The sequence below is a fragment of the Macaca mulatta genome, chromosome 11, assembly GCF_049350105.2.
Source record: "Macaca mulatta isolate MMU2019108-1 chromosome 11, T2T-MMU8v2.0, whole genome shotgun sequence".
NCBI lineage: Eukaryota > Metazoa > Chordata > Mammalia > Primates > Cercopithecidae > Macaca > Macaca mulatta.
The window spans coordinates 18964036-19087500 of NC_133416.1; the positions used below are offsets into that span (position 1 = coordinate 18964036).

General features: G+C 36.8%; 1 protein-coding gene and 1 pseudogene across 6 annotated transcripts; one reads left to right on the forward strand and one right to left on the reverse strand.

Moving 5' to 3' along the window:
• The first annotated feature begins 27328 nt into the window (after nt 1–27328).
• Nucleotides 27329–28951, forward strand: LOC703371 (aspartate aminotransferase, mitochondrial-like; annotated as a pseudogene).
• A 32410-nt stretch (nt 28952–61361) lies between these two features.
• Nucleotides 61362–121426, reverse strand: LMO3 (LIM domain only 3). 6 transcript variants are annotated; one of them, XM_015151105.3, is made up of 5 exons: nt 121247–121426; nt 119403–119469; nt 113969–114182; nt 72810–72935; nt 61413–64311 (listed from the first exon to the last, which is right to left on the reverse strand). In XM_015151105.3, exons 3-5 carry the CDS (start codon nt 114172–114174, stop codon nt 64206–64208), a joined length of 438 nt encoding a protein of 145 aa, XP_015006591.1. In that variant the 5' UTR covers nt 114175–114182; nt 119403–119469; nt 121247–121426; the 3' UTR covers nt 61413–64205.
• Nucleotides 121427–123465: the final 2039 nt, after the last annotated feature.

Below are 123465 nucleotides of genomic sequence, written 5' to 3' on the forward strand. Positions count from 1 at the left end.
CAAAGAGATTTTCAATAAAAGAAATCACATGAGTTGTTGCAAAACAAACAAACAAACCTAGAAAACTTTATAGTTGAATTCTACAAAGTATTCTGGGAACAAAGAATTTTTTCAATCTTACATAAATTCTTCCAGAGATGAGAAAAAGAAGAAAGACTTTCCAATTAACTTTTTTAACAGATGAGCATATTTTGATATCAAAACTGTACAGGAGCGATGCAGGCCAGAATGGCCAATATTACTGGTGCACATAGATGTTTAAGTGGTAAAGAAATACAGAGGGAGATAAAGCGGAGGCAAGAGGAAGAAACGGGTAAGGACACTAATATCGTCTTCATATATTAATAATAGGAACACTACCTGAGAAATAATATCTATACCTTCTAGATCAAGTGATAGAGACTTTTCTTTTAAGAGACAGGGTCTTGCACTGTTGCCCAGGCTGGAGTGCAGTCCCTTGATCGTAGTTCACTGCAGCCTCAAACTCCTGGGCTTAAGAGATCCTCCCACCTCAGCCTCCTGGTAACTGGGACTACAGGTGTGCAGAACCACACCCGGATAATTTTTTAATGTTCTTTTGTTTTGCAGAGATGGGTCTCACTATGTTGCCCAGGCTTGTGGGCTTAAGTGTATTATTTACAGTTACAAAAGGAATGATAAAAGCATTTAAACAATAATTTAAAAACTGGCTGGTGAATAGGCTAAGGAACGGTGAAAAACTTGAATTACATACCCATCTGTAGTATAAGAAAGTTGAAATATATATTTTATTGCTAATGGATTAAAAATAAAGAATTGATCAAGTTATTTAGAGCTATTGCAGTAACCATTAGAAAAATTAAATATTAAATGTTAAAACATGGTTTCCTCTGGAGAGAGGATCCTGGAGAATGTGAAGTTGAAGTAGGACAATATTGCTTTTCTTTGTAAATCTTCTCAACAATTTAATTTCTAACCAATACACTGCTTTGATGAAAAAATAAAATTTGATTAATCCAAGCCCCCGTTTAAATTTAGTTAATAGCTTCACACTACTTGAGTAGTGATAGATACTTAGAGCATGTAAGACCCTTCGGAATGGGGCCTCAGTCCACCCTCCCTCATCTCTTTCCCCTCTCTGCACTAGACACAGTGATCTTCCAGTTCCTCAGTGTCATACTCTCTGGCGCCTCAAAGTCTTGATATCTTGATGTTCTCTCTGTCCAAAATACTTTTCCTCCTCCCCATTGCCTTAGTCCATGGAACTCAGGTAGTTTTCAAATCTCAGATCAAAATCACTTATTCTGAGAAGTCTTTCTTGTCTACCTTCCTCCCTAGTCTGCCAAGTTTCTTTTTCATATACTTCCCTAGAATTATATTCTATAGCACATTTTTATTTTGAAATTACAAGTGATTAATGTAATTAATACATATTATTTTAATGTACATATTAATATGTAATTTCAAAATAAAATAAAATTATATGATTAATATTGGTCTCCTTGATTAGATACTAAAGGCCATAAGGTCATGAGTGTGCGTTTTTTTCATCACTATTTCTCCACTGCTTATATGGACACAAAACAGCTGGACCAGTCATAGTGGTGGTACACTATGTAGTCCCAGCTGCTCCAGAGGCTGAGGCAGCAGAATTGTTTGAGGCCAGAAGTTTGAGATGGGCAATACAGTAAGATCCCATCTCTACAAAAATTTTTAAAAATATTATCTGTGAGTGGTGGCACATGCCTGTAGTCCCAGCTACTCAGAAGGCTGAGGTGGGAGGATCCTCTGAGCCCAGGAGTTTGAGGGTGCATTGAGCTACGATCATGTCACTGCACTCCAGCCTGGGTGACAGAGCAAGATCACCATCTCAAAATAAATAAATAGGTAAAAAATTATTGAACAAATAAATGAGTCATTGATTGAATAATGAATGATGAGGAAACCATTTTGGGCCATTATAAATAAATGACAGTTTCCAATTAATTTTTTCCTTTCATCTTAAGATGGTACTGGGGTTTATGATTTCTGTTGGAAGATCTCTAGTTCATGTTTGTTTTTGCTGAAGTTCAGCAAGTTGGACTTGGTTTTTGAGATATTCTTAGTGGTACATAGCATTAACATTGCCTTCACACTCCCCGAGGGAACCCTCATGATTGATAGCACACAGAGCTCCTAATGGGATATCTGGGTTGCCTGTGTTCCCTTGTTTACAACCCAGGTCAACAGCTGGTCAGCCTTCCAAAGTATTCATCACTGTTTTGGATTTCCACAATGGCAAGTTCTTCAGGGGCAGAAACTTTTTTCTCCTTATTTCCGTTATTCATTACAAGGATTTATTTGAATTGCTTTGCATCATTTAATGCTTACAACAATGTTGTTATAGATGAGGAGTCTAATATTTAGAGATTAAATGTCTTGTTGAACATCATATAGTTAGTAGAGGTAGAGCAGGCAGAGACACTTTTTCAGACTCTTTGTAAAGTGCTCTTTATGTCTCTTCTTTCTTCTCTTGTTAAAGAATCACCAACTATGCTAGAATTGAATTGTTACGCCCAATTATTTTCTACCTTTATGAAAGAGACTTCTACATTCTCACCTGTCATCATGCAATTCCATTGTCTCCCTGAGGGAAGAACATAGTTTCCGACTTGGATATGTGAGTTACTTTGGTCAAAAAAAAATGTGAGGGGGAGTGACATATGCTACGTCTACACAAAAACTTTAGGCTGGGCATGGTGGCTCATGTGTATAATCCCAGCACTTTGGGAGGCCTAGGTGGGAAAATCGTTTGAGCTGAAGAGTTCAAGACCAGCTTGGGCAATGTAGTAGATCCTATCTCTACAAAAGAGAAAAACAAAAAGTAGCTGGGCATGATAGCATGTGCCTGTAGTCCTAGCTACTCAGGAGGCTGAGATGGCAGGATCACTTGAGCCCAGGAGGTTGAGACTGCAGTGAACTAAAATGATGCCCCTGTACTCCAGCCTGGGCAACAGAGAGAGACCCTGTCTCAAAAAATAAAGCCAAACAAAATGTAAGATCCATTGGTTGTGGCCATTGCTCTTTTCTTTCTACCATGAGAACAGCATCCATCCCAGGACACATAGCTACTCAGGAGGCTGAGATGGCAGGATCACTTGAACTCAGGAGGTTGAGACTGCAGTGAACTAAAATGATGCCCCTGCACTCCAGCCTGGGCAACAGAGAGAGACCCTGTCTCAAAAAATAAAACCAAACAAAATGTAAGATCCATTGGTTGTGGCCATTGCTCATTTCTTTCTACCATGAGAACAGCATGTTTCATATATGGGCTACTCTTTCAACCTAGATCCCAGAATGAGGAAGAAATGCAATAGAACTAAAACAAAGCTGACCTATAGCTGACATGTAATATGAACAAGAAATAAACATTTGTATTTCTAAGCTACTAATATTTGCAGATTGTTTTTTTGCAAAGCATAACTCAGCAAATGCTGACTGCTATACTAACTTAGCAATTACTGTATGCTTGGCAGAATATAAGTATTTATTCTATACTGTGTGTCAAGTACTATGTGCTTGGCAGAATAGTAAGCATTTTGCATATAATGATATCATTTCATCTTTATACAAACCTATGATGTTGGTATAACTATCCTATATTCCATATAAAGAAAACAAAGCTTAGGAAGGTCATGTAAAGAATGGTAGATTCAGGATTGAAAATCAAGCTGTATGACACCTGAGCATGGTTAATTAACTCCTCCATCAAAATCCCTCCATCCATCCCAGGACACATGAGACCCAATACTTTAATGGACTAAACTTCAAGTTTTTAAAGACCTTGAAACATAAAATGACATGATTTATTAAGTACTTTCAAGATCTGAATTACTCAAATGGGTAGAATTAGCACAATAGGAGATGTGTCCATTTATTGCTTCTAGGCTCAAGAAACCAAGTCATGCAGAGAATCTTACTCTGTGACTTATGCATTGGGGAACATATTCGGTAATATAAGATTTAATCAAATTCTCTCTTTATAATTATGTATATGTTTTGCTTTTAGCTTCTATGTTTATGGTTCAAGCTCAGCTAGGGGTATAATTATTTTGAAAGGCAGCAGAAAGAAAAATCACCTAACATTAAGTAGATCTGATGTATGGTCATCCTTTCAAAACCAACTAGATATTTAATATTTGACATATCACCCTGATCCCAATTACCTTATGTGTAAAATGGAGCTGAAAATACTTCACAGCTTATTGACTGGGAGCTGAAAATAAATGATCTCTGCAGGAATTATATAACTCTGAGCATGATGATTAATTGTTCTATGTTAGGCCACAGCCTAATGGCTGAGACATAGAAAAAGAATGGTATAGTGGAACAAGAACTGGTTTGGAATGCAAGACCTGTATTCTGCTTCTACTTCTGCTGCCAGTTTCTTTTATGATTCTCAGCAAATCATTCATGTTATCTGGACTTTGTTTGACCATTTTATTGTCCATTTTCCTCTCTTAAATAATGAGAGGATAGGAGAATATGTTCTCTTTTGCCTGTGAGCTTGAAAAGGCACTGATTTTAAACTGAATAAATGTAAGTACTTTACATTTAGTGTTTCAAATGGAACTATAGGATGAGCTTACTGCAACATACACCATGTCATCAAGTTCAAGGTGATGTGAACATTTCTTATAGATTGAATTATATTTAGCTATATTCATTCTAATGAATGTTTCTCTTTTTTTCTTGCACACTTGTATTTAATACAGATTCTTTCATGAAATAAGTGATCAGTAACTTTTTCTTTTTGATGATGACCTTTTTCCAGTTTCTAATATTTTGAAAGCTGGTGTTTTAGTAGTCATTTTCTGTAAGGCCACATTAGTCTATGAAGCAAAGTTTCAGTTTAGAATATCAAGGTAGCACCAACTGCCCTTCATCTACATTGATGGCTTTCTATATTGTTAGATTGGTTCAATTCTCTTATTCTCATTATTTAAAGTACATAGTTATATGGACTATATTTGATAAAGGTATGTATGAAAAGTATAAGTGTGTATGCCAGTGTGATTTTAAATGTCATCCTTCAATGCTCATATGAAAACAGTGGAATGGTATGTGAGATGGTAGATTCAAATTAGATTTCTCACCTAACACTTTTAATATTTGGTTTCTTATTAAGCAGATAAAATAAGTGATAATGTATTAAAATCTTGCATCTGAAAAACAGTCATTCTGTGAATGGCTGACAGCACTTTAGGGTAGCATTAAAGTCACCATGTTTTCCCGTATCTGGGGAGCACTGTCACAGTGCTTGATTACTTCACCTAACAGGCTCTCAGAAAGATGGACCCTGATGTGGCAGCTTGTAGCTATACATTAGCGCGGTTTGTGTTACAGCCAATTGCCGTCTGACCTCTCCTCCCAGCAGAGGCAGTGTAGCGCCATCTGTACATCTTTTAGTCACATTAAATCATGTCATTCAAAGGGCTTCTGAATGTGAACAAGTTTACCTTATGCTTAGGAGAGAAATTAGTCAAACTGCTGAACTGCAAGTCCATGTTCATTCGCACTCACCAATTTTCACATTGTTTTACTCTTTTCTGGAGTGATGATAATACTGTCAGAGACTGCTATCTGTTCAAAATTGGCTACGGTCATAGCTAGAATATCACTAAAGATTTTTTTTTAAAAGGTCATTAAGGTAATTTGAACTTTATATGTCAACTAAGTCCCAAGGTTGGAGTCTGAACTACATTCCCAATCGGGATATGGATTTTTCAGACATAATTTGGGCCAGGGGCTTCCATGCCAATGTATATTTACATGAAAGACCAAGGAATTTCATAAGACACAAGCTACTTTAAAAGAGATAATTGAAATGACCAAGTCTATTGAAGGAACACCTTCTGAGCCCATGGGCATGGATATGGCCTAGGCCTGCACATTCAAAATACGTCATTACCCTAGGCACAGTAATTTTCTCCCCTGAAGAATGCACATATGAGTAGGCTAAGGCCAATCAGAACTCTCCCCAGGATTTTCTTTGCAGAGAACAGGGTAAGATTGTCTCTTTGAGATGAACTTGCTAAACTTGAAGAATATGATTATGGTTGTGCCAGTGACTACCTTAATGGAACAGAGAGTAAATCTGCTTTATAACTGGGAAGACAAAGTTCTCATTACAGTACTTAAGCTTATTTCTTTATGCCAGCCAGACTGGAGCAGAAGTAGGATTTCTGGCCCTTTGGACTTCAAAATTGCATAAGCCTTTTTTTGTTTGTTTTTACTTGCTTGTTCAAGTCGATGTTTCTCAAAGTGTGATCTCTGTAGCAGCAGCATTAACATGAGCTGAGAACTGGTTAGAAATGCTCATTCTAGGGCCCTATCCCATACTTTCTAAATCAGAACCTCTGGGAATAGGGAAGAAGTATAACAGACTCTCCAAGTAATTCTGATGCATTAAAGGTTGAAAAATACCGGTTTAAGTTATTTTCAATCAAGTTTCTAGCCATCTTCAATTGGCCAAGTCCTGATACAGCAGTGACAAATAAGAACTTTCGTAACAGTGCTAATAGTAATCAGAGAAGTATTTTGGTTAAAAAGTGTTCTTACTTCACCATTTCAGAGACCTAGTTTTGAATAAGGAGACTCTCTCGGGAGACTCCTGGAGTATCTGTTCTTAGTTTAGCCCCATAGCAACGTAGCCTCAAGTGGAGTCACAGGCCACTGGGAGATAAACATTGACGAATCTGTTCCATCTAGGACTTTGAATTATTAGAATTTTAAAATTGTGGAGATGTGGATAGGAATCTTCTCTGCAACTTTATATCAGCTCGAACACATTCTATTTAAAAGAACTGCTTAATTTTAATTTCAATATCTGCGTTTAGAAGAGAACCTTTATAGTGTCTCAAGGGGAAGATGTAGTCCCTCAATCTAAATATCTCTGCCTTTGATCCAAATCATTCCAATTTACTTTAACATAAGAGGGTGCGTTTTTCCAACTGGCTTAATGCTGGATACTCTGTCATCAAGGTAAAAATATAGTCAGAAATATCTTGTGAGCTAATGGCATAATAGCAGTATGTTCCCTGATTAATAATTAAAATATAAAGTGTATGCTTCTAAGAAGTATTGCATCCTTGATCAAAAAAATTTAACAAAAACCACCGTCCTTCACATGCTTCTGAATGCAGAATATACCATGTGGAAAGCACTGAATTTCCTTTAGTGTTATTTTTAAATATTTAGACATTTCTGTGATGCACGTTGATGAGTTGGCATATTTAATTCCCATGATACCTTCTTTCAAGAGGATTTATGCTTTGGAACATATGTAAGATCTGAAAAATTATTGCCTTAATTACAAAAATAGTGTCTTTTTGTACACTTTGTGTATTTCGTAAGTTTGAGTATGACTACTAGTAATTACTTATTAATTGTAAGACCTGGACTAACAAACAGAAATATGTTAATCTCTAAAATTCTTTGCAAGGATATTGACAAAATTGACAAAATGTTTAATTAACATTTCGTTATATTTAGAGGTTATATTATGTAAAGTTGCCTTTTGCAAGCTATGATTGTCTCCACAGTTCAGAGGCCTTGCATGAATGGGACCTATATGACTGTTAATGGAAACAAGTTTCCTGTTGGAAGTATGTGTTAGTATTTTGCATAGAGGCTTCTTTTCCAAGACCCAAGTAGTCTCAAAAAGTCCATGGGTACATATCAGCATTTTAAAGAAAACTATTTCTGATTTTTAGGGCAAACGTGAAAATCATCATTAAAACAGAAAACCAGATTGTTCTCGGTCCTTAGTAATAGTCTCCTAAACCACTGAAACAGAATTCAGCCAACTCATGGAAAATTCTTATATCAATTTTTACTGTATATATATTTATTGCCTTTTTAAAACCAGTGTAATAGCAGCAAACAGGCATAAACTTTGAGGTCAAACAAACATTTGTTAAAATTCTGATTGTGCCAAATACGTACCAGCTGTATGGAGTTAAGCAATATACTTTTGTGAAGCTTTGTTTCTTTAATATAAAATGAAGATAATTAATACCAATATTCCTAACACCATGTCCTATAACATCCAGGATAACAAACCTCCCCACTCATCTTTTGAAATGTGGTAACATGGATACAACTGGAAGCCATTATCTTAAAGCCGATTAATACAGGACCAGAAAACCAAATACTGTGTTTTCTCACTTATAAGTGGGAGCTAAACATTGGGTCTTCAAGGACACAAAGGTGGCAACAGTGGAAACTGGGGACAAATAGAAGGGGAGGTAGGTGAAGAGGGTTGAAAAACGAACTATTGAGTACTATGCTGAGTACTCAAATGATGGGATTATTCCTACCCCAAACATCAGTATCGCACAATATACCCAGGAAACAAACCTGCGCATGTACCCTCTGCATCAAAAATAAATGTTGAAGAAAAGAATAAAATTCAAAGAAATAATTACCAATAAAATAAAATGCAAGGCGATTTGGAACTTTGATACTCATGGTATATGTAGGTTTATAAGCGTGATTACCAACAATGCATTTTCAGTGTAAGAGGATACATTTTCCAAGCAGAAAATGGCCATTTTCAGTCAAGGATCTAGTAAGTGTACTTACTTTTTCATCCCTCAGGGTCACTTTTTTTTCCAGAAAACTTGCCCTGATTCTACTAGTCTGGACTATATGATTTACCTTTGTGCGTCTCCAAAACTGTATTCATTCTGCTATCGACAGCTTTTAGAATATACTGACTTCTGTCTCTCTTATCCATTATAATGCATGCTCCCTGAACACTGAATTGATGTATCATTTGCTTTGAAATTTCACCATCTACTTTAAGGTAAAGCATTTGTCACAATCAGTAAGAGCTGTTGATTAATTATAGTCCCCTTTTCTTTATATACTGTTTATGTATTTATATGACAAAAATATGAAATTAGAAAACTGGATAAAATATAATGTTGCAGGGATATGGATGTATAGCAAGTCTCCTGTGCTACAGGTGCATGTGAATTGGAGCAACCTTTCTGGAAAGCTGTCCGTCATACTTAGCCAAATCAAATATATACTCACCTACAGTCCAGCAATTCTGCTCCTAGGCATGTACCATAGAGAAATTCTCAGAGAGGTGTGTAAGGGGATTTGTTAAATGATGCTAATGTTAGTGTTATTTCTGGTGGCAGAGAATGGAGGCAATCGAAGTGTCTAACTCTAGGGGAGTGGACAGATCTAGTGTGGTTGGCAGCATGTATTACACACTATACTCTGCAGCATTCAGTAATAATGGAACCAGATAGGTGAATATCCAGTAACGTGTGTGAATCTTTAAAATATAACGCTGAGTGCAAAGATAAGAACAGTAAACTATAACACAATGCCATTTAAAGTTTATGCACACAAAACAGCAATGCATATTTTAATTTTTTGAAATAATTTAAACTTTTATTTTAGAATCAGGGGCATTTTGTTACCTGAATCTTTGTATGTTGCATGATGCTGAGGTTTGGGGTACAACTGATCCTGTCACCCGCGAAGTGAGCATAGTATCCAGTAGTTAGTTTTTCAACCTTGAACTCCTTCTCTCCCTCTCTCTTCTAGTAGTGCCCCATGTCTATTGTCATCTTTATGTCCACAAATACCTAATGTTTAGCTCCCATTTATAAGTGAGAACATGCGGTATTTGGTTTTCTGTTCTAAAGCAAATATTTTCAGGAACACCTAAGACCAAAATAATGTATGTCAAATGCATTGGAGTGGTTGCTTTGGTAGGAGAATGAAAATTATAATGCTGAATGCCTATAAAAGGAAAAAATAAAAATAAAAAGAAAAGAAAATGTATGGAAGTTAAAAGAGACACAAACAAGAAGTCCTATAAGACCTTTTACAAAATCTGTATAATGGAAAAGCACTGACAAACCACAAAGATTTCTAAAGCTTAGCAGCTATTAATTGGCACTGCTAAAAGAGGAAGAAGTTATAGATTATAGAAAGGGAATAACTTAGATGCTCTTATCTAAGAATAAATTTTGTCTTCTTAGAAGAGAAAGAAATATTTAATCCTATACCAGAAGGGGAAAGATGAGAACCACTGAACCTTCATCCTTTGCTGTTGGAATCAAATGTTTGGCATTTTAGGAAATTTCTTCTCAAGGGCTAGTCTTGAAATCAGATCCCACTATTCACAGGCTTTTCCTTTTTTAACCAAAAATAAGAAACAGAAATTGATAGGCATCGAGAGAAACAGAAGACTCATGGAACAAATAATAGTTATTTTTAATCATGGAAATGAGGTAGTGTTAATCAAGCAAAAACAAGCTAGGGAAGCAACAGCAGCAAATGGAAAAGGAACGAAAAGCTCATTACAGCAATGATCTGAAATCAAGACGTACATTCTCACACCGCATCATGGTAAAGTGAAAAGAGAAAGCAGAGTTTGGTGAGAAAAGAATCTCTTCAGTTATGTGTACACAAATATTTCAATTTCTGTAAATTTTATTTCATATTTTATGTCTCAGTGCAATCAAAGTTTTTCTAATTGCTTTCTGAATTTTTAGAAAAGGGAGTTTTAACTAGGTTGTGGACCAAAGACTTTCTTGAGAAAATTTAGCCAATTTTCTCTGCTTCCTTACCTATAACTGTTTTTCACCTGTTAATAGTCCTGGTTGTAACCATTTTTACTGTAATTTAGCCACCTCTAAAGCCATGGTTCTCAAACTTTGTGTGCTGTTGTAAGAATTCCCTTGGTAATGTGTTAAAGTAGCACAGTCTTGGGACTTCTCTCCCCCAGAAATTCCGGTGTGGGGCTCAGGAATCTGCATTTCTACCAATTCTAGTCTAGATAATAGTCTTTATAATCACATTTTATGGAATATCTCCAAAGGACTGATTTTGGATATTGGAAAATAATATACAGCTGCAAATGTCACATTCTTTAAAGCAAAGTAATCACATAAGTAAAAGTTAGAAGCACTAGGCTATGATCCATAAAATGGGTGAATTTTTTCATCTTCCATCATATCATTGTGAAGGATTCCAATGTACTTTCAGATAAAAGGAAACACTACTTTGAGTGTACTTTTGAGTTATCGTTATTTCACTCATATTTAAGATATTTTTTCTAATCCAAAATTATGGGATAAGAAAATACTTTTGGCTGAGCTGAAATAGTCATAGTGGTTATTCTGAAACCTGTCCTAAATGGGAGCACTTCCTAGTATCTCTCCCTGGAATCCATCATCTGCCAGTAAACATGTATTTGCTCAGTTATCCAGGATGGTGTATTTTTTATAGCAGCACAGAGAGAAGAAAATTATTACCATTGTGATACCAAGAAACAAAAAGTTGAAAACATTGCTATTCCTGGTTCTTCTTCCTCAATCCCTCCAAAACTCAATCCAGGCCATGTTCCTACGTGGATTTATGCAGCTAAGGCTGATACAGAGTGCTAGCTTTCCCAGGAAAAATGAGGTGGTACATCTCTTCTCAGGTGAAGTTTATGCCAGTGTACTGTAACCCCTGTGGAAGGGCAGAGCATGTGAGGCTAATCATCTCATTCTTTTGAAGAAATAGGTTGAGCCCTTGAAGAAAAAATATGCTATTTTATGCTCTAATAGGAGACCCGCTTTCCATGATCAAATGATATGTTAGAAAAGCCTAGAAGCAAGTAATTAAGTAGATTAAGTAGCGTAGCTCATACACCAACTAAGGAAAAAAGAAACAAGCCAAAATCTCTATAAACTGCCCATCTCTGTTTCAAATTGGGTGTTATACTATTGAAGAGTGTTGAAGCAGCAATTTTAGAATATAGAACCATCTTTGACTTAAAAAGGAGACTCAGGTGATATAAAGAATGACTTGGGTTATGCTAAGATACAAAGGGCCTTTAGAAAAATGATCAGAGTTGCAATATGTCTCAATAATATTTCTAAATGTCCTCTTAAAATTTGTATTTAAAGGGAGCCTTTCAGGACAGATACTTCATGAACAGTAATTGAGTTACTGTTAGTAATTGGGGAATTTTATGGGAGCCTACAGTTTTGACATACAATCTCTCCCGTTTAAGTATTTTCTTTAACATAGGTACAATAACAGCATTTGCATTTGTTTTCATTATGCTGATGCAAAATTTACATGTTTAACTAGGTGTGTAAAATGCATAAAATTATTCACTTCGAATAGCTATTTGCAATTTAATCAAGTAGGATGAAGTGACAGGTATTCCTTTCCTTATCGTTTTCTCTATAAAGAATATTTAATTTTTCAGGCAGCTCCTCTCTTCTTTTTAGATAAGTTTTGAGGTATCAGATCTAGAACATTTTGCCAGCACTGTGTGGGGAGCTTCAGTTGCATCTGTGGGTGTTTTGTCCCCATTTGTTTCCCTCTTTTTTGTAGAACTCTGGCTCCTGTTAGTGTTTCAATCAGATTTTGGGGGAAAAAGTTTCTCTGGCATGCCTTCATTCCTTCTTCTCATTTCAATGGGCGCCATTACCAATATCTGCACCGAACAGAGAGGCAGGAAACAGAGTTGTGATGTCTCAGTCCAAATTCTGAAACCCATAAGAGGTTTTTTTTCTTTCTCTCTACATCATTTGATTCACTTTCTTATAAAGTTAAAGGCAGGCTTCCTTTAATTTTATCTTGTTTTCATTTGCTCAAGCTCCATTTCTCAGTTCCGGATGTTCTGAAGATTACGTGTAGAGATCTGACACCCATCTTTTCTTGGCTATGGAATCCTGGCAGATTAAACTACGAACACGATAGCACTGCATTCTTTTTAAGGCTACCAGAGAAATGCCTTCCACTCTGGCCCTTAGTTTAGTAATGCAGTTTTTTAAAACAAATCCGTCAAGTTTAAAAGGGATTTTTAATAATAAATGTTAAAGGTACAAGGAGATGAAAGAGTTTGGTGAGTCATTTCTGATCATTTTAAAGTACAGTCTTAGAATTTCAAGGAAGCTAAATTCCAGGGGATAGTTTCATAAGTATGTTTATGATATTTAGATATTTGTGAACAATTAATTATTTTTTTAAGATTATACTGCTGCCAGAGAAGTTTTCTTTTTTCCAAATTGAGTGTTTCCTTTTCTTCTATCTTAAGACTGTACTTTCAGCTTAATCTTTTAGCAGGTGCCATTGTTTAAAGAAAATAATTAAAGATTATGCCATTAAAAACTGTGCCCAAAATGAAGCAAAGTGTAACTACAATAGTTGGAAAATGTAAAATATTTGGCTGAGATACCTGACAGAAAACAAATAAACTGGAAAAAGGGAGGTTCTCATTATAACAACAGCTATTCCCAACCTTGCTATCCAAAGATTAATTAATCCTTCCCATTTCCTTCTTTGCCTCATATTCTTCCTCCTCCTTTTTGCTGTTATTGTAATGATCAGATTCTGCACTCTCTTCAGAAGCAGAGGAAAATCTTTATTTTGCTCTCCATCGTATTGCCATAGAATTTAAGCTAGACCCCTTGAAGGAATTTGTTCACGGCTATATTTCTGGCCCTTAGCAAATGTACAATAAGTATCTGTTGAAAGAATGAATAATTGAATGAATGAATGAATAAGATGTCATGTCCCCACTAATGTTGACAGGTTTCCAACCGATGTAAATCCTGTCTTTTTATATTTTTCCTTAAGTGATAATTATAAGTTTATGTCATAATCAGCTTCATTTTTTTTTTTTGCATATGAAGGTTCTCAGATTTTGAAAGCCACCAAGTGAAACCATTCGTGTACTTTTCAATAGAATAAGAGACATGTCCATGTATTAATAACAAAACTAGAAAATATAACCACTGAAGTAATTTGGAATCAGACAAGGAGCCCCTAATTTTAGCTTGAATGAATGTTTTATATTTTAATTTATGAGGCTGCTTTGTAGACAGCCAAAACCAAAGCGCTGCTCCCAGGAGACCTCCGTAAAAGGATATCATGCTACAGCCTCTTTTGGAAATGTTTCTTTATGTTTCACATGTTCTCCTTCCATACAACTAAATTTAAATTCCCTGAAGGTGTAAACTTTACTCTCATGTAATCCCAGGAAAAAGACATTACAACTGAATAACCGCACATCTTTTATGCTGAAATTGAGTCACTCATCAAATTTCATTTAATGTTTTTTGTGATGCTTATTGACCACTGTAAAAAATATACTTATAGTTCTCTTCCGCTTTTTTTTCCCCTGAGCTTGGTGAAATTTCCTAATTTTAAAAGGTTGAAGGAGAAATGGGTAAATGATTCTAAAGTCAGGTTTCAATTCATTTGTTTTCTTTTTCAGCTTCGTAGTACTATTCTTGCCTATCTTCTTGCTAGCTTGATCCATTCAGGGACACATTTCAAGCAGTTTCAACTGTTTTAATTAGAACTTATTTTTAGGTATTTATATTACATTACATTTAAGGTTTCATTTCATTTTGTAAAGTTTCATTTCAAAATGGAAAAGATACTTATTTTGTGTGCCAGACAGTCCTGTCCTTTGATGGTGGTGCTTACTCCCTGCTAAACCTCTACAGTTGTTACTTCAAAGATTTAGGGCAAAATTAACTTAGAGTCATTTTTGCCAAAGCAGAGACTTAGAAGGCCCTTGCCCAGGATGATGTTTACACATAGTAGTGCTCAATAAATATATGTGACTGATTGTGAAGGTCATCATTATCTATTAAATATTACTATTTTAAGGGCAAAATTGATAGGGAGAAAAATCAGTGCATCTATTCATCGTTCTTTTTGTTCAATGAAAATGTACTTAGAGGCCGGGCATGGTGGCTCATGCCTGTAATCCCAACACTTTGGGAGGCCAAGGCAGGTGGATCACAAGGTCAAGAGATCGAGACCATCCTGGCCAAAATCGTGAAACCCTGTCTCTACTAAAAATACAAAAAAAAAAAAAAAAAAAAAATTAGCTGGGTGTGGTGGTGTGCATCTGTAGTCCCAGCTGCTCGGGAGGCTGAGACAGGAGAATCACTTGAACCTGGGAGGCAGAGGTTGCAGTGAGCCGAGATGGCAGCCACTGCCAGCCTGGCAACAGAGTGAGACTGCATCTCGAATAAAACAAAAAAGAAAGAAAGAAGGAAGGAGAGAGAGAGAGAGAGAGAGAAAAGAACGAAAAAGAAAGAAAGAAAGAAAAAAAGAAAGAAAGAAAGAAAGAAAAAGAAAATGTACTTAGAGTAAATCACAAATACACAGATATACATTATACATTTTCTTTTAACCTGAACTTCCCTGTGACTTGTAAATTGACTTGTTTATGTTAATAGCAGCCATTTAGGAGTAGATTTCTAAAGCACTGAATGATAATTAAATTGGGTATAATTCACAAACTGTAAGCTACTTTGAAAATGGGCTCCTTCAAAAAGGTAAAAGCTAGAACAGAACGTATACCTCACAACTGTCTCTGAACAGATTCTCATTACATAAAACCGCACACACAGTGTGGCAAAGATAATGTCAGCACTTAATGTAGAAAAATAATGCAACATGTTCTTCTTTTGGTTCATTTACTGCCATATGTTACTTGAGTAATGAAAACCTATTTGGTGTAGAGACAGAAGTGGATGTACTCTGAAAACCCTAGTCAATAATGAAGGCTTATATTTGCTATTTCTGGATGACTACTAAGTACTCAATTATGAAACATCCCTAGATTATTAGGAAATTTCATTTGATGTGTCCCCTATAAGGACTAGAGGAGGGCATTTAGTTTTCTTTCTTCATTATCCAGTTACTGTGTAATGAAAATTCTTCCAAATTTGGAAATGCCTAATAACTATGCAGTTCTAATAGTACCAAATTAATTAATTTTTAAACATTTTTATCTCCATAAGAGAATGCTATTAAAGAATTACTGGTTGCCCAAATACTCATATTTATCATTACTTTATATGATATCAAACAGAACTGTGAATTAAATATTAATTTAAATTATTCTAAAATGTATCAAAAATTCTATTAATTACCTAAATTATTCTAGGTTGTGGAAAAATCTGGAGTACAAATAATAAACTTTATCAATATTTAAACAGAAGTGAATTAAATAACTTATTTAATATTACTGAGAAGGAATGTCTACAGCTCAAATCTGAACAAATAAAAAACATGTTTTACTGTTTATTTTATATGATTGTCGAAGACAAATGAATTCCAAGGTACAAAAATAATCAGAAACACAAAGACAAATGATGGCAAATACTTTGTGAATTTGGCTTCTTAACTTTTCTGTTTGATTATGAAGAGATTTCTGCCAGGACAAAAAATAAACTGATCAATTTGTATAGAGTCATTCCATTAAGTTAGCAAATTTTTCAGACATTTCGGCTGACCTGGATCCAAACTACAAATTTATGGCTCTTAATCCAGTTTGAAATTAACTCCCCAAGTCTCTAATAAATAGTTGCAATTGTGTGGGATTATACTCTTTGCTTAAATTCACCTCAAAGATATTTTTTTGATGAAGTTTTAACTCACAAATTTTTAGTTTACCATTTACCATTTATTGAGACAGTATCACTCAATTTTGCATAGTATTCATATAAATTAAAACATAATGAAAAGTAGGTACTTCAACATAGCCCCTAAAGCCTCATGCAACTAAAAACAGTGGCTGATAAATTACAAAGAGAAAAATAAACCAGTTTACACTGGCACTTTGCTAATGCTGAATTTTAAGTACATCTCAAAAAACACTGAAGTCAAACAAAGAAAATGTTTTACTAAATGGTTAGAAAACAAGCTGAATCCTTCCAAATAGAAACAGCACCCTCCTCTCTTGCTCCTCCCCCTCCCACATATGTTACACTAAGCATTGTCTTGTCTAAACATATATAAATTGCTTGTTTAGAACTTGGAAAGAATTTAAGGCAAAAACCATGTGACTATGGGAACAGAAACTTAGTACTTCAAATTCAGGGTATCAGAAGCATGTCTTGCCACTTTCAATCCTAGTCATAGATTCTGGAACTCTTCCTACATGATGGCTGGAGGACGACGGGATTTCTTCAGCTTCAAACCACTGGTGTTGGTTCTAGGATTTTGAGGTAGAGCAGTATGGCATTAGGAGTAGAATATGAATGACAAGTCAAATAGAATCTCTGAGGGTGGAATGTGCAGGGTGAGGTTTAAGTGGATGGTGTTAAGTAAGAATGAAGAAGGAAAGGGAAGAAGTTAAAATAGGAGTTTTTATGGGATGTGGTTTATCTTCCCCTGCCCCCACCCCTTTTTGTTTCTTCTTTTATTGTTATTCCCCACAATAGTTTGGGCTGGACAAGCAATGGAAATACGGATGATTTCAAGGGAAGGAAAATAAGACAGAACTCGTGGTCAAATAGCATTTTTTTCTACTTTTTCCCTCATTCTTAGCTTTGCTTCACTCATAAATGTTATTTTTTCTTTTCTTTTGTTTTATTTCCAGTATTTGTTCTCTTACCCCAGGCTTGGGCAGGAGGTGGCAGAGGTGGTAATCAGTAAAAATCTAATCAAAGCACAAAGAAGACAGTCATTCTGTTGTCTTTCTTTCCTTTGAACTGCCTTTGTTTTTAGGATGAAGGCTAAAGGACATGATCATTTTCTGTTCACCACTCTATCTCTTCTCTACTATTGGCTTCATAATTGTACATCCTGTTTAGACAGGAGGCAGGACTTAATTCTGGAGGCGGGGCTTGGACCCCAGACAAAAAGGAGGGATAGTTGAAATAGGGATAGGGTGGTAGCAGTTTTCCATAAGACATGTCCAAGGGTGTGCCAGGTCAGTTTATCATTGCCATGGCAACACCTGGAAGTTACCACCCCTTTCCATGACAATGACCCAACGACCTGGAAGTTACCACCCTTTTTCTAGATATTTCTGCATAATTTACCCCTTAATTTGCATGTATTTAAAAGTGTAAATATGACTGCATAACTGCCTCAGAGCTGCCACTCTGGGCACACTGCCTATGGGGTAGCCCTGCTCTGCAAGGTGCAGTACCTCTGGTGCTGCTGTATGCAGCTGCTCTATACTGCTGCTTCAATCAAAGGTGCTGTCTAACACTTCCGGCTCACCCTTGAATTCTTTCCTGGGAGAAACCAAAAGCCCTCCTGGACTAAGCCGCAATTATGGGGCTTGCCTCCCCTTTGTCACTGTCAGTCTAAGCACTGCTGCTGTCCTGCCCTGGGATTTGGAGAGGTTCTGGCATTGCTCTGACCTATAACCGTCTCACTTTTTTGTAACTCAAATAAACACTACAACCCCACATGGCCCAGCCTAAATATTGTGTGATATTCAAAGAAACACAGTCCAGCAAACAATGTTAGTAAAGTGTCGCCCAAATCTTTAATTTCAGCTCTTGAAGAGCACAAAAGGAGATCCTGTTCAAAATTCACAGTACCACTTTATATCCATTTTCTGTAATTTCTCTTGCTTTACCACTTTCTCCCATGCCTAGATGCTTTGAAACCCCTTTTTCCTACTTCTAAACTTTCAGTTTTCTGATATAAGTTGCCTTTAGGAGGGACTTTTTTCCTTTTCTAGTTTTCTGTTTCCTTTTAATTTGTTCTATGTTCTCATTTCAGTAAACTACCCTTTCTGATACAAGTCTCCCAATCTCTTAGCTGATTTTTCCCCAACCCCCAATACCCTAATATGTCTGGTAAAGCTAGCCGGGAGATTAGAATGTGGGGCATGGGGTGGGGAGAAGTAAAAATGTCAGAATTTCCTTAATAGGTAGGGGAATTTAAAGATGCTTGGAGGACTCACACATTAATATTCTTTGTCCTTGTTAGAACATCTTCAATTACCTTTCTCCTTAGTTGTCTCCCTTTTAATTACAAATATATTCAAGTTCTTTTATCCCCTAAATAATCCCCACAAACATGTTTAAAACTTAACCTTTCAACCTAATCCTCAGACAACCCATAAAAATAGCTTTCTTATGCTGCCTCTACTTTCTAATCTTCCTTTTTAAAAAATAAACAAAAAAATCCCACCAAAGCCTGGTTTCCATGCTTGCTATAGGTTGCCAGTCGCTAAATTTAATGGCTTCTTTCCAGGCCTGCATCGTATGCATTTCTCTGAAGTCTTAACATTCTTTCTTGAAACTTCTGTTTCTGTCTCAACAAATTATTTTGTATTTATTTTTCTTGTGACTTTTTCTTAGTCTGCTTCCTTTATATTCTTACTATGGACACATCGCAGAGGACAATCTCAACTATTTTGTGTATAACTCTCACATCTAAAACTCCAAACTTTTTTCTGCAGAGTTACCACAGGTCCCTTTGAAAGTCTAATTAGAGGCAGCAACACTTTCCAGAGGAATAAAAAAAAAAAAATGCCTATTCAATAAGCATATAAGGTTTTATATTCTGGGTCTCAAGCTATATGGACTCCCTGAGGTTAATCCATGGACAGCCTGCTCCAGAGCTAGACAGCACTGCGATTAACGTGTCTAGCTGAATATCCTTTAGGCTCCTTCAGCTTGTCAGGTTCTTAGCCCTCCCTGTAAACTTCTCTTACTCCACCAAAATTTCATCAAGTTCCTCCCGATTTTACTTTCAACTATTGGCATCACTATCCAACAGATCATCCAAACTAAAAACCCTTACATAATTCAGTGTCCTTCTCTCTCCCAAGATACACCAATATGGCACCAAGTTCTGACAATTTCATGGAATCATTTCCTATTTATCTACTCTACCTGCTGTTATATTAGTTGAGCCCTCTTCACATGTTTTTTTATACTCCAACATTTTATTCTAGATTTCTGTCACTGTAATTCGTCTTCATATTGTCAATGACTCTGTGAAGCTATCTTTCTAAAGCACAAATCTAACCTAATTCCATGCCTAAATACATTTGCTGACACCTTATTGCTTCAAGCAGGGTCACAAACTCAAATGCCCTTAGAAGCCAGACAAGGAATATAAATCAGTGAAACAATGACTGGGCGGGAAACAGTCCAGAGGTGGGGGATCCCAGAGGCAGCTCCCACTCAGTCCTTGTCATTTGTTGCCATATAAAAATGCATGTCCAACGTTGCCAAATATTTTAGTTTTTCGAGAGAAGGTAACATTTAATTTTTTTTGAGTAAAATCTCTTAATTTTAAATGATTAGCTCAAATTATTTAAAGTACGATGTAAGAAAAACTGTCGAACTCTGAAGCATCTGACATTTTATGCTAATTGCAAGCTAAAAACTTAGCCTGTTGTAGTTTCATGGGTGTTGGCAGAAGACATGAAAGATAAAGAACTTTATTACTCATGGTAATAACAGTAGCCACTGTCAACATGTGCCTTCATTCCCTGAACCCGATTCCAACAGGGATGTGAAGGGGATCGAAAGACAGCGAGAGCTATACACACAGTGGTTTGTAGTACAGGAGAATTACCCTGAGCTTTGGGACCTGAATATTTTATAATGGACAGTAAGTTTGCCTGCCATCTACTCTGGAAGGAGGCACTATTTTCTAGGTCTGTTCGCTACACAAACATCTCTGTAAAGACGGTATGGAAAAACAAAGGCAGTCAGTACTTCCGCTTGTAAGATACACAGAAACCTGAGAGACCCATAAAGAATTGTCTCTCTACAGCCAAAATGAAAATGGATTCGTAGAGCAGCTCTAACCTGTGGGATGTGAGATTGTGACCTATGGTATAGAGCTGAGGTCATCACACTACAGCATTCATACTGGCCATCTATTTTTGTAAATACAATTTTCCTGGCCCTGGGCCATGCCAATTCATCTGCGTATACCTATGGCTGCTTTTGTGTACCATGGCAAGGTTGAATAGTTGTAACAGAGAGCAAGTTTAAAATATTTCCTATTTGACCCTTTAAGGAATCAAGACTACTTTTTCTTGACTGAACACTGGTATAGAGAATATAATTTTAGCATGTTATCTAGAATACTTTAAACGTTAGGATCAACAATTAATGAATGAATTAAGCAAATATGTTTTGAACAGTTACTGTTTGTCAGACAGGGTACAAACAAGATAGTGATGCCGCTGTAACAATAACAACAAAAAATTCATTCCTTATTTTCTGGGGGCTCTAGGTCCAGTAAAGGACACAGACAACAGAATAGTGAAAATAATATAGCATAAACTTTCCTGTACTTGCTGTAACCACATGGATTTGTGGGAGTGCATAGGAGGGAGCATCTACACAGCCTGGGAGAGCATGGAGGCTTCCTAAAGGAGAGTCTTCAAAGATGAAGATGTATTCCCTAGATACAGAAAAAGGTAAGGACATTCTACATACAGAAAGCAGAGGGTGCAAAACTTGGAGGTTGGGGAAAGAAGACAACATTGGGCCAATGTGTTTGGTAGAGAGAAAACATTAGGTACAAAAAAGGGCAGTGTGTGTGTGGTGGGGAGGAGAAATGGGTGAAATGAGTAGGGGCAAGTTCATCAAAGCCTTTGAATGTCTTCCTGAGGAGTTTATTCTAAAATAATGAGAACTTTAAGGTAAGAATTGTATGGCATTTTTGGAAGTTAGTGAGGCTGAAGAGAGAGAAAAAAAAGCCAGTTTGGATGTGGTTGCACTGACTCAGATATAAAATAATTAACACCAGAAGGAAGCAGTAGGGAATGAAGAGGAGGAATGTATTAGTTTGTTCTCACACTGCTATAAAGAACTACCTGAGACTGGGTAATTTATGAAGAAAAGAGGTTTAATGGACTCACAGTTCTGCAGGCTGTACAGGAAACATAGCTGGGAGGCCTTACAATTATGGCAGAAGGTGAAGGGGAGGCAAGCACATCTTTACATGGGAGCAGGAGAGAGAGAGAGAGAAGGGGAAAGTGCTACACTTTCAAACGATCAGATCTCGTGAGAGCTAACTTACTATCACACAAACAACAGGGAGGAAATCTGCTCCCATGATTCAATCACCTCCCATTAGCCCCCTCCTCCAACATTAGGGATTCCAATTCAACATGATATTTGGGTGGGCACACAGAGCCAAACCATATCAAGGAATGAGCACTAGGAAAGAAGAGGAGATGGGATTAGGTATTCACATTCTTTCATGTGCCTTCTGCTCCAGCCACATCAAATTATGTACCTTTCCTTTAATTCAGCATGCTTTTTCATATGTGTGTGTGCACACATGTGTGTATTCTTTTCTGAAGTGAGGAAGAGGGGATCTCTTTATGTACTCTGGGTTTCAGTGCTTACCAGATTATAAGCAACCTGAGGGCAGGAACCATGCCTTGATTATCATTATACTCCTAAAACCCTATGACGAGCTCGGTACTAAATAGAGGTTTAGTACATCGCTGGTGAATCAATGAATCAATGAATCATTGGTGCAATAGGTGCAACTTCACCTTCTTTCCCACTCATTCATTAGAACTCAGCTCACAAAGAACTCCTCTTTATAAAGCTGAATTCCCTTTCTTTACTCTTGTTACTTTCCTCAGAGTACTGAGTTCCCAGAGAAGCCTGCATTATTACATGAAATCAAACTGAATAGCAGTGGTCTCTGTCAGCCCCAGGAGAATTTTAGAACCCACAGGGGAAGTCTTATTCTTTATCCTATCTCTAGTGCCTGGTGCAGTACAGACAGTTTATAGTTGTTGCCTAATAAATGGTAGTAAAATGAACATGTACTTACACCTTACCAGGTTTATCTCTGATGAATCAATCATCTTTCTAAACAATTCGGACTGACTATTCATCATTCCATTTGGTAATCCAGTCCATGATCTGATCTTCAACTCTGATATATTTTTAGCCTTACAACAGTTTAATTGCTGGACTGTGCAGAGATGGTCACAGTCTCACTCTTTTTTGTGCCTGATCAAATGAGTGTATGTTTAATGTAGTGAAAACTTCAGACAACTTGGATGGCATCATGATGGCTAAGAACCATAAAAACGAAGAAGAGTATAAGCAGTTGCTTGCCTGTGTTCTAATTGTATAGGCACTGTTTTAGCTTACCATCTGCAAAACTAGAATGATATTAAGTTTATCCCGAGTGTAAAGTATGAATAGTAGGTGGTTAGGGGGTATTTTGGACTTACAGTATCCTTTGCCAGCAGTGGTTTGAAGATTCTTGATGCTGCTGCTATGTGCTTTTATCCCCTCTGAGAGCACTCCATTTGCCTCATTAACCATAGGACTTGAATTAATATGAATTATTGAAGCTATTTCTTGTTGTCTGCTTTTTAAAAAGCATTTGGCTAAACATCATTGTTCTTTTCACAGGAAATGTTGATTAACCCTTTAACATAATTGTTTAAAATAAGGAAAACATAATATTGCCAGTTTTTTTTAATGCCTTAAGAGAGTGTTAATAATGAAGTATAACATAGTTAATTATTATGACCCTGCTTCCCACTTCCATGGGGAGGAAAGAAGTGCTATGAATATACAAGCAATAGAATTTCAGTGGATTACCATATTGTCTTCTTCCTTTACGTCTATCTTTTGCACATCTCTTCTACTATTATCACACAATGTTGCCATCAATCTTGGATTTTCATAGTGTTTAACATTAAAAAGAAACCACTGCATAGTCTTAGACATTCAGCTTCAAGAAGAGTTTAGTAAACACTATAGCTTTAGTCATGCACAACTAGGGAACTAGAAGACTAAAGAGCTCCTTCAGGTATCGTTTGAGATAGATGTGTAAACTGGGTGGACCCCAAATGACAATTGTAATCAAGATTCATAAGTTCAGAGTGGACAAACCAGACAGATGGTGGACCTTACAAACCAATTCTGAAGTGTATTTATCCATGTTGAGTGTGCTGTCATTACACATCTGTTTATAGGAGCATGTAGTCTTCTGGAGTTAGTTGTGTCGACTATGTTGGTTTCTCATGCCTGAAATAATCTGTAGGGGAACAAGGATGAAAATCACTTCTCTAGAGTATATAGCCTTTCTCTGGATTTCTCAGCATGGATGCATTTTTGTAGGAGTGACTCAGAGCTTTGTGCCCAAACCTGGTCACAAGGAGATAGTATAATGAAATTAATCCTGACTCGAATTATTATCTACCTAGACTTCAGACAAGCTAATGTAGCTCTCTTGATCCTTGATCTCCCCAACTATACCAGATGAAATTTTAAAAGAATTAAATAGGGTATTCTATGTAAAAGAGTTAAAACAGTGCTGGCATAGAGTAAGTCCTTAGTAAATTTTAGTTATTATTTTCTCATACAAACCTTAAAAGGAAGCTCAGATAATCCTGGCTTCTTCTTGCTGACTTGTATGTAGTGCAGTTGGGAAGACTCTGTCAGATGGCAGTGGCTCCCTGAGTCTTCCAGAATTTCCTGCTTTAGTCTGTAGGCATGACAGAAGATATGACCTTACTTAGACATTAAAGGGAAGAGGTGGGGAAGAAGGGAAAGGAAGAAGGGAAAGAGAGAGAACCAAAGAAAGGAAGGTGAGAAAGAAGAAATGAAAGGAGAAAAAAATAAAGGAGGAAAGAAATACCTTTTCCTCACAAACTTTGACAGTCTGTTATGAAGACAGCATTTGCTAATTAGCAAACTGTTTTAAAATTTGTACAAAAATAGTGATGGATGAAACAGAAAGCTATGCCTTAACACATTGTAATATTGAGTCATGTTTGTCTTTATTTCAGTTGATTCAACAGTTGGTATTGCCACCCATCACCTTATCAGTATGCAAAGCTTGGTTTTCCATTTTGAATTTGTATTTTAAAAATTTACATTAAACATTTTCCTGTGAATGGTATAAATTTCTCATGTTATGGTTGATGATAACTTTGCTTAATCCTGAAACCGTAGCCTTTCTCTAACACTGTAAACTCATTTTATGTCTTACTACATCCAAACAATGACAATTATACTAGAGCTGAAGATAAAGGTAAGTTGTGGGTGCTTCTTCCTGGTTCTAAGGATGACTTAGTCAGGAAAGTTAATGACTGATATTTGGCTATGGAATAATTTAGAAGGGAAAGGCAACTGTGAGGCAAAAGTTATACTATTTTGTCTTAGCTTGGAATAAATAAATACTAAAATTCTATCTACAAAAGATAGGCCTAGTTGTATTTTACAAATGCCATGTTTGTATAGCATCTCATGGATATAAGTTTACATTAAAAGTTAATAGGATTTTAAAATTGTTTCCATTTTTTAAGTTTTTTAGCAATTATCACAGCCGAGCTGAAAGTGTTAGGCAATGTTAAAGTAGGCACTGAGAAGACACTTTTTTTATTCCTCCTGATAGTCATTGATATAATTAACTGCCAGCAGCAAAGTTAGATATATATTCCATGGCCTTGAATTTGAGTCTAGCTAACTGGCCCCTGTGGGGCTAATGCCCATGACTTTGGCCTTTTTTACTATACTTAATAGTACAGAAACATAGATTCATTTGGCTCCTGAAGGATTAGAGCTTTCTCCGTCTAGTCTCCTCTTCGATACCTATGCTGAATTTTTTCTTTTTTCGCTTTCAAGGAGCTAAATTTGGCAATAATTGGTGAGTGCTGATTCTTAAACTTAAAAAAAAGTCGTATTGGCAATGTTTTTTTTCTCTCTAGTCAAAATAATAAAAACACCAAAGAGAAAAATGGAAATGTCCTAGAATTCCTAGAAGACATTGTTCTTTATGCTCCCTTTAGGCTAAGAAAAGAGGTGCTATTTCTTCTTCCTTGTTCTTAAAGAAGGGAGAGAATGCAAAGAATATTAGATCAGGAAAATGTTCTACCTTTTCAGTCTTATTAATATGCCCTTCCCACCAGTATCAGCCCCTCTCTTCTTTTCTTTTTTCCCCCCTTCTCTCACTAGAAACAATTTCCTGAGGACACAGAGTCTGATAGTGCAAATAGGGTCACATTTGGAGACAGTTTGGTGATATATGCTAATATCCACTCTGGACTAGCTGAGATCACCAATTTCATTTCTCTTGTTATCTATACACTATGAACTGCAGCCTTCAGGGCAAAATGTATTTAACCTGCAACGATACATTGCCCAGAAGCCATTCAGTGTTTATGTCAGTCTATATTTTTATTTAGAAACAATTAGAGCTAGTTGGATTTCAAGAATTTTCTTGAGTTTCAGGTCAAAGTTTATTTTTTAAAAAAGAGAGAATAATCTACAACTTTATCAGCATGCAGCTAAAATAACAACTATAATTTTAGATTGCTAGCTCTTTTTTCCTCTGGCTGCATTTATCCCCTGCTGCCATAAGGTATGCACGGACATATACACTGAGAGCCCACAGGGTGAAGGATGTGGGTATGGATGGCGGGAAAGATTTGTAAGAGATTTGTACTTGGTAGCAGTAAAAAAATTCCAATAAATACTGTTTTCATAGGATAATCTCATCTCTGGAGAACAACAGGTATTTAATTAAAATAAAAACACCCATTGATTGAATAACAAAACTTTTAGATAATCACAATTCTGATATGTTGCCAAGTTAGAAAATGTAGTAATGTTCTTTCTCATTTGGTACCAATGACATTGACTCCCATTGAATTTTTTACTCATTTCGATATGTATTATCAATAAAACGGTGTAAAAACAACTGCAAATATAATTTTAAATGATTACAAATGTTGATCATGTTACATTATTTTTCACTTTACAATGATTTCTTTTCATCCCTAAAAATAAATACCTGAAAATATCATATCTTTATATAGACATCACAGACAAAACATAAAATCTGTTCAAGTCAGATCCCTTAATATGGACTGGGATAACCAGAAACCATGCCCATCATCAGTGCGCTTTTTCAAAAGGCTAGTCTATTACATAAATAAAACAATTACTTGCCAATGAGGGCAATTTGCATATAGCAGTGAGTTGTTGTATCTCTATGTTTTCATTAGGCTGTTTTCCAAGAAGTGAGTAGAAATTCATCTGAGTTATGTATATAATGACGCATTAAAATAATACGCTTGTGATAATCTCATGAGAATCAAGGGTTAGCCATTCAGCCATGTGGCCTGACAGCCAGGACTCAGAAGGGAATAGGGTTTAGTAACTAGATACATCCCCAACCGTCTCTAGGGACCTCAGAGTAAGTGGTAACTAATCTGTTTTTCCTCCCAGGCTACAAACAAAGATTAAAATTCTGCATATTTGCTTCTCTAGTTATCATTATCAAATAAATCATTCTTTCATGTGTATATATACAGATGAAACTTAATCCACTGCCTACTAATAGCTTGGATTTCTTCATCTTACTCAGTTTCCGCTTCTTCATAACTTCAGCTTTTCATGAACTCTCTGGAATTCTCCCATAACTTATTTCCTGTTTCAGCTCTCCCTGCTCACTCTGCTTCTCTCCACATTTTCCATTATAAATTCCTTAAAAAAGAGAATTTATGCTTGCCCTCTGCTCCGTCCTGCGGCTGCCCACTGCCCTCCTACGGTCCACCATGGCCCCTCTGCGCTTCAGGCGCGTCCTCTCCGGGATCGCCGCCGCCTTCCACCCGGGCTCGCCGCTGCGGCCCCTGCCAGAGCCAGCTCCTGGTGGACCCGTGTGGAGATGGGACCACCAGGTCAGATTCTGCGAGTCACCGAAGCCTTTAAGAGGGACACCAATAGCAAAAAGATGAATCCGGCAGTTAGTGTCTACCGGGACCACAACTGAAAGCCTTACGTGCTGCCTCGCGTCCGCAAGGCAGAGGCCCAGATTGCGGTCAAAAATTTGGACAAGGAATGCTTCCGCATTGGGGCGCTGGCTGAATTTTGCAAGGCATCTGCAGAAGTAGCCTTGGGCGAGAACCGCTAAGTCTTGAAAAGTGGCCGGGTTGTCACTGCGCAGACCATTTCTGGAACTGGTGCCTTAAGGACCACTGCCAGTTTTCTGTGAAGATTTCTTTTTTTTTTTTTTTTTTTTTTTTTTTTTTTGAGACAGAGTCTCGCTCTGTCGCCCAGGCTGGAGTGCAGTGGCGCAATCTCGGCTCACTGCAAGCTCCGCCTCCCGGGTTCTCGCCATTCTCCTGCCTCAGCCTCCTGAGTAGCTGGGACTACAGGCGCCCGCCACCGCGCCCGGCTAATTTTTTTTTTTGTATTTTTAGTAGAAACGGGGTTTCACCGTGGTCTCGATCTCCTGACCTTGTGATCCGCCCGCCTCGGCCTCCCAAAGTGCTGGGATTACAGGCGTGAGCCACCGTGCCCGGCCGAAGATTTCTTAAGTTCAGCCGAGATGTCTTTCTGCCCAAACCGGCCTGGGGACATCACACAGCCATCTTCGGGGATACTGGCATGTGGCGACAAGGTTATCAGTGTTATGACTCCAAGACTTGCGGTTTTCACTTCACAGGCGCTGTGGAGGACGTTTCAAAAACACCAGAGCAAAGTCTTCTTCTTCTGCATACCTGCACCCATAACCCCACGGGCACGGACCCTGGTCCCAAGCAGTGGAAGGAAATAGCAACAGTGGTGAAGAAAAAGAATCTCTTTGCGCTCTTCGACATGGCCCACCAAGGCTTTGCCACTGGCGATGGTTACAAGGATGCCTGGGCTGTGCGCCACTTCATCGAACAGGAGGGCATTAACGTTTGTCTCTGCCAATCACACTCCAAGAACATGGGCTTATACAGTGAGGGTGTGGCAAGCTTCACTACGGTTTGCAAAGACGCAGATGAAGCCACGAGGATAGAGTCACAGTTGAAGATCTTGATCCTCCCATGTATTCCAACCCTCCCCTCAATGGGACCCGTTTGTTTCTACCATTCTGAACACTCCAGATTTGCGAAAACAATGGTTGCAAGAAGTTAACTGCAAGGCCGACCGCATCATTAGCATGCGGACTCAGCTGGCCTCCAGCCTCAAGAAGGAGGGTTCCACCCACAATTGGCCAGACGTCACTGACCAGATTGACATGTTTTGTTTCACAGGGCTAAAGCCTGTGCAGGTGGAGCGGCTGACCGAGGAGTCCTGCATCTACGTGATAAAGGACGGCCGCATGTCTGTGGCGGGAGTCACCTCCAGCAACGTGGGCTACCTTGTCCATGCCGTTCACCAGGTCACCAAGTAATGACCCTGGTGCAAGAAAACAGAGACAACCTTTCTGTCTTCAGCCTCTGCTATTGGGAGCTTCACACAGGAAGAAAGAGGGTGGATGGTGGTGAGTGGGTTATTTCCTTCAACTACAGTGTGTAACACTCAGCGACTGAATGTTTCTCAGAAAAGGACATGTAGTGACATAGGGCAGAGGCATCTGTGGCTGGCGCCTGGAACGTTGTGGCTCTAAACCAAACTCTCCCCTGTCCTTTTAATCCAACTTTTCTCCAAGAGTTTACATGTGCAAGAAAGTCATCACACCATGAAACCTGTCCATTATGCTATTGCAATATTTCAGAAACTTTAACTGATATGTCATACAGTGTTGGTTCCTCTTGAGAAATAGCACACATTAGAGGGTTTAAGAGAAGACCTAGTTGTGTCCTGAACATTTGGCTTCATGTCCGTCCTCCCATCATGGAGCAGCCTTATCAACAGACCATATTGCAGAAATTTATGTTTATGAAAACCAATGAGTCTGCTGCCACTACAGCAAGGAAAACATGCAGATTCCTGCCTTATTTAAGAAAACCAAAAGCCTCCCTTTTCTTCTTTGTCATTGCTGTTCTTTTCCTTACGCACAAAGCGTTTTAACCATTGTAAATTTTTATCCCATTCTACTGTGTGGTTGACCAACAACCCTATCCTATAGGGATTTATTTAAGAATAAAGAGGCTGAGCGCAGTGGCTCTTGACTGTAATCCCAGCACTTTGGGCGGGTCACTTGAGGTAGAAGTTTGAGACTAGCCTGGCCAACATGGTGAAGCCCTGTCTCTACTAAAAATTAGCCAGGCATAGTAGCGGGAGTGTATAATCCCAGCTACTCGGGAGGCTGAGGCAGGAGAATCGCTTGAACTGGGGAGGCATAGGGTGCAGTGAGCCCAGATTGTGCTATTGCACACCACCCTGGGCAATAAGAGTGAAACTCTATTTCAAAAAAAAAAAAAAAAGAACATAACTTTCGGCTGATCCCATACCCTCACCCTCCTTGGCAAAGAATAATGGAGAGTAGGTAACCGCACTTTATCTCAGCATCCTCTTCAATGATTGTGTAATTTTCTCCTGTTGGGATGTCATCTCTGCCCAGTTGGACCTCCTCCCTTTGTTGAATGTGGTTGTGCGTTCGCTCATCTCACATCATGAGTCAGGCACACAAGCAAGTACCAAGAAAGAGGATATTCTAGGCTTTGTGTGCTACCAGCTGGGCTCAGGCTTCACCCATTGGAAAGAACCACCATCTGCTCTAATTATGTAGACTTATTGCAGCCTGCTTTCTCTGTTACAATAAAATTACTGTAAACCGCACCCCCTCCCCCGCCCCACGCCCTGCAAAGAAAGAGAATTTTATTTACTCATTTTTTAATGTCAGGTCTTAGCATCGGTTCCTAACCAGACTTGGGTTGTATGCCCATGCTGACTCAGTCAGTTCTGGTTTATGAGGTCTGTATTGTGCCACCTCTTTAACGTGAGCTGTAGGTCAGGGCACTTCACACAAAAGAGTCTGACATGTCTGGTACATCCTGCCTCAAGCTATTGTCACTTTAACTCACCGTGTTTTCTGAATTAGTCTTTCCAGTAGGTTATCTAAGGAAAGTAATATCTTAGATATTAGGAAAGTCATTATTAGCCAAACAGCCCCAACATTGATTTTGTCAAATATGTTGTTTATGCAGTCACCTGGCAAGGACCTGAGAGAACAGGTAACGTTGGCAAGATTTTATGGAACGGAAATTCAACTGGGCATCAGAAGACCTGGATATTAGCTCTCTGTGGCCATGAATTAGGTCTCAAAATAGGGCAAGTTGCTCAGTCTTTCAGACTTTCCATTCTACATCTGAAAGTTGGGGAGATCAGCTGTACAATTTATAGGGTGGTTCCCAGTCTGAAATTCTGTGGGTCCACATCTTGAGTCTTGAGGTCAGAATATATTTAGAATATGAAGAAGGCAATGAGCCTCTCAGGAGCTTCTAGGTGATAAAAGATCAGAATGAGGGCACTGCTTTTTTTAAAGGAAGAATATCCATCAGAAATGACTTCCCTGAGCTAGTATGTACTTGCGGGTCTAGGATGGGTTATGGCAAACCCACTGACTGTAGTCCACATAACAAAATAGTTGGGGCAGGACTAAGACAATCAAAGTCTGAGAGAAATAGACACCACAGGAAGGAAGGAAGTCAATCTGTCAAATACTTTCAGAGATGACTTAACTTACAATTAGTGAGTGTGCCTGGTCTCTGATAGTCAGGAATGTCAACACTCACTTAATACATTATTTGATTTAGCTCTACATTTTTCTTATTCCAGCTGCTGACAGTTTTCGGTGGCTACAGGAAGCTGAACCCCCAAGAATCTAGACATGAATGAAATTGGAGTTACATTAAAAAAATCAATATGTAACCTGAGAAGAGATATGCAAAGTCATTGGAAGGAAGTGGAATGGCTCCCAGGCCAGCAAACTTCACAATCATCTGATTGAATATATGAGATCTAATGAAAGACTCTCTTAGAAGGCAGTTGCTATGATTTTAATGTGTCCTTCCAAGTTCATGTGTTGAAAACTTAACTCCCAATGCAATAGTGTCAAGAGGTGAAACCTTTAAAAGGTGATTAAGTCATAAGGCCTCTCCCCTTATGAATAGAATAATGCTGTTACCATAGGAGTGAATTTGTTATAAAAGTAAGTTTGGCTTCCTCTTGTTCTTTCTTTTGCCATGTGTTTCCTCCTGCCATGTTTTGACACAGCAGGAAGGCCCTTAGTAGATGAGGATCTGATCTTGGACTTGCCAGCCTCCAAAATCGTGAGCCAAATAAAATTTTATTGTTTGTAAATTACCCAGTCTGTGCTATTTTACTATAGCAGCACAAAACAGAGACAGCAGGTATCAGTAATATTTCATTATAGTAGCACAAAATGAACCAAGACAGCAGGTAAGCTAATCATGGAACAATGGCCATGACAGAGTGTTGCGAGCCAGCTTGGCTCGTGCTTATCTAAGCACTGTTCACAGGGAAGAGAGTTTTAGCCAATGGTCTTCTGCTATTCCAGATTCATTAACAAAGTAGTGATAATTGCCAGTGGTGGTAGCAAGTGGACTTTGAGGGTTTTGGATTCTGATAATTTCTTATTGGAGATTTGTATATGGATATTCTAGTTATATTAATACATAGATCCCTAAGCCCTTGATTAACATATGTTTAGCCTTAAAGAGATGCATTGTCATTTGATGTGATCAAACAATCAAATGTTCTTCAAACCCAAGGACCAGATACTAGGCAGTGATACATTCACCAAAGTGATGGTGGTCACACTGAGGTGTTCAACCTGGAAGAATGTCCGTAAATACAGACAGTCTTCCAATGGTGACCACAATGCGTCCATGTGCCTTCAGGTCATTCTTATGCTCAATTTTTAAAAAATATTGACACATTTGCCCTCAGAGTAAAATCCCAACTCCTGACATGGCCTTATTCACTGCTACCTCATCTTCTCCAACTCTGCTCTTCAGTGACATCACTCAAGCCACACTTCCTCTCTTCCTGTGCTGCTAACTTATCAAGGTTGTCTCTGTCTTCGAGTCTCTCCACTCACTCTTCTCTTTGCCTGGAAATTTCTTTTCCTGATATGTATGTGGCTTATTCCTGTTCAGCATTCAGGCCTTAATTAAAAATAATGATAGAAGGCTTCTGCGACAATCCTATCCAGTATAGTTCTCCTATCTCTACTTCATTCTATTTCATTTATTTTTGAAGAGTTTTATTTATTATAGCTAACAGTAGTCAAAATGATTGCACTTATTTGCTCCCTCTTTAAAAAAAAATGTTTTCCTCACTAAAATATTTATTCTGTGACAGTAGGACCTTGCCTGTTACACCCCTTGCTATATTCTTAGCAAACAGGAGACTATCTGAAACATATAGAAAGTTCAATCAGTGTCCCTTAAATGAACATAGCAGATTTTTACTCTGGCCATTATCTGATCAGCTTAAGCTTCCCATATTAGAGAACACTTACTGGTTTTGTTTTGGTCAGATGGTAGCATTCCCATGGGGCTCACAGAAAGACCCTGATTTTTAGAACAAATCTAAGTGGTTTAGGTTGTGCTCCTCTCCAGAACCTTAGCCCAAAGCAAGTAGACATTTGGCATTACAGAAGATGTATTTCCTACTTGGAGGCCTGAAGACATTATCAGCTACACTGATAATATCAGAAGCAGAACTAAATAGGGAATTCTTTCATATGCTTCTAATTGGGTAGATAAGTTGTATATGATTTATACAATGTGATTCAAGGTAAACTTTTCTAATTCTAGTGTCACTCCGTGTTTCAGGGATTGAGAAAACAGTGCCCATAGTGGAAAGAGCTCAGGCTCTGGAACCAATAGAGCTGGGTTTGCATTCCGCTTTATTGCTTACTAGACTTGTGTCCATAGACAAGCCCTTCCAACACTTGAGTCCCAGACTTCTCATCTGTAAAGTGGCACTAATAATATTTTCCAGAGTGGCTACAAAGCATGTAAATATTATGCATAAAATACTTGGCATGTCATAGACACTTATTGAGTTGTAACTGCCATTTTTATGAAGATGTCACATCCTATGTTGGTGTTGTATTTTCATATTTTATTTTTTATCTGGCTGCAAGTTCTAGAAACTACTTCTGGGAATATCAAGTTATGGGTCATGGAAAGATGGCTATCTTGAGAGAAGAAAAGTATGAAACTCATACCATTGTTGAGTATCATGTGAACTGGCAGTGGCTCCAGGATAGCAGTGGGAACCGTAGTAGCTGGCATTCAAGTATATGCACTAGAGGACTCCAACATTCACATTGTCCAGTTGCTCTCCAAGCAGATATTTTCTTCTCCTTTTACTACTTGCTTAGTCTCTCTATATATTGTGTATGTCTTTTTATTACTTCACACTTTTTGGTAACAAATAGACTATTTTTTTTTTACAGTTTCAACTGACTATAACTCTATGTCTCCATAACTCGTCCTTCCTCATTATGACCCATCCTCTGCTTCATATCTCATATGTTCCGCTTCTACATTCTACTAATTGCCTGGTTCTTGGTTTGTTTCAGTACTTAGTTCTGAAGAGGGTCTCATATTGGTCTTATTCAAGTTTTATGATCAAACCATGGCATCATTCTCTAGGTAGCCAGATATTAGTTTGACCCACTTGAAATCAACATCAGTTTCATGTGGTACAATCAGATACATGTTGCCTCTGGTGAGGAACCATTGCTGGAGCCAAGAGTAAGGTAGTGCCATTTAATAAGCAAATAAACAACAATAAAAGAAAGAGTTCTATTTCATGCCATTTAGAACCAGTTGTGGCTGGGGTGGGCATTGGATTGGCTTTTTGGCAAAATGGTTAATCATCTTCATTGCCTGAAATTTTTGACCCAGACGTTTTAGACCTAAAATAAACACTTCATTGAATATTACCCTTTCACTTTAGAAATAAGGAAACCAGATCTCAAACAGATAAGTCCCATGTGACACATGAGCAATTAAAAGTTGGAAAACTAAATTGGTGAAAGAATGTTATAAATAAATTGTTTTATTTGTGTCCAAAAGTCTGAGTGTACAAAAAAGACTAAGAGACAGACTATTCTATCAGAAATATCACAATCTAATCAGGAAGGGAAGATTCATTTTAATGTAATAAATGTTATAATAACTGTATGCACAGGGTGAGGCAGCCTAATGATGGAGTTCAGGGGAGACTCAGGGCAGTTTTTCAAGAAGAGTAGATGTGTGGACTGAGACCTGAAGACTGAGTCAGTGTTGGGAGGCAGCTATGACTGTGAAGCGTGTTCCAGAGTGAGAATGGGGAAGATGTGTGAGTGTGTGGTACGTGGTGTGGGAAACAATAGGGAGGCTGGGCCGCGGGTTTTCCCTGAGAAGTGTCCATGTCTCTCTCTCTTCCCCCTCCCTATCCTCTGCCTTCTCTTCTCCCTCATCTCTATTATGTTCACCTCCAGCAACTCTTAAAATAAATTTGCATTCTATCTTCTGATCCAAATAGCACTGTGGAAAGGTTGTTTAAGAGCATTTAGAGTGTTGGAACGAAACCATTTGGAATTTGAAATTTATCATAATTAAATCATGAGTTGTAAGATGCCTGTTTCATTTGGGGTGCCCAATAAAACTTCTTCCTTACCCCCTCTTCTTAAGGAGGCTGTCATTTCCTTGGTGAAGGTCACTTTAAATGGTATTCAGGTCTTTTCAGGTGTTTGCAATCCAGCGAGTGTTGTCATTTTTGCACTTAATAAGCACACATTCAATTCCTTCATCCAGTCATGATGCCCTATAGTACACCACCCAATACATCCTCCTCCCCCAGGATGACAGCAGGCAATTGATTACCGCTCTCTGGGTACTCCCCTTTAGCTAGTTATGGGCCACCTTCTTCAGTATGGTTCTGATCATGTATTCTTAATGCAGTTGCTTTATTTTTGCCTGTATGAGTGACTGAGGTTCTAAGAAATGATTCATGTGAGAAAAATCAGTAGACTGTCTTGTCAGAATAGCCATACCATGAATAAAAATCCAGAAACACCTTTGCCCTTTCCAAAAATGCAATTATAAAAGTACAATGTTTTGAACTTTCTACATAACAAAACCAAAAATGACCATTTATTGAAAAAGCAAGAATTTCACATAGGCATTTACATTTTCCACTTCCTCCTCATGTTATGGATTAAAAAGTAAATCTTTGCCAAAAATAAGGCCTTATTTAGAGGCAGACAAGCAAGAAAAGCTGAATACTAAGCATTGCTTAAGGCAGTAAAGAGTTTAATTCAATATATTTTACCCTAAATTTAACTACAGAGTTCAGCATTGAAATGTATTGAGAGATTCAGAATCCAATCTTAGGCAAAGTTTTCAAAAATCTACCAAAGCTTTTGTGTGTATGTGGTTTTTCTCTCATTTCGTTGCAATACAACTTCTTTTTTTTTTTTTTTTTGTCTTTTCCCTTTGACGATGAGAATTAACTTGCAAAGAAATTTAAATTAACATCAAAGTGAGAAGAGAGAGGAAGAATTTATGAGCTGAGATTAGCACTCCAAAGAAAGAAAACTGAAAATGCAGCAATAAGATAACACTCTTGGTAGGCTGTAAATGCTGCTCTGCTTTTAAAATTCCCTAACAAGGTGAGCGAAAACCATTCCAAGAACACTATTGTCAAGAGACACCTTTGAACTGATCTATCCTGAAGAATAACCCCCAGAAAGGTAGGAAAAAAAAAATAACTTTCATATGTTTGTGGCCACACAGTGCAGCTCTGACTTCTGAACATTTTTCCCCAATTATTTTTGTAAAGTATTGATCGCAATTTAATTTTGCAGTCCCAACATGAGAGGCGCTTCATGCTGAAATGTCTCACAGGAGATTGTAATCAGGGTCTAGCCTGAAGGTGAAGCGCTGGTACATAGGTTTTACTCTATTCCTCCACTCTTCATCAGCTCGGGGATTGGAGCAGAGGGCATTCTCAGGCAGATTAATTTTTGACGATGGGATCGATGGAAGATGTTTTTTTCCTCCTGACATTGAGTCATCTAATTTGCTGTTTATCTTTGGCTTATTGAGTTTTGAGCATTGTTAAATCATACCTTTCAGCTGTTTAATTTCATATGTGAATTTTGCATTCCCCTCTTGTACTTTGGCATAACTCTTTTACCTAAAATGAGCAGGATGATGGGCCTTTTTTGACACAGGGTTACTGCTTTTGAGTCTGTTAAGTACTCCAAGGTAATGTTATGGTACTTTCTAGCCTTTTTTTCTTTGCTTGTGGCCATAGATCAGTTCACCTCTAGGGAAATCATTACTTGCCATGATTATTATCCCCAGCACCTTCATCTATTCTTCCTTGTTTCCTGACTCCATGGCTTGATGAAGTGCCTAGATGTGCGAACACCTTATCTCAGGTCTCATAATTAACCCCTTCATAACACAGGCTGAGAAGATTATTTTTCCTGGGATAGACTCCATCTAGTTCAATATTTGGGACTCTTTATAGTAATCACAGCAGCTTTAACAGTTTCAACTCTGTTTCTGCAGTAAGATGTGAATTTTGTAAGTGTGCTGATGGCTAGAAGAAAAATGCTTTCCTCCTAGAGAAACTTGGCCTTATGTAACCTTTCTTTCTGTTTCCCTTAAAGGTAATCAAGCTGTAACTCAAGACAGCACCTCATCTACACAACTGAAAATTCCCCACAGCGGCAATATAGTATTAAATGTTAGTCATTCTATACATTTTTATGAGTGTAGTCATAATTATCTAGAAATTAATAAAATATGAAGAGGGCTTTTTTTTTTAGTTTGAAAAACATATGACATATTTGCAAATAGACCTGAAAACAAAATAAAAGTAGAGATGTTGACAGAATGTACTTCTAGATTTGAATTTAACATTAAAACAATCTGTCAGTCCTATCAATTCAGTAAACTAGAACCATCCTATTTTATACACCAAACCACTTATGGGTTTGATTGAACAGAGAAGTGTTATTCCTGCTATCATGAAAAGAGCCCTGAACCAAGTCTTAGTAAATCTGATCCTTGCTCTGCTAACTAGTTGGATGTTTTTGAGAAAGTCGTAACGTATCTTTGACTCTCAAGTTTTCTCATCAGTACAACTGGGGAGTTTAAAAGACAGGATTTTTTCTAGGTGTAAAGGATATTATTTTACTCTGTAATGTTATGTACATATTCATCTGTCACCCAAGGCCTCACTCTCCTCCTACCTTCTCCAGGAAACTTTCCAGCCTGTTGCTGCTCACAGTGCAATCACTGACATATACTCACAGCCATTCACTTGTTGTTTTTATGTTCATTCTGGTGATGCTTTCTGGTACTTAAAAAAAAAAATGCTTCATTGTGTGTTACAAGAAGGACTTATGATTCTGTTTTACATGCTATTCCAATATCTCTAAAATATGACTATCGATTATTTGAGGCTGCATTTTATTTTTGGAAAAAGCCCAAATTTATCTGTAGGCATTCTTGTAAAGAAGGTGAATAATCAAGACTGGAAGCTTAGTTTTCAAGTGAATCTGTATATTGTTCAAATTTCTGAATTGAAACTGACCATGAACCCAACCAGCTCCAAGAGAAGAGATCTCAGAATGCATTGCCTTATGTCAGCCTTGTTAGAATAAGCATTTTGTCCGGTGAAGTAACTACTTTGGATAAACAGTTTCTAGTTTGATGCAATTTAATTTAATTGTTTTGTTAATTAGTTTTGTGCCCTTACAGCCACACATTATATGTCTTGTCCTACTAAGTTACCATTTCTTCCCAGGAAAGAAAATGGTGTTAATTTGTATACATTTGCCTTGTAAACATTTCAATTCTTTCCTCAGTTCAGACTTCAAGTTGCTATTAAAGAATCAATCAACTAAATTTGTCTGAGCGTGTTTGTATTTTATTAGCTGGTATCAGAGATGAGAATGAGCTAGCATTTTAAAAAAGGAGGAAGTAAACTTTCTGTGCCACAGGAGAATATATGAATTACACATGTAAATAAAAAATTACAGATTAATATTCATATCTATAAACATTAGTGTAGGTTAATGTCTTTATGAATCACATTAAAATTCTTTGGCTCAGAACTTTTTTGTTAACTTATCAGCACGAAAAAAAAAATACTTCCAAACCTGTTTGTGAAAAGAAAGAGCTAGAAATACTCTATTTCTCCAATGCGTGCCTTTCTTGAGATCTGAATAAATTGTGCAGGTTCAAGGAAAATATTGGGCTTAGCAATGTTGCAGGCCAAGCAACCATATCCACCAATTATGTCTATAAAGAGAAGTTCCCTGGTAGTGCTGACCACATCAGTTTATCAAGTCCAAGTCCAGTCAGACACACACACACACACACAAGCAAGATTAGCGGGAACACCAAACCTGTTAGACTTGTTTGGCTGTTGTTGCATATTCATAAAATAGTAATGGTCACTTTGTTCAATCTAAGCTTCAAAGATACTTTAACTCCAATGTTCTGGTCTTCATTTTCAGTATATTTTGTACCTATTGTACGAACTCATCTATTATATACAGAGCTTACATATTTATGTGGTATAAGGTAACTATGACTATGTGGCATATTCTCGCTGTAATCACATATTAGTCTTGAAATAAATAGCTAGGATACCTAATGAAATAATTATTGTAGGAGTCATTAATTTATAGAGCTTCTGTTAACATCCTTACAATAAACTCTGTGTTGAATATCATCTAATCCCCATTGCAACCCTATAGATGGCCACCATTATTGCCTTTATCTTATGGATGAGAAAATTTATTAAGAAGGGACTTTAAGTATCATGGAACCCATTCTTTAAGTAATAAGGCTAAGTCCCGGGGAGCTAAGTGGCCCACATAAAGCTACCTGGTCAAAACCCAGGTTAAAACAAAGCTCTCCAGACCTCATTGGAATGTTCTTACTACTCTACCTTCCAGACTCCTAGTGTGGTATGTTGCTGGGGAGATACAAACTTTCATTTGTGATTATCTTATTATCTCACTGTAAGAAATCAAACTGCATAAGAAATTTCCTGCAGAATATGTTAATTCATATAAATGTGTTAAGGTTTTGACACTAAGCATATTTTTGTTACCAAGCTCTTGCCATAAAGGAACTTTGAGTCATAAGTATGAATTCATTCTATCACCATAAATTAAGTAAGGTATTTATAATACAAACCAGGTCTTGGGATGTAAGTCTGAAAGAGATAAATCCTAAAGTTGTGAAAAGTGAGCCAGGAAGGGAGAAGCCCTGTTTTGAATGCCAAAATCTGGAAAAAGTGAGTCATGATGACTGTAATCCTGGGTCAGAGTCAGGGCTGCAGTAGTTGGTGTATTATTATAAAATCATGTTTTACTGTTGCTCCAAAACTCCCCCTCCTCCTGTGGACAAGAACTTAGGAACCAAAAGAGCTGGGATCATGATCTATGATAAGCTATTTCTGCTGTATCTATCATCGTCTACATCCATCCTGAGCAGAAGAATTCCTAGGCTGTGGCACCACTTAGCTCTAGGTTAGAGATGGGGGGAACAAAGGGTGGCGCTTCATGTTTTAGTTAACTGCCCATCAATACAAATACCCACTTTGACCCATCTTAAGTGTCTAGTGTTATTTGTTTCAGTCATTCTGCAGCATGAATTTCTTCCACTATCATATATCTGGTTTCTTTGCATGTATTAAATAATAATAATATTTTCAAAAGTCCACCAAAAAAGAAAAAGAATAAATTCTAGAGCTCTAGACAATGCACAATTTCACAATGAGCTCTTTAATTATTTAGAGGTGATTTAGGATTCTGTAATTAATTTCAAATCATATAAACTTAATGGCCATTATGCCTTACATTAACATCATATTTTCAAAAAATCTTTGCACCTCTGATAGGATATAGGTATGTTGCATTAAAATTTCAAATAAGGCTAATAAGTTGCACATAGAATTAGTAGGTTGTGGAATTATGGATCAGGCAGGAGATTATAAAACAAGTTGTTAAATTTAGGTTATTTGGCCGTACATAACCATTTCCCATCACTCCATTTCCTAGCCTAAAATGGTACAAAAGGTATGTCTTATAAAAGGAGTCTGAGGTTCTGGAGTCTTCTGGCTTGGTCAGTGCTTTTGCTCTATGAGATTGCTAAGACTACCAAACTTCAAGTGTACATCATGGGGAATAATAATAATAAGTCATCAGGAAGCCATATCCCATTCTATCTTCAGATATTTTTCATCTTACTTACACACCTTGCATGGAGTCTTTGTTGTGGTTGCTAATCCTGGAAACTGAAGTAGCCTTTGTTGTCTGGCCCAGAATAGTCAGCACATACGCCCCCTTATTTAATTTTTTTAAGCACTGTACAGGTAGTTAGAGAAGGTGCTATTATCATCAACCTATAGAAAAAAAGAATATAAGGTTCAAGGAGGTATTTACCAAGTTTGCAGAGGCAATACATGAAAATACGTTTAAATCCAGATCTGTTGATTCTAATTCCTCTGTTCTGCTACTGCGCCTGTGAAAAAAGGTTGACAGAGGCGTGTACTTTAGAATGGGCAGGTGGTGTAGACCTAGCTAGATGATGAATTAACAAAATAATTAATTCCAAATCATTTTGGCTTGTTTTCGTCAGGCGAAACAATGTCCATCTTTTTCATTTTGTGGGGATAACCCATACATTTTCACTGACTGCATTGCCTGTTTCAGTGCCTGCTTTCCATAGTCAAACACACAGATAACATCGTAGGCTAAACATAACTCAAGATATGGTACTCTGGTGAGGATTCGGCGAGGGAAACATACATAAAGAGTTATTTTATAGAGTGCAAGGGCATTAAGAATGAATATAAAAACAAACATTGGTTCAAATAAGTTAAAAACAAGACCTGTGCTCCTAAGAATATTATTATACAAGCAAGAGAAATATCCAATATTTATGAAGCATTGTTTTATTTTTCTTAATGCCATGTATCTAGGCAGTCAGACGTATGTCTGTTCTCCCAGGAGTATTATCAATTTATGGTGGCGTAATAGTCACACATGATGAATTTTACTTTATAATCATATTGTCTTTGGTAAGTGGCAAAGCCTAATGGAAAGTGCACTAGGTAAAAGGATGGTAGAGAGTATAAAGTTTAGTGCTAGCACTATATTCTAGTCAACAAAAACAATGAGGCCTACTATGTGAATCTACTCATCACTTAGCCTGGGAAGACTTCTATGCTTGAACAAATGCAGTAGTTTACCATAAAATATGTAAGTATGAAGCACCCAAGAAGAGTCCATGTGGATTGGGGATGCAGTGAGCCTGGCTAGAAGGGTGAATGCCATTTTACTTTAACATCTGTCTGACAATGGGCCAATCTGAGAACTAATCAACTACTTGGCTAGGTCCTTGGGGATAATTAGGCTTACTTTGTTAGAAGATGAAAGTCAGTGAGAGCTCTTAGCCTTGATGATTCAGGGAGAGGAGAAGGGGCTTACATTGATTTGAATCCTAAACCATTCATTAATCCACTTAACCTCATTCATTTTAGATATGACTACTAATTTCAGGGCACTCTTGGCTTTTCTCTAGCCCTTTTCTCCTTTAGTGCTTCTCTACAAACAATTCCTTTCTTAGTTTTTCATTTTGTTTCTCTCTTGATCACTCTTTCATTCTTGGGAAATGACTTTCTTCTTTCCTAGGATACCCAGACCATTGTAACTATGATGATTTGTTTCATTTCTGAGATTACCCAGTATGCTTTACAATTCCCTGGTATATTCATTATCCACCCAATGATAGCCTGCGAATTTAAGCGCCAAAAATCATTATTAACTTACTTTGTGTCTTCTCTGTAATCATATGTCAAGATTTGGTGAAAATGTTACATTTCAACAAGGTTGTCCATGATTCTAGCAGCAGAATTAAATACCACACCTTCATCTGTGAGTACCTGGTACACAAGTCTATCAACTATTTCATTGTCTTTTTAAATTTTTAATATGCCTGTCTTTACAAATGAAATGGGAACTTCTTCAGGCAGGGGCCAAATCTTCCTTACTGATATTACCCCATCACCTTCCACTTAAGAGATGGTCAATGAATATTAGTTGGAAGAATTGTTTAAATGTCTTTTGTGAAATGATGAAAAAGGGAGAGCTGGGCCCAGTTATTCTTCTCTAGGCAAAGTGTTTGAGCTTGTGTTATTTGTTAGAACATAAATGAGTTGGCATTTACGCTTATGGAATAAGTTAGAAATCTATAATTGTAAATTCATGCTGATTTTAATGAAATCAAAACTCAAAGTGTGAAACCATCCAAATAAATATAATTTTCTCCAAACTGCTTTGATATGGAAAAGACTCTTTGGCATAGCTCCAATTAACTATCTTAGTCACCCACACAGAATCAAGAAGACTCCTTCCATCTGATTATAAGTTTCTGCAAATAGCAAAAACACTCAAAGCATTCCTGGTTGTTCTCTCTGTATGGAAATTTTCACAACCCAGAGCAAATAGAATGGACTGATTCTGTCATTTGTATAGACAGATCTGATCTATGTCTCACTTTTCAAGCTTTAAAAGTGCTACTGAATATGATTTTAGTAGTAAAAAGAAATGATATAAAACATTAAGAAAAATGATGTTTTTATACTTCATCTAATATTTTATGGCCAAGGCACATATTCAAAGTTTAATTATAATAGATTAAGTTTTTATCATAATACTATTGGTGTGTTCTAGTCTGCAGTTCTTAAGTGTAGTATTTACCGGTCTTTGTTTTTTGAAAATGTCAAGCTTTTGCTTTATATGCTTCCAACCTTTGCCCACTACTGGTATCTCTGCTTCTGTTAATTGTTCCAAACACCTGCTACAAACTCAGCCCCTGAACAAACAAAAACTACAGGGCACTTGACAGCCAAACAAATAAATACAGATATAGGAGTTTTATAGAACCTGCCCTCTGACTAAATCTGTAAACACTCAGGCTGAAAAACAAGATTGTCTGCAGATGTATCTGCTGGCAAATGGGGAAGAAGTGACCCACTGAGGACAGTTTATGGAGGCGGTGAAGGCATGGTAAACATGTCTGCCTACCCCTTGATAAGTTGTTCCAGATGGTTCCATAGACACAAGACAGACTCAGTGAGCTGGCTCATTTCCACCATGAAGCGAAAGAAAGTAACTCTCCATCATGGGCCAGGGCAGGATATTTCACTGTCCCTGTGTGATACAACACGCAAGTAGTTTGGAAGGTACCCGCCCTTCACTATTTGAATGAAGGAACTTTTCCAGCACTGGACATATATCACATGTCTCCCCGCAAGATTAGAGCTTCACTAAAAGTAAGAGCATGGTCTTTGCCCATGAGGTAATTAATTTCCTGTGCTAGCAACATTGAAGACTTGGGAAGTGGCGAACAAACAAATGTCTTGAAGCATCTCTTAGGCATGTCATGAAAGGGCACATTCAATATAACTCATATGAAAAAGTAATGTCTGATGGTGCTTGGGAAAGAGAAGGAGAGAATGGTGGTGCTTTCAGTAGTAATTCAGGAAGTAAGTTGCAGCAGATATGTTCATCACTGAATAGAAGCAAAGGAATTGTCTTCACCCTACCCCTGACCAAAAAAAAAAAATAGTAATGATCATGGTGAGTGGAGTGGGAAGGTCTATGATCCCTTCTAACCGAAGGACCTAATTTTGAAAACAAATTTAACACTGAAAAAAAGAGACACAGGCTGGGCAATCCTTTTTTATTGAGATTATGTTTATTTCACAAACCAGGAAAAGTTAACATCAGTGTTTTGCTTTCTTTCATCTTTTTGTTCTTTTGTTGTTGCTACACAGTGAACACTAAAACGAGGGCCCTTTCCTGTATAGAGGTAGAGAGGAGAAAAAATGAAGGTTGAGAAAAAGATAGAGGTGCAAAGAAGAAATGAAATTTCAGAAAGAACATTGAAAAGAACCAGTACTCAGGAGGCTGAGGCAGAAGGATCCCTTGAGTCTAAGAGTTCGAGGCTGCAGTGAGCTGCGGTTGGGCCACTGCACTCCAGCCTGGACGACAGAGTGAGGCCCATCTCTAAAAAAGAACTATTAAATGGAACAAAAGGATTCCTTGAGTTTTTAGGGACTTAAACGTCCAGCAAGCTCTTGCACTCAGGGAGACAGGTTGGTAAAATGTGCTGAAGCTGAGTGTGACTTGGAAGAATGCCAGCGGGAATGCACAGAGGCGCTTCTTTGTGCCGTATTGTTTCTGTGGGTAAATGCCAAGACTGGCCCTGGGCTAATTGAAATGAGCAGCTGCGTGGGTCACATCAGTATAAGGAGCGAGTATTAACAGGTGCAGGAGGGGCCACAGGCTTTCCCTTTGTCAATACTGAAGTAAACAGGTAATGCTGTTCATTTGTCTTCTTAAAATGTAAAACTTCGGGCTCAAATTGAAAGCAGCCCTGGGCATCTCCTATGTGTCTGTCAATGAGTCTCGGTGCCTCCAGCTTCCCAAATTCAAAACAAGGCAGTTACTCATGTCCGGGAGGAAACAGAAGTTCAAGGGCTATATCTTCAGGTGTTGATGCTCAGGACAGACTGCAAAATCACAGGAACTTCTAGCAGGTGTCGAGTGTCTTTCTCCCAGATGTTACAGATTGCGTCTTAAAGTTGTTTTTCTTCAAGAAGCCTCGTGTGGGGGGAGAAAAACCTCTCTCCAATTTCTGATTCCATTCAGGGCCACTATAATCTTATTCTTGTTTGCTTGCTTGGGGCATGAAAAGCACCAAGGCCAGTCCTGCTAAGTTGTTTTATTCCCTCTGAGTCTCTGTCAAAGAAATTGAACTAAAATGGTTGCTGGGAGTTAAAAAAAAATTAACATTGTCACCACAGAAACTTCAGATTGGACCAAGGAAAGAATCTGTGAGCGGGGCTTAATGATCCATCAAAGGTATAGGGTTTAATTTTAGACCAGAAATATTTTTCATTTATATGTATTAATGTGAGATTTTTCAACAGAGGAAGAAAGGGACCTGCAAGCTATAAAACAGAATCATAAACGGTTGATTTTATCATTAGGGACAATAGCCATTTTAACTACACTGAGTTGGAGTGTTCAGGGGTTCACAAAGCATTCGTCTCTATCCCAGGTTCTTATTCCAAACAATCTGAAATTCTGCCATTTCCAGAAGGCAGACTGGGTAAATGTATTTTCCTTCTCTGCATTGCATACTACCTTAGCATTTTGACAAATCTGCTGTTTCACGTAATGCATTTTTTTTTTTAAATTTTACATTCCTCATACAAAAGAATACTGAAAGAACTAAAACATGTCTCTTTTGTCTTAATATTCAGAGTCACTTTTGTACCAAACTTATATAATAATATGTGGCTCACCCAGGACCTGCTCCAAATGCCAGGAGAGATTACTAATAAAGCTAATAACAAATATCTTTTTGTTGACTCTCAGGTGAAGCTAAGGAAAACGTGTGAGCGTAGCTTGGGACGCTTCACCTTCACAGAATCTCCCTCTTCCTCCTGCCACTTGAAAACCAAAGCTGTTGAGTTGAGCTGGTTATACTTTCTTAACTAGTATTTAAAGAATCAAGGCTGGTTTTCTGGTTTTGCTTCATTTTGTTTTGTTTTAATGAAGAAAGAGTTGGTGTGTACAAGGCAGAGGACTCTCATTTTTGTCCATTTTACTAGAATTATGGATAATCTGGTATTCTACTTTAATATTCACGTGTTGGGGGAAAATGTTAAAGGTGAGGCTGTACACAGCTCATAGTAGCCTCTGGATGTGTTAAAGACAGGCTGTACACCTTGATTTGTGGAATCAGCATTGCCTGTAGCCATATCATTTAGGCCAAGCAGCTGGGAGACTCAGCCAAACATTTGTCTCTCTGGGCTCTCTGGAAACAGGAACATCTGCTTTTCTGTGAGTTATACTGTAAATTGAGCCTTGCTTTATTCTAGGTTAATTTTTTCCTGTATTTTCTTCTTCAAGCTCATCAGGCTCTTTGGAATCTTTCTGAATAGTTCAGCCATAAATTACTTATCTGGAGATTCCAGGATCGTGTTCATATTCTAGGATGGTAAACTGCATTGTCCAACTGATTGATTAATCAAGCTTTTGTTAAGCACCCATTATGTGCCAGATATTGTTATAGATCCTAGAGAACTTTTAAGGCACTCACAGTCTAGTGGGGGATGCCAAAAAAAAAAAGTTTGTGATCAATTACTCACAGTAACGTGAGTGCGGTGGTAAAGGAACACTGACAAGGGTGTATCTAACTCAGGCTTGCAGATTAGAGAAGTTTTCCCACAGCAATTTCTTTAGAGAAGGTACCTGGCAGGTGAGTTAATGTTTGCAGGAAGAGAAAAGAAACAGTTGGGATATTCCAGTCAGAGGGAACAGCATAGGTAGGAACAGGAGGCATCATAGAACACGGCTATTCAGGGATGAGGGGAAATGCAGTGTGACTGGAACATATGGTGTATTACGGTGAGGTGGAAGATGAGTCTGGAAAGGTAGGTGAAACCATGTATGTTATTTTGGGATTTGGAAAACTATAGAATCTTTTAACTGAAGGCAGTGGGATATCAACTCAAATTCAGACACTGTTTAGCTTACTGTTCCAAACAATAAAAAGTTATTGATAAAATAAGACAAAAGAATAACTATAAATGATGCATAAATACAATCAATAACCTTTATGTAGTAAATAAGGTAAGCTGGAGGAAAATACTATGAAACACATATATTTAATATGCACATTTGAGATAAAAGATATTTGTTAGACTATGATCTTTCCTCGCCAAATTCTTTGGCAGTACTCCCTTTTCTATAATGGGCATTTTCTTCCTCAACACAGCCACTGATTCAAACAAAACATCTGCAACCACCACTGGCTGGATTCCCACCACTAGGTGCATTTCTAATGTGCTTTTCATTTATCTTTTTATTGTGTATTCTAGGGGGCTGCATATAGTAAGGGATGGCATATGAAACACGGGGCTTAATGTTCCCTTATGTATTGTGTGTAGCAGGGATAAGGATGCCCGTTTAAAGAGCTAGAAAATGATCTTGACATATTTAAGAACATATAGTCTGTAATTTTTAATCCCAGAAATAGACTTGCAGGACAATAAAAAGGGCTTTGGGTTTTTATTTTTCTAGGCAATAACCTTTTAAAAAATTTTTGAGATAGTGCTAGATTTGGTAGAAGCAATGGGTCGTGATAATGATTCTCAACTTGAAATTTCTTTTTTATTTGATCCTCTAATAACGTGCTAGGCAATCAATTGGGAAATGCATTTGTACCATCCAGGATTGATCTATTCTCCCAGGCCTTGTAAGCCAGGCTGCCATATCCTGAACACTACCAAATCTGATCAGAAAGGTAAGTCTACACTACTTGCAGGAGAGATGGTTCTCGGGTTCTCCTCTTCACCCATTTACCTTCATGTATTTTTGTTGTCCTTTCTTTGAAAACTGGATACCAGCTCATGACCTTGAGTGCAGTGCCTGCCTCTGGGCTCCTTAGGGTTTGACTCCCTTATAGGCTCCATTTCTGGTTCTTTTATTATCCAGCATTTTAAAAATTCTGCTTTCATCTTTTACTTTAGTCCCCCGAATGCCTTAATTAACTCCTCCTCTTATTAGCTTCTAGCCACTAGCCCACTCTCCAGTTTTACCAATTGCTCACCCTAGGGTGGGATCCAAAAGGACACAAAACTGAAAATTATACCGAAAGTGTGGTCATCAGTGAACAAGTGGCCTCCGCAAGAGGTAGCTGTGGACTCAATGTATAATATACACAGCTGGCTCACAAAAGAGAGAGCTTGCAAAACAGACCTGGGAAAAGTAATGATATTTAGCAATTTGGAGGACTTACTAAGAATTATAAAGAGTTTTACTATAAGTAGAAGATACACCCACAATTATGCTGGATCAAGTTCCAGCATGACAGATATGGACATTCATGTTTGCTTGTGACAAAAACAGAGACAGTCAAACTACACAAACACCATGGGGATTCCCCTGTTACATGCAGGAAAATACATATGCTCTATAGTGGAACCATGCAAGCTGTCAATGAATTAGTAAAGTTGCAGTTTTCATTAGAAAAAAGCATGATATTGATATACATGAAGCGGCAACAATATAAATCGTGGTCCTCATTAGCAATGGTTCTTAATATGTTTCCCACCAGGCAGACTACTCTGCCCACTTCTGAGATCCACAGCCAAAAATACGTGTGAAAAGCATCAAAAACGTTCAGGAGAAAGCCTCCAAGATTATGTAAGTTTTGGAAAAGAATACCTTTGAGGAAAGGTCAAAGATTGGGGATTATTCTGGATAAGAAACGATTTTGAGATTATCTATGAGTATTTTAAGTTTCTTATTCAGAGAACAGTTGATAAGCATTTTTTATCTACCACCACTAAAAGCTAAAAGTGAAACACAAAGGGTTTAGGACTGAAAAGAGAAATGCTGGGTGAAGAGGGCTGTCAACCATTGGAAGGGTTATTTAGTCTCCTCCTAAAGCCTGAGTAAAATTTCAGTAACTTGGGGTGTGTGTGTGTGTGTGTGTGTGTGTGTGTGTGTGTGTGTGTGTGTATGACAGGGGAGGAGGAATGGGGGGGATTCGTGTCTAAAGGCTAGGAATACAGTAGCTGTTTCTCTTATTAGGAAGTCTCTGAGAGATAATTGAAAGAGTTAAAAAATTATTTTAACCATTTAGGTTTATACACTGACTTTGAAGTGGGACAATAAGTAATCTGTAACACTGATACATTACCATCTGTCATTGTATTTCATGTGGTTCACTGTGTGCGAAAAATGGATGCATGGATAAATGAAATAACATATTTCAGAATTATCAGTTCTATCTAGCTGTAGCCCCAGTAGTCTTTTTGAAGGACAAGTAGAAGAAATGGTTTTGAGGGAAGTAAAGACAGTAAACAATAGTACTTGAAATCATTTACAACTGAAAGAAATGTTGGTAATTCTGGTTAGAATTCTGTTTTGGCACTAAGTAAAAAGGCAACCTTGAAATGACAATGTATTTGTCCATTTTCATGCTGCTGACAATGACATACCCAAGACTGGGGGAAGAAGAGGTGTAATTGGACTTACAGTTCCATATGGCTGGGAGGCCTCTGAATCATGGCAGGAGGTGAGAGGCACTTCTTACATGGTGGTGGCAGAGAAAACAAGGAAGATGCAAAAGCAGAAACCCCTAATAAAACCATCAGATCTCGTGAGACTTGTTTACTACCCTGGAACAGTATGAGGGGAACCATGCTCATGATTCAAATTATCTTCTACTGGGTCCCTCCCACAACATGTGGGAATTATGGGAATACAATTCAAGATGAGATTTGGGTGGGGACACAGAGCCAAGCCATATCATTCTACCCCTAGCCCCTCCAAATCTCATGTCCTCACATTTCAAAACCAATCGTGCCTTCCCAACAGTTCCCCAAAGGCTGAACTCATTTTGGCATTAACCCAAAAGTCCACAGTCCAAAGTCTCATCTGAGACAACGCAAGTCCCTTCTGCCTATGAGCCTGTAAAATCAAAAGCAAGCTAGTTACTTCCTAGACACAATGGGGATACAGGTATTTGGTAAATACAATCATTCCAAATGGGAGAAATTGGCCGAAACAAAGGGGTTACAGGGTCCATCCAAGTCTAAAAATCCAGTGGGGCAGTCAAGTTTTAAAGTTCCAAAATTATTTCCTTTGACTCCATGTCTCACATCCAGGTTACGCTGATGCAAGGGGTAGGTTCCCATAGTCTTGGGCAACTCCCCCTCTGTGGCTTTGCAGGGTACAGCCCCTCTCCTGGCTGCTTTCATGGGCTGACTTTGAGTATCTGTGGCTTTTCCAGTAGCATGGTGCAAGCTGTAGGTAGGTGGATCTACCATTCTGGGATCTGGAGGATGGTGGCCCTCTTCTCACAGCTCCAGTAGGAGGTGTCCCAGTATGGACTCCGTGTGGGGGCACCAACCCCACATTTCCCTTCTGCACTGCCCTAGCAGAGATTCTCCATGAGGGCCCCGCCTCTGCAGCACACTTTTGCCTGGGCATCCAGGCATTTCCACACATACTCTGAAATCTAGGTGGAGGTTCCCAAACCTCAATTCTTGACTTCTGCATACCTGCAGACTCAACAACATGTGGAAGGCACCAAGGTTTGGGGCTTGCATCCTCTGAAACCATGAACTGAGCTGTACCTTGGCCACTTTTAACAACAGCTGGAGCAGCTGGGACACAGGGCACCAAGTCCCTATGCTGCACACAGGATGGGGATCCTGGGCCCAGCCCAGGAAACCATTTTTTCCTCTTAGGCTTCCAGGTCTGTGATGGGAGGGTCTGCTATGAAGACCTATTACATGCCCTGGGCACATTTTCCCCATTGTCTTGGAGATTAGCACGTGGCTCTTTGCTACTTACGCAAATTTCTGCAGCCAGCTTGAATTTCTTCTTAAAAACATGGGTTGTTCTTTTCTACTGCATCATCAGGCTGCAAATTTTCCAAACTCTTATGCTCTTTTTCCCTTTTAAAATGGAATGCTTTTAACAGCATCCAAGTCACCTCTTGAATCCTTCGCTGCTTAGAAATTTCTTCTGCCAGATACCCTAAATTATCTCTCTCAAGTTAAAACTTTTGCAAATCAGTAGGGCAGGGGCATAATGCCACCATTCTCTTTGCTAAAACACAGCAAGAGTCACCTTTGCTCCAGTTCCCAAGTTCCTCATCTTCGTATGAGACCACCTCAGCCTGGCCCTTATTGTTCATATCACTAGCATCATTTTTGTCAAAGCCATTCAACAAGTCTCTAGGAGGTTCTAAACTTTCCCACATTTTCCTGTCTTCTGAGCCCTCCAAACTCTTCCAAACTCTGCCTGTTACCCAGTTCCAAAGTCACTTCCACATTCTCAGGTATCTTGTCAGGAATGTCCCACTCTACTGGTACCAATTTACTATATTAGTCCATTTTCACACTGCTGATAAACACATACCTGAGACTAGGAAGAAAAAGACGTTTAATTGGACTTACAGTTCCATATGGCTGGGGAGGCTTCAGAATCATGGTGAGCAGTGAAAGGCGCTTCTTACATGGCAGTGGCAAGAGAAAATGAGGATGATACAAAAGCAGAAACTCCTGATAAAACCATCAGATCTCATGAGATTTATTCACTACCATGAGAACAGTATGGGGGAACCACCCCCATGATTCAAATTATCTCCCACCAGGTCTCTTCCACAACATGTGGGAATTATGGGAGTACAATTCAAGATGATATTTGGGTGGGGACACAGAGCCAAACCATATCAGACAGCTTTATTGAAATCAATATGGTGGGTTAGGGTAACATATAATCTATCACTCTGAACTCCTTAATTTCTTAATCTTTCTTTCCCATCAACTTCGGATTAAATTTAAGATTTTAAATAAGATTTTTACATTTGAGAAAGTAAAATGTACCCTACAATTTTAACAGGTTGTCTGAGTAATACAATTTAAAAAGTAAGAAGGTATTACCTTTACCACCCAGGTACACAGATACTTAATTTCCATGATATCCTAATCATAAATTTTCTTTTAAATTATAAATACTTGTAATTCCATGTTCTATCCCAAGACAATTTCAATGCAACGAGTCTAAAACTCATCTTCTTCCCCAACAAACGACCACCTCCTCCCATATTGACTGCCTCGTAAGTGTCGTGGAAGTGTACCTTATCTCTAATTCTACTTCTCTATTTGTTTAAGTATACCTATATTTGTCAATTGTTCAGCTCGTCCCCACCGTATAATGTCTGCTGACTCTACCCCTGCTTTCATAAGGCCACCAGACTGAACTTCCTAAAATGTAAACCTGATCATGCCTTCCCCCGTGTTGTAAGTTTTCACAGGCTCCTCATCTTCTGTGTCAGTGGTCTTCATGTCTTGATTGTTTTTCACTTATATGGAGCTCAGGGCATGACAACATACCAACTCAATCAAAATACACACATACGTATATTTTTAAAGATTTGGAGACTGCTATTTTCTAAAATAAACAAGGCCCTTCATCACTGGATTTTAATCTGCAACTCCTCTACATAGTAGTTTAAGTTCCTTTAACATACAGAAACCTCTCATACTTGGAAGTCTTTGTGTGTGTTTGGAATGACTTTTCTTTGTTTCCCTAACCCACTGGAAGCACCATTTTTTACTGCTCAAGACTCAGCTGCTTTTCTCAGAATATATAGCTGACACTCTTAAAGTTGAGCATGCCCTCCTCCCTGCTCCAGGGTATCCATTCCAGACTTTAACAGCATCACTTTGCAATGGAGCTGTTTTGCCTTTGCTTTCCCCACAGACTGTGAGCTACTTGATCTTGGAGCCTTGGTGTCTCTTTCCTCTTTCTTCTCCACCCTTTTCTTTCCATGCTCCTGGATTTGCGCAGTGATTGGCATAATTTATTGTATTTTTTAGAGCCAGGGTCTTGCTCTGTTACCCAGGCTGGAGTGCAGAGCTGTGATCATGGCTCACTGAAGACTTGACCTCCTGGGCTCAAGCGACCCTCTCACTTCAGCTTCCCGAGTACCTGGGATTATAGGTGCACACCACTACGACCAGCTGGTGATTGGTGTATAAAAGGAACTGAACATGTGTTCTTAGAAGCATAAGAAAGAAGAAAAGAGGATGAGATGAAATACTCTTGAGATGATGCTTTGGAAGTTTGCAAATTATTAAATTATCTTCTCTATAGACAGAGGAAGCTATAGCACTTGGCACCTGGACAGAGTGACATTTAAGATTGGATTGGCGGTTTGTTATAAAATAAAATATTGTATTTGAGGCAAGGCATGGTGGCTTATGCCTGTAATGCCAGCACTTTGGGAGCCTGAGGCGAGAGGATCACTTGAGGCCAGGAGTTCCAGATCAGCCTGGGCAAAATGGTGAAACCCCATCTCTACTATAGATACAAAAATTAGCTGGGCATGCTGGCATACACCTGTAATCCCATGAGAATTGCTTGAACCCAGAAGGCGGAGGTTGCAGCAAAGCGAGATCGCGCCACTGCACTCTAGCCTGAGTGACGGAGCAAGAATCTCTCTCAAAACATAAAAATAAAAATAAAGAAATTTTATTTGAGGGGCACAAGGTTAAAACCTGATTTTGGATTCACAACCAATAAAACCAAATTAATTGATTTCACAAATTTGTTATGCTTATTTTAATGCACAGATATATTTAATAGGGAAAAGAATGAAGTGGCAGACTGTTTATTTCTCCATGTAATATTTTAAAAACTACACCTATTATTGAAAATCACAATACTTTCATTAAAAAGTCTATTTGTATACCAAGACAAACAGGAAAAGTAAATATCAAATTAAGTAACTTTTTTTTTTAGTAAATACAGCTGAGTAAAATATATGTAAATATTGTCTTTGTTTTTCTTTTTTTTTCCCTGCAAACAGAGGAAAAACTTCGTAGATCAGAAATGATCTTCAGATAGGATTTGGAAAATAGACAGAAAGACTTTCAAAACTTCTTTTATATCCAAGGCAAGGATCTGACATTATCTCCTCAAGGTGAAATAACCTTGAATGGCCTGACATTTGCACAATGGCTTTCTTTTTGATCTGTCTGTAGTTCTAACTAATTACTTGAAAATACCTTTGCTATTTCTCTGCATCCTTCTTCCTATATTGTTTTATGACAATCTAATAAGAACTAAGCCTTCCCCACAAACCATACGTAAAATTAGATAAATTGTAACATTCTAATGGAAATACTAACTTTACGTCAAAAAGGGTAGAGTTTTGGGATTATGCAAGATCAGAGAGAAGCTAAGACACAAACACTAGAAACTATTCTTGAATCTCCTTTTTTCAAGGATTATGGTTTCTCATGTGATGGGAGGGAGTCAAATTGGAAGGAGAAGTGACGAAATCATACTGTGGGCTCTTATAATGGACTCTGCAAAATTTCCCTTCTTCAAATCAAGCTAAGTATGAATATCACAATACAACGTATCAATAAAATTCCTAAGTTTCTGTAAGGCAAGTATATCAATAAAGTGTTGCTTTTGACTACGTGTAACAGAAACCCAACCAGAGTAACAAAAGTAAGTCAATCACGGTGACAAGATGCCCAGAGATAGCCTAGACAGCTCAGGTTCAAGTCTGTTGAAGCATGCCCTACTGCAGTGGCCCCCAAATCATCAGTGGACCCTTTGAGTTCATGATTTCATTCTCTTGGTCATCTGCGCTTTGGAAGGTTGGTCCACCTCTAGTTCCCATTTGCATTTTTCAGGCAAGAGGAAGGAAACAATAGCAAAGAGAGGATAATTCCTACATCCGGAAAGACTCAGAAATCCTCTACTGATTAATTTTCATCATCAAAGTGGTGTGAAATGGCTATTCCTGGATGCAAGAAAGAAAGCTATGAAATAGAAACCCTTTGATTAGGCACAACACTGGCCCATATGCTGTTAGTAAGAATAAAAGAAAGAAAATACATTGCGTGGACAACTAGCAAGTTCCGGCACTCCGATCAAAAGCATTTATTTATGTCATATTTGTCCTTAAAAGCCTAAAGAATTTTTGAAACAGGATACAACTGCATTTTCACTTGATATATGGCATTCTTCATATCCAGGGAGTCATCAAAGAGCATACATTTCTTACTCCCTCTTTTGTAAGTCTGTTTGCTACATTAGCTATAATAATTTAGGGTAAAATTCTCAAATCTCAGAGTCATATTTGACCCTTCTCCATTGTTCCTTTCACGTTCGGTCAATTACCATTTTTGGTATTTTGGAAACACCATTGCTATTTCAAATTCTTTTCATTCTCTAATGGCTACTATGCAATGTGGATGCTTAACTCTTTCTTTGATTTTTACTAAGCTATCTTGACTAAACTGTCAACATCCTCTCGTCTCTCCCTGAGTTCACCCTGTATATTCCCGCTGGAGTAAATCTTCTTGAACTTTGGCATTAATTATGCTGTATATCTGTTCAGTATCTGTGATGGCTTTCTCTCTGTCAGGTAGATGAGTCACCACGAAACTAATTGCTAGTAAACTTAGATTAGGGATGGTCTCTGTACAAACACCCACATTCCCTCCAACCTCTGATGGTTCTTCAATACTAAAGGTAAATGTCGATTGTGAAGTCTTTTCTAAATCTTTAAAAATATATGTGTGTATGTATTTTGATTCAGTTTGTATGTTGTCATGCCCTAAGCTCCATATAAGTGAAAAACAATCAGACATGAAGACCACTGACATAAAAGATGAGGAGCCTGTGAAAACTTACGACACGGGGGAAGGCATGATCAGGTTTACATTTTAGGAAGTTCAGTCTGGTGGCCTTATGAAAGCAGGGGTAGAGTCAGCAGACATTGTACAGTGGGGACCAGCTGATAGAGTTGACAAATATGGGCATACTTAAACAAATACAGTAGTAGAATTAGAGATAAGGTACACTTCCACAACACTTAGGAGCACCCTCCTGGGTGCTCCCCAAGTGCTTTGTAGATATCTCTACTTTCTCAGTTATTACCTGTTACCTTCTGTGTTAACAGTTGTTTGCCTGTCTTCCTTAAGTGCAGCGACTATTCATTATATCCCTCACAGAACATGGCAGAGAATCTGACATGCATAAGGTGCCCAATAAATGTCTGCATGACTCACTACACGAATATAGTGATTACTGAGTTCATCTTGCTAAGTATCAGAAGCAGAGGCTTCCGTAGTATAAATGCTAGACACATACATGGAACTCAAAACAATTTTTTTTGAGACCAAAAGAAGGCAATTAAAAAAATGCCTTACCCTCCAGTATCTCTGACTATGGCCCGAATCCCCAATTTCCTGTCCTCTTTGAATCTCAGTATTTCACTTAGAAGAAATGTCCTTGTTTGCTTGTTGAGTGCTCATCTGTAATTGTTATTATTTGGCCCACGTCTACCTAATGGAACATAAACCATGCCTGATGCTCATCCAAGGCAGATTAGCACATAAATGACTCTTAGAGAATTTGAGATAAAAAAAAAATAACAGTAGTACGAATAACTTGAACGCTATGTATCAGACATTATGTTAAATGCTTGCCTTAGATTGTTTCATTTAATCTGCAATAAAACTCTGTAAAGTAGGTATTGCCTCCGTTTTACAGATGAGAAAACTGTTACTAATATAAAGCTAAGTCATATTTTCAAGATCATTTTCTGCCTGATGGCGAAGCCGATGTTGCTAACCAAGATGTTCATAGTCTCAAACAGTTTCAATGGGAAAAGTGTAAGGGTGAATTGAGACTAAGAAAATTGTGTTTTGAGTTAAACGGTAATCAAGCTAAGCTTAAAAATAATAACTAAAATATTGTCTTGTCAAATATCCTTAATTAAGACTGGAGATAAATTTTTAAGTCATCATCTCAGCTCTTGACTTCTTCTTCTGTTTCTTTATTGACATCTCAGTGTCCAACTAGTGTAAAACACTGATACTCTTCCTAAGTGTAAGCAGGCGATTCCTCATACTGCTGCGTTATACACATTTGTTTGGTTACTGCAGTTTTCAGGTTGAGTATTCCTTTCTGGAACAGTTCACAGCATCTTGCTGTGCTGCACTCTGCGTTCTTCTCATGCCTTTTATTTTTGGATTTCTGGTTTTCTAAGGTATTGTCTCTCAAAACAAACTTTTTAAATTGACACCTTAAGTAAGAACTACACACACACACACACACACACACACACACAGACACACAAAACATAACCTACTAGTCAATCTGCCTGCATTGTATCAGGGTCTGTAAAAGCTATGGGCTCCCAATTGTACTCAAAAGGGGAAGAGTTAATGTAATGTATGCAAAAGAATTGTCATACAAAAAAGAAAAAGCTAAATACGGTCTATGTGGCTTGTTTCTTCTATTGAATGTGTATTTACTTATATAGCATCAATTTGTATTCATCTCTATTTTCTAAGTAGAAAAGATTAAATGTAAATGTAGAGAATTAAGTCAAACCATGCCAAGAACACAAAGTGCTAATCAATACAATTGGGAATGCATGATAATCAGTTCAGAAGTGGGTCCAATAATTTGTGTGAGAAAAAGAATTAGCCAAATATCCTAATAGGAAATTTGACTACATAGGTTCAAGTCCTTATTTCTGAGGGGACAGAAATCTCAAAATAATCCTATAGCTTATAATGAGACACTAAAATTGCATACATACGATTCCAGTTGATTTGGGGAAAAAGCATTGAGTTATGAAAAATTATAACCTATAAGAAAGACTTGGAATTATGAAAGTTCCATTGATGTGATAGAGAGGATGACTATGAAATTATTGGCTAACTTGATATGCACTGGCTGAAGTTTGCATCATTTTGGACAGCATAGCTAGTTCTTGTGCCCAACCAAAGTTCGTATAGTCAATACCACAGATCCTGTAAGTTTAGTAAACACAATATTTTCTACATTTTTAAAGGAATTACTATTAATGTAACCTTAGAAAGACATAAAACAAAGTATAGAAATTTTAAATTACATAATATTTTTGTTACAGCTTTAAGTATATTTAAAACAATCTGTTTGACCCATGGTGAGAATTTTTGTCTGTTTTTAAAGTACTTGAAACTTTATTACATGGGATTTTATTAAAATGTTTAGAAGAATTTGACTAAGATTCTAATCAATGTTTAAATGGTTGAATCTGATTTCTTTAATTTACAAGTTTTGCTTTATTAGCTGCTTAAATGGTGTTCAAATGTTGAGATAAATTGTATTTATTAGAGTTGTATGTTTAATAAATTGGGCATTAAACAAAGAATAAGTAGCAGCTAACATTATATTTTATGTCTCTCAGGGAAATAAAAGTTAAAGAAGACTGGTATGCTGCTACACCAGGGTGGGTGCCCAGAGTTCTGACATACATAGTTTTTCTAGGGCCTTTAATTTTTTTTTTTAATCTCATCTTCTGGAGGTTTTAAAATATCAAAGACAACATACTCATTCTGGAAGTAATACCAAAGACAAATAATATACTTGTTGTATTACCTTGATTCTGAGACTGTAGCCTCACATTATCACGGCATATTTATCGTGATGCTGAAACTTGCAGCTTTTTACTTCAATGTACCCTCACGTTGATGCTGACCACCTCTTGTTTTCATTACTGCTATACGAAGAATCCTCTATTCTTGGTACCCTAGATTTACAGGCTCAAATAAATGCCTGCATGATATGGTTGAAAGAAAGAGCTCCCAAACAGATTGAATCTAGGAAAATATAATCACCCTTATGCCCAATTTTTATCTTGAAAGATAGTATTAACTCTGATATGTTTGGAATTTTTGCTCAAGCATAAATAACTCCTAGTTCTTGACTATTCCCAGGAGCTAGAAAAAATAGTGACAATAATGACGACAACCCTATAAAAGATGATATGGTAGATTGAAAAGCACTAGACCTAGAAAACTTGTGTTTAAATCTCAGGCCCACTACTTTCTGACTGTATGACCTTGGGCAAGTTAAGTAACCTGTCTGTGCTTTCATTTTAATAGTATCTATGTCACAGGGGTGTTGTGGGAATTACATGGGTGTGCAGAACTACCTGATACATGGCAATTGTTTGGTAAATATTCACTATTATTACTAAAAGTTATTGAAGATGGGTCATATGAAAACGTTACATGCTTCAAATGAACTGTTTTACTTTTGGTGATTTAAACTCTTCTCCAGGGGCAGGGTGAAAAAAGATTTTGATAACGTATTATCTGAATGTCTCTTGTTCCCATTTTAATTTGTACTGTGTCCACTAAATTTGGCAGAGTTAATGCCAACCACTTTGCCCATGAAGCCAAAATATTCTGTAATCATCCCTGTGATACCAATTTCGAGTATTCAGCTTCTGAGTCCAGAATACCAACTGTGTAAAAACTGCGGATAATTCCAATTCACTTTTGAATGCAATGATCTGAACCAAACACAAAACCTAGCTGATCCAAGATGATCTGGTCTTTATAATTTTGTGCATTACGTGATCTGCACACCCAAAACAGGAGTATCTTTGAATTTAACATATTTTCCTTTTCAGAAAACAGAATTCTTTTAATTAAAAACATTTTTAAAAAGTTCAGTGTGTGTAATTGTTAACACCTGCTATGTGTTACCAACAGATGTTTCTTACTTACCTAAGGGAACTGTTATAATTATTCTATAAGCTTATTGGAATGGCATTTACCAAGATAGTCGGGGAAGTTTAGTTGGTGACTTTTTATGTCATGTTTGGTATTTTTTAAAATCCCTTCCCCTACTGCTGTCAATACCCACAAACCTACCCCAACCAAGCCTGCCAAAAGCAAAAATGTCATTTTGGGGTACCAAAATGCAAAACTGGCAATCATCATGCATATTTTAGTCTTCATGAAAAGTTACTGAAATTAAATCATGTGTACACTAAAGCGTTGTAAAATTTACTCAAATTTACACAGCTATTCTTTGTGCTGTTCAACATGGAAGTCTTACAGCTTGATGATAAAAGTAAAAATATACCTTTCCAAATGATAATACCCTTCTAATAGCATGGCCTCAAAGGAAGCTCCAGTAAAAATGAGAGTTTTCTTTATTTTTCTGGCCGTTGATAAAGTCTTATAAACCCTAGGCATTCTGAAATCTTCGTTTATGAAACTAATCACACAATTACCTACAGGCATGTGTTAAATTTGACACCGATTTCAGCCAAATAATGGACCAACTGCAAACAATGAATAAAGAGAGGCAGCTTCATTTATAACTGCTATTTCCACAGAGCTCTATTGTAATCATGGCAATCTGAGGGTGACTCATTAATTAATTGATGTTCTTTTTTATTATGTGCTATTGAGTTAATGAGTAATTTGTGTGAGATAATTCTCTGAACACATTGATTACTTGAGATATTTTCTGGGGCTTTCATATCAATGACATGCTGCATAGGTAGAAGATGCTATTTGCTTTTGTGTGCTCATTATAAGCAGGTTGAGATGAGCACAAACCAGTGCAAAGACACGTTAAAGTTATTTGATATAGGCCAACCCTAAGTCTGCCCAACGGGAGGCTGAATGCTCAAGAAGAGGCCTGTCACATAGTAGGTGCTCAATAAATGTCAATTGAACTAATGGCTATTAAATCTCTGCTTTCTATTACCTTAAATTACATTAAAACCACATCTTAAAAATATCTATAATAATGTTTTTAAGAAAAAGTAATGATCAAAAAGACGTTTGCTAAAATTGTATTTTGTGCCAATGGCCTATTACAATAAACATGCAGATTGTTTTTGCAACTTACTGAAGTGAACACTAAACATGTTTGGCCTACATAATTTCTATGAAATTGTTTAAGTGACGATTCAGAGAGTGGTTTGCCTAAAGTGATAGTTGAAAGGAAAACACTTTTGTATGGCATGTTTTACTACAGATATAATTTTCAGTGCCCTGTTTCAGTTAAGGTGCAACATCTCTTCTGCAAAAATGTAGATTGAGTTTCCTGTTTTAATTCATTATACAGAATAGAAAATTTGAAATTTAATCTGACAACAGCAACAGAGTTGCTTTCAGAAAGATCACTTAAAATTTGTATAAATGCGCAAAATTACACCCAGCAATCGCTACCTTCATGTTTGAGAGTTTTATTTTCCCCATAAAAATAAACAGCAGGAAATGACCTAGCTCAGAGATCCTAAACGTAACATTCAGAGAAACATTTGGGGTGCTTTGTCTATGTTTGTTATGACTTAGCTTTAGAAAGTAAATGTCCTCACACACCTTTTTTTCTTTTCATGGACTTAACATATGCTTTCTAGAGATCACCTTAAATTTTGCCGATTAAGTGCAATCAAATAGTATAACACCCCTTTTATTAAAAACATAAATCCAAATGTAAAAAAGTGAAATGAAAGAATCCAGCAGATATTTATTAAGCAAGATGAAAGTGAAATTACAAACACAGGTCAGCTTTAAACTCAGCACTCTGTTGGAGTGGAAGTGCACGGTCCTTCATCATAGGCAGCCTATGCGAGATGCATCTTAGGAAGGGAGCTTTCGCTGCTCAGAAATCAAAGCTCCATCAAAGGTGTCCTACTGGAGGCATCAGACAACAAGCTAAATGACGTTAGGGCTACACAACACAAAGGAGAAAGTTGACAACAATTCAGGGGCTTTGAGTAGTCAAGACAATTAGCTTAGTACTTCAGGTCAATAAATGCTACAATTTATGGGCAATTAGCTGTAAAACGGCCTATAGCTGAAACATTATTCCTGTCTTGTTTCACAATTTCATGGAGATTAAAGATAATCTAAACAGATTAAGGCCTTAATCTTTAATCCAGGTGAGTAATTTTGTTTGTAGTAAAAAGCATAAGAAATATTTCTCAGCATATTATGTGAAAGAAAAAGTGAAAACCTTGTTTGGTCTTCCAATGGCAAGGATAGTTGAACAGCTTCAAGAAGCTGAGAGAAGTTTTTTCCCAATTTACAAGTATTTTGACATATAGATAAACAAAAGCAAAACCAGCTAAACCTTAAAAGATCATCTGAATAAGATACTGACAATTATAATTTTACATCCACGTGAATTTCAAGCAATTGTTAATGGGGACCAGCAGGGCTGCATTAAGAAAACCACTTTTCACTTCTCTCTCCCCCACACATTTTTAATGTGTCTTGCTTTGTTTATTTTGGTTATGCAAGTCCTTTCTCTTCATGAAACAAGTGTAAGGCTCTAAGGCTAAAATAATAGTTATTTTTGTAGGCCCCAAATAGCTATTTTTGAATTTCTTTCTTTAGTATATCTCAAATCTGGGGAACATGGGACTTGAAGATTCCTAACCATGAAGCATTTGTAAAAATACATATCATTCACTTTTCACAGAACCATTTTCTTAAAAATAAGAGGCAATATCCAGATTCACATGCATGTTCATAATAAAGCTTTGTTTTAAAACAAATCCACACCAGCATTATTTTCAGCTTAATATTTTGGCCCCAACCCAAGAATCCAGGTATAACATTTAATTTTCATCTGTAATGCATATATTGTAAGGACAAAATATATATGCAAATAACACTGGAAAATATTGTTTCCTATACAAGTGATCGAGAAAAAACAAAGAAAAAGCAAACCCATAGCACTAAGTTTGCTGTAGTGAAAATATGGTTAATGGTGCCGTGTAGAATTAGATTCGTTGAAAAGTAGTTCTATTACAAGGAGCAAAAGCAAAGAAGCAAGTTTGTGGGCAGCCCAGAAGAGGGGATCATATTCTCATTTACTTAATTGTAAATTAAATAATCATTCTCCATAATTTCTGTTTCTAGAGCTTTCTTCTTTGTATGCTATCATGTAAGGTAGTACTATTTCACCTTAAAAAATGGAAAGACAAATTTCAGCCTAAGAGTGATGTATTCTGAGTTGGTAATTACTTAAAACAGTGAGAGAGTAAAACACATCAAACTTAATGCGTTTACTTTTTGAACATTAAAATAAATGTCAGGTAAATACAAAAAAAATATAATCACTAGCTCTCAGCATTTTATCAATCCCTTTGTTTCTCTTCTTCTAGAAGATTCTATGAGCATTATGTTGCTCTGATCAAAAGTAACCTCACTACTCAAATACCATCACAGCTTCAATGTGCATTATAGTGATTTCAGTAGATTCACACTCAAATCTTTTCAGTGTCATACATTTATTAAGCCATAAAGTTATTAAACCCTCAGCTCTTGTGGAGAGATCTGGGCAGAATTTATACAACAAGTTTAATTTATCGCTTAAAGATTATCTCATAATTGTGGTAACAGATTTTTAAAGTAACCCTTTGGAAAAAATTTTACATGATACCCAAAGGCACTAGTTCACATAAGGGGTGTGGCTGAAAAAGCAAAACAAAGCCATTGTGTAGGTAAAGAGCACACAAAAAAAGGATATTAAAAGGAAACCTGTTAAGCTTTAAAGTTATTCTAAAAATGGCACTTTTCACGTTGGTATAAAATGAAAGTGCTTTAAGATGAAATTTTTATGTATTTTTTAAAGCTTATTTTTAACCCCCTGAAAATAGGGGGTTATAACAAGAACACTGATAGACTCTAACTTATAGCGGCAATAAGTAGCAGATGTCACTAAAATGCTCTGTGTGTGTCTTTATTTTTTAGTATTTTTAATGTTGATAGACTTGCTTTATCTATCTGTGTATCATTAGTGAGATTTGCTTTTCAATTCTTTACTAGAAAGTTACAGCTCATTTAAAATAGCTGGTAAATACAGAAAGCATAAATATACAGTAAGTTTAAACACTGATTGTACTAAATGCAACAATACAAAGAAGCAAACGGAACACAAATGGTAACACAATAAAACTGTATTACATTTGTGCTTCAAATATTACAATACATTATATACAATAGTCCAAAATAAACATCTCATGCCAAGTGACACAAAAACGAATAGCAAGCAAAAAAATCCAGCAATATGTACATTACTTTTTTCTTTAATAATAAACATTCAACTCTGAACTGGGGCAATTTCACTACATACAGATGCAGTCCGCCTTTTATTCCATATAACCATCCTGCCTTCCTATATCTACGCTATTCAGTAGGTTCCTGTGTCGATTCTTATATACATGTGGAGCAAAAAAGATAAAAGAATGTAGTGCTTTGTATTCTTAATGGGGTGATGTTGATAGATCAGCGAACCTGGGGTGCATAACCTTCTTTCATTAAACCTTCCTCGTAGTCCGTCTGGCAAAGGATCATGTTATTCTTTAGGAAAAATTTGTCTCCAACACAAAATCTGAAAATATTTTAAACAATAAAATGTGGTTAAGACCATTTCATTTGGATCTATAAATATGAAGATTTATTTTCCTAATAATAGTTTCACATGGTAATTCTCTGAATCTGAAAAACTGGCTTAGACAGTTGTCTTCATGATCAGAATTAAACCATTTACCATTTACTTCATTTAATGAAATGTTGCACACATTTGAAATCTTGCCTTTGCATGCAAAAATTGTAAGGATATTGAGATATACACTTTGGGCACCCAAGATGACTTGCTTTTTTTTTTTTTTTTTTTTTTTCCACATTGGAAATAAAAAAAATAAAAGGAACTGATCTGTATTTACACCCATTAAAATAAAAGAAAGAATGGTAATAATGTTTCACTGCAGTAATTATGGATGATTTCATCTCTGGCCATTTAGGCACTTAATAAAAAAGGAAAAGGCATTAAAATGAATCAAACAATTAGAAAATAGCCCATTTTAAAGCTTCCCATTTAAAGCTTTCTTTTACTCTGTTATTAAAATGTGATTAAATTTTAGTAATCTAGAAGTAATCATTCTGAAGTGAGAGTTGCTCTAGCATTAGACTCTGATGCTGAGCCATATTCCTTTGTTTGTGGCAAGTTCACTAACATGAAATAGTAGATGTCATTTCTTAGAGCACTTCCAATTTAACCAAAGGGAGTAACCTAAATGAACTACTTAATATTGATGTGATAAATTAAACGAGTTTCCAATAGCTAATTATGCATTTTATTTTATAAAGCATTGTTTAATGTGCAAGCCTGTAATGTTTTTAATAAATGTTCTTTTTGTATGATTTCCCCATGGTGACACTTTGGACACAATTAAGGTCAGAAATAAATGCTTTTTCTGTTTCCGGTACATTTAACAATAAAGTAACTCTGGGGAGATCTGTATATATATTTAATTGTAACAATTTAACCTTCAAACAGTGGTGTCTGGTAGAGTTGACCCAGTAAAACTACTTGTAATTATACAAGTTGACCTCTCTGACCTTTGATAGTAGTCTCTCTTTATCAGATAGTCAATTTCAAATGATGTTCCAGCAGAAACCTTAGTGGATAGATTAAATTGTGTAGTGAAAACCACCCTTTAATGTTTTGTGAAGTTGAAGGTTTAAATGAGGAGCAGTTGGACTGATTTACATTTGCAAAGATTGGAATGCTAGACAAACAGTGAACCTATTTTTTTTTCCAACGGGTAGCTTTGGAAATTTATCCTTATACTAGCTAAGTAGATAGAGGGGAAAATAGTGTAATAAAAAAAAAAGTAGATTGAAAAAAATTAGCTTTCCTCTTAAAGGAAAATTGGTCTGTTTATTTGTGGAATTTACTTTTTTTCCCCAGGATTACTGCCTGCTGATGGTGTTGATTGAAAGCACAGACTATGCACTGATCTTGAAATCCTAGGGCTGTTTGTGGTCAAAGCTACTGGATACAATAAATAATTCAAGGTTGGGGCTTTAAGTATATTTTCCTTGTATTAGTTGTAACCTGTATCCTTTAAATGTTGCCCTTCAATAATGATGTTTGTACAAACCGGTTTGACAATATCCTGATGACTAGGATATGCTGAATAAAAGGAAGTATTTCTCTTGTTGAATAGACCTAAGTAGTCAAACTGATAGCTTATTTTTTATGTGAAATTATATAAAATAGCCATGTAGAATATGTTTACTGTTCAAAGTTATAAATTTATATTACTGTTGAAATTAATTTTGACTAATATGCAAATAATAAAATGTCACCAAAAACAAGTAGATTCAATAAAACACTCTTGTGTTCCAGCTGATATTACTAAATCATTTTTTCTAAAAACCATTTAATCCGGAAATACTCTCTTTTAACTCCATATTGTTTAAAATTTTGCTTTACTTCTTTAGTAAGCCCTAAAATTCTACTAGCCATCAAATAAAAACGTTTTCTTTGTCATGTTCCCATGTTATGTCATGCCATTCGTACCTTTAGAGGCCTTCACGTTTAGAAAATTTGTATTTGTAGAATAATAAATTCAAGGTAATTATAGTGAGAAAACACAAAACCAAGAGCCTGGGGATCTGTCTTGAATCCTGCCTCTATCACCTACCCGTTGCAAGACCTGGGTACAGTTCAGACCATCCCTGGCTCAGTTCCCCATGTGTAAGAGAAAAAGAGCCCCGTAACTAGATTATAGAGAGGTTCAAATGAAAAGTGTCGGAACGGCGGAGAGGTATAGTGCAACCAGTAGGGTCCAAACTCTACCTTCCGACTTTCGATAATTGAAACTAAAACTTTGGTTTTTAATACCTGTGACATCAGTCGCCTTTGTAGGCTTGTGGCAAGGAGTAGAAATGAAATATCTAAAATCTTACCTCAGTGTTTGGACTATAGGTAAAATAGCCACCTTTTAATACTTACCATATGCTAAATGCTAAGCATGTATGTTCATGATCACATTTATTCCCTACATCCAACCTAGAAAGTAAGCATTATCATGGCTTTTTACAGAAGAAAAACCTAAGATTCCATTCCAGAATTTTAAAACCCTGCCCAAGATTCTCTAGTTAGAACGTATGTAATAAGGGAAGGAAAATAACCCACGTCTTTTTGGATTCAAGACTCAAGCTTATACCTGAGGGCAGTAAAGCATGCAGGCTACAAGAATAATGTGAAGATTAAACGGCAATACAGGGTGTAGCTGGGTTCTTTGTAGGACTATTATTCTTTTGCATAACTTTTCTTTTTTTTTTTTTCTTTTTTCTTTTTTTTAGACGGAGTCCTGCTCTGTCGCCCAGACTGGAGTGCAGTGGCGCAACCTCGGCTCACTGCAAGCTCCGCCTCCCGAGTTCACGCCATTCTCCTGCCTCAGCCTCTCTTTTGCGTAACTTTAAAAAAGTGTGCCTACTATTCAATTAGGAGGTATATATACAGCAACAGAGGAGGGGAGAGAGAGAGAGAGGGACAGAGAACTTTTCTAAAATATCCTTACCTGACACATTTTATTACTAATACGCTATCAACTGGATAAAGTGCATTTTATACGCATTTCAATTTATACTTAAAGGTCAAGATGAAACAGAACATGGATGAGGGATGTCACATTTGCACATGTGACTCAAACAAAACGGCCTTGAAAGCTGTGGTTAAGAGCAGATTATGATTGGTATGCAATTAAGGTTGATACCCTCTTTAAAAAATGCTTCATATATACATATAAAGAAATTTGAGAGACAGCAATACAGAGTACGTACTTAACACATTAATCTGTAACTGTGATTTTGTAAGAAATGCTAACTTCCAGTGTTATTTAACCAACTTCTTATGAGATTCAGCATTTGCAGGAAAAAAAAAAAAAAAGCATTATGAAAGGAGTGATAGCCAGAGGATACCGCAAGTATATTAACAGGCTACAATTACTAAAAATAAACATAATCCTTCTTGTAATCTGACCCTAATTACTTGTAGTATGCTCAGTTCAATTAGTTTTACCCTCATTTAAAAAAAATTATGGTAAGGAATAAGAAGATGGCCAATCGGATTATTAAACCATCTGATTCTGATGTTTTGGAATTAATATTAGATTTAATTTCTAGATATTTTTGAGTGCTTCTTCATATAGTCTTAGAGACTTGAGAAGTATATGAAACAAGCACAACTAGTAAATCATCCTTATAAAATATAGTGCTTAATTTTAAGCAGGTTATCAAAAGCCTATGCTAAGAAGCCTCCACTGGTAACATCCCTTTTAAGAAATAAAAATGTTAGCCTAGCCATCTTCTTTTCCTAAAGTTAGTGACTGACAATTATGATTAATTTCTATCTCACAACACTTAGATAACAAGGGAGATCCAATCCATATTTCTAGTGTCTATACTTTCCTATTCCACATCTTCAGTTAACTGTAAGTTAGAGATTTCTATACTATACTGTTTTCAGTAAGAGTTCTGGGTTGTGTACTCTATTCCACCACTATACACCTGTGAACAAATTTACTGTCTTTCCCACTGACAATCCGGTTGTCATTCTACATCTCACCGCTAACAACCCTTACTGTATCAAATCACACTGCCTGCACCCCAAATCTTGCTATATATTATTCAAAGTTTACCTTACTTTAACTCCACTATATCGATTCACATTTATATGCTCTTAGACAATAAAATACCTCTGTTGAAATGAACCTGACTCCAGAGAGGGAGACCAGATTCCTTGGGTTTAAATCTTGAGTCTACCATTTTCTTCTTACTGTAATCTTGGGCAAGTTACTTACATTTATTATACTTTACTTTCCTCATCTGTCAAATGAAGCTAATAACTACCTATTTATGGGATATTTTGAGTATTAAATGAGTGAGTACATGTAAAATTCTCAGAACAGTGTTGGGTGTTTGACTAATACTTTATCAGAATTCACTATCATTACTATTTGGTAATGATAATCTTTTCACCTTTACTTAAGGTGTTCCCCAGCAATAAATATTTCTCCCCTTTTTCTGTCTACTTAAATTCTAACAATCCTTGAGTTCCCATTCGCTCCATCAGCATCCTCTGACCATGTAAATTTGCTTATTCTGCTCTCTCCCAAAGCACTTATTTATTGGTGTACTGTTTATTTTGGTGTTTCACAATTTCTCATGAAAGTGTAACTGGTTTCCCATTATAGTCAGCAGTTCTGCGGGAAACGACGACGAGTTATATTTCTTTTGAACCCTTTGCAGAACCATCATAAACTGTACTACCACTTAAGGTGTGTGGTCAATAAAAATTGGTTAAGGTAGATTTATTCCAGAAACCAATAGCTTTAAATAACAAATGTATTTGAGATGACTAGTTTAAATTTGTATTCATTTTGACTTTTATTTAATGGCTTTTCAAAGACTAAGTTTACAATTTCATTTCCTCTAGGTGCTTGCTCTCTTTCTACTCCTCCATATGCCTACCAAACCGCTTCTCTAATCTCTGAACATACTGAGCTGCTTTTCATTTCCTAAACCCGTCAAATGCTTTCACATCTGCATGCCTTTGCACGTTGCTCAATTTGCTGAAAATTCCTTTCCTCACTGCTCCCTGACTCCCTCATCTTCCCCAACCCCCAGCAGACACACTTCCTATAAGTCAACCAGTTCTAGGGAGTTCTTTTTGTTAAGACTCAGCACATCAGGCTTTTGATGCTTCCCTAACACTTCAAGAAGGATGGCTCTCTCTTCCTTCAGTATAGATCTATTTAGCATCGATTACACTCTTCTGTGACTCTTTGATGTCCTGTGTCTCCCATAGCTCTGGACACCTCTAAGAAATAAACTAGATTTTATCAACCTCAGCTTCCACAGAGCCTAGCACAGTGCTTTATTCTGAAAAAAAAGAAAATTAATTGTTACATAATTTTACTTATTTGGGAAAATCTCATCACAAGCTTTTTTTTTTTTTTTTTTTCCTTTTCTTACAAAACTATCATTTAGTTTTACTGAGTTTTCTAAGGGACTGATTCACCTTTAAGAAATTAACCAGTTATATAGAATCTTCCAATTCTGAATGAGATTCAAGATACCATAAAACAAGCTTAAATAACCCTCCTGCGGTACCTTTTAAAATAGAGAAACTAGCAGAATTGTAATGCAGGATTCACATTTTAGCTATACTCCTCTAAAAGGGGCAGAGGAGATCTATATATAAGGAACAATCAATCCTGAAAGGTTATTATTACTGTTACTTTTTGAAATGCTTTGGATCTTAATGATACTTTGATTTAAAAGTTAAGATGAAATGACTGCTGAATACAATTCACAAACCTGTGTAATTCCACAACTTCAGAAGTCAATAAAGTTTGCTTAAGGGAAAATGCCTATGAATTACCTATTTGCCTTGTGTTTCACTTGAAAAAGTGCAATATTGTGACAACAATTTGGCTACTGGAAGTGGGATATGGGTTTCCTAGAGGGGACTGAAGCAAACTTCAGAGTAAAAGGAGAATCTCCTCTATTAAAGCCTTCTGTATCCTGGGTAACAAAATTTATCTGCTTTGCTTGACTGATGAAGATTAGCTGACTTCTTGCATTAAAGAAGTTTGTCTTGTAAGGGCTGAAGTGACACGACAATAACTAAGTGCTAATTGTGCATAACCAGCACTAAAGATATGCAGTCCCATTATGGCATGTAATAAATGAAGCGAACACAGAAATATATTAGGTACTTTAATAATGATACTAGAATAGTATTTTGCAGCAATAAGAATGTGAACAGTTTTAGAGTCAAAATTTAGGAGTGTTTGTCTTACTTGACTGAGTTCTCCTGAGGAGACAGACTTAATCGTGAATGCAACTTTTTATTTCAATGGTGAAATAAAATTGATATATGATTTGTAAATAGCATTAACAACCTACAATTACTTTGCATCATAATAGAATTTAGGCTGGGTTTAGCACTTGAATGATGTTTTTATTTTCTATGTAGAACATGGATAAAAAAGGTAAGCCTACTTAATAGAAAAAAATGGACAAAGGACATAAACTGCCTACTTCTTTAAAAGAAGGAATACCAAAGGACCACCAGGAATCAAATAAATGCCAATTAGAAATTATAGTTAGAAATCATCACTCAAGGTGGCAAGGATTTTTTTTTAAAAAACATAATTCCTCGAGTGAATGTGAGGGAATGCGTAGTTTTATAGATTTCTGCTAGGAGGGTAATTGGTATAACTTTCCTGGAGATCATTTAGCAATGTACAGCATATGCCTTCAAACTGTTATACACCTTATTTAATAAATTATGCTCCCATGAATTTAACCAGATAGAGATATGAGCATTTGTTTTTTATGCAATCTGAATATCTACATTTAGCAAGAAGCACTATTGTGATATAATGTCTTGTGGGAAAGTCAAGGTAGCAGAATATTACTTGGTAAATTACAAAAATAACGAACTTCTGAGAGCCTGTTGTGTTCCTGACATTTAATATAAGTTATTTCATTTAAGTTTCAAACTCTGCAAGAGAGGTATTAGTGTTTCTATTTTATGGGTGTGGGAATCACATTCAGAGAGATTAAGTAACATACTCAAGATCACACAGCTAATACATTCGCTAATATATGGTGGTGCTGAAATGTGAATCCCGTTCTCACTGTAAATGTCACATTCTTTCTACTGTTCTACAGGGTCTCATGAGAAGATTCTGCATCAAATAGTGCCTTTCAGAGTAAGTTACAGTAACTGAGAACTTGATGCAACTAATACTTATCGATTCTATACTCCATTCAGGTGTTCTCACAGAAACTCAGTGAATTCATTTTCATTAAAACCTATCAAGTGTCCTAATTTTTGAAATGTTGTATTTTTAATATGTATATTTTAATATTCTAAAATCCTCTCCATTTGTCACATAAAATAGGTGCCAGTAGCATATAGTTTTCACAGAAATAAAAAAATATAACTTTCAATAAGAAAAAAATGGAATTAAGTGATAATACTTTCGAGCTGAAAGAATTCTCTGAGATGAACTAAATCGGCTTCATATGTTACACATGAAACACCTGAGGTCCAGAGAGGGAAAGTTTTGGTTTAAGATCACACAGCTTATTAGTGGCAGAGCCCATATTAGAATTTAGGTCTCCAGATTCCCTGTTCAACACTTTTTCAAATGCTCCTCTCCAATGATGATAATTGTTTAATTATTGGCTATATCTGGCCTGATTCTCAAAGATAACTGAAATAACTGCAAAAGTACATATAGCACAGGGTTAAAATTTAAGGTAAACATCTACAGTGGGTGGGGGTGGAGGCTCATGCCTATAATCCCCACACTTTGGGAGGCTGAGGTGGGAGGACTGCTTGAGGTCAGGAGTTTGAGACCAGCCTGGGTAACATAGTGAGACTCCATCTCTATACAAAATGAAAAAAAAAAAAAAAATTAGCCAGGCATGGTAGTGCACACCTGTACTCCCAGCTACTTGGGAGGCTGAAGCAGGAGGATTGCTTGAGCACAGAAATTGAGGCTGCATGACCCATGTTAGCGCCACTGCACTCCAGGCTGGGTAACAGAACCAGACCTTGTGTTAAAAAAAACAAAAACAAAAACACAAGAGATAAGGAAATTAAAATATAAAAAATAAGAAGAATACAATATACCTGCAACAAATTCCTGTATATTTGCTTCACTGACAATTTATTTGCTCACATAAGTCGTACAAAAAAGGAGATATTTAAAAGTACGTTTTAAAAGACAGGAAAATAATAAAAGAAAGGAATGAGTAAAAGAAGTCAAAGTTTACAGAAGTGTTTCCATTTTCTGTTATGTGCTCTTATATGATGCTTTTCTTTCAGGTAGAAGTAAGTCCTAAAGCCTTTCTTCTCCTTAGTGGTTTGTTTCTGGCATAGGATTAAAGTTTACAGAACAGAAAAATGCTGAGATTAATTGCTTTAAATGTATGAATATAATTTCCACCTATTACATCAATAGTCAGCACAGAGAGGCTTACCATTTTTTAGAGACCAAAAAGAGATCTGCTTACCTCTGATTACAAAGCTGACATGCAAAGCAGTCCAGGTGGTAAACATTATCCTTGGCACGCATCACCATCTCAAAGGCAGGGATGAGCTTACTACAGGCAGCACAGTTTCCCGTTACACCGAAGAGCCTAGAATAAGAAACATTTTTTTTTTTTTAGAAACTCTTACAGAGAAATCTGAGATTGTGAAGAGAGATGATGCTAATATACCCTGTAAAGCTATCAATACACAATGCCTTATGATGTACACAAGTGGGTTTTATCCTAGGTGTATGCATAAATATTCTTCTGCAATATATTCTCCGTTGACCTTCCTTGATGAAAATCACATCTTGTTTGAGAAGAAAAGGAAAAGACAAATACATTAGGAAGCTTACATAACTACACATCAACAGAAGTCAATGGGGGTGAATTCATAGCAAAAATCTTCTCTGGGTTAGAGTATACAGAAAATATAAAAGCAATATAACTTTGATCTTAATGTTATATATTAAACATTTTAGTTGGGAAAGGAACCAACTAATGAATGACTCATTATTTTTTGACATTTAGTTACTAAAAGGTTTGCTGTTATTATTAAAAATACATTTATGAACAAGCCATTTAAATAGTCAAAAAACATAGAGGCACATACATGCACCTTATGGCTCTATACCATAGTTATAGCTACGATTATGTTATTCAAGTAGCACATTAAAGTAAATGAGGCTGTAAACTATATACAGCTAGGCCAGAAATTGAAGCATAATATACTGTTAGAACCACTGGAATTGTCTAGGATTTGAAAAAAATTCCTATTTGCTGCAGATTCCTGAGAATCGTTCTTGTAATGACCTAAAAATACGTACAAAATAAAATGTCTTTCATTTCATAATGTGAGGAAATATTTTATCCATTTGCACTGGCAATATTTAAACCAAGTTTCTTTCAAGTTGATAGTGGTGGGGAAGAATTATTATAAATAATATTCCATGCATAGTAGTTAATGCACTTTTTTTTTTTACTAGGAAGCAAACTAGATGAAAAACACCACATCTGCCAGTTTTCTTTTATTCTCCAGCGTCAGGCTGACAGGAGGAAAATATAATAGCTCTCATGGGAAAGACCAAATTAAAAGCAGTTCTAAACTAATGAATTCAAAGGTGCTATACAGAAAACTAATTTTGGTTATAAAATGTACTTTTCAAAAACGTAGCCTTTCATTTTATTGAATTTAAGGATTAGGCACAAATGTGCTGAAGTATCTGTTATGACTTTCTATAGACTCCAAAGGGAAGCCTTTTCTTAAGGCTTGCATGTTCATTTTCAAGTTTATCACTATTTCCTTTTACCAGGATAATGACAGTTGTTGGAAACAGTTGTGAGGACGGTTTCTAAGTGTCTGGCAAAATGTGCCATAAATGTTTACGCTCATATTTTTATTGGATGGTCTCTTGAAGAGCATAAGCGCCTTGAAGGGAGAGACAATAAATGCATTTTAAAGACTTTGTTAACACAGTCTGTGCACTTGATAAAAAGTAAGCGAAGTTTACATTCCAGAAGATCAAATTCATAATTGTTAAACACTTATTTTCCTTCACGAATTTAAAAATACTTTAGTATGCTTATTTTAAGGAATATAACACAAATAACCTTCATGTTCTCAGTTTGTAATCCGTATTTTGATAAATAATATTTCTTTAAAAAGAACTTCCTCGAAAATGGAATACCTTACATCTCCTACTGGCATCATCAAAAAATAAAACCATCACAAACTAAAGCTTTCATCCTATTCATTTGTAAGAAGAATTTTTTTAGTTCATTCTAACATTTCATATTTACTTTTCAGTGTACTTAACATGACCTACTTAGGAGGCACATCACTTACAAGTGCCGTTGTTTCTTCTGTTCTTTATTATTTTTGAGAAATAAGAAAAACTTAAAAGTTCTTTATTCAATGAATATAGATATACTTGTGTATATAAAATCTGGTTAACATGCGATAAAGCCGTTTTTAAGAATTATTCAGTTTGCTCATATCTAATAAACATACATACACAATGCCATTTTGAAATTCTGGACATAGTTTCCCCCAATTTCAATTGCTCTCGCTAGCTGAGCATTTATCAGCTACCTGATTAGAATTTGTTTCCACACAAACCATTGATCATCAGCCTATTACTAGGCAAATGACAGTTAATTACCCACTACATTAACCACTGGGACCTGAGACCTGCTTCTGCTGCCATCAGTCAACATGATAAATGTGGCAAGTTCAGTAATGCATGGCCAGCCCTGAGCTGCCTGCTATACTGTGAACAACCCTCAATCTCACTTCCAGGCCCAGGAAAATCTATGGCAATCTGCATAATTACAAGCTCTGGGTTAATAACAGACAAATGATTTGTTGCATCTAAACAAAGTCCTTGGAATGGTCCGCGTCTCTGATGGCTGCCCGTACGGCGCACTGCCACGAGTGTACTTTCCACTACAATGTGCACAAAACAGTTCTCTGACGTTATAGCCTTCCAATTTGTTGCCCTCCAATTTATGGATTCTGCATATGTGATTTTTAATCATTAAAGGACTCTTGAAGCAATATTATCTTAATTATTCTCTGCTGTAACCAGGGAATTAGGCTTCAGATAAAATTTTCTTCTTCCACGCACTTTCCCTGCCTCGCTGGAGGCTCCATCAGTTTCCATCTACACCTGGACTCTGATATCCTAATGATGAATTATTGCCCCTTTTCCTAAGAGGGCGAACCTTACAAGGGAACATTTTACTGAACTGTCAGCTCACAGACTGAGTGCGGAGATGCGGAAATCTGATCTAATTTACTGCAAAGCGATGCATTTGTTAGACTTTTTCCTCAGTTTTGTCCAAGGATCAAGAGATCATTCTACAGCTACATTCGAGTTCTCTTTTTTCTCAGTGGGACAAACCCAAGATTCTCTGGGAAAAGAGACAAAGTATTCTTTTATGAAATGGGGTTTTCAAATGTATAATGTTATCCTTTGGTTTCCAAACATGACATCTGGGTTTCGAGGCAAAAGAATTTTCATATATGTCAATTAAGCATAAGACATGCATAGTTCTCATTTGTAAGATTTTTTTTTTCAGACTGTGCCTAGGAAATATTTAAAAACAGTCTCTTAACTATCTAATTCATTTTGAATACTCATAATCCTGAAAATTCTTGTAACCTCTTCCTCTGCACCCTTTACTCCCACACTCGTTTATAAAGGTATCATAGATCCACTTTTCCATTTAAGCTGGAGATCCCTGTAAATTCTTGTTTGCAGTGCTTATACAGTCTCATCCCCTAAGTAAGAGGGCCTAAGAGCTCTTAGTCGTACACTGAGATAGACAAAGCATTATTTTAAAAAGGAAGTCATTGTGAAATTTTGATCTAAATTAATCACAGCATAGCAGCTTATACATTTATGGTAAGGAAAAAAAAATAAGTTCAATGATCCATTTTGCTCATTTTAAGATGTCTTATAGATTATTAAATCACGGTACATGGTAATTTGCCAATTTATGGGCTAGATTTTTTTCCCTATCATTTATGTTCATAGTAGGCCTTAAGCAATATGACCTTTATCTTCTTTCTGACACACTTCCAAAAGTGGGCTTATAATGTAAAAGGTGACAAGTACCGGCTGTACAATATCAGTGCATATAACTATTAATATCTGTTGAAATCCCAAAGATGTTTCTGTCCCCTTTCTATTCCATTTTTTTTTTTGCTTTCACTACCTCGTTTTGTCTGTATAAAAACAGACATGAATATAAAAACCTAACAGATAACTTTCTAACTTTCCTATGGGTAAGAACTCAGCCTACCTGTATGCTGTATTACACCTGCCACACTGTAGTGAGCATGCACAGAGAAATATTTAATAACTTTTGTGTATGGGTGGCATTGCAAGAACTAAGACAAAACAAGTTTAGATGTTTTTAAAGGCACCAGAACATTTTGCATTTTTACTAAATGTTCAACAGCTTCGGCAACATTGCCATAAATCAAGCAAACTCTTTATGGTTTAGTGTATACCCATTTCTTTCTTTTTTTTTTTTTTGATCTTTTTTTTTTTGAGACGGAGTCTCGTTCTGTTGCCCAGGCTGGAGTGCAGTGGCTGGATCTGAGCTCACTGCAAGCTCGGCCTCCCAGGTTCACGCCATTCTCCTGCCTCAGCCTCCCAAGTAGCTGGGACTACAGGTGCCCGCCACCTCGCCCGGCTAGTTTTTTGTATTTTTTTAGTAGAGACAGGGTTTCACCATGTTAGCCAGGATGGTCTCGATCTCCTGACCTCGTGATCCGCCCAACTCGGCCTCCCAAAGTGCTGGGATTACAGGCTTGAGCCACCGCGCCCGGCCATGTATATCCATTTCTAAAGTTCCTGCGGACTGGGGGTAGGGAAAAACTCAAGACATATAATCATTTAACATAGCAATAATGAATGTGGTTTATACAGGCATCGGGGGAAATGAGTGTTCATTGTATTAGCGTCTTTTATTTCACAGCACCAGATGTTTCTATAGATTTTTTTAACCAGGTCAGTGGCTCCAGTCACCAAATCAAATTCCTCCAAGCTATGGGAAGCATAGTATTTGACTCAAATTAATTTAATATTTGAGGAAAATGCACAAATATGTCACTGCAGTAAACCCTGATTCTGAATAAAGATCAGATCAGTAGTCAAGCAATCCTCATTTAATGAGATAAATATGCATACAGTTAGAAGTTATTTTATTTTATTTTAGATAGAGTCTTACTCTGTCACCTAGGCTGGAATGTAGTGGTGTGAACACGAGTCACTGCAGACTTGACCTCCTAGCTTAAGTGATCTTCCTGCCTCAGCTTCCCAAGTAGCTGGGACCACAGGTGCATACCAACACACTTGGCGAATTTTTGAAAAAAATTTTGTAGAGATAGGGTCTCTCTATGTTGCCCAGGCTGAACTCACACTCTTAGGCTGAAGCAATCCTCCCAACTTTTCCTCCCAAAGTGCTCAAATTATAGGTGTGAGCCACTATACCTGGTCTAATATTTGTTAAAATATTAAAGATAAGACTAGTTTAGTTATAATCCTATCTAAAAAAAGACTATAGAATAACTACAGATGAACAGAGAAAGGAAAGTTTGGCTTTCAAAGAATATGAAATTGTAATCCATTGGAAAGATTTTTAACTTTTGACTGTTGGATGGAAAAATTTTACTGAATGTGTTTTGCGGGAAGGAATGAACATTTTTACAGATTGAGAAGGACAATTGCTTTTTTGTCTATGACAAACATGCTTCTCATCTACTTTCCTCTTTTTCAACTAAGGAAGGTAATGATAGAAAATGAAAACACTTTAGGCCGCGCGTGGTGGCTCACGCCTGTAATCCCAGCACTTTGGGAGGCCTAGGCTGGCAGATCACGAGGTCAGGAGATCGAGACCATACTGGCCAACACGGTGAAACCCCGTCTCTACTAAAACAAACAAACAAACAAACAAACAAACAAACAAACAAAAATTAGCCAGGCGTGGTGGCGGGCACCTGTAGTCCCAGCTACTCAGGAGGCTGAGGCAGAATGGCGTGAACCCAGGAGGCAGAGGTTGCAGTGAGCCAAGATCGCGCCACTGCACTCCAGCCTGGGCAACAGAGCCAGACTCTGTCCAAAAAAAAAAAAAAAAAAAGAAAATGAAAACACTTTCAACATTCAATTCTTTTGTTTTGTTTTAAACTTAAAAAGTTAACCCATTACAGGCCATAGAGATTTGAGAGTTGAGTCTATTCTTTCTCTTTTTGGGTTCTCAGCCTGTGCTCCACTGTCATAGAGATAAACGTATTATGACAGTTAAAGAAAAGTAAAAAAGAAAACGCTGAACATTTTAGAATGTACAAATAAAAACATAAATGTTTAATATTATTTTGAACAATGTTTCTAATTGTTGCAGTTAGGTCTACCCCATATTAAATATTTTCATTGATGATTTTGAATTTTCCTGAAGTTAAGATTAAAAGGTTGAAAAAAGGAACACTGACACTGTTGGTGAGATTGCAAATGAGTGCAACCATTATAGGAAACAGTATGGAGATTCCTCAAATAATTAAAAACAGAACTACCACATGACCCAGCAATCCCACTACTGGATTAAAATGAAATGAAATCAGTATGTTGAAGAGATATCTGCACTCTCACGTTTATTACAGCACTATTTACAGTAGTCAAGCTATGGAATCAACCTACCTGCCCATCAATGGATGAATGGATGGACCTACCTGCGCATATATATATATGTGCCACATTATATGTACATGTATACATATATATACACACAATGGCATATATATATATATATATATATATGCACACACACACAATGGAGTACTATTCAGCCGTAAAAAAGAATGAAATCCTGTCATTTGTGACCACCTGGATGAACCTGGAGGGCAACATGTTAAATGAAATAAACCAGGCATAGATGGAAAAATATCTCATGCTCTCAGTCATGTGGAAGCTAAAATAAAAAGTCGACATCATAGAAGGAGAAAGTAGCATAGTGGTTACCAGAGACTGGGAAAGGGAGCAGAGAGGGGAGGAGGAAGGGGAGAAATTGGTCAATGGGGCCAAAATGACAGTTAGGAGAAATAAGTTCTGGTGTTCTATTGCACAGTAGGGTGACTATGGTCAACAGTAAAGCACTGTATATTATAAAATAGATAGAAGAGAGGCTTTTGAATGTTTTCAACACAAAAAAATATGATAAATAATGTATGATGCGATGGGTATTTGAACTATCCTAATTAGATCATTACACAACATATACATGCATTGAAACATCAAACTGTACCCTATAAATACATACCATTATAATATGCTAATTAAAAAAAGAAATTTTCAAAAAAGCTTAAAAGTTGACCATATATTAAAGACATTTTCTATTTTAAAACTTTAGAGATCATTTCATAACTAATTCTATAATATTAATTCTAATTTAGCTTATTTAGTTCAGCCTTTTTAAATAACATTTTTCTTTATTAACATATATAGATCATGCTAAAACAGAAACATAAAAGCCATTTGCTGAAAGTTTAACATATAAATATATACATGTATAGTACATATATATATTCATTCTCTCTCCAAACATGCACATACACACATAATAGGTAGGTATTACACTGAATGAAAAGGAAAGAGAAGAAAAATTAAGTTAAACTTACTAAGTGCCTAATTAAAATTTCAGTAAAAAACTACCAAAAGCCCATGCTACAAAGTCATATATATGTTAAAAACTACAACTTGGCACTTGAGGTCAGGAGTTCGGGACCAGCCTGGCCAATATGGCAAAACCCCGTCTCTTACTAAAGATACGAAAAATCAGCTGGGCTTGGCGGAGGGCGCCTGTAATTCCAGCTACTCAGGAGGCTGAGCCAGGTGAATCACTTGAACCTGCGAGGTAGAGGTTGCAGTGAGCCAAGATTGTGCCACTGCACTCCAGCCTGGGCAATAAGAGCGAAACTCCGCCTCAAAACAAACAAACAAAAAACTGTAACTTGGTACCTGAAATCCCAGCAATAATTCATGGTACCGAGAAAAAGCTGAGGTTCAATGAACCTTTTTAAATGAAAGTAGATGCCTACTATGTGCTAGGTACTTGGTGGGAAATGTTCAGATGACTATGGGTGTGTGTTGCCAGGCAACCAGTGAGAAGCACAACCCAGGGATAGAATACGAGAAGTGCTCTGCAATAAAGGGGAGGATGGCACATCACTTGGTAGACTTGTGCTGGAGGACCAGGGAAGACAAACCAGCTGAAGCAGGACTTGAATGACAGATGGCATTTCACAAGTAGAGAACTGTGGGGAGCTGGAAGAAGGTCATTGTGGGATGATGTTAGAGGGTGAGCAGAAGCCTCTATCTGGTCAAGTTCAGGGTTTATTTAAAGACTATTTTTTTAAAATGACCAGTATGGTAGTAGTCCGCTTGGCAGAGTTTAGGTGGAGTAGGTAGAGAAACCTACACAGCCTGGATGGGTGATGACAGCTTGGATGATAGAAGCTTCATGTTTGGTGAGTTGGTATTTTAAGAGAATCCTCAGAATATCATACCTCTCCTACACTCAGGCAAAACTCCACACTTCCTTCCATCAGGCAGAACACCACCAGGCAGCAGTGGGTGCTCAAGCCCACTCAGAGGGCTTGATAGTCACTCCTAAGATCTGGCAACCACTAGTTGGATTTACTGAGTAGCGATCATGATCGGACCCATTTAAACAACATGGTGGGGGCAATAAAATTACAGGTAAAAATTATCCCTGAACAGGAGGGAGAAAGAATCTTTAACTTTTTGATTTTTTGGAATTCTTGAGATCTAGACTTAGTACTACACTGACAACAATAGAAAATTAAAAAGGAATACTAAAGGTGAAGAAAGAGATCTTGGTGAAAGTTATTGTCATCTGTTTCTCTGGGTATTGTATGTTAATGACACCTGATTTCCCATTAGAACTACAGGAGACTTTTAAGAACCTAGCATTACAGAAGAATCAAGTCAAACTCTATGAATAATCTGTATAAAGTACCTGCCATAAACAATTACAGAATCCATTCCAATTTGAAGGTTGTGATTCAAAATAGATTGTTTTAGACTTGAGATACTCAAGGAAACATAGAAAAGAGAAGGGCAAAAATCTCCATACTCTGGATGTGGGCCTTTCAGTTCCAGCAAACAGCTGGTTTCTCCCCCACCTCCAATCCACTCATAATCCAAGCTAAGTACCCCTTCACTTACTGTCTATTGCTGTGCTGACCGGCATTTTAGCCACTAGCCACATGTGACTATCAACTACTTGACATGTAGTGAGTTTGAATTGAGATGCTCTCAGTGGGGCATATGTACCAGATTCCAAAGCTTAGCACAAAAGAGAAAAATATTTCATGAATAATTTCTGAAAATACTGATTACACATTGAGATGATAATCTTTGGATACATTGTATTAAATATGTTGTTTAAAAAACTAATTTCACCTTTAAAACACTTTCCTTGGTACTTTGGCTATAGAAATATTAAAATTAATATGTGGATCATATTCTATTTCTATTGGACAGTGGTGGTCTATAGCTTCAGCTTTCTTTACATCCCTGGATATATGACAATTATAATTTTCAAACAAATGGAGATCCAAAATTTTCTAACTGAAATCCATCCTAGAAATCTCTCTTGTAATGTTCTGAGCTGAAAGATGAGAAAAAATACAGGCCAGAGACATTTCTTTTTCTAACTTGAAACTTAAAAATATGTATGCTAATAGTGTGAATCATTATAGCTCACTCATAATCTGAAATAGATGACAATGCCCCACCTATTGTTCCAGTTTCAGGCTTACTCAGTGTTAATTCCTTTCTAAACTTGCCATTTTCTGCTCCGTGAAGACAGCAACAGAACAATATGTAAAGAAAAATGGGTTGATGCTTGGGCTAATTGGCCCTGTCTTAGCTCTGCTACAGAAAGCAGAAAATATCCCATGTCTACACACGAAACCTTACACAATTATTTCGTGTCAGAGCTAGCATGAGAACCTATATCCCTTATCCAAATTTGTTTTTCCTTCTCACTATACTTCTTTGTTTTTCCCTGCAAAAATGGGGCAAGAAGGGGTTGCTCTGAATAAAAGTCTCTAGGTTTCCGGCCTGACAGAGGGTAATGGCTGATCTACACAGAATCATCATGTCTCTTTCTACACCTGACTCTTAAAAGTTGCAAGCGGTGTTTAAACATTATACTTTCACTTTCAACAAATAATTGTCAATTTCTTCTCATACCCATTTTCCAAAGCCTTACGAGCAGGTGTTACTGCTATTTATGATCAGCACAGCAGCCTACTGGGAGAAACTATGCAGAGAAAAGTAAAAATAGAACGCTTTTCCCTTAACATTTGATGAGAATAATATTTCCAGGCAAATATGGCAGTTGTACCAACATTTCATAGAATCACAAAATCTTAGATCTGAAAAGAATCTTTTGTTGCTAGAACAAAAGAAATGTGTCAAGCTTGCTATTTATTGTTTTGATATTTAAAAGACAGGATTTTTCAAACTTTTAGACATAGTTATGGAAAGAACTAGAATATTAAAAGGGAGAAGGGAAAAAGAAACAGTAAAATAAAGGATAACACATATGTACTAAAACAGAAATATTTTAACTAGATTTTTAAAGTAGTAGAAACAGATATTTTATCTAATCACTATAGCTCCTTGTTCTAATTTTAAGGTAAGTTTATAATGAAGGGAAGGCCAATCAGCCACAATTATACAAACATAAAAATCTACAACTATTTTAGATATCGTGGGCAATTTAGGTACTACACATCTCTCCCTTGATATAGCTCAGGAAGCTGCTGGTTTCAGCCACAGTACAATTAATGCTAATTGGAATATGCTTTATACAATTTCATAATAAAAGCTTTTAAGAATTTTTTGTGACAGTCTATTCTATAATGAGTTTCAGAAAGCTTTGTCTACTTAAAATTGAATAGGGTTTTCTAGGTGAAACTTTTTAAGTAAGTAATACTTTCCTAAAAATCAGCATTGAAGTCTTCTGATATCTTTACAGACTTCTTAGAGACTCATAATTACCTTCTTTTTTATCTTTCTTTTTCATCCTTTTCTTTTCATGCACTATATATAAAAGTGAACAAGAAATTAAGTGGAGAGGTATGTGGTTAGAAAATATTTTTTTTTACTCATCTTATAATTAAGGCACTTCAAATACTGAAATTTTCAACAGAAAAGAAAAATAAAGAAAATGAAAAGAAGCATTACAGGAAAATGATCACGGTCATTTTGTGAACAGTTGGGAAATAATCCTGGGAAAGACGTTTTCTTAGATCTTTGTCAAATAAGTCATTTAATGTTTTCATGTGTCAATTTCTCCATCTTTCCAAGAGTCACTTATTCACTCAGGCACTAACACAGGCTCAGCAAAGCTCCACTGGGAAACATGAACTAGTGACTGGTGTAATCTGGACTGCAATGCAAAACTCACCTGTTCTGATGTAAAGGATATCTTTTATATGCAGAGACTGTGATTTAGTGACAGTAGTCACCTGATTATTCATAAAAAGTTAACAAATCACTTACCTTGAATAGGTAAGGCATTATTTAATTCTTGCAGCTAGCCAGTAGAATTTCAGATGATCAAACATTTCTTCTAGGGTTAATTATTGTGACTTACTTCAAAGAAAAAGTGATATGTAGGAGAATAACGACAACCTATATAAGAATCTATTATCTAGAGTTTAGTTTGAAATTTTATTTAATATTTTATCTTACCTCTTTGAAGAAACAACCTAATTACTAACGTTTTCTTTTAAGGTAAGTAGCAGGGTTTGGGGCATTGTGTCACCTATTTTATAAGTTAAATTTTCCAAAGAAAAGGGATGCAAAAAAGTGTTAGCATAGATATTCATCCTTGTATTTAACTAAGGATATTATGTTATGAAGGCATCAGTATTTCATTGTACTGAATTTCTTTGACATAATCACCTAAGATTCATGAAGCATATTCTATTTGGTCACTTTTATTAAAGTACTTTCTGCAAAGCAAATTTAATACCTAACACCATTTATCTCATTAGTATAAATAGTATAAATAGTTGTTTTCAAATTCTTTAAATATTTGTTTTCAAATTCTTTAAGAAGAATTCTAAAGAAATTCTTTAAGAAATACTCTAAATACAATCATTTAAAAAAATACATAGATTTAATATCGCTAAAAGCAAGGTTATTCATATGTCACAATTTTTCTAGGACAATCCTGGATATAAACCTGTTGCCTAGTCTATCATGTTATCTTTATTAAAAATATCCTGGGTTGGGTAGAAAATTATATGGCAATCCTAATAATGGCCAAAGATCAACGAGAACTCAAAGGTTTCAAAATTTCTGTTCTTTTGTTCCTTCATTGACTCAAATATGCAGATTGAATTAAATACCCTTTCAAGATATTTATATAATTATAAAATTCTGTGATTCTTCATTCTAATCAAAGTGTAACTAAATCATTCAGATAAAACTAATTTAGAAAATCTGACAGTTTTCAGACTGAACTTGTAACATTGTCTTAAAACTCATTGAAAAGGGAAGGTATATAACTTTTATTTAATATAAGCTAGTATTTAAAATACATACACATTTTTTAAATTTGTGGATCCTTAAATGGATTTTTGCATTGCCTCAAAGTGGGATTTAAGAGAAAAATCCCACGTTATCAAAATAAAGCCAAGAAAGCAATTATTTGCAGGATTAGATGAACTCCTTTTTGGAATAAGAAATTAACAAAAGGAAAGAGATTCAAAAAGACAAAATGGCTTTCTGGAAGAAAAGGTACAATTCATTAGTATTAATTTGTTAAAACTTGATGCTTTCCATAATAAATTACCACGACTCTCAATACAGTATTAAGGAGAAATATTAAAGTTGTACTTTTATGTGGTAAAGCTCTACAGAAAGAATTACAATAAAACCTGTAGATTACATATTTATATGTTCACATATAATATTGTTCATAAACATTTTCTATGTTTTCTGCATAGTGGTCCAAACTCTTTTTTTTTTTTTTTTTTTTTTTTGTAAACAGCTGTTTCTACAGTGCTGACTTTAACGATTTGGGAATGTGTAGATACCTTCTTTATTTAAAAAAATAGAGCTACTAAGCTATTTCCTTTATTGTGTCACCTTTAGGACTTATTATTTGAAGTACTTCTTAGAAGCTGCTATGCCAAAGTGCCTAGAATTTTAACTGTTCCTTAAACAGATCTAAAACTGGATGTCAAACCCTTCATAAACAGAGTATGTATTAGGGTGTGTAACATCTACTTATATCCAACTTCCAACTTATAAAATATACTTAAGTCAGTTACCTCTAGAACCACACACATATTATAAACCATATAATGCTCTGCTCACTGTCAATAAACTAAATATTTTTGTAAGACACAGAGACCAACCACTTTGGGAAAACCTGTTCACGAAATATAGGTAAAAGTAATTTGCTCTAAGGATACTACATTAACATCACACCTGCTAAGATGCTTTATATTAATTTATTCATCTACTTTTTAACAGTATGATAGCAGCAAGTGGAGATAAAATTGATCATCAAACTAGAAAATTATAAATATGAAATCCACGATGCTTGAAAATAGAGATTTTTTAAAGTAGTACAATTCTCAAAATTTTCCTGTTTTTATTATGTGTTTCTCTATCCAGATACATTTTATAAAAGGAAAGAAAAATACTTTTTTTTTTTTCTATGAAAGTTAGGAATAAGCCACTCAGTCAAATCACAGATAGGAAAAAACATTAAATAAATACATTTCAATGTCTATTCATAAGTGCCCCGGACAAAACCCTCATATTAACATATTATTCATATAAATACTATTTGGGGGTTTAGAGAGAATATTGAATAAGGCAGGTCCAATTTAAAATCATTAGTGAATAAAGTCAGATATAGTTGAAACAAAGATTTTGAACTCAGACATATTGAATATTAAAAGCATGAGGTACTGGAATCATTTGACAGCTGATATTCAGTAGTAACCAGCGGTCCTGAAAAGACAACTTAAAAGATATTTGAACGCGTGTGTGCGTGTCTTTCTATGTGCTTGTGTGTCCACACGTATAAATAAAGTACTAACCTACTAGTTATCTCTTTTTACTCTCAGCCTGTCAAAAAAACCTGTCAGCTGCAAAGGCGATAAGGGGGGCAGTTAAAAGAAGATACTGGAGCCTTAAGCTTCTTAATGTGCCAAGAATCAATCCCATGAAAGCAAGCAACTTGAAAAAGGGTTATATGTATTTAGGAAATCTCTAAGGCTCCCTTCCTGCTCTGCTCGAGCTGGAGCGAGTGCTCAAGTTTTCTCACCCTAATGACCCCTGAAGCAGCCCTGAGGGATTGCAAAACAAGGCCGTTACACAAGGCAGCTTGCTAATTGAGAAGTTGATCGGGGGTAGAGAAATCCTGCTTTACCACGTTAAGTGTCGAAATCAAGCATGACTAGATTGACGTCGCCAAATCACCGTCAGGAGGCCACTCCACGCCAGGAGCAGCAGGGCTTTTCACACCTGATAGGCCCTCACTCTATCTACATCAAGTCACATTAAGAAAGGAATGTATTACGGAACTGGAGTCCGTGCCCCTCAGAGCATTACTCCACTGCCTAATTGCTGCTTCTCCACTTCCCCGAAGTAACAAATGTGTCCACGTGGACCTGCAGCTTACCTGATCCCTTTGGAAAACCAACCTTCCTCCACCTACTCTGCAGATTTGCTCCATTATAAAAATGCACCACCACCAAGACCCAGAGTAAGTTAGAGGAAGACAGTAGGGTTAGAAATTTTGTATTACATATCTCAATCACATTGATTTAAATCACAGGGACCTTGGAACAATGTATAAACGATGGCTCTTTAAACCTCTTATTTTTAAATGAAGTTGCAGATGCAGGATGTCTGATCAATGAAAACGCCTGTCTCTCGGATAGTGATTTAGACACCACACGGTGTGTAGAGAGGACGGACCTTCTGCTTTTGAACTTTGAGTCCCCAGTCACGGATTTGCTGCTCTCCAACCTAAAATCTCCTGTGACAGATGGCATAATAGATATTCCCAACAGCCCAGACTAGCAGGCTGATATTACTTGGTATTTTTTTCCTATACTCTTTCTGACAGATTCAAAGCACTTAACCAATGTTGTGTTTTAGGTAGGGGATAAAAGGTGACTTAGGAACTTTGCCCCTCTATGTACCACTTTTTAAATTTTAAATCTCAGTTTTCTTACTGACACAATGGAGCTAATTCCTCTCTGTGCTCTGTTAACTGCAAGGCACAGAGAGAAGAAAAATGGCTTGTTTCCAACTGCAAAGGATTTATTTGCCATTAGAAAAGAAAGTCTATAAATCTGTAATAGAAAAATTAATCCTTACCATACATTGTGAGAGGTGGTAGGTGGCATCCATTCTGTGAATGGGGAAACAGAAGTATAGAGGTAGCAGTGACATGTCTAAGATCTCATAACCATTAACAGCAGTGATAGAAATCTGGCCGAGTCTATGTGTTCTGATACCTAGAAGGGGGGTCCCTACATAAGGCACCTCCTTTCTCACCCTCAACTGAAGTATGATACATAGTATGACAAACTAGTAACAAAAAGAAACAAACACAAAACACACGAAAGAAAAGGTGTTTTTTTGTTTGTTTTTTTTGTTTTTGTTTTACCTAGCGAAACATAACAGAGCAATCTACGGTATTATGTAACCTAGTACTGACTTCCAAGTTATAATCTAAACTTAACATTATGATGTCTGTCATGTTTTTATAAAAAGCTCCATATTCTCTTTTGCAGCTCAAAATTCATATATAAGCCCATATGAATGAAACCCCACTAAAATGGAAGCTTTGTTTATCTTCAAAAATATAGGCATGAGGTCAGTTTCCACACACTAAACGTAATACTGTCTGCGAAGCATTTTTAATGGAAAAAGCAACTAAAAGTCCAAGTCCGTTCTGATAACGATACCTCTGCAAATTAGACAAATTAGTCCAAAGATTTCCCTCTGCTTACATTTTAAAGAAACATCTGAAATCAATATCAATATGAAATTTGGTCAATTATGTAAGGGCTTAGTGTATAAGAGCTAATGTTTATTGAGCCCTGTCTCTGTACCAGACACTGTTTTAAGCATTTCACACAGGTTATCTCATTAATCCTCAGGACAACTGAATGAGGCAGGTGGCGGTTTATTTTTCCATTTTATGGATGAGGAAAATGAGGCATGCAGAATTATGTAAACACCCAGAGTCACATAGATAGATAATAGGAGAGCTGGACTCCAGACACTGAGCCATTTAGGATTTCCCCTCTTGTCTCAAGAGAACAGAAGGAACCTCAGAAGCTATTCACTACTACCTCTTAAAGATCGCTTTTCATGTCCTGACCTGTAGGAAGTGCTTATACATAAAGCTAAATTCTTCAGACTTTCTACTCACCAGGACCTTACAGAGTAAGTCTAGTTCTCCCTACACACAACATCCTTCTCTTCTGCACACTACATTACCCTCCCTCTCCCCATGTTCAAATGCACATAGAAATGAATGTCGGAACATTTGCAAGTCCCTTGAGCCAGGGGTCTTGAACTCACCTTTGAATTTGTCTCCTCTCCTCAGACCCCCAAATCCAGCCCTGCTGCTGTGTTAAAAGGGGATCTGTCCTCTTTTGTCTCAGTAAGCTACTTCTAGTGCGCATCATGGCTTCTCCCTTGCACTCATGCTACAACCTCCCAGCTGAACATCTTTCCACCAGCCTGCCCTGCCCTGCTCTCCGCCTTCCACTCTGTAGCCGGTAGCCTTCTTATAACACAGATCCAACCCATTGATCCTGCTTACAACCTTCCATAGCTCCCCGACTGTATGCAGGATAAATGCAGGGAAGCATGAAAGGTCCATGCTGTGTGTCTTCTTTTCTGTCTTCTATCCCACCACTGAGCCTCACCCCCAATGTGCTCTCTCCTCCCTGGACTCAGCATCTACTTTCACACCTGACGTCCTACCACTCCTGCCTGCTAAGTTCCTACTAAATCTATTCTTCCTGGAAGACTACTGCTGCTTTTCTTCGTATTCAGATCAAATGTCAATGGATCTATGAAGCCTCTCTGATTTCCTTGAGGCAGAAAAAATAACACACTTCTTTAGACATTCAAGCACTTGTTTTCATATACTACTTCATCTTTCAGAATCTCTATCAGTTATGTACCTGTTTGTATCCTTCTCACTAGATAATAAGCTTCCTGAAAACTTGCGTTCTCCTTTATTCTGCACCTAACACATGTGATGTTCATATGCTCCATAACTGCTGAATTAGAATGTAGGGATATAAATGGAAATTCACATTCTTGCATTGTCCAACTGCATAGACTGCATACAGGGATTTTACTTGTGACCCCTAGATTAGAACCACTTATTTTTAAATGCCATTTTAAATTCAGTGTACAATGGACATAAGACCTGTAGGTGGAAGTCAAAAATAAATTACTTAAAAGCTGTTACAAAGAAATGATTATACCACCCTCCCCATGTTCTTTCTTGAACTATCTATTTTAGAAATAACCCAATAAGGGCAAAGCTGTATGAGTAAAACTACACTGGAAGCTTGCTAGGCAACATCAGAATCTACTTGCTGAAACTCAGCACCAATTCCATCTGTCTTTGATCATACTCAAGATGGCTTAGGTGCCAACACATCAGAATTCTATTATTAGCAGTTGCAGAAGACTTGTGACTGGTAACATCTGTATCCATCAAATCTAGTAATATTTCTTTACCATCATTACCCCATTACTCTAAAGAGTTAACAAACAGCATGATGTTATATACCTAACTTAGGCAGGCAGCTCAGAAGGTGCACCAACATCCACCTGAATTCTGTGAGGAAGCAAACTTTCTTCTTTTTAGGATCATCTCCTAAATTTCCTTTCAGCTTCCAGGTCCATGTCTTATCACAATTCTTCCATGAGGGCCTCCTAAACAAGCTCAGTTATTAAAATCACATTTTCCTAAGTAGTAGGCAATCATTCTTCATTATTTTCATCATAAAGTTTATCATCTTATTGCATTTATTTCAGCATTCCTAAATACGTTATTCGACCCCTCTCCCTCCCCCTACCCTCCAGTCAATATTTATTGAGTACCTAGTATCAGCCAGATTGTCTACTAGATGTTGGATATAATAAAACAAAGAACTTTCCCTGTTCACAAAACGTTTGTGATATAGTTTTGGAAGAGAAAGACAAGTAAGAATAATAACAAACAAACAGAAAGGACATTCTCATCTCATAACAAATCATTCCGCACACATCTAGAGGGAATTTTTTTTCCTTAAGGCACTGATTTCCTCATTTCACTCATCTGTTCAGTAACTTACAATGACTCCATCTCACCCACATAATAATATTCAGGTTGCCCATGATGGTTCTCTGGATCAATTTAACAGGGCCACAGTTCTTTCTAACTTTCTTCTAAATGTGCCACCTAATTATGGTTGCCAGTTTAGGATCGCCAAATATTTCGTGTGACATTTTTAGACTGAAACAATTACCCATTATTTATCAGAAATTTGAGTTTACCTGGGTATCCTGTATTTTATCTGGCAACACTACATCTAATTCCACCATCTCATTTGGAATTAGATGTCCAATGGACTCCAGTCCTCAGTAGGCTACTACTTTCATCAGAAATAAATTCTCTCCTCATCATGGCAATCTCATCTCCTCCCAAAAGTCTTCCAAGGCAACAGAGACTAAGCTTTTCTTTAAACTCAGTTTCATGAAACTTAGAAAATGTTAAGTAACTACCTAAAGTGGCAGTACTGAAATTTTCTCAAATTCATGTATAATGAATGTCTAGGGGAATTCTAAGAGAATGTTTTTCTTCCAAAGCTTGTATAAACTACTCAAGTTTGAGAAAAATTGTATTTTACTTAGCTCTCCTGAACAATATAAATTAAAAATAACTTTCTACTTTTAACTTTTAAACATTCATTGTACATGAATTTGAGAAAATTTCACTACTGCCACTTTAGGTAGTTACTTAACATTTTCTAAGTTTCATGAAACTATGAGTTTACATGGGATGGTGGGAGAAAGGGGAGGGCTCAGGTAGAAAGGATGGAGGAGCAGGGAAGAGAAGAAGTAGTTGCGTTCTCTTTGGAGTAGACAGTCTCTGGCTGGCCCATGCTCAGGTCTGACCTTAGGTCTAAAAGTTTCAAAGTGCTAAAATAAAAATCACATTAAGCCAGGCATCGTGGCTCACGCCTGTAATCCCAGCACTTTGGGAGGCTGAGGCGGGTGGATTACTTGAGGTCAGGAGTTCGAGATCAACCTGGCCAACATGGTGAAACCCCATCTCTACTAAAAATACAAAAATTAGCCAGGAGTGGTAGCATGCACCTGTAATCCCAGTTTCCTGGGAGGTTGAGGCAAGATAATCCCTTGAACCCAGGAGGCGGAGGTTGCAGTGAGCTGTGATCGAGCCACTGCACTCCAGCCTCGGTGACGAAGCAAGACTCTGTCTCAAACAAAACAAAACAAAACAAAACAAACAAAACAAACAAAAAAATTAATTCACTAGAAGAATACATTCAAGGATAAATAATTCATAGTTATATACTTAACAAAGTCTCACTTGAAATAAAAAGCAAAAGAAAAAGTTTTTTATTTTAATGAAATATATTGCATTATTAAGGTCTAGTATATTACATTTATACACACTCTTGACAGACTATATCATTGCAAACAGGTGACCTTTTCCAGCCCAAACACTCTCTAGAGCCTAGTTTTTTAAAAAGGCATTGATTATAAAGGTCATAAACTTCCACAGGGATTTTTTTTTTAAGAGAACAACATGTTTTCTCTTCTAGCATTAAATTATATATATATATATGATTTATTTATATAATATATATTATATATTAAATTATACATATATTCCCTTAGATACACATAATTTAGATATTTAGGGTCACCTTCATTAAAGGGTTTGGCTGTTTTCCAGTAGAATTAGGAAACCAAGAACAAGAATTGTCCAAATTTGTTCAGATAATTGAAGAGACCACAAAAGTTTTCCTCTAAAATCTTTCACCTTCTTCATTTGGTTGGTTGCATCCTTGTGGTGTCTTTGCTCTTGTTCCTTCTATTCCTAGTGCTCTCAGTAAAACAGAAGTTGCTTTAAAGCATTGATAAAATTCAGATATTGCTAAAAGCAGTGGCATGCACCTGTAGTCTCAGCTACTATGGAGATTGAGATGGGAGGACCACTTGAGCCCAGGAGTTGGAGGCCAGCCTGGACAACATAGAGAGATCCCATCTCCATTAAAAAATAAAAATAACATAGGTGTATATTTTGTTTTAGAATACATGATAAATGATGTCATATTGTATAATACCAGGAGATACATAATATCTGTTATCTCACTATTTGTGACACTTAAATTGATCATGAGATGATAAACTGAACCCACTTTTGTACAGTTACACCTTTCTCATTGTGACCAGAAAGCACCCTGTGCAATGTTACTTAAATACCAACAGATGCCTGGTCCTCTGTTGGCAATTAAACCTAGTGGGTATAAATAATAATGGATAATCATTATCTCCATCAGTACAGGTTGAAAAATTAGATTATCATGCTATCACTTCTACATTGATTAGCTGGTATTTTTCTGTAAAGTATAGCATTCACTGGTCACTTGGGATCTCTCTATGTTGCCCAGGCTGGCCTCCAACTCCTGGGCTCGAGTGGTCCTCCCATCTCAATCTCCATAGTAGCTGAGACTACAGGTGCATGCCACTGCTTCTGGCAATATCAGAATTTTATTAATGCTTTAAAGCAACTTCTATTTTACTGGGAGCACTAGGAATAGAAGGAAGAAGAGCAACAACGCCACAAGGATGCAACCAACCAAATGAAGAAGGTGAAAGATTTTAGAGGAAAACTTCTATGGTCTCTTTAATAAGTGAATGTCATGAAAAATGACAACGTTCAAGACTAAGAGAAACTTAATAAACATAACGATCAGATGTAAAGTGAAACCTTGGATTGGATCGTGAGTTGGAAAACCTTTGGAGGACTTTTCTGGGGACAACTAGAGAAATCTGAACAAGGATCAGGTAGTAGATTATATAAAATTCACTAGCCTGGAAAAATGTAGATCATAGTCTAAAAAATTAGGTTACAAAACAGTATATAAATACAACCTCAATTTGATAAAAATACATACACGTGCATAAATACAGGTAGAAAAATATTTGGAATGATGAATAATTAGAGCAAACATTAGTAGGTTCTGGTAGAATCATGGTGCTTTTGTTACTGCATTTTTGCTAATCTCTATTGTTAAAATTTTCACGAAGTTCTTATAGTACTTTTGCAATAAAAACTTTTATTAAATTTAATTATACAAAGAAACAGAATTGACCACCGAGAATTGACCACTGTTAACACTTTGTTTTAAATCTATTATGAATAAGTATATTGTGTATTAGACACACTATATACAACACAGACATTCATTCATCCCTCAAGTTTATGTTTGCTGTGCCATAACTAATGTTTTGATGAAATTATAGCCTCTAACACATTTTTTCTAATCTATAATTAATCAACATTATAAATAGTTAGGTACAAGAAAACCATTGGTTATCTGGAGAGAAACAAAGGAAGTCCATCACTGCTTGAGTTTGAATGATTGAAAATTCAATTAGGGATGACAGGCCCAATTTATGGGGACCTGGGAGTAAGTCCCTGAAGCCATGTCCTCAGTCACTAAACACTAGAGTACAACTCATGAGGATGGGTTCTGGAGTCACACTGACTGGATTTGAAACCTAGCTCTATCACTTGCACCTTGGAAACTTTGACTAAATGACTGAATTACCCTCAGCCTCAGTGCCTTCTTCTCTAAAATGGGTTTAATAATAGTGTAGTTCCCAAGGGCTAGAGGAGATTACATCCGTATAGCACTTAGCACAGTACATAATTCATTGAGAATACTTGATAAATAGTACTAAAATATAAGATACATAAAGGCAAATATTTCTGTCCATTTTTTAAACTGCTGGAACCTCAGTTCCTATAACACTACTCATTATAGTAAATCTTCAAGAAATATTTGCCATGATCTGAGTTTCATTCTGTTGACTTTCTTTCACAATGTTAAAACAAACACTCAAAATTCCACTGTTATTAACAGGCTTACCCTCAGCCTCATTGAGATTTTTCTGTGATACTTATCTAGTAGGTAAGAACAGAAAAATAGATGACAGTTTTTTTCAGCAGTTTTCCTTTAAAAAGATTTCTTCATATGAATGCTGAATTCTAAAACATATGTATTTTAATAATTGTATGACTACTCTTTATTAATTTCTTTTCTATTTCTAACAAGCTATTTTTGGCATAGAATAAAACTGTAAATTTGATTTACTTCTTTATTTAGCTGCTATGCTAAGTGTACCTATTTCTTGAGTTTCTCAATTTTCTGCAGATAAAATAATTATCTTTTTTACTATTTATATGGATTTACTTCATTTTCTTATCTTATTACATTGGCTAGACCCTTTAAAACATTAAGTATGAGGGATATATGAGTATCCCTGGCTTTTTCTTGACTTTAATGGAAATGACTTTAGTATTTAGCTGTTTTATAAATTGGCAGTTAGATTTCAGTAAATTTTCTTAATCATATTTAACTGGTTTCCTCCTGTTTCTCTTTAGTTGGAAGTTTTGAAATGGCTGAATTTTATCAATTACCTTTTTGGTACAGACTGCCATAGCCATGGTGTTTCTTCCTCCAGTTTGATAATATAATGAATTAGATTGAGATATGTCCTGGTGTTCACTCTCTGGTGTTCATTCTCTGCATTCTAGAAAATATCTTACTTGTTCCTACAGTGTTATCCATTTTAGACAGTGACAGACTATTTGCTAATAGCTTTCAAGTTTTTATATCTATATTCAAAAATAGCATTTAGTTTTTTATATTTTATATTGTCTTTATCAGGTCAAGGTACTATATTGAGTTATGTTAGTTTTGTATAAGCTACTTTACGTATTTTGAACTTAAGTTTCCTATGTAACACTTAATTGTGGATGCTATGGAAGTTGCTAGATACACATTGCTTAAGCTTGTTGGAGAGTAATGGGCTGTGGGTAGAGACTGAGTCATCACAATATGAGGACGGATTGAAACCATGAGGACAAATAACATCTCCTAGGAGAAATAAGTATACTACAAGATCACTGTTCCTAGGTATGGTCCTTCACTTTTTTAAATATCTGATGGGGATGAGACGCCCAGAAAAGAATCAGAACTAGGCCGGGCACGGTGGCCCATGCCTGTAATCCCAGTACTTTGGGAGGCCGAGGTGAGTGGATCACCTGAGGTCAGGAGTTTGAGACCAGCCTGGCCAACATGGCGAAACCCCATCTCTACTAAAATTAAAAAATTAGCCAGGAGTGGTGGCATGCACCTGTAATCCCAGCTACTCGGGAGGCTGAAGCAGGAAAATCTCTTGAAGCTGGGAGGCAGAGGTTACAGTGAGCTGAGATTACACCACTGTACTCCAGCCTGGGTAACAGAGTGAGACTCCATCTCAAAAAAAAAAAAAAAAAAAAAAAAAAAAAGCCAAAAAAACAAAAACAAAAAAACTAAACTATGTAGGGTCACAGCATCCAAGACAGTAGAGAGCTTTTAAAGAGAAGAAATGATCAACACTATTAAAAGAGAAGAGAGACTGTAAGATGATCCCTGATAAAATGCCCATTGGCTTTAGCAGTTGGATGTCAGTAACAGCAGTATCAGCAGAGTGGTGAGAGACAGAAGCCAGATCACAAGTGGGTAAGGAGCGCAAAGGAGGTTGAGGGAGTATGGATGACAACAACAGACTCTTCTTTTTTTTTTTTTTTTCAAAAAAATTAGACAATAGAGGAATTGATAACACTAACATAAATTTGAGGGATAAAGAATATTTTTTTCAGAAGAGAAAAATCTTGAGTACAGCCATATGTTGACAGTCAAGTAATAGCAGAAAAGAAGATACTAAAGACTGAAGAAAAACAAGATACCTCATAAAACGAACACACACAGAATACTGGAGGGAATGGAGCCAAGGACATAAAATTGGCCTTAGAAGGAATAGGAAGACCTCGTTCACATAGATGGGATAAGAGAAATTAAAGATAAAAGGAAAAGTAGATAAAATGTAAGAGGCTGATTTATATCAAACCTGATATAAAACATCAGGGAGTATCAATCTGTATGTTATATGCTTGTTTCTAGGAATGCTTAGCCACACTGTAGGAATGGATTAAAAAAGGGTGGCATACCCATGGCAATTTGTTAGACTGGAGAAGAGGTGAAAACTGAGCTAGCATAGGCATGAGAGGAGACACAGACGATGGAAGTGAAGGGGACTTGCCTGATCGACAGCTGGGCTCATACTGGGCAGGAAAGATAGAAGCCTCAAAGATTTGGCCAAATTAGGAGAAAAAACATGACAGGAGAACTTAATGTCTGAAATCAAAGATCAGTGCTATTACAAGTGAAACAGGACTACAGTGTGGAGTTTAAGATTTCTCAGATGAAATACTTTTCCATAAGGAAAAGACACTGTATATAATTCTGGGATGGTGCGCTGATGTTCAGTAGGGTCCAGGAGGTTCAACAAGTTAGGGCTTGGTTTCAAATGAGTCAGCTCTAAGCCTTTTAGAATCTCCTAGAATTATGGTAAGAGGGAAATGACAGCAGTGAGAAGGGGTAAAATGTAGTATGATTGGATGTATGAGTTTTGCTGGAAGATGCATTTTTTATTAGTGAGTGGGGAGAGTTGTGTGTATTTAAGACTGCCAGTTTCTCCTCTTGGCTTCATGGAATGTGGGATTTACATGAGTATGTAGTACCTTGCCCCTGTTGACAGCTGACAGAAAAGTTGCCTCCTTAAAGGAGAGGCAAGTTTCAGGTAAGGTAACAGATGAAATTCAGTTAAAACAGTATTTGGATGGGAAAAGCATCTGGCCAAAAGATTGTGGACATAGCAAAAGTTACTGACAAGGACATGATGTTTCTGGAGGACCCAGTGGAAAAGTGTTGAGTGAAGGTAACAGCAGAAATATACAGAGAATGAGGAAAGGAATGGAAACAAGAGAAGTTTTAGATTAACATTGGTGAGTGGAGGAGTGGTGGGGGCGGATTTGCCTTGCATTCAGGAATGGAAAATTATCAGGTTAAGAGGCCTGTTTAGAGGTGGGCGGCCTCAAATGTCTTAGATCTGGCATAGTGAGGGTCCCAGAAAACATCCCACTTAAGTCCAAACAAATTGTAATGGCTGCCATGAAGTTCAAGAAACAGCAAGAGATTTCTTTTCTCAGGACGGGCAGCTTCTCGCTTCACAAAGCAGAGCCACGGTTCCTTGTTAGGCTGAAAGCTCCCAGGAGATTTCTGAAGCAGGAGTAAAACTGGTGTACATTGGATGAAGGGCTGGGATCCCCTCTTCAAGAATTCAGGATGCGAGGAAACATTTTCAAACACCTTAGCAAACTGTACATATTAAAGGGCCCGATCAGTTATCTGAAACTAGAATTCTATGATTCTGACCGAAAAGTTACATACTAGTAGCTGTGTACCACATGAGAATTAGTTGCCAATGTCTTATATACAAGAGATTTTACTGAAATATCTAGAAAAAAAATGTGGTTTATCCAGAAAAATCAGCCACATTAGGCCCACATTCGTACAGTGTGCTGGAATTAAGTCATGTCTTCCCCCTTTGGGTGGGGCATGCAAGCCCCAGTTCACAACATTATTTTTCCTGCCAGACCCTGGAACCTGGAGGCATTTGAGTTTGTAATTCCTGTCTTAGCCCTTGACAAGATAAATAATTCAGCCTATTTTATTTACATTCAAGTATCATGGTAGAAAACAAGTTATTGATTACTGCGTCAAGAAAAAGGATTTGCATATTTGTGTATATATTTTTAAAAAGTAGATTAACTTTATGCTAAACAATCACTTGGCTACAAAGATATATATTAACCTATACTAAAGGTTATATTTGCTACCATCTTCATCCTACATAGTGAGCATCAATGTTGTTTCAAATATTGTTCCCAAATATTATTCAAATTCACCTAATTTTACATCTAATTGCAGATTAGAAAACTCATTGCATCACAATCTCCCGTTTCACTCAGCTATCTGAGCAGCTCTCATGCATCAGGCCCTATGTTCCCACCTGTATTTTCTTTCCGTTGAAGTCCACCCATTCCAATTATTTAAGTGATTTCATTTGAATGATGCCAAAAATAATCCTCAGGTGATGTAAACAGCTCCAAATATAATAATAAAAAGGAAAATACGGGTGAGAAATTACAAAAGTCTGGAGAATCAATTAACATATACACTTCTAAACAATTGTTAGAAAATAAGTTTGATCTGGGCTTCCCAGGAAACAAAGAAAAGAGGGAAAATATAAACAAGTACATGATTCACAGGCCCAAGAAAAACATCATTTAATCATTTATAGTCTCAGAAATCTTGCTTATTTCTAAGATCTGGGCGAAATTTCACCAGTGAGGCAGGAGGACATTGTGTGATACAGTAAACAAAGTCCCCAGTAGCATCCTTAGGACACTGATGTTTTTGCAGCTGTTAATGAAAATCTTCAACACAGGAAAACAGCAAAACCTTGATGTATAATTCTGTAAAACTTTTTGAGGGGCCAAAACAATAGGGGTCAAGATCAAAGACACAGGGAAGGATAAATTAAAAACTATCAGAAGGAATAGTTTAACATCCAGTTTTTCAGGTAATCTGCCATACATACTATTTCCTTCAGATGACTCCTTAAAAAGTTAGAATGGAAAAGCAGCATTTGAAGTTGTAATCTCTGGCAAGAACACACGGAGTGCTAAGATGTCATGATACGATGAATTCCACATACAGAACAACGAACAAACAACTAAAACACGTGCTTGAATGGAGAACCGCTGCATGGCTGCGGTAAGGAGAGCAGAGGATCCTAATCTTCCACAGCAAGCCTTTCTGGGTGTCCTCCAACACACAGCTGAATCACGGAGGCTCTGGACAATGCGTGTAGACAAATCTCACACTAAGCATTATCTTCTACATCCATAGAAAAAAATCTGTTGTAAAATATTGTCAGATTCAGGCCAACTGAATTCTGGAGGACGTCTGCAAAGACACTGCATTTCATCTTTGGACGTCCTTTCTTGGCAGGACCACTTGCCTCCCAAAGCCTGTCCTAGGATGTGACAATAAGGCTATACCGTCAGGGTACAGAATTCAAGATATACATCTTTTGACCCCCCCCATCGCAGAAGATGGTATTTTCCATTTCTCTGGTACTCGAGCTAAGCTCCTGTGGCTCAGATTATTTATTACATTACTTTTGTAACCTTTCTCCCGAAGGAACATGTAAGCCATACACAGTTGGCATCAAATATTACCGGATGACAGATTTGTTGTTAAAATGTAAAATTAGACAATACATCTCATCTAAATTCATGGAATTCTCCCCTCTAATAATAGAGTCATGTGATAGCTTAAAAACACATGCTTTATCATCATTCAGTAGCAGTTTATTCATTAGAACATTCTGTACTCCTCTAAAAATCCAACATATCTCGTCACATCTCATATTTGGTTATTTTCCTTCTCAAAAGGTCTTGTTACAAATCTAAAGCATTTAACTACCAAACTATGCCCACAAGGGTACTTGGACAATGGCTTACATCTCAAATTACAGCAATCTCAATATATTGCTGGTGACCTGTCAATCTCAAATATATTCATAAGCTACACACACAAAAATGAAATGAACAAAGTGATTCAGATTAAACAGCTCTGACTACCTATTTTAAGAAAATCACTGGGTGTGCCTAGGATCCAATGCTAACAATTTGTTACGCACTGCAGTGTTACAGCTTTCTAAATGGTAAGTAACTGTTTAAAAATTCCAAGGCATTCTTAAAATGTTTCACTTAAACATTTCTGCAATAAAATCTTATTGAACTGTTGCTTTCATTAATTTTCTACAGACTGGAGAGCAAGAAAGTCGAGTTCGATTTTTTTTTTCTTTTAACTTTGCCTACTACTAGCAAATAAACTGTGCTTCTTTTTTTAAATAAACCCCTGGCCTTGAGTTTTGGCCCCTTAATAGTAGCCTACATGGTTGACTACCCTTGGTGTTAAATTTTCTTAAATTGTATTTCTGTCAGTGTATCATTTTTTTAAGCGACGGACCCTATAATAGCAAGCACTGGTCTGTCAGGAGTGCATTTTAACAGCACGACACAAGTATTTTTCACTACAGGAGACAAACAATGATATGTATTACATGCAGTAAACACTGCCTTTGGTACACAGGGTTCTCTTAGCATTTATCTGTCTAAAATCTCACTGTGTCCTGAATGGGGGGTTTCAGGGAGAGCGAGAGGAACCTTGTCTCATATTAATGTTGCCAGTAGCTATGGTATAGCATTAGAAAAAGTCCACAAGCATTGCTACATTTCTCCTGAAAGAAAACCTGGATTTAATTTTAAATGAACAAAACAAGGAATATTAATTCATGCTTAAAAAGTCCCTTTCTTTCAGATAATTACCCCGTCTTTCTCTTATGAATTCTTTCCTAAGCTTTGGCATTTTCCCCCTTTTATTCACAAGTATCATTACCAAACAACTTTCAATTAAACATAAAAAGCTGCTAAGACAGGCCTGGCACGGTGGCTCATGCCTGTAATCCCAGCACTTTGGGAGGCCAAGGCGGGTGGATCACCTGAGGTCGGGAGTTCAAGACTAGCCTGACCAACAAGGAGAAACCCTGTCTCTACTAAAAATACAAAATTAGCCAGGCATGGTGGCGCATGCCTGTAATACCAGCTACTCGAGAGGCTGAGGCAGGAGAATCGCTTGAACTCAGAAGGCGGAGGTTGCAGGGAGCCGAGATCGCGCCATTGCACTCCAGCCTGGGCAAAAAGAGCGAAATTCCGTCACAAAAACAAACAAACAAACAAACAAACAAACAAACAAAAACCTACTAAGACATAGTGCTCTCCAAATTTAAGGTACAATACTCCAAGAAATGCTTAAAAAATTATTAGCATTTCCATGCAATTTCTACTTTTTCCTTTAAACATTGTTTTCATGATTTTTAAAATGTATAATGAAGTATTTAGAATTTATAAATATATACAAATTGAAGGTGTGCACTTAAATTTCTTTAAGAATAAAGATATATATAATCAAATTGTTTGGAGAACACTGTGAAAAATAATATGAGTAAAAAAAGTTGGTATTCAATTTCCTTGCCACCTGAGAAAAAGATGCAAAATCAACACTATAAAGAAAACCTAAAACCACCTAAAATTTTATAATATAATTCTACTCTACGGAATATTAAATATAATGCTTTACAAGGCCATAGAACTTTTACAAGCTAAAATAGGGAGAGCATGGGCATATAAGATATTTTAGAAAAATCACCTCAGTTACAAAGGAAATAGAATTTTCAGTAATTCTCCCAAAGATCCAAATTCATCCTAATTTATATAAAGCACACTACAATCTTAATTTAACAATCCATTCCAAATTCCAATAATCTCCAGTGTTGAGAATTTCTTCCCATACAGTCTAAAGTGCATGTATTTAGACATTTCTCCACCCATCTCCTTTGTACATGAAAAGTTGGTAAACGATCTTATTATACTAGTAGCCTTTCATATTCTTCATTATTAATCACTCTTAAACCTCATCTAAATCTGTTTCTTTAATCTTCTCCTCATGTTTAATTTCTCCCTTATCTTCGTAACTCAGTGCCATTCTCCCTTCGTAACAACAGAAGCTGACATCAGAGGAGTATCAGCCAATGTGTACCGCTCTTTCCCTACTGTGTTCCACTGTCACCCCTAACTATTTTATGAATAGGATTCCTGTTTGTAGAGAAGAAAACAGACTCAGAGAAGTTGAGTAAGTTGCCTAGGAACGTGAAGCTGGGGTGTAGCAGAAGGGGGCCGATGTCAGATCTGGATACTTCGCCATGATGCTACCTGACATGCCTCTAAGATCTAGGAATTAGATGTAACCTCACCCAGTTTGGAAGGTATTAGGGAAGTGACAAGAACTCATGTAACTTTTTATTTTTTTAATGAAGTGATATTCACAGAAGATTAAAACAACAGTAGATGAATGCATCCTAATAGGAATACATGAGTTATCTGCCACCGATGATCATTGAGGGAGGAGGGGCAATACCTAATGTAGTAGAATAATGAGAAACACACGGTGAGACATTTAAAATATACTGCACATATTACTATGAGTGCAGTATCAGCTTACGGCTTTGCTTTTACTTATGACTTCACAGTAAAAAATTAGGTTGTAGTGCAGATGAAAGGCTCCATATAAATTAGGAAGGAAAAATTTAAGAATAATTAATTTAAAATCTCCAGAAAAATTATATCTTTTTTACGTTGCTGCAGAAATCAAGAGCTAACCAAGAAGACAAAGCATGTAACATATTTAATCAAATAAGCACATGATCTCTATCATAAAGAGAGTGGTTTGTTTAGTAACTATCACTGACAAGATTATTTCAGATTATTTAAACACCCAGCAAACTATCAGGTCAAGATCAAGCAACTTTTCTTTAAGATCAAGCTCCAATTGATCTGCCTTGGAAGACGAGGATCACAAAGTGATTAGGAATACGGGTTCCTCAACTCAATCTGGACAAGAAAAGCATCTGCCAGGAAGAACAGGGGGACTGTTAGAAATTGTAACAGAAAAAAGCCCCCAAGAGGCAGACCACAGTAGGATTTAAGCCTTGTAAAGCTCTTTGGCTACTATCTCTGTCTAGCTTTCTGGAGAGTATGTGTTGGATTTTTTGTGTATGAAGTATAAATGCCACCGTTTCTGAAAGCCCACCCATTCATCCTGTACCTCCTTGTAAGATTCAAAGCACACTTGCACAGCTTCTTAGCCAAGTACCCACGAAGACATCCCAGCCCATTTTATAAATATAAATACAAGCTCGAGAACTTTGATTTGTACCCAAAGTTTAAACTTAAACATTTTTAAGAGACACTTTGTACATACAAATCCCACTGTTATAAATAGAAATTAATACTAAATTTTGGCTTTGAGGATTATGCTTAGCTCTTCTTGAAGTGAAACTAACATTAGTGAGCTAGGATTAAGGTTAGTGGGTTAGGTTAGTGGTGAGAAATATAAGCATAAACAAACTTTCATGTAACATTTGTCTCATCAAGAATGTAATTCACTAAATTGTTTTAAATAATAATATGTCTTTAATGTATCTTCTTTAAGTGCTGGATTTAGAAACATTTATCATAACTAGAGCAAATATGTTATCTTAAATGTTTTATAACTAGAAGACAATTAAATAGGGCTTGACTTGACTTTTAAAAAGTGAAAAAAAGACAAGAAAATCACCCCTCAGACCTAGAATAGCTGACTTCAAGAGTAGAAAATTAATGGCCTTTGAAAAAATCTACATCTTTGCAATTTGTATTACCTAAGAATTAAAAAAAAAATCAGTATCATTGTGATCAGGACAGTTTGATAACATCTTTGGCCAAGATGTTACTCTCATAAATGCTGCGTTGGCAGTCCTAGTTCATCAATATAGGCATTTCCTTGTATTTCACATTGAAATACTATGATGTATAGATATTCCACTTGCCATATTAATAGATGAATGTAGATACATCACTTTAAAATCAAACATGCGACTATATCATCCCCCTTAGATTGGCAACAGATTTTCAGGTGACCAAATCCAGAGGCCTATTTTCAAATTCATATTTCACAATTACCACTTAATCACACAGGGTCATCAATAGGCCCAAATAAAAAGACATTCAAAAAAACTTCCAGTAAATAATAAATGAAAAATAATCTCATTCAATTCAGCAGATGAGTTCTATAATCCCAAATGAAACTGATTTCACAACTGCCTCACTGAATAAGCTTTATAATGGTTTTCAAATCGAAGTATTATCACTTTTCTAGGGGACATTTAGAAATGTATATGGGGCATTCTTGGTTGCAACAGTGATAGGTGATACCATAGACCTACACAGTGGCTACCCCTCATTCTCGCCCCTCCTGCTCTCACACACCCCAGCTGCACTATCTGTGATGTCCTTCAAACGTTATGAGAAAAACTCCCACCTCAGGGCCTTTGTACTGGATGTTCCTGAACCCAGAATGTCCTTCCCATACATGACCATGGCTAGCTCTTTCACTTTCATCAGGTCATTACTCAAGCCACCATCTCAGTGAGGCTGTCTGCACCTCCTCCACACGAACCAAAATTCTACAAACCTCTTGTACTGCTTCATTTTCTCCTCATTGTGTTTATCATCTCTTCATGCCCTATACTTATCTTGTTGATTATCTATTTCCCCTAAGTAGAATATAAATTCTACAAGGGGAGCAGGTATTTTTGTGTTTTATTTAGTGCTGTATGTCAAGGCATTTGACAGTATCTAGAATATACAGAATAATCACATTTCTTGAATGAAAAAAATGGGAATGGGGATGATTCAGAGTTTTGCAAGAGATATCCATTGTACAAGGAATGATAAGCATTTTGCAAGGGGTGTCAATTATTGATAACTTACTGATATCTGTGATAAGAGATGGAATAATACAAATAGCGTGAAAGTTACAAGCTAAGTCTGGCTTGCTCTGCACCCAAAAGATAACCCATAAAGCTCAAAGCTCAGCTTTTATAAGAGGACCACTGGCTTACGAAATAATTTTTACAAAGTCCAGATATAACCTCCCTTCTTCAGAAGTTTTTCTAATCTTTCCTGATCATACCAAAAAATCTTGTCATTCTCTATATTGGTTCCATGGGACTTAATTGGAGTGAAACTCTTTCTACACTCTACTTAGTTATTTGACAATAATAGTGACTATGTTTATCGGGTGTAGAAAATTTGAAAAATAACTTGCTCTTAAGTTCTTTCCAATTTTCCCAGACTGGATAGCTCATTCTTCACAAAAGAAAATATTTATAACTTTGTACTTTATATATTATAAAAAATTAATTAGAAATATAGTATTTCACATTCATTATTTATAAGAATGAAGTATTGGCACTCAAATATTTGTCAAGTGACTAAAGGTTTCATTGTAAAACTGTTAAAGAGATAGCAAAGCAAGCAATCACACACGTAAACCCCAGTGCTGCCTCTCAGCAAGGGTGTACTGTGAAAGAAGAGATTCTTCTAGCTCAGAACCTTTCTGATATTTTTCCTAATAAATGGTCACAGAAAATACTGGTTTATAAATTTGAAGGCAATGCAATTACTTATAATTTCTTTGTATCTCCCAAAGTACAAACGTTCCTCAGTGGATATTCACATGCAATATTTATGGACTCTAAAATTATATTCACAGTATAGGTGAGCATCTCACCTGTAAAATGCAAATAACCTGCTCACTGAAACGAATACTTGCATGAAGTTATGACTGCTTTTTCCATTCACTTCCCTTACTCCTATCCACCCAGGTAAAGGAACAGGTACTAAATCACTCATGTTACCATCTTTATACATAGATATTGGTAAGAATATATTTTTATTGAGCAGTTGATAAACAAAAAATAAGTGGTATGCTCCATGTTGTAAGGTATTTTAAAATGTAACAGTCTTGATTCTTCTAGTTTTTGGTGAAATGTGAGCAGTATGTCAAAAAACATTATCCTAGAGATGGAAAATTTAAAAAAAATTAAAAATAATTACTAAAGAGATTTCAGAATCTTTTAAAAACAAAAAGAATAAAATAATTTCAAAAACAGGTAAATACGCATCTCTGTTAGAACTGCTAAAATAAAAACATGACATTGTTCTGAAAGTTTTAGAAACTAGGAGTAAAGTAATGACAGCTAAAATTAGCTTTTCTCTCTTGTTGCTTGTTGGGATCCCACAGCATAAATGAGACAGGAATTAATTTTTTCTCTGTGGTATCTGGATTACTGGTAAACATTAGGATTAGCGCATTTTATGAAGTTCCATGCCTGCTTACTAGTCCTTGTCATATCTGATATTTATGTTTACTAAAATTGATTTTCTCTTTTTATTAATAGGATGGGTTTAATGTGGACGATGCCTCACTGCATTAGTAATAACAATTTTACTTAAATTATTGCTTTGGTGTGCTCTTCTGCAAATACTCTTTCCATTCCTAAGAGTCTTTTATTTTCCCAGTAGCCCAGTTGGAGAGTTTTTAATATTAAATTGAATCATAACAACACATGCTGATTAGAGTCTAACTTAATACATGCAGCTCAATGTTAATTTTCCAACTTCAAATCAGGGATCTGACTATTCCAAGATGATTATTCATCTCAAGTGTGATTTCATTTTAAACTTGTAAAGCCCACAACTAGAGATTTTTGCATCAGAAAACACTAACATGATAGCGCAAAGGAATTCGGCGAAAAGAGAATCATTACATAACTACAAAAATACTGTGGAGAAGAAAATGGTTTATCAAGAAGATTTCATAATACAGCGCAGAAGCAAAAAATGGCACAAGCAAATGCACAGTTGGCTGATGTAGTTTGTGAAGATAGGAAACATGTTTGATTACTATAATAAGAGGATATGCTTAGGTCCTAATTCCTTTAGAGAAAAGTTATCCATTAATACTGATAATAAAGGGGGGAAATTGTTTTAAAGTTAGAAATGAAAATCTAAGTGCCACATTTCTTGCTTCACAGTATAAACTTCTACTTCCAAATAAGCTTCTTGTAAGCACCTTGAAAAGGGAAATACATGGTTAATCATCAAAACAAGTATATTATGATAGTAAAAACAGTACTAGAACAGGCAGTATCAAACTCCATCAGAGCTAAGAAAAACAGAATTAGATCATTAAAATCACAAGGAAATAAATTTAGGCATTCTGTAGTTTTACAAAAGTTATCTTACATCTTAGACTGATTAATATCCTATAAGAATAAATGAGTGCTATAGTTTGCAATACTAATGAATTAGCTGGTGTCAAGTGTTTGAATTTTACAAGTTTTAAAGCTTACCAAGCTATGGTGATTTGTTGGCTAAAGTCAATGATGACAAAAGGTAATGGCCATTCTAAGGTTACTTAGATTCCAATCTCTGTATGTGCAGCATGTATACATATATATAGATCCATACCTCTTCAAATGCTTAACAAGAGGAAGTGCCATGTGTCAGCAGAAGTAATCATATACATAAACCAATTTTTATAAGCCAATTAAACAAAAAATAAAAGAGAAAGAAAAAGGCCATTTATAGAGACATGGCGAATACAAATGCAGTTTTATAAAAATACCTAGCAAATGGAACAAAGTGTTGCTCTTTTTATTTTTATTCCCTTTGTTTTCCAGATCTTGTCCAGCATTTACACTTCGTATATTGTATTTTTTATTGATAAAGTGAGAAACATTGGCTATTTTTTTCAGAAGATGGGATGAGGATGCAGTACATGACTTTGAATAATAGAAGACATTCTAATATGAATTGGAAAAATGTTTTCAAACCAAACACCAAAATAAGACTTCAATGCCTCACAGTGTAATGAAGGGACATGCAATGGTCATTTAGGTTGGTGCAATTCTTTTTTTAGGCTATTTCATTTTTATGTGAGGCAGAAAACGGAACTACATAATACATTTCTACAATTTATATATTCATCAAAACCATTTACAAAATTACCACTTTCAGCATATTTTAAAAATGAGATTCCTTAACAAATTATGTTTATGCAGTCAAAACACACCATTAAAATTTATTATTAGTCACTTAATGGAAGTTAATGGTGAGTTTACAAATGAAGTGCTGGCTTACTTTGATATAGTCTAAGAGTAACCAAAAATAGAAATTATTTCCCAGAATTCTATGTATTTATATAGTGCAAAATAAGCAATTTTAGCAATTCTCAAATGTAGGTTTTTCCAGATGCATTTAATCCTAAATATACTTGTAGAAACAGAATATTTTTCTGCTAAGTCAGGTATGTCTAACTTATCCATCTTATGTGTAAAAACTATCCTGACTGAAATATTTCATACTTATTAAAAGATAAAAAACTGTAAAGATATAGAAACATTATAAAATATTTTTAATACTCTGGGGGGTGGTGAAATTTCCAGTGAAAATAGCTCAAGTCTACAAAACAAACTAAAACAAAAAGCCACATAACCAAAATAATTATATTAGTAAATACTCATTTACTGAAAATGAATGCATTATAGAATTAAGGATAGAAAGATACTGTAGATGAATTTACCAATGAGAAGAAATTCTGTGTGTGCAGTAAATATTTTTAATAGAAGTCGTTTGGGAGCAGTTGTTGCTCAGGAAGTCTAGTGTGGATCCACCTAATATTTTCCAGAGTGAGGGGCACTGTTCTGAAGTATTATAAAAAAAAATTATCACTCCTGATTTGTATTGGTTCAGGAGTGGTATAAACACTAAAATGTTTAAAACAGAATTCTATAATGCTTTTCTACAATAAAGGGAAAAATGAACTTAAAATTGTAACTTTTTATAAAGCTGCAAATAAGATAATTTATAAGCAATATAACAGTATTTTTTAACAGATATGGAGTTCAATATGCTCATATGTGAAAATATTTCATAATACTAAAATTAACTTAGACATTTAAATATGATAAAAAGTATAACAATAATATAGTGTTTAAAAGCTCAAATGAAGCTTACAGAAGTAAAACTTATTTGTAGAATTCCATTTGATATAAAAGCTTATGCTTTCAGAATTTAGAACAGTAAAAAGTGATTTTTCAAATAAGAATACATTGCTTTCCTGCAAAAATACTTCCAAATGATTAATATTAAATAGATGACAATGAAAGGAAAAAGAATGAATATTGTTTCCAACATTAAAAAAGCATCTGTGTTATAAATTGCCAGATAAAACAATATTAACAACATATTCCTATTTACCTTCACACTTATAATTATGTACCAATTTAAAGTTGACCTTACATAAAAATTTAGAAGCACTAGGTTTGATCAGTGTGAGATAAAGTTACAGCTAGATTTACACTCTATGTGGCATTTTATTTTTATTTTCTCTTTTAGAGTTATTATATTATTATATTAAAGCATATAAAATTTGTAGTCAGCATAGCAAGCTTCAAATCATTTTAGTTAATTAGCAACTATGGTGAAGCATGAAGCATCACTCTTTCCCAGTAGTTTCATTTTAAACAAATCATCCTCACATATAAAAATAGCAAATTGCATTAAATTTTATATAAGACATTTTACAGCTTCTTATATAGGAAAAGCTATAAGCAGCTTCCATGGCACATACCACAGCAAACAGCTTTGAATAAACTCTGGCAAGATATCATTCATAGAGATACAAGACACATACAGCCTACATCAACTTAATGCTTAAAGCATGTCACAAAAAGTTGCAGGTTCAAAGAAAGAACAACAAAAAATTGCCCAGAAGTTGAATTCTGGTTACACTCTGACATCCTTTATTGCCTTCAAGTTGAAAAAGAAAGTATTTTGGTATTTCTCCTAGTTCTATTTAATGCTTGCTGCAAAACATTAAATAAAAGCATGTAGAATTCCTAATTCTAAAATGCTGATTATGTTTTGGCTGGCTACTTTATTCCTATTTTTCAAACTGAAATAAGGCTGATAGATCGCAGTGATAAGAGTCCTTAAACATCATCACTAAAACTTTGCTATTTTTACACAGTCATTTTTAATCTACTTTAGACAGTATCAATTTTAAGCTCCAACTTAAAGTACAAAGACACTTCCATATCTAATTTGTCATAAGTTAATCTTTAAAAAATAAAAATAATTATAAATGCATTGGATAGATTTTTAACAGATACATTTCTTGTTCTGCCTGGCATATAAATATTGACTGGGTAGACTTCATAATTTCAGTCAGAAACATGTTAGAGGAAGTTTTAAAAAGTCAGTCCTTCTCTTTCTTTAGCTAATGAGTTTCCAAAGGAGGAAAGCAATCCCACAAATGGGCAAATTCTGCCTCATCAGATATGTACATTTTATGTTCCACAGCTAAATGAATGATATGCCACTCCAGTTCTGGAAAGTGAAAAAAATTCCACTGTTAAGATTTGATACTTAGTGTACAAACCGTGGAAGATTTTTCTTTCTTTTTCTCTTAAATATAGCTACTAGTGCCATAAAGGAGAAATAAATGGAAAGACATAAAATTTTCCATAATAATAGTTTCTATAACCCTTAAGAAAATATCTTACAGTCTAAATGATTATATTTTCATATTATTTAATATCTCAAATCATCATTCAAAGAACTTACAAGTCACATCATCATTATCACTACTCCAAGTAACACAAATAAAACACAAATCTTTAAGACTCACTGCTCATAATTAGAAATGTTTCTTTCTGTTTATGGAGGGAGAAGTGTTTTAAGAAGCTAGATGTAATTGGCAAAAATATTTTACTTTTCATTGTATGTGAAAAATTATCTGGCCCAGGACAATACTTGTAACCAACAATTTATGTGGACAGGCAAATTACTATTTTATTACTTTACTTATTCTTACTTATGTTCTTAATAATTTAGACATGAAATATAAATACGTAAGCTATTTATGTTCAGTTTCGTGCCTCAGAGAAATTATATAATATCCAAGGGCCAAAAATAAAACAACTTTTAAAATAGAACTTAAAGTATGCTGAATTTGGAGGAAAATGAGAAAAATTACTTTTAAAGCTCAGGAAACTAACCACAGAATATTACTTGTTCACTGATTATATTACAGATTCTATGTAATTAAATAAATAATTAGATAGGAAAAATTTTAGGTGTACCTCCCTTTTTCCTTTAGCTAATTTCACCCATTGCCTGAAATCATGCCTCTCATACAGTAAGCATTTAATAAACAGTTTTGGACAACTATTTATACATAATCAAAGAAATTAATTTGTAAATAAAATCTGCTTGACTGTATTTGTTGATTTAACATACAGAATCAGACTATTTTAATTTGCCAGTCAGAGACATATGCTGTTGAACATCTACACAATTTCACTGAGACACATGCTTTCCACATAAAACTAAATACCACATCTGCGGCATAATCTATAACACGTAACACAGTGTTTTACACACACCAATTCTCCATTTCACTTCTGCAATTTTAAGTGTTGATGAAGTTGCCAAATAAGTCACATTATATACAACAAACCTTCAGTTTAAATAAGGGATAAGATTGCTGTTAACAACTTAGTTTGAAATGTTAACAACCCTTAGGCTGTTAACATAACAACTGGCCATTAATGTGGTAATGACCAATTTAAGAGGAAATTGTACTCTGAGAAATGAATATATTGGCAATCAGGACCAGAGTTGATATTGGAAATAATATTATATACGTTTAATAAGTTAACTAGCATTAAAAGTTTGAGCCTATCAGAGGGTAACTAAAAGTTATTCTACAAAAAGCCACATACACTCTTATAGAGATATAAAAACTTCTGATATGAAAACTATTTTTGATAAATGCATTTTAGCAAAACACTTGAGACTATTAAATACCAGTTTAAAATCATACATTTTTACTACCACAAGGAAAAATAAAACAAAACAAGTCTAAGATTACTGTCTCTGCTCAATACTATGCTGACAGCTACAAAGCATGTTATACTCACAATATAGGTATTTCCTTGGCAAATTTTTATTTTTGGTTTTCAAAAATCCCAGATATTTCAGTGGACATTCTTTCCAGTTTACTTAATTTTTGTCCTTTGGTTTATTAAAAAAGCTTAACATTGCCTGGGCTATATAAATTCCTTATTTGAAATGGTAACATAAATCCACTTGAGATACTGAAATTACAAACAAATGTAAAAGTCAAAAGGAATCAAAAAGCTATGACTATTGGTTAGTACCGATGAAGCAAACTAAAAAGCAGTATTAAATCACTAAAAGCAAATACAAATGCTTTATGTGGAAATGAGGCTCTAATTCACAACGAGCAGAAGAGAAATTTTTATTTCAAAGAGAAGAGTTCAAAGACTGGGGAGTTCTAAAAGAATGAACATTATACATTAATTTTGATTAGTTGTGCCAACACAATGAGGGAAATCCTGGCTGGAGAGAGTGACTTCTCATTGTTGGCACCTTGCATGTGTTTTACGCACTTGGAACACAGAGAAGTAGTAACAAGTGGTCATAATTAGTCAGGAGGCTGTCAGACGAGGCCGTCCTAAGAGCGAGAAAGAGTAGAATCTGATAAACAGTACTGCTTTCACCCTCTTGTAACTATCATTAATCAAATGATATATTTTTATATCTAAAGATTGGATCTGACTGAAAATAGCTGAATTATATACTAAGAAGGACCAGATTGCCTAGAAAACACCTACCAAAAGACCAAGGTACTAAAGGAGTTACCGTTGATTGATACATTTTGTCATAAGGGAAAAATTCCAAATAAATCACTTAACGTCAAACCAGAAAAATGATTAATTGTATTAAATATGAAAACCCCAATGATGCCATATATCATTTCTCTAATTTGATAGATCCTACTTTATTAATATAAGTAATTTTCAGCTGAAGTAAGTCGCAAAGTTGTCTGAAAAGCAAAATAATTTTTCCTCAGCAGAAGTTCTGTGTTGAGTACTTAATGCTAGAAAACAAAAACTTTAGTCGGCTTCATAGCTTCATAACCAAGAACACCTGCCTTGTCCTGAAAGCGTTCAGATGTTTACAGGTTGGAGAGTGGCTGTCATTTTCCCATAATGATGGAGGTCTTTACTTTGTTATTATCCATAAAACTACTGGCAAGTCTGAGGCACTTCAATTGCTTAGTTGTATTTTTGAGATTACCGTTTAGAATGTCATGGGGTGGGGCGGGGGGAAGATGTATCTACACTTGGAGAAAGTTTTCAAAACTCTACAATAAATACATTAATAAATATTAGTCAAGGATGTGCACCTGACTTCCTCTGACAAGCCTGAAACAGAAAAGAGAGTTGAGTAACTTTAGAAGAATAAATTCAGGTCCAACTAAGAGGCATCAATTAAACTCTTACACAGTCCATTTTTTTTTCAAGTTGAACTTTTTAAAAATAAAGAGTTCAGATATTTTGCCAAATGGCTGATTAACATCTTTGTGCTATGCTCAGCACCATTCCTCCTTAAGCTCCAAAAAAAAAAAAAGGCAAAAATAAATAAATCAACCTGAATGCTGATTTCTACCAAATACATCCTTGACATTAACTGGCAGTTTCAATATAGGCAGTGCCATAACCAATTGCCTGAGTGTGCAGGCAAGCCAAATTGAAATACTTTAAATATTGTGGTTTGTTGGCTGTTCCTTAAGCATTAATTTGAGTAACACACACAGGGCAACGCTTTGAAGGCTGACAGGTCAACTTCTTTTAGGAATATAAGCCGGCAGTAAGGAAATGAAACAAGCAAACAAAAAATACACTTACAAAAGTACTTTAAAAGGCATCCAGTCACCACTGGTGTGCAAGGATAATTCCTACCTCAGATAGTCTCTGCGACAAAGGATAAGATTAGCTTTAGTGTACAGGGTGGAGCCCACCTCTCCCAAGCGACAGTCACAGCAGGCACACTTCAGGCAGTCTTCATGCCAGTATTTGTCCAGTGCCTTTAGAAGATACCGGTCCTTGATCTTTCGGTTGCAGCCAGCACAACCTTTCGGCTTGGTGTCTGGCTGGACTGAGAGCATTTGTATACCTGAAGGAAGACAAAAGCAAAAAAGAGAGCTGAGACTACTAGACGAATAAAAAGATGTCAGAAGACCTCAAACAAGTTAAATATTTAATATTTCCTTATTCTAGGAGTGCTAGCTTTTCTTGTTTAGGGCTATACTGAAATCAAACTAAATTTTGGAAGGAAAAAGTCTCAAACTTTATCAAGTGCTTATTAAATCATTCATAAAGTTATGCATGCCAAGTGGTAATAATAAATTCATGTTATCGTAGTAAATTGACATTATAAATATGAAGTTCAAAAACATTAAATAATTTTATAGTATCTTCATTCTCCCCATAGAGCAGTTCCTTTAGAAAGAAAATGTGAGTAAATGACGATCTGAAAGAAAGTTATTTAACAAATTAATCTATGCACAGTCCATAGAAGTAAAAAAATGAGTTTTGCTTAACTGTTTAAAAATTTCACTGAATATGTGCTTGACGGTGGAAGGAGAGTGCACCTGGTATGGGCTTACACAAACCTTATTCAGCAGTAGAGGTGTTTATAGTTAAGTACACAGAACAACTACCCGAAAAGCTCAACAATCCTGTATTGCTTGCTTGCTTCCAAATACTTCCTTCTATGTCCTTGACATTTCAAGGTATTCATTGTGTTCAAATATAATATTTATACTCACAAGCATCAGTCAGCACCTATATTAACGGCAGATTACTTAACTATATACTATATGGCTTTATGTAAACCTAAAATATATGATTATACCATTTATTACCATAAACATACAAAATTATTTGTTTTATAAAGAAAAAACAATAGATGGCCAGATCTAAATATATATACAATTATACATATATAAATATATACATATTATATGTATACAATGCTAAACATAGGCACATTTATATATTTTAAAGATATAAATCTATCATAAATAAGAAATCCAGCTGGATTCTATGGGTTTTACAGTTTGGTTGAAATCTTTTGAATGAATGGATATTCACCTTGAGTGTCTTCTTATTTCCTAGGTATTAAACACCCAGCTTTAGCAAGAAGCTGGACCAACTATCCAGTGCCTCATATTTATCAAATAACTCATTTTAAGCACTATAAAGTACTGCAGACATCATCAACTCCAAATTCCCTCATTTTACAAATTATGTTACAGAGGCCCAAGAGAGGTTCAGATACTTGCTCAAAGCTGAAAGACAGTTATGCTATAGTCTCTGGCCAAATGGCCTTCTTGCAGTCCAGAGACCCCTCTGCTGCATTATGTTTGCTCTCCTAGGCATAAAGTTTTAAACTTGCATTTAGAAGGATACAAAACACCAAAATGTGCATGCATTATAGGAAAAGAAATGCCAAGCTAGAATCTGCATTTTTGTGCATTTTCCTTCTCCAGAACAGCTAAACCTCCTCCAGGTTCCTCTGATACCTGATGATGAAGTCTTCACCCCCCTCACAACCTTCACAACCTTTTTTTAAAAAAAATAATCGCACTGGTGAGAGACAACAAGGCATTCGCAGAGCGGAATAACTTTCCTAACTACAAATAATACAAGAGTTGCACAAAATATTGTTAGGATGTTGAACTTTCATTAGAAAATAACTTGTCTGGTAGAGTTGTGTAGGGAATGGCAGGATATAAAGCAGAGTAGCTGTTCTTTCTTTCTGCATCATAAGCATAGCTGTAGTCACCGGAGCTGCAGACTAACAGCTGGATTTGTAAGAAGAGCAGGTGGTATCCCTATAGCCTGCTTTCTGTTCCTTTCCTTTGAAGGAGCTAAGGGCCTAGTGCAGATTAATCATAACCCTTGATAGCTCTGCTAAATCTCACTCTCTAGAACTTCTAACAAATGAAGTTTCTTTGATCAGAACTAGTTATCCTCTTCTAGCAAGGTTCCACAAGGAATGAATCACATTAATTACAGTGAACAACAGACCCAAGTGCCTATTAACCATATATCTGTGGGGAGGGGGAAGTTTTGATTTACTCAGTGAAATTCTGGATGGTGTTACTGAAAACATCTAGATAATAAATATTAAGAGAAGCCATTCTAATTAAGCCATCCTAATTAATGGCCATTCTATTAAATTTATAAGGCTATTATTTTTATTTATCACAAGTCTCAAAGATGAAAAATAAAAAAAAAAAAAAATCCCAGCAAAACCTTCTTAGTAGCAGCTAAGCTATATTTCCCATAGTTGTGTTTCTACCATCAAGCATACAAGGTCAGTTATTTTATTCAAAATGCTTTGCAACCAAGACAGGGGATACCAACATTTGGCACAAGTAACACTACCCTACTTGTCTTCACAAAATGTTTTTGTTGTGTTGACATTTTAATTTAGCACTCAGAGGCCAATTAATATTTGAAACTCTTACATTCTGTTTGGCCTTAGGCATAAAAGGAGTTTGATATTTTACACTCCATCCTGGTACCTTCTTTTAGAGAACATCATGGCATTTCTCTTGAAAATGGAATCCCTTGAATTCCATGCAAGTTAACAATTGTAGCGAAAGAACTATTTTGTAGTCACCATGTTACCGTGTACTTAAAAGGCATAAAGCAGTCCGCGGCCTCCCCTCTTCTTCCAGAAGAACATGTCTGGGTACAGTTATGTGTTCTTAGCTAAGAAACATTTCACAAGTTGCTCATAGCACATCAGAACTCATAACTAGTTTTAGATTGGCATGTAAATTGTTCTGAGGGAAATTCTTATTGCCTCTGAGACCCTGCCATTCTGAGTTATTTGACAGTTTAAGGGAAATCATAATTAAAAAAAAGACATAAATAATAGCCTGTGCAGTGTGGTGTGCAGAAATAAGTAGAACCATTTCATTTAAACTCTGGTGAGCTTTTAATTGCCTGGATTGCATTGTGAGGCGGCCTAACGGTTGATTGCCTCCATTATGTTCCCTTGTTCTGTGCCATTCATCCGCACAGTCTCAGCTTCAGTAGTTAACACAACAAAGTAACCACAACTCCACAACACACAGGGGTTTAAATAATAATAATAATAATAATGAAAGATTTGCAGCCCTTAGACACAGTCTTACATTTTTGGACTAACTACACAGAGTGAATAGAAAACATTTTTGTCCCTGTCGGGAAATTCACAGAGAACAATTTGGGAGAGGAAAGAGGAAGAGGGAATACATAAAGGGGATTGGAAGAGATGAGGTGCTTCAGAAAGATGCTAAAATGGGAATGCAGGTTCTGCAGCTGGGAGCATTGACACAGATTAAAAGAATTTGGCCAACATGGCCATTCGATTGCCAAGAGGCAACAGACAAAAGATTTTCCTCCTGCCCATCTTCATCCTCTTCCCAGCCCCCAACACAGGTTGGAAAACTGGATTGGGCCTAAAAGCTTGTTTCTCTCTGTTCACTGGCCCAGAGCATCCCTACAGGCTGCAGCCCCCTAAGGGACAACAATGCAAATAGATGTCCCCAGATCTCAGGCACTGGAGCTGCTTAACTCTGTTCTGCCCCTTCAACTCCCAGCCCCCCTCCCTACCCTTCACCCCCCCCTCCCCTTTTTGAGCAATGGAGCTGGGAACCAATTTGATTCCCTTTTTCTCCAATGCAGCTGCAAGGCTCAGAGATACTGACATTTTTCCACTCTTATCAGTTTAATTACAGTTACCATGGCAGCAAAGTGCTAGTGCTTGGCAAAGGCCAACAAGAGATTTGCAAGACTGAGTTCAATTTTGATGCAGCTCACATGCAAAATAAAAAAAAAAAAAAAAATAAGAAACATACATACACTCTAACAAAGAATCCCTTGCGGAGTTTACGCTCCAGCCTTTTGTGGTTGTGTCTTTGCAGCCACACAGGGATGGTTTGCAAAGAATGTAGCAGTATTTGTTGCATCTAGCAAGATTAATTGGTTTAAGCAGCAGTCTTTCAAAGCAGTTACAACAATAATATTTCGGTTCTTTCAGAAAGACACAAAAGCAGCGGAAGAGCAGAAAGGCTTTTGAGCAGCCAAGAGTGCAGAGCGCCGGCAAAGTGCATCTATGATAGATTGTAACCTTACCAAAACTTTTCTCCTTTTTCTGCATGAGTTGACTTAGGCGTGCCTGAGTTGCAGCAGCTTCGCATTGAGCACCAAGCCCAAAGGTAGAAGTAGAAGGGGGTCTCCTTGATTTCGCTTAAGTGTGGACCTGGTGCGCAGCCTACACCGCCGAGGACCGACTATTGTGAAGCCACTTTGGGAGCGGGTCGGATTGGCGGCAGGGGGTGGGGGAAGGGATGAGGACGGCCAGACAAGACAGGGCGCACACACGGAGCCCCTCGCAGTGTGCAAAATGATGGCGAATGACAAAGCCACATGCTTCCCTAACTCTGCCCGTAATCCTAAAATCCCAGCGGCCCCTTTTAGCTTCCTGGTAACAAATGGATTTGATTAAACTGTCACATGCAGCGTTAGCATAGCATATCATGTTCAATATGAAAAAGATCATAAATCTGACTTGTATTTCATAACAGCAATCTGGGTAGTCCCCGTAAAAAATGTGCTGCATCAGTTTGAATCTCAACCTATTAGGACATAGGCACCTTGGTCCAGGGACCTTCCCTGTTCTGGCCACTTCGGCCCCTACCTGCCCCCGCCCCCCGCCGCCCCCATCCCCACACACAGCCACTTTTCCATGGCAAAGGAACAACATTTTGTTATTATGGCTGCGTGGAGAGAGGCAGAAGTGTCAACAAGGACCAAAAGATTGTAATTTCAACTCTTTATGAAGTGGGGGGTCATGAATTCCAGCAAGTAAGGGGGAGGGGTCCGGAAACCCACCCAGGACTGAATTCTTTTCCTATGGGCTGGGAGCAAACACTTCCTAATTCCAAACTCTCCCTGCCCCTCTCTCCCCGGGAGTCAGGGGTGTGGAAATACTGCAGTTCATGGTGAACTTTGACTATTATCCACTCGAGTCAGTACTTGAGACGTTCCGCGCCGCAGCCGCTCTCCCTCCTTCCATCAACATCTTCCGCCTGCATCTATTTCATGTCTCATCATAAAAATAATGAAGCCTCACATGATTTAAACAAAACCGTCTCAGTAGAGCTGCAGCCCGAGTGAAAGTTGCAGTGCGGAGCTGGGTTGCAGCTCCAGTTTATGCCTCATTAGCAGAGGCTGGGGAAGAAAAAAATACCCACATCCGCACACGCACGCGCGCACCCGCAGACACACACACCACAAATAAGCCGACGCGTGTGTACACAGTTGCTGCACTTACCTTCTCAATTAAGCGATACAGGGGGAGGCCGTTCAGTAAGCACAGTGGCTGCTTTGTAGTGCTTCTCCTTGGGAAAGGTCAAAAAGAAGCATTGTTTGAAAAAAAAAAAAAAAGACGGGGGAGGGAATGTCTATTTTTTTTAAGTTTAAAATAATGAGGTCCTCAAGGATCCGCCAAGTAATGGTGTTAACCGCATCTGAGCCACAGGTGTCCTCCTTTTAGGCAACTGCAGTCCGAGGCTGTCTCTCTCCGTCCTGGTTCAAGACAACTTACCCCAGCAGCGTGCGAGGAGCCGAGCTGAAGGAAGCTCCGGCTCTCAGCTGCAAAATGCAATCCCTTCCCAGCCAGACATAATACAGCCAAAGAAAAGGTCACTCAGTTATTACTGAGCCGGCGGAGCCCAGGCAGCGCTTGTCAAGACCACAGAGAAGCAGCTCCCTTCCGATTTAAGACTATTTACCTCTCGCCCCCACCCCTCCCCTCTTCTTTCCTTCTCTCCCTCCCTCTCTCGCTGGCTCCCTCGCTCGCTCTCGTGTGCCTGTTCTGCAGCTCAGTCAAGTACAGCCGCCCTCGGAAAGTGCAAAGCAGCCACGAGACAGATCGGGCTTTGTTGCTAATTTCCCAGGGTGAAAATTTACAAGCCTGCGAGTGCAGTCAGCACAACCACATGCATATGCTACTCACAAACGCTGGGGACAAACCCGCACACAAAATGTGACCTCTGCAGGAGTCGACTGAGGAAGGACCCTACCTCCTGGACCCGTCCAAAAGAAGAACTCTAGCGAGAGGGCTCCGGAGGAAAAGGGTAGGGTTCCTAAAATAACCAGGGCATTTTGGAATAGGTGGCTACATTTAAAGCAAATTGCCTTCCAAAGCCATTTCTGAAGCTACCAATTATGGAAATTAAAATAAAAGCAAGAGAATCAAACTGCTACCATCATACCCTGGAAAAGCACACAACCTTTAAGAAATGTCTGGAGGTGGCTGCAGTTGCTGGTCTCTCTGTGACTTCCATTCATGAACTCTCTGAAGTCGCTGCTCCGCAAGTCCGCCACACAAGCCTGATTCAGGGGATCACACACACACTCGCCTTCCTCCCTTCCTCCCTTCCTCTAATGGCCCAAGACCCAAACTGTGAACTTGTTCTCCATTCACTAATGCTGACCCCCACCACCACCACCCCAAACACACTTCCTGCAATTACTTGAATTCCTTACTATTTAAAACTCACACGCTCCAATGAAAAACAGCCAAGAGCACTGAGAAACATGTTTTCAGGACTAACTTGGTCAAAGAACCATAGTTTCTCCACCACTACCGCTTTGTCTTCACAGGCTTGTTTTAAGGCCTTAACAGATTTTTTTTTCTTCAACTATTTCTAACCTCCTCTCCTCTTAACTTTACTTGGCATCTATAAAGGCCACCGGTAGCTTTAAAATGCCTTATTATTTTTCTAAGTTTTCAAACTTCAAAGTCACCCTCTCTTTGGGTTGCTCATAAAGTACCTCACCAGATTTTACAAAGCTTCGTCAGAGGTCAAGCTTAAAAATGGTCCACGTTTGAATGACACTCACTGAAATGTTTAAGAGCCAAGAAATATTCAATTGTTGAGCTACAAAAAACTTTTTTCCTCTCTTCACCATCAGTTTTAATCTAGTTCTAGTTTTTTAAAAAATCAAAGCACCCCCCATGAGTATTTAAGCTAAATTTTGTTTGTCTCCATAAAGAATAAAGGCACAACATTGATAACTAGTTTTTACCCTCTCCCTTTTGAAGGCTCATAATAAAATAGCCTGTGGTTTGCTTTCCTCTCCGTTTAAAAAGCAACAAAACTCAGAACTAACCTGAAAAATAACGATATTCAGAGACGGTAGAGTAATGAGAACCCCTTAGTTGACTTGTTCTGTACATAGGCAGATTTCTTAAGTTTGGCTTTTCTGGCCCGTCTAGGCAGGCATACATGCACTTCACCCATCCGCACAGCTCCCTGCTGTTCTACCCCACCTCTCTGCTAGAGCCACTCTGAAAACACCCCAGTATGTGTGAGTGTGTGTGTGTGTATGTGTGTGCGTGCATGTGTGTGTGTCTCGTGCGCACTGTCTCAGCCAATGCACTGAGAAGAAGAAAAGAGGGAGGGAGGGAGAAGTATGTGTGGGGAAAGGGAGAAATAAAATCAAAACAAATGGTACAGCTAATGAGGACAATTAAATTAATTATGTTCAAGGAGATGAGATTTTTTTTCCCTCCAACTGTATGATCTGTTACCCCTCGCTGGCAACTGCTGCTCTGTAATTCATGGCAACTGATTAGTGCATCTATGCAAATCTTTGTTTAAATCATTCAACTAATTAAATGATGGGATTATTCCTCTGCCTACGGTGACATCATTCGCAGTAATTAGTACTCTATTTGGACTGTGGCAGTAAGATTCCTGATATCAACACCAACCTGCAAAGACATAAACCACTTTGTCACCTTTTTTTAAGGGACAAACACCCAGATCTCTAATTGCATCCCACCCCCTTCCTTTTTCCCCAATCTTCCTTTTCCTCTCAGTTTTACCATTTCCCCCACACTTACAAGCAAGTAATACTGGCAAGCAAGGGGGAGAGAGAGAGAGAGAGACAGAGGGGAGAGAGAGAGAGAGAGAGAGAGAGAGAGAGAGAGAGACAGTGAGAGAGTGAGAGAGAGGAACTTAGTGAATAATATGCCAAACCACATGTGTAAAGGAATAAAATGGAATAGTTAACATTCAGCTCCATGCCATTCATTTTCCCCTAAAATGTAATGATAATTAGATGGGTCATAAAATGCTCTTCTTTTCATTATGACTGATGAAATGCATTAAAGCTGACAGGGTATTACCTGACAGTAATTAGGTTTTGTCATGAATTAAATTATTTGAAAGCAGGCTATCTCCCCAATCACGCAATTTACAGCAAGATTTTTTTTAATCTGTGCTACAGAAGAGAGAGAGATAGAAAATAGCAGTTTTTCTCTTCATAATCATATGAATTATTCACAGAAAAAATCATCAGAAAAACCCCGTGCAGATGAAGAGGCTTGCCACTTAATGTACTGCACAGATGTGATCATCAGCGGTTGCCGACAATGAAATATACAAGTGCACACAAAGTGATCTGGTGAACAAGAGGTGGAATTTAATCATCTTCTGCTGACACTTTGCGAAAAACACCATTAACCCTCAGCAAACCCCCTGTTTTCCTGGCTCCCCCCAACCCCAAAGTCTCACCCCTCCCGCGAGGGAAAAAGTGAAAGAAGAATTTGTGCTTTTATTTACTCAGCCAAGCTAAAGGTTGGATCCAGCCAGGCAAGCAGTTTCTTCATTTCCTGAGAGTAAACTACCCAGTTTAATTACAGATCCTTTGGAAATCTTTGCGAAAGGATTGCCATAAAGAGCCAGATCTTGTTGGTCCGATTACCTTTTGCCTGTGCCCTCTTTCTGCAACTCATCATCAGATGTTTGATGAGAGAATTTACTTCATCCAGCCCCCACCCCAACACTTATTAAAGGAAAAAAAAAAGGCAGACTGTCTTCTTCAGGGTCTTATATTGTGATACCTTGATGAGGGGAAAAGGGGAGGGGAATGACAAAATGGGGTGGAGGAGGGTGCTGAGGGGGTGATTAGATATATACTACTTACCTTTGCCCAAAGGAGATCTCCCACAAGAAAATAGTGTGTATATATGTATATTTCTAAACACGTCTTCAAGTTTTCAGCTGTTTCTTTCTTTAAAACACACCTCACAGATTACTTTTGTGTGCGGGTGTTCAGTAATGATTTCTGTGGCGTCCCAGAGATGCTCCGGTTAGGTTGCCGTCTTTTTTTTTTTTTAAATTTTTTTTTTTTTAGGGCAGCAGACAGGTTGTGGGGGGGAGGCAAAGGAGAGCACACCCTGAAAGTCCAGGAGCAGTGAAAGGTCTTGGTCAAGGGAAGGATGAGGTTGATATTGTCCCCAACACACACACTCCCACCATCACTCTTCGAAATTCAGCAACACAAATGAAAGAAACCTCTGCTTCAGCCTTCCCGTCTTTCTT

Bases quoted from the DNA above. Each gene is read 5' to 3' on its own strand.
- LMO3 (XM_015151103.3), bottom strand. From the start codon at position 121,364: ATGTATGCCTGCCTAGACGGGCCAGAAAAGCCAAACTTAAGAAATCTG. The intron at 72,936-113,968 runs GTAGGAATTATC...TTCTTATTCTAG, and splicing joins TGTCGCAGAGACTATCTGAG to GCTCTTCGGTGTAACGGGAA. The intron at 64,312-72,809 runs GTAAGCAGATCT...AAATATTTTCAG, and splicing joins TGTCAGCTTTGTAATCAGAG to ATTTTGTGTTGGAGACAAAT.